Source organism: Oenanthe melanoleuca, chromosome 2, assembly GCF_029582105.1.
Source record: "Oenanthe melanoleuca isolate GR-GAL-2019-014 chromosome 2, OMel1.0, whole genome shotgun sequence".
Classification (NCBI taxonomy): Eukaryota; Metazoa; Chordata; class Aves; order Passeriformes; family Muscicapidae; genus Oenanthe; species Oenanthe melanoleuca.
The window spans coordinates 36,633,226-36,777,404 of NC_079335.1; the positions used below are offsets into that span (position 1 = coordinate 36,633,226).

The 144,179-nt window shown below is 38.7% G+C and overlaps 1 protein-coding gene and 1 long non-coding RNA gene across 3 annotated transcripts; one reads left to right on the top strand and one right to left on the bottom strand.

The window, feature by feature from the left end:
- Window positions 1-5,753: 5,753 nt before the first annotated feature.
- On the bottom strand, window positions 5,754-20,726 carry LOC130250087 (uncharacterized). Its single transcript, XR_008839900.1, has 3 exons — window positions 20,600-20,726; window positions 12,965-13,084; window positions 5,754-12,275 (listed from the first exon to the last, which is right to left on the bottom strand). It is a non-coding gene; the product is annotated as an uncharacterized LOC130250087 (long non-coding RNA).
- Window positions 20,727-29,944: 9,218 nt separating this feature from the next.
- On the top strand, window positions 29,945-77,395 carry CA8 (carbonic anhydrase 8). Of its 2 annotated transcripts, none has more exons than XM_056484569.1 (9): window positions 29,945-30,227; window positions 30,623-30,814; window positions 34,548-34,672; window positions 52,677-52,772; window positions 55,192-55,254; window positions 56,602-56,650; window positions 59,165-59,277; window positions 63,509-63,661; window positions 65,447-65,530. In XM_056484569.1, the coding sequence occupies exons 1-8, from the start codon at window positions 30,149-30,151 to the stop codon at window positions 63,623-63,625; spliced, it is 834 nt and encodes a 277-aa protein (XP_056340544.1). In that variant the 5' UTR covers window positions 29,945-30,148; the 3' UTR covers window positions 63,626-63,661; window positions 65,447-65,530. The 2 variants fall into 2 exon arrangements, with proteins under 2 accessions (XP_056340544.1, XP_056340543.1); XM_056484568.1 differs by lacking the exon at window positions 63,509-63,661 and adding an exon at window positions 76,742-77,395 and having other exon boundaries at window positions 29,961-30,227; window positions 65,447-65,616.
- The last annotated feature ends 66,784 nt before the right edge of the window (window positions 77,396-144,179 follow it).

Genomic DNA, 144,179 nt, shown 5'->3' on the forward strand with positions numbered 1-144,179 from the left:
CTTGCCATCAGCAGGTAATTTTATTCTATCTATAATAGTAGTTTGTCATTAATGTTCTGAGGGTATGTAGCAACGATGGAGCAGTTCAAATTGGGAGGACAAAGACAAACCTGGATGAGCCAGAGGGATTTTGCTTACATGAATACTATTTGAAAAGTACTTTTTTCATTAGCTAAAGATATAAAAACAACAAAGAGCATAAGTGTACAAACAAATAATGCAAGTAAGTCATAGTAAGGTTATGAAAATTTTTGCTTTAGAGTTTGCGTATTTCTTATCCTGGTGAGGAATAGAAATGTCACAGAAACTCAATTATTCAGATGACCTGGCCAATCTAAACAAACATGCCTCCTAAAGGAACATTTTGCATGAAGAAATAGATGAGTTGTGCTTTACTCAACACTCAGAACACTGTATCTCAATGCCTGTTGTGGAAGACTTGAAATTGCAGATAAACCTCTGGGGCTGGAGGAAAATGGATTTTTACATGCCCTCAACCTTAGAAGTTACTCCTGGCCTCAGTCTAGCCTCATTTTCTCCCTTGGGGAGTGCTGGAAAACATCTCTGTCCTTTACTTGTTTTGAGGAGTTGAAGGAAGGGATGGAAAGCAGGAATGACTTTAGTCCATATGTGGTGATTACTGAACATGGGATGAAGGAAATGTTAAGAATTATGTTGCTTTGGATATCTGAAGTAATTGTCTGGGTTCATATTAATTTCTACAAATAAGAACAAAAGGTATACACTGAAATAAATATTTTGAAGGAGATTACACCACTTTGAATATATTTCCTTGACTAAATTTTCAGTGAGGTTGTGGCAAATGCTGCTACCTCACTCTGAACTTTAGTGTGGAAATGTTTCCAGTGTAGAAACTCAACCACAAAAAGAATCTCTTTTCCCAGGTCTTGCCAACAATGCAGATTTCTCTGCTTTAGCAAGATAGAGCTTGTTTGCTATATTGCGTGAGCCTTTGATGTACATTAGCTAAAGACAGTACAGCAACTAAAACATGAGTCATGTTTTCAAAACATGGCAGCCTGTGCTAATAAAATCATGGAATTGTAAAACAGTTTGGGTTGGGACTTTAAATGTCTTCTTGTTCCAATCCCTCTGCCATGGGCAGGGACACCTTCCCCTAGACCAGGCTGCTCAAAGTCCCATCCAGCCTGGCCTTGAACACTCCAGAATGGAGCATTCACAACCTCTCCAGGCAGCCTGTCCTGGTGCCTCACCATGCTCTAATCTAAATCTACCGTTCCTAAGCTTAAAATCATTACCCCTTGTCTTATCACAACATGCCTTTGTAAAAAATCCCTCTCCAGCTCTCTTGTAGGTCTCCTTTCGGTATTGGAAAGGAAAGCTGCTATAAGAGAGACTTTATCAGAGACTATATGAGACTTTACATCATGTTTCTACTGGGTGATGTAGAAGTGCTGAAATTGGAGCTTCAGTTTACTGTTTATTATGCTTTAGTTGGCATGCAAAGGTGGTAGATCATCAAGCAAATTGCCACTCTTAGGTAGAAATAAAATTAAGTTCTAATATTATAGAGTTACTGTCTGTCCAGACTTTCAAAAAATAAGTATTCTGTATTATTAGTTGAATATATATTTGGGATATGTTGTATTCCTTTTTGTGATAGAATCACTGTCATACCTCTTGGAATGACTCAAGAAGGAAGTGTTCTCTTGATGTACAATTCCCCAGTATGATGGTTTAATAAACAGGCTCTGAAAAAATGCTGTCAATATTCCTATTCATTTCATGAAAAAAAATGAACCATATGGACAGACAAGAAAAAAAAGTATGTCAAGTATTGTGCTAGAAATTACATGTAGTTTAGAAAGTTGTTTAAGGGATTGTAATAAATCTAGGATCACTTTCAAAAGCTTAAACTCCAGTTAAATTCTTGAGCAGTAGTGCTCTCTATAACAAGGCAGCTATGAAGGTCTAGAATTGGCCAATGGGAGAAAACAGGCCCAGGGATTTAGGCAAAATTTACATCTATAAAGCAAATTTCAGAAAATGTTCTAAGAAGCAAACCCAACTGCAGTGCAAGCTACAACTCAACTGATTATATGCCCTATGCTTCACTATGAGGAAGTTGTCTGAAGAGCAAACATTTCTGGTGAGAGAAGTTCAATGAATAGGTATGCATACATATACACACACACATTCATATACCTATATACCTATATACCTATATACCTATATATCTATATATCTATATATCTATATATCTATATATCTATATATCTATATATCTATATATCTATATATCTATCTATATATCTATATATCTATATATCTATATATCTATATACCTATATTTCTATATATATATATGCTAAGGCTTTTGGGAAGCACATTTTGGGTAATTTTTTTTTTAAATTTTAAAGATAAAATATTGTTTTAAGATTTTGGACTAGGACTTTTTGATTAGTAAAATAAAAAATAGAAATTAAAGTACTGTTTGGAAAAAATTGATGTCAAATGTTTTGTTTAAAAGATATCATAAAAAAGTATTCAGTGCCTTCAAATAAGGAATTTCATTAAATAAAGAAATATGAAACTAAAGTATTATGACCTTTTTATTCTTCCTAGCCTGGCTGAATTTATTAGTTGATTTGATTCAAAGTTCCCTAGTTCCAGTTCCCCCATAGTTAATTTACTCTACACCAAAGCTTATTTGCCCAGTTCTGAAGCCAGCCTTAAATCTCACTTCTTTTGAGATGACTGAATTTCTAGAAGTTGCAAGACTCAGAGAAGGTAGTTTGGTAAAAGATTGTGCTCTCAAAGATTATACTTTTGTTTTCAGAAGAAAAAATATTGATGCTGTGATGCCTGGTCAGTGTTGTATAGGCAGTGGTAGTCAGTAAGTACAGTTAATATGTTGTAATAATATAATATTTCATATCCTGACCTTTGAAAATTGATGTCATATATATCCTACGCATAGTAAATCTGTTTCACAAAGGTTGGAAGAGTTTCTGAAACATTTAGTTCAATATTAATGTCTGTTGGAGCAAAATGGAGAGAGAGATTTTATGGAAAAGAATGACATTTTCTAGGAACACTTAATTATTTTTTGGCTTTGATATTAAACATATAATGTTAAAAGGGGCTTAAGTTTTTTCCATTCCAAGAAGTGAAAAGCATTAATGGACTGGAGCATCTCTCTTATGAGGAAAGGCTGAGGGAGTTGGGCCTGTTCAGCCTCAAGAAGAGATGACTGGCAGAAGACATCATCAATCTCTGTCAGAATCTGAAGGGAGGGTGTAGAGAGGATGGATCCAGCCCCTTCTTGGTGGTGCCAAGCAAAAGGACAAGAAGCAATGGGCAGAACCTGCTGCACAGAAAGTTCACCTGAGTACGAGAAAGAGCTTTACTGTGCAGGTGACCATGTACTGGAACAGATTGCCCAGAGAGGTTGTGGAGTCTCCCTCACTGGAAATATTCAAGAACCTGGACACAGTCCTGTGCTAGGGCTCTAGGAATGACCCTACTTGAGCAGGGGCTTGGAGCAGATGAGACACTGTGGTCCCTTCCCTGGGAGTGGGGCATTACCCATTTTGTATGTCTGTGAATCATAGAATTCACAAAATCTCTGAATCCACATCTCTTCAAAGTGTTTTCACACTTTGAGACTCAAAAAACAAAGCCAGATTTTACAGGATATTACAGACCATAATAATCCTAGCCATAATTTCCCCACAATGTTACAGCATTTGGGTTTGATTAATTGAATGCACAACATTTGTGACTGCCACAAGCATCATCCCTTTTCTGCATGGCACCAAGCCTGGGAATTGTGCTTTACACACACAACAAGGTCTCTGCCTGTCACCTGGAGCCCAGCCTGGAGTGGTTCAGCCCAGAAAGTCTCCTCTTGTGTTAGGTAGGTCTTGTCTCAGTTCCCCTGTACACATCTGCTCATTTCTTTGCAGCTGATACATGCAATGGAAAACAGGTAATCTTAATGCCATTCTTTCATTGTGATTCCTAAAAACAGAGAGGAAGCAAAATAGTGCTGTAGAAATGAATTTTCAGGGATATATGCTGTCAGTTCATCCCTTAGAGTCTCACTCTGCTCTCTGCTTTCAACAAATGTAGCTGGATAATTATTTGTTAATTAATGATACTACTAATATTTATTATTATTTTGGCTGTATGTGCAGAATGTATTACATTTGATTTGATTTGATTAAAAAAAGTATTTTACTATCTTTTTCAGGCTGATAAAAATAATGTTTGATTTCAAAATAACTGAAAGTGAGTTAGTGCCAGAGGTACTATGTGGAAATGTCACTGCAACAATCCTCATGGAAGAGAAGTAAAAATTAAATGCCTTTCAAACACTAAGATCCAAGACTCACAGTTGCTTAGTTTAAATGCTGCACCTCTTTAAGTCCACTAGGAAGTATTTATGGGATAGAGGCTGAAAGGTAGTCAAACTAAGCACTGACAGAGTAAAGTAAATGAAAATAATTAAAGGCAGCAGTATAGTGTATAGCACAATTTATAGAAAGTCAGGATAAAAATAGGTATGGATCACTATATATACTAAATTACCTACATTGGTGACTATTTAATATCTTCTGTCTGTCATGTATTTGCCTTATTTACTGTGAAAGCTAGAAGGAAAAGTGATCATAAAATATTTAAGAGTCAATGTAAATGGAAAAAATGTTTTCCCAAGGTAATGGACTCCTCCAGCTATTAGGCAATGAAGCAAAGTAGAAACATTTATTTTCCAGGCAGAAAGCAGTGCTTCTGAGATAAATTTCTATGATAATGAACATAAGGCAGACATTGACTATAATGAATCCAGAGGTATTTGGTTTTACCCAGAGAGCTCTGAAAGAGCAGGGATGTGTTCTGCAGTGGCTGTGGTGCCTAAGCCCCATTTCCCACACCAGCCCTGCTGGGCTCTGTGTGCTCAGTTCCATCTCCAGCAGTGTGTTGGCTCCTGGAGACTGGTGCTGGCTGGGAACAGATGTTTCCTTTCTCAAAGTGATGTTTGTAGCATGAGGGGCAGGCTCTGAAAGACTGCTTTTACTTCACAAATGTCCTTTATTTGCTTCTTTGAATGAAAACCTTTGCAATGGAAGAAACTCTTACTCTCTTTCCCAATGATTTTTGTAGGTGACATTGCTTTCCCCCCCAGTTATTTTTTTATGCAACTGCTGCCCACCTGGCCATTTACTTCAGAACAGTATTTCCCCTCAACCTTCCAAACACCCCTTCAGGCAGGCTTTTAATCCCCCTTCCTTGTGCATCTCCTGTGCTTAACTCTGGGCACAATCAGCACTTTGTTTTCCTGCTGACTTCCCACAGTTTAATTCTCAATTTCTCACTGTCTCAAATTTAATGTATATTTGATGGTACAGAGCATTTGAAAAAATCCCTGTCTTCCCTACCTTTCTTAGCACTTCCTCTTTCTTTACTATTTGTTCAACATTTTAACATTACTTTTATGAATTATCATATTTAAATATTATTTTTTGCTAGGTTTTAATTTTTTTAAACATCTGAACACATATTTCTTCATCAAGTTAAAAAATATTTGCTTTTGCCTTAGTAGTAATTCCTTTCTAATCCTTCAGGCAAACAGTCACTAGCCTGAAAATGTAAATTGGTATATGTGTTTCTGATTTTTAAAATAAATATTTCAGTGGGATATTGTCACTAGAATGCATTAGAAGTCAAATAAATTAGGAAATGCAACCTGGTGATACTTTTAAAAAAGTCAGAATTAAATAAAAGTTTTTGTCACTCTGAGCACTAGCTCAGATCGGGCTAGGCAGATCAGGCTCAGCTTCCCAAAACTTCCCCTTGTGATTTGAAGTATATGTACCTGAGTCTTGGACTGTTTGATCTTAAAATGTCACTGAGGCTATTTGTGCCGGGTCATATCACTTCAAACAAAGTATTTATACTCTTCTCCCTCCTTTCCTCTTATCTGATAGGTGGATAGCTCTGCTACTGCCTAATGTAAATCCATTAAACACCACTTTTTCTTTTATCTTAAATCACTGCTTTCCTAAATTGATATTATTATCTACTTCAAAAAATGGATATTGTGGATACAAATATATAATAATAGTAGTTATAAACACTTCTAGACTTCCCCAAAATGGTGTTAACACTTTGCATTTTCATTTCCATTACTCTGTTTTATAGGCATGATTAATAAATACAGAAATACCTGGAGACTCTCCCTATGACTGTTCCACTTCTGTGTTTGATAACTATCACTCAAGTTATGTTAAAACATTTCATAACAGTAATAGGACTCAGGCAAGGCAACTTAGCTTAGGCAACTTAGCATAGGCAGCTTTAGGAGTCAGCTTTTCAGTATTTCATAGTCAGGTTTGTTTGATTCAATCTTCCTGGCAATGTGAAGATTTATGAGCATTCACGTGGCAGATGCAGGTACCTGAGCTGGCTCTGCCTTCCCCTGGGTCAGATCTTGGAACACTGGGTGGCAGGGATGTAGAAAGAGCTGGGGTAGCTGCATGCAGGTCAGCTGGTGACTTGAAGTGTGTTGTCGCTGGAGTGAGGTGAGTCTATGCTCTTTGCAGGTACTGGATGAGAAATCAATTCAGCACTGCTGGTCATAGCATGGGTTTGCCACCTCAGGTCTCAGTGAGTTTGGGGAGACAGTGCAGCTTGGTGAATTGCATTTGGAGCAGGGGGTTAAATCAACAATATCGTCACCCAGCTGAAGACAATAAAAACAGTGCAGGAAGGTGAATGTTCTGTGAAACTTCTGCAGTCTGATATAAGGCATGTTGCAATGGTAAAGTGCATTGCTAGGCTTTCCTCAAAAAGTAGGAATTTACATGTGATTGTATAATTTGGACCTTTAATTTAAATTTGAACCTGTGTTTTGCATACTTTCCCATCATTTACAACCCATCCTTTTTAAACACAGTAATGTGTCCTTAGCCCTAGATGAAAACTAAGTTTCTTGACTGGCTGAAAAGTAGAAGTATAATAAACCAAATAATTTCTTAGATTGTGATTAATATCTGTACAACAGAGAACTCTGTGAGCTGAAGATCATCACACAAGTAAGTAAAAAGAGAAAGTCTCCATATGCATGCTATCTTCATTTAAGAAAAGGAAATCTAAACTACACTAGAGGTCACTGCAGGTGAACCTTAGAAATTCTGAATCTCTGAATTCATTTACAGGAAGCTCAGGAAAACTAATGTATACTGCTGTAGTCACCCTTACCTGTTATTTCAAATTTTCCCCCAATTTAGGTAGGGGAAAAAACAAAAAAAGGAAAAGTCAGCTCAGCTCTTGCAGACGTATTACTATCTGACAATATTTCAAAAGCTGTGCAGGTTGGTAATATCTACATGAGAGAGAACAAAATTTAAAACCAGTCATTGTAGTCCCAGGCTAGAACTTCCTCTCCTGAGAGACACAAAGGATAGCCAGCAAAGGACCTCCAGATAACTGAATAAACACTGCTCTGCAATTCCTTATGACTATAGGTCTTTTGTTTTGTATTACTGTGGTCATGCTTATTATTTCCATGGTGCCCAGGAGGCCTAAGCAAGGGAGAAAATCCTATTCTGCACTTCTAAATAGCTACTTGGAAAGACAACTCCAGTTCCAGAGAACTTCCTGAGAAGAGATTGCATGTACAAGATGAGTAAGGTTGTTTTCAATAGTGACAGGTAAGCATACTCAAACCTCACAAATACACCATTATTCAACTAAAAAAAGATGTTTTCCAGGTAAATTAAAAAAAAAAGTATATTCATATCAATATAGGAAGCCATAAGTGTCTATCTCCTGCTTCTGAAAATTCAACTCTATGTACATGGAAGTGGAAAACAACAGCTGGGAGGGAGGGAATTTGGAGTACAAAAGAACACCAGACCCAGCTGTAGATTTGCATTCTTTGACATCTGGTGCTGAGTAGACACTGGGGAGTTCTGTGACAACATGAGATTTTTTGCATCTGTCAGCTAAATCTAGCAATTCTCTTTGGGGCAATTGCATGGATGAAGTTGACCTCAGAGAGATGTTTTAAGCCAGACAAAATAAAAGAACAGAACTATATCTGATTAGGACCCTCAATTCACAGAGCTGGAAGGTTGCATGAATTGGAATCACACATCTGTTCTGCAAGAATTTGCAACACAGCTTCCAGAAAGTACCAACATGTTTGATTTCTGGAGTGCTGTGACTTGGGGCCACTAAAGCCTTTTGGTGCATAATGGAAGGGGTCGAGTGTGTGTGTGTTTGTGTGTGTGCACATGTATGTGGGTAATTCAATTAAAGGACAAAGACCTATACAGTACTTTCAACACTTCTCTGAACATTATTGGAAAATCATACTAAATCTAGATACTTGAGGAAAAGAAGGGTTGTGACCATATGAAGCAATCCCCTGATCTGAAGTAATCCTGCCCTTACCTTTGTACTTTTACCTCATTCCAGTACAGCTGACCCTTTTTTTTTTGAGATGGGAAAAAATCTTGTGCCTTATGCCAAACCAGTTTGTGGTTTACATGCAAACAAAAGAGCCAGAGTTGGAGCACCAAAGACATTTCACGTCATTACACATCATAAATCCTCATGTGCTCTCTTATCATTGACATTATATAGTGTTTGACACTACACATTGTAAAACATCACTGCCAAATGAATCAGATCACAAATTCAGGGAATCTTACTTGAATCTGTGCTTCACAGTAATTGCCATTCTTAAGAAGGGTGCTACTTAATTTAACAGGATTCTTCTTTGTATGCCATCAGGATAAACACACACCTCATATGAAAGCATTTAACCTCCCTTCCTCACAGCTCTGGATAAGCAGGGGTGGGTGTAGACAGGGCAGATAGTGGTGCTGTGAAGTCTGTGGCTGTGACCTTTCCACCTCAGACATCTGAGAGCAGACACTGCAGCAGCACTAATGAAAGTGCCCTTTCTCCATGAACTCATGCTTCACAGTCCCTGCCATGGTATATTGCATAATCTGGGGTGATGTAAAAACGATCCCCAGTGTAGAAGATGAAATAAGTCTCCTTCCTTCCTTCCCTCCTTCCTTCCTTAGATAGGCTGCTTGAATTGCTTTTGTTTTGGGATGACCCTTGTTCTAAGTGATTTCTGCACCGAAAGGAAAGCAAAGAGCTTTTTACAGCTGCTGCTGGTAAATCATGTGTAGGGACTCTTCAGATATAAATCAACAGGACCATTTCTATGCTGTTGTCTAGTCCCCATTATCTGCACACACTAATCAAATTTAAGCCATTTTCAGATACAGTGGTTGAACAAGTTACTGTTTTAGAATGTTGTTCTTTTAATGACAATTGCCATTGTGTTATTGATATGAATATATGAAGAAATACTCTGAACTGCTTTGGCTCCCAGTTGTCTCTTTGCAAAGTAATCTTTGTGCTACACATGGGGTGGGAAATGTTTCTGTAATACAGCCCCTGACTCCTTTAATTACGGCTTATTACCCTGTGAATGAGAAAAAGCAACTAAAGCTCTTAAATACCATATTAATGACAGCTATAAATGTAGATATTACCTTAGCAGTGCTGTAATGGAGTCCAGTAGGCTGAATAAAAGTCCACAATTTTCTAAAAATATACTGCTGTAACTATGAAACAGACACAGGTGGGAGCTTACCAGGAGAAAATAGGCTTGCTTGACAACTTGTGGCTGACAAATGTTAAAACCCAAATTCTGAGAAATTCTCAGCTGGTTATAAATCAGGCATGAGACAAACTTTGCTCCCTTGAGACAGTTGCTAAGTTTTTGCTCTGGATATAGATACAGTTCCTTAAAAACAGAATGTATTTACAGCCTGTAAGATACCTGCTATTTTTAATGATGATTCTCAACAAGCTAACAAATATTTTTTGTTTATATTAAAAAGTGTTGGTATGTCTGTGTGGTTTTTTGTGTGTCCATGTGGATGTAACCCTTGCACATACTATGCAACCTGTGAGGGACACAGCGTTCAAGTCATGCAATCAATTAAGTCCAGGCCACCCTAAGGCACAAGTCCCAGGGTGTGCACACATCAACCTTTCTAAAACAGGATCACTAGTTTACAACACTGACACGCCTAAGCAAGGGACTGACATTAACCTCGTGGCAGATTGAAATCATTCCAGGCAGTCTGTTTTGAGTTTCCAAATGTGCCGTACTGTTCTAATGAGTTAATTCATTTGGTATCCATTTCCTCCTGTCAGCTGCTTTTGGAAAATAAATTGTGCATTGTTATCTTAGCCTTGTCTATCCTATTAATGGTTTAGGAAATGCAGCTGAAGATTATCTGGAGTTTTCTGTGGCAGAGGTTGACCTGTGACAATGTAATGATCAATCACATCTTGAAGGAGTCAGAAACTGCAAAATCATTATTCATTTTGTTTTCTGTCTGCAGTGCAGTTTAAAAAAAAAATGTTTTCCACCATTTGTGCAGAGGGGTAAAAACAAAACTGTTGTCCACAATTTCTGAAGAACATCCATTTCAGTGTTTAAATGTCGTCCACCCAATGAGGATGGATATAGCAATATACTACATATTCCACATTTCCCAGCAGTACATTAGAATTCTTCTCTGCTGCCTTCTTGTTTGGTGTGAGTGATTATATTGCCAATACCTGGATGGTTTCTGGTATTTTGTGGTGCTGTGTTAGGCTGGGAGTGAGTGGGGATGGATGAAGTGCTCTCAACCCCACAGCATCTGACAGCAGCAGACTCACAAAAGAGTGTTGTCCAGAACAATCCTGGTGTTCCTCAAATGCTCATCTCCTTCAGCTCCCTGGCCAGCCTTCACCTGTCAAATCCTGTCCCCTGCCTCCCAACAGACAGTACTTGTGTCCTTTAATTCACTTTGGTGAGAGGCACTGCTTTTAACTTGTCCTGCCTGAGTTTAGAAAACAAAGCCATCCAGGTGTCTCTGACTCCTGCTGAAGAGCTGGAAAAACACCCTCAAGAGACAATTCCTTTCTATTAATCTATTAGTTGGCAACAGTACCCTTCCCTGCCCTTTCCAGTCCTGTCAACACTTCCTAAAGCTCACCATTTTTCTTCACACATCTTCCTCAGTTTCCTAGCAAGCATTTCAAATCTGCTATCTGATCATTCCAGCAATTAATTTTCAGAAATGCCTAGGTGTCTTTGCTCCCTGGTGTCCTGGCTGTGTTGCCCATGTCAGCTTTTTGCACTGTGCTGTGTGCTAACCCCACTGTGGCACACAGCACAGTGTTACTTGTGCCCACACTCTCCCTTCTCTCCAACCACAATTAGATCATCTCAAAATATCTGTACTGCTCAGAGGCTCTAGATCTGATGTGAGGGTTCATAGATTAATTTAGCACAACTAGTTTATCTTGGGATTTAAACAAGCTACTATTTTAACAGCCCTGAATCTTTTTGGCTGTCCCTGTGCTGAAGTCCTATGCTTCCCATAGGATCTCTGGGAATAAAAAGTATATAAAAAGAAAAAGAAGCACAAAACTCTTAGCCTTTCAGCTCTTCATTTCCCTGTGACTTTCAGACAGTTCTGACTTGCACACTGGAGAGACTCTGAGTTATTTTTTTATGAGAAACAGATTGAATGCACAGGTTTTCATTGATCTCAGTGCAAGTGAAGTTCACCTCTCTGAAGAATCCCCAAAGAGCCTAACATATGGTGCCAGGAATAGTCAGGACCTTGTACTTTAGTCTGTTTTCTCCTGCACTTCCTCTCTTCTCAGCATGTGGTGGAAGACCTCTTTATTTTTCCTCATTATGCTTTTCATTGCTGCAAATGGCTTTGACCATTTTAGCCTTACTTTAACTTCAGCCACTGAAGTGGAGCCCTGAGTTGCCCTTTAATCCTGAACTGAGGGCTGAGTGGGAACAGAAGCTGCTTACACAGTAGTGAGGAAATCCATTCTCTGAGAAGGAATCCTCTACAGCCTCACGTGGCATCAGCTGAGCACAATCCTCACCAACACTGATGAGGTGCACAAATCTGAGCTGGGCCAAACAACTTGCACCCTGTGCACATCTGAATTTCCCTTTTCTCAAGTGTTCCACAGTGAGCATAAAAAACTCCTCCCCTGGAGCTGCTAATGACTCTTGGATGGCCTTGTGCACCTTGTGTGGCCTGCATGTGCCTGGTTTTTTACGAGTGTCTGTGGATAGCTCATACTTCCCCTGGTGTTGAAGAGCTGCTGCTGCACGATACTCCAGGGAGAAATGGACCACAGTTTGATGTTCATAAAGAGGTTCTCAAATCCAAAATCTGTGAAAGAAAATGCTGTCAGTGTTTCTATTTCATTTTTATCTTTATTTAAAAAAAATATAACAATAATAAAAAATATCCTGTGTTCTCTGTAACAAAAATTGGTGAAGTCTCAGTGGAGTCTGGGGAATTCCATCAAAGATACCAGCAGAGAATTTGGCCCGTGAAGGGAAAAGAAGTCTCAGTAATGTTATACTCTCAACATGAATATGTATTTTTCTTATTGCCAGTACCAAAAGATAATTTTCACTGTTCAGCACTCTGACTGGAGTTTCTACTACCAAGAATATAGCATTTAAATAGAAAAATAAAGAGTATACTATGATAATTTACAATAAAGGTATTATTTTAGCCTTAATTTTCAAGTGAAAAATTACCAAACTAAATTTCAGATAGTGTTTTATTATGTGCAAACCACTGTTGATATTATAACTTCTATTTTAGGTTGATAGCAAAGAAAAGAACAATGTGACCCATTTAAAAACTGGCTCACAGAAAAATATCAGCAAACCATTTATAATTTCTATTTAATTTTGGTGATAAGCACCTTTTGATGGAAACATTTCTTTGTTACAAAACTAACAGTATCATAGGCCATAACACATTCTTTGCAGCGGTACTGAGAAATGGACTTTCTGTTTGTTGCCAATTGTTTGGAAAAGAAGCAAAAAAAAAAGGAAAATTCTCACCTTTGAATTCTTCAGCAGATGGAGACTGATTTTGAAATCTCTGATTAAGAGGTAAATCACACTGACATAGCTGGATTGCTGCAATGGCTGATACAGCTAGACAAAAAATCCAAGTGGGATCTAGAGTGTGTTGAAGGACAATAATGTAAGAATAATATTACAAAATTAATAATAATAATAATAAATATAATAATTTTTTCTGATACAGGTGGCTGAGGAGGTGAAGATAAGATGCTCTGCAGGATCTGATTTTCAGAAACAAAGATGATACTGGTTGGAAAACACAGAATCATTGAATCACTAGGTTGGAAGATACTTTCAAGATTGAGTCCAGCCCATGCCCTAACACGTCAACTGAAGCATGGTACCAAGTGCCACATCCAGTCTTTTTTCAAACACATCCAGGGATGGTGACTCCACCACCTCCCCTGGCAGACCATTCTTTCTGTAAAAAACATTTTCCCAACATCTCTTGGCACAGCTTAAAGCTGTGTCCTCTGTTCTGTCGATTGCTGCCTGGCAAAAGAGACCAACCCCCACCTGACTACAGCCACCTTTTAGGAAGTTGTAGAGAGTGATAAGGTCACCCCTGAGTCTCCTTTTCTCCAGGCTAAACACCCCCAGCTCCCTCAGCCATTCCTCACAGGGTTTGTGTTCCAGCCCCTCACCAGCCTTGTTGCCTCCTCTGGATGCGCTCGAGCGTCTCAATGCCCTTCCTGAACTGAGGGGCCAGAACTGGACACAGCACTCAGGGTGTGACCTCACCAGTGCTGAGTACAGGGCAAGAATGATCTCCCTGCTCCTGCTGGCCACACTGTTCCTGATACAGGCCAGGATGCCCTCTTGGCCAGCAGGGCTCACTGCTGGCTCATGTTCAGTCAGCTGCTGACCAGTGCCCCCAGGTCTCTTTCCCCTGGGCACTGCCCAGCCACACCATCCCCAGCCTGTAGCACTTCAGGGGGTTATTGTGGCCAAAGTGCAGGACTCAGCACTTGGCCTTGTTAAACTTCCTCCCATTGGACTCATTCCAGGTTTCTCTGCAGAGCCCTCCTCCATTCCAACAGAACAACACACGCTCATAGCTTAAAATTTACTAATGAAAGACTCAATTCCCTCATCCATGTTGTCAATAAAAATATTGAACAGGACTGGTGCCAGCACAGACCCATGAGTGTGAATGCCAGGAGCTGATGGAACTCAGGATCCTGAGAGAAGACAGCAACTTAACAACCCTGGACATCAGAAAAGCAAACAACGGGACCTCCTTGGAAGAATTCTTTGTGACACTCTCTTGCAGAAGAGAGGAGGAGTTCAGGAGGGCTGACTGATTTTCAAGGATCACCTCTTCCAGACTCAAGAGTTGTCAGTCTGCATCTGCAGGAAGTAAAACAAAGCTGGAGGAAGCCTGCATGGATAAGCAGTAAGCTCAAAGGTAAAAAAGAAATATTCAGTAGGTGGAAGTAGAGTTAGGTGATACAGGAGGAATATAGACACTGACCAAGCAGGCAGGGATCAGGTTAGTAAAATCAAAGTCCACTTGGAGTTGAATCTAGCTAGAGACATGAAGGGCAAAAAGGGAGGTTTCTACAGGTATATCAGCAGTAAAAGGGAGACTGGGTGAAATGTTGGCCAACTGCTGAACAGGGCAGGTGACCTGGTGACAGAAGGCACAGAATAGACCAGTGTACTCAGTGCTCTTTTCTTATTGGTCTCTACTGTCAAAACCAACCTTCAGGAATCTCAGGGATCTCCATGTGTCCCTAAGAGACATGGAAACATCTGGAATAAGCAAGAATTGCCATTGCTGGAGAAGGATCAGGTTAGGGAACACTTACACAGCCAGAATGAACACAAGTCAATCTGATCAGATGCAACCACAAGTGCTGAGAGAGCTAATGTCACTGCAAGACCTTTCTTGAAATGTCATCAGGGAAGGGTCCTGAGGACTGGAAGAAAGCCAAGTCACTCTTTTCTTTAAGAAGAAACTACAGATTGGTTGGAGCAGTGTATATTGTCATCTTGAGTTTAGAAAGGTTTTTGACACTGGCAGCTGTGACATCCTTCCTGGTAAATCAGTGATGTACCAACTAGATAGCAGGACTGAGTTGGACTGTAAATTGCCTGAACTACTGGGCTGAAAGGACTGTGATCAGCTACACAAAGTTCACCTGGAGGCCACTCACCAGAGGTGTACACTGGAGATTGATACTGGGGCCAAAAGTGTTCAACATCTTCATAAGATAGCTGGATAGTGGGACAGAGTTCTTCCTCAGCAAGTTTACAGATGGTAGAAAACTGGAACAAGTAACTGCTAAACAAAATGTTTGTGACATGAGAAAGGCCTTTTGAAGGTCAAAAAAGGGAAATGCCAAGTTAAAGGAACCCACAGAACTGCAAGTACCCATAAAAGCTGTGGGGTCAACCAGCTGAAAAGCAGCTTTAATACAAAGGGCCTTCTGAGCTTCCTTAGGAAGAGAGTTGCCAGCAGGTCAAGGGGGTAATCCTGCTCCTCTGCTCAGTGCTGCTCCACACCTGGAGTTCTGGGTCCTGTTCTGGGTTGTCCAAGACAAGAGAGATGTTGAGCTACTGGACAGAGTCCAGTGCAGGGCCAAAAAATGGCTAAGGAACTGGAGTGTGTCCCCTAACAGGAAAGGCTGAGATAGTGAGGTAATTGGGGTGATTGAGCCATGAGATAAGAAAGCTCAGGGGGATCTCATCAGTGTGAATAAATACCTGGAGGAGGTGATTGAAAAGGATTGAGTCAGGATCTTTTCAGTGGTGCCTAATGACAGGATGAGTCAATGAAGCAAACAAAACACAGGAAATTCCACTTAAACTTAAGAAAAACAATAATTTCTGTGAAAGTGGTTAAACACTGGCACAGGTTTCCTGGAGACGTTGTGGATTCTGCATCCTTGGAGATATTCAAAACTCAATGAGACGTAATCTTGAAAATCTGCTTTAAGCTGACCCTGCTTTGAGCAGGGGGTTTTAGCTAGCTGGTACTTTCCAGCCTCAGCCCTTCTGTGAAATTATGGCTTATACAATAAACCAAAAATTGTTGGCTCTGTAGGAAGCCCCATGTCCCAGTCTGGATGCACAGCTCCTGTGCTGTTAAGAAGTCCTGTTAGAAAGAATTCATGTATAAATCTGCAGGTGTAAGTGCGTGTGAGATCCTGACATGCAGGGAGACAGCAGGGACCTTTTGGCACCTGATTCTGGGGTAACTGGGGGATGCTTTGGTGCTCCTCACCAGCTGTCTCCAGGCTTTGCTGGCATTGAGGCACCAGGGAAGCCCTTCTCTCAAGGAGAAGCTGCAGCTGATTTTTCCAGCCTACTTTCTAGACCTTTTGTGCTGATCTCACAAAGCACGAAGGGAATAAAGCAGGCTTGGGAATATGTGTGAAAAAATATCTCCCCCAGCCTTTTATATACTGAAGAGAAGGAGTATGTAACAGCATGACTTTTGTACCAGTTCCACAGAGATAAAACCACTTTGGAAAGCAGATTTCTCATTGTTTAGGAAAACTAATTTTCTCCCCAGGTTTGAATTAGACAAAGTAATTTTATTTTCTCTCCAAGTTCCTATTAATGTTATGACTATTACCAGCAATGAATTGTTTTGAACATCAAGCATAAGAAGAAAGCTATAGTATTTTTTTCACATCATCCTTTATCTAGTAAATTTTGGTCTAGACCACTTACTCTGTTTATGATTAATGCATTCATGAGTCTTATTTTCAGTAGCTATGAAGAAAATACATTTGAAAGCAAATTGAGGTAGGTGATCTCTTCTGTAGTATATTTTCAATGTACGAGAGATTGTAAGGACCAGAAAAACATTCTGTGCTCTGCAATACAATTTGACAACTAAAAAACCCAAAACAACTCAATAAAAAAGAAAGTAAGATAAAACAAGATAACAGAACATATGGGAGAGTGAAAGATAGAGCCATGCTATTAGTGTCCAGTTAGCTAATTTTATTGGGATTTCCAGCATATGAAAGATGAATATGATAACTGGTGGGAGTATGAAGATGTTGTGATATTAATAAGAAAGTAATTCTATAAGAAATTGTCTTGTGATTTATATCTAATAATATTACTGAAATGAGGCTAATGAAGGCAATCAATCCTATATAATACATTTTTGTAAATCTGTTTCTCATAGCATTTCTGATAGAAAGAGGATAGATTTGCTTCTCCCAGCAATCCCTGCTGACATGAGAACTCCCACTGAAATCAATTGACAGGGGAGTAAATAAACCTCTGTGGATGCACTTCTGCTCTGCCTTGCTTCTGTAGTTCCTCTCTCATGACAATGTCCTTAGAGTCACATTTTCTGTAAGAAAACTGTTCCAGTGCATCTGGAGCACAGTCTCAGCTCTTACTGCTCTACTAAGGAACTCTGCCTGCTATGAAAGGTGCCTCTGCTCTTTCTGACTTGGGTACAGATCACAGAGTTCTTTGCTGTGCTATACCAGTCTCTCCGGACTTTTGGGTATTTATGCAATTAGCTGGCCTACACTGCACCCCATGCTGCCTGGTTTTACTGATAGTACACTAAAGGAAGGCAAACTTCATTGTATTTCCCCAGTCTTTAGGAACACTGCAGATTGCAGTGCATGTTTTCCCACCCTGGCCTCCCTTTCTCTAAGCAACTGAAATCAGTTAGATTTAGCAGATCCCTGAAGGCATACAGACACTTATTTTCCTCTTTGTTCCCTTCCTTGTTTCATTATCCATTTTCCTTGGAAAGGAATTTATAATGTGATTTATAATATGTATCTTTATAGCATTTGGAAGAACACCTATTTCTTCAGAGAAATGTCATGGGATATATTTAAAACACAGAAATTTTAGAAATCTGGCACTACTTGTCTTTGCTTGAAGTACAGACTCATAGTTGTCCTTATGAAGGGATATCTACAATGAAATTACTAATCTTGTGAATAATTTAGTGGATGTTAAAGTATGACCTCTGTTCTAGGTAGACTGTGAAGAGAAGCTCCCAAATGCATTTATTTCCTCATGCCCAACACCTTCCTCTTCAGGATCCTGGAAATGGACATTTTAGCAGAGGTTTCTGTCTCTGTCACCATGCTTATTTAAGTCAATGGCAATCACCTTTTTGATGTCAGTGAGGCAGGACAAAATCTTGTGTAAACAGCAGTGCTCACATCTTTCCTCATCGCAAGAACCTTGCTGACATCTGACTTCACACCTTATATATCCTCCTCATTCAAATACTTAAGTAAGCACAGATATGTGACAGCAAGGAGCTATAATGATGAAGAAAAGGATGTGAATAGAAGGTTGGATTAAAGTTAGTGCTATAGACAAGATCATAACATCTATTTTTCTGTGCAATTTTTCTCTATATCTCAGTCCAGGCAGCTGTTGAGGCAAGCAGCGTGAAGCACAGGAGATTAGGGGCAAAAATATATTTGAACTATAAGATGCTTGGAAAAACTTCAGTCTTATCTGAGCTTGGTGAGAAGAACCTGAGAAATTACATGGACTGGAAAACACCAGTGACACAGCAAACAAAGGAATGGCTACTGGTTTCAAAAGAAAAGCAGTTGATTATATTTTTTTCAGAAAAGGAAAGATTTTAGTCCTGACTGTTTTTTTGGGTTTGAGGTTACTTTGAAAACCACTTAGCACAGAGAAGATTAGATCCTGGCACTGTTGTGCTGTCATCACTGTAAATTCATTAATGTTTCACTGAACTGTTTTCTAATGCCATTGGACTGCCCCATGTCACATGTGGTGTGTCTATGAATGCTCTCTTTGTCTCCCTGCGTAGCAAGAAAGGTGAAAGGCATTGGAATTGAACTCATTCTTCAAGCTGAGAATCTTTGCAATCATAAATAAAGTCAGTCCCTTCAGCTTAACATTCATTGCCTCCTTTCTCATTTAAAAACAGATGTCAGCACAAGGAGAAGGCAGGTGCAGAGTGCCTCTTTCAGCTGCTTTTGAAGGAAAGCAGGAAGTGAATAAGTCACAGGGAGCAGTGCTGTTTGGATCTTTAGAAAGCACTTATATCTTCTAGATATGTTCCTACTAATGAGGGTGTGAGATGCCAGCTCTTTGGAAGTTAGAGCATGCACTCTCATCAACTCTGATGGATGCAGTGTGTATGGGAATATAATTTAAACATGAGGATATGAGGAATGATTTATTAAGTTACCACAGAAAGTACTTAAGAAAAAAAAGTCTAATATTAGAAAAAATGTCTGGCATAGTTGAATGCTGTATAAACTACAACATTTGTTATAAACTAGAAACTCCAAATGGATGCTCTCCATACACTGCAGCACTGTCTGAAAATGCATACAAATACTCTGAATAGCTGTAAAATATTTATTAACTAAAAAGAAGCCAGACTCCTGAACCTAATGAAGGCCACAAACTGATTTTTGTCAATTGTATTATTGCTGTTAAAGCCAGCAGCAATCTTTTCTGAGAGCATACTATGTTTGGGTGTGTGGTAAGAATCTGACTACTGCCATTTTTCCCTTAGGCAATCCAACTTCCACACAAAATAGTGTCCTTTTTTAATGAGGGCAAGATCAGACACAATATGAGCCATGGTCTCTACAAGATGCCAGAGGTGAGGTGAGAAGAAAAGAATAAACAACACTATAGCTCCTCTCTCTTTCCACATCTATCAGATTTGATGTGGGTGGAAACACACTATTCTTTGTAAAGAGCTGGCACAATTTGCCCTCATTAGCAAAGCATGCCCACTTTTTTTTTTGCCATTCTTGCTTGTACCTCATTTGAAACACCACACTGCAGGGATTTTACAGTGTCTGGGATTTTAACTATGAAAGGAGAAGTTTACAAGAAAAATGCCTGCAGCTTCCTGGGCTTGATGCACTGCATTGTCTGGCATGGATTTCACTTTCCCTGTGACACTGAAAAAGCACTGCCACAGAGCAACTTGCTTTGATGCCCTATGCTAGCAAAGAAGTTCTGTGATAAACAAGCTTTTAATCCTGTATTTCCACACTTTTACTAAGCAAATCACAACTTGACAAAGCTGTGTGTCAATGACTGTGCCAAAAGCTCAGCCCTGAACAGAGATGGTTAAAGAGGGTAGGAGAAAAAGTGCTCACAGGAAGCACAGAGAGGAATTGTACTTTAGAAGCTTTGTCAGTGCTTTGATTTAGTGCCATCAGTCCTACTGCAGCAGGCCTTCTACTAAGTGCTAGTGTAGACAGTCCAGGAAAACTCCCAAGAAGCTATAAATGATGCTTATGACCTGAAAAGTATCTTCTGCCTCCCTGAATTCTAAGGAGCGATCTGCCAAAGCAAAAAACGTGCTGGGACTCACGAGGAGCCTGCCCTTTCATATGATAAGGTCTCTATTCAAAGAGCTGTAGTGTAATCAAAGTACATAAGCAGCCAAATCTCAGCATCAGATTCTCAGGAAAAAGCCTTGCTGGTCCCTTCCATATGATGCCAGTCCACATGTGTCACAGAGGTGAAAAGCCATCTTCTGCATTAAGGGAATACCCAGCACTAAAATGAATGCTAACATACCCAAGACAGAGTTTTTCAGTGCTAAAGTTATTAGTTTGGGAAGCAGCACAGGAATGTAAGTAGCAAAGGACCTTTTCTGCTTACCTGAAAGTTGTCTTGTTGCCTGAAATCTTCACAATATCCTGAAATATTGCACTGTCTCCCAGTGCTACTCCTCTGTTCCTTTTTCAGATGAAGAGAGGCTGAGCTTATCTGCTCTGCTGATGCAGATACAATAAAGCACACTGTGCCACGAACTAACTCCCTTCCTGTGGAACAAACATTAGGAAGCAGCTGAAGAGATATTCAAGACTCCCATGTTTCAATGTAAACCAGAAAATGCCTGTTTTCGATTCTTAAACAGGAGGGTGCAGACTATGTAATACAAAGTATAATCGCAAGAATAAAAAGTCTGATATCAAATTCTTCTTTTTAGTGAAGAAATCTCTGATGCTTTCTCTCCCTGCCCTTTTTATACAGAACTGAAGTACACAGATGCACTGTAGGACATTGATAAAGTATCAAAGCCACTGTATGGCTCTAAATTACTGCACAGAAATCTGGAGCATTTTGGAAAATATTTCATATTCAGTGTGGGAAATAAAAAAATATTTTTACTTTTAATGGTAGCGGTTTGAAGCTGTTCAGTGGCTTGGAAATTACCAGTTCCTTTTAATTTCTGAATATGAACATTTCTATGTCTGTGAAAGATCTCAATTTTTTGAGGCTGTGGTTCTTTTTACCACACATCTAATCTGAGCCAAGTACTACATTATTTTGGATATTATCACCCTGGAAGAATATTAATTCAGGAAATCAGTGTTCAATGTTTCTATACAAAACATTTAAATTAAAACAAAATCAGTTGCTTTTTCCTAGTTAGCTACATGACATGTGATTAATCATTGGTAAAATATAAATCTGAATGGAAATATCTCCTCTTCCAGGGTTCCAGATAATCAGTTTTGATTGCCAGACTGAGGATGTGAGCTAAGAGCCTCTCCAGCAGCATTACAGTGACACACTGCCTGTCATTCACTGCCTGTCCTCCTTTTAAGTGCTTGCTCCTTCATAATTATTATCTGCAGTTGGCCACTGGACTTTGAAACTGCAAACTGCTTTCCATATCTTTTGTTTCCTGCTGTATATACATTGAAATCACACGGTTTGTTATCTGTCACTAAGATTACAAGCAGCATGACCTAAAAGGAAAAAGATAGAAAAATGTCAATGAAATAGGGAGCTCTTTACTCTCTATAAAATCTCTGTAACCAAAAATAGAGCAATAGTACTTGGAATCTGGTGCTGATTCACTGGTGAATAGAAAAAGGATGAGTAGAAATAAGTACAAAAAGACTAAACAAATATTGCTGTGTAGTAGAAATGTCAGGCTATAAAAATATTGATGTGCACTTCAGGAAAAATCGATAACCAGGTTTCATGCAAATTTGTAACAAAATCTTAACTACATTAATCAGAGAAGAAACTCAAAGTCATTACTGGCTGACACTGTGCATTTTTGATGGTGATAAAGAGATAAAATATTCATAAATATTTCAGGGATTTTATTTTTGGGGAGGAGTCTGACCTGCTTTCATCATGTGTGGTTGAAGAATTTTGCATTTATTAATAGCTAAATGGTACTGTGCAACAACATAAGGTTAAAATATGATTTAAATGTATGTACCTGGATAGGTACTTACCAGGTTCTTGCAGAACCCTGGATTTTTACAAGAGCTGGCTGCACAGATCCTCAGTCTGTTCTGTAAATTTTTAGCAAATACAGGAACATGTTATAAGACATAAATAATGTTAGCATTATGTAACTATTAAAGGAAAAAAAAGAGAGCAATGAGATAATTTAGGTAATTACTCTGTTTTAAAAAAGTAGCAGGAAAACACAAGAAATATGGGACTACTGTCATAAAAACTTTATGTAGAGAAATAATGCTATTGACAGTAGTTTTACTAGAAGTGTGCCTTGTCAAAGAAACCTATAAGGAGATTACAGATTTGTTGAGGCATATGATTTGTAAAAATAAATTATTAAAAAGGAACACTAGGGCTCATTCAAATGAATAGCATTTTAGGTCAGCATAATGCAAAGTTATAATGCACTCTGTCCACATTCTGTAGCCTGGCTCCTGGATACCCTGACTCACAAAGAGGATTTAATGTTTATACTAAATTGCAGCAAACAAGAGAGCCAATATTTGATTCAATAGAAAAAGAAAAAAAAAAGAAGCCTAATGTGAATCCTAAATGTGCAGATAAAAAAGAAATAAGTGTGCACCTAGAGGTGAAACAAGAGCTACACAGGAGAATTCCAGTGTCCGTATTTTTAATGTGAAAAATGGGAAAATGTGCAGAAAAAAGTTAAACCCAAGATATCTTGGTCTTAACTCTCTAGTAAGTGTTAATAAGATCCTTTAGACCTCACAGAGGTGGCCAGACTGACACAGGTGAGTACATTAGAGAGAAAACACAAAGCAGTAAAGTCTCTCCTGTCAAGGCAAACATGCATAACATGAACTGAAAGTTAAAGCCAGAAAAATTCAAATTAGAATTGATTACCCACTAGTTAACACTGAAAGAGATTTACCACTGGAATGAGCTCTCAAAGTAATGAGTTCTTCATGTCTTGACGTCTTCAGGTCAGGCATTTCTGAAAAATGTGCTGTGGCTAAACACAAGTTATTATTTATTGATTAGCCAAATAATTAACTTAATACATGAGCAATTGTGTGAAAGGCAATAGCTTGTGATATAGAAAGACAGATTGCACTCTGAATGTATGATTTCATAGCTTTTCCTGAACAGGGCACATGAGCACTTTACCAGCTATGGATGTTGGCACATTGGTAAGTGAAACTTAATAGAATGAATGATGAACTGACACTCTTTTCACCATCATTTTACAGACTCAAAAATGTTGTTATCTCCTTGCCACTTCATGCTAATCAGTGCTTCCTCTTTCTCACAAGCTTCCCAGCTGAAAAGCCAACACCTGTAAGCCAACACCTGCTTGTGCTCTTCTAGTGAAAAAATGATCAGGCCCATTATTTAGTTCATCCTCTCCTTTTATTTTAAACTGTAGAAGGTATTAGATCTTTCCCTGATTCAGTGCTTCCCTTTGAAACATTTAATTTGCAAGTGGTGGATTTAACATCTATCAGTTCCACTGACAAAGAGCCACTCCTTTTCAATAGCTATTAGATGAAATTCATAATCCTTCAAGAATCTCATATAACATTAAAGATCTGAAATTATTACAGCTAGGTAAATACATATTTATCATCTCCTTACTGCAGATTTTCCCCCTGAGCTTCCCATCTTCTTCTTTTAATTTGCATCTGGGTGTATCATTAGTTTTTCTTCCTTCCTAAAGAAATAAAGAAATAGGAGTTTTGCCATGTCAGGGCCCTTGATTATCTGCATTCAATTATTTGCATTTTGTGTTTCAGAGACATCTTATTTCATCCTTTAACTGCCTTTTCCTTTTAGCCCGGTAGCAGGAAAAAAATCTCACTTCCCTTCTAGTCTTCTGTTGTCTTCAGGAATTCACTTTACTTTTGTGCTTACATTACTTCATCAGCAATTCCTCTTGTCTCTACCATTTTTGGTAATTCTTGACACATTTTTCCCCAGGACTCCATCCTTTTAGGGGAAGGAAAAGCTGCAGGAGACTACAAAGATTACTCTCTAAATTTTTAGTGTGCCCAAACACACTGTAGTTTATTATTTTTCTTCTGTTTCCTTTTGATGATAGTTTTTTCAGTCCTTAAAAATGGCTTCCTATTACTTGTGTTTTCTTTAAAAAACTTGACATTATCCCCCTGTAGCTTTAGTGTCCTCAAGCTGCATGTCTAAATTCTCATGGGCAGCTATAATAGTCCTGTTTTACACTTTTGAACACCGAGAGAATACACACACCAATTATGCCCATAGTTTGTGACTTGCTCCCATTTTCCCCTCATCTCTTGTGCATGTAAAAGGTTTATAAGTGTACTGTAGGAAAACATCTGTACACACTTGCAGATCAATATGTTGATCTTTAAATTCCCCACCCAAACCACGCAAAGTGTATTTCGGGCCAGCCTGCTGTCCTATTAGCTGCCAAAACCAGGAAGCACAAATTTACACTTACAGACCATAAAAACACACAAGGCCATGGAAACCACCCTTTGATGTAGATGTAAGGGGAAATTGGGATTCAGCTGAGATATTTTTGCAATGTTTGCAGGATGACATTTGCCAATGTAAACCTGAATTGCAAAGATACAGTGTCTTTCACTGTGAATGGTTTATTTTTGCTATAAATGGCCCCTGTTTTGGAAATGGTCTCCCTTTACCATTTCATCTTGGACTGTTTGAAATACCCAACCAAATTTTCCATTCTGTAACACATTACTGCAGATTAAGAAAATAAAAATAGGCAAATAATATTATTCCAGAAATACTGGAATATTATTCCTAATAATTAACTAGTTCCTTTTAAAACATGCAGAGATATTTTCAATATTGGTATACATAAACTTGTGCTTTAAAAAAAAAGAAACTCTGTGCTTACACTTCTAAACTTGGAATAGAATCAATCTTATTTGAGACCATTATCTGGCAAGAAATAAAGATAGAAACAAGACCACGTGGGAGATGTTTGCTGGTCAACCTCATAGTCAACACAGGAAGAAAAATAGGAAGTCCTATTTATTGGAAAAACTAGATGCTCCAGGTCCCTTCAGCTGTCTGTCTCGTTGTATGGACATTGCCTTTTCTTTCAGGACACCTTGGCAAGAACAGAGTGCAAAAGCATAAATAGACTCTAAATTACCTCAAATGGAATGCTCTAATATTCCATCGAACAATTCCCTCCTTATCAAAATATTAAACCTTGCATGCCCTCAACTACTCTATTGGCAGCAATGTAATAAAGAAAAAAGTGGATAATACAGGAAATATGATCATCTCAGATTCTGAATTTCTCATCCCTTGCACCAAGAAAATGACTGTCAACTCTGTGGCTGCAAAGAATCATACAGGTAGGAATGTATAGTCTAAAATAACTTGTATGTAATTCTGCTTTTCTTTTTCCCCATAGATTTCTTAGTAATCTGCTCTGGAATCTCAATTTTCAGAGTGGTGAAAGCAGTAAGTAAAGCTGTGGACATGTAACCTCTTAAAAATGTTGCTAGTCATTAATGACAATTGTCACATACAAATATTTCAGCATTCAGATGGAGAATATTGGTTCAGGCCCAGTTTTCCCGGTATATACTTTTCAAGGTGTTTGGGGAAGATATATTATCTTCTGAATAAAAAAATCATGTAGAACAAAAAAGTATATCTAGACATAGAAAACAGAGCTTGGGATCTCACCAGGATTAAGTATTATATTAATCATGTTTTAAAATGCCATTTCTTGTTTGACAAAAGGAATGTCAGAGATTACACTGCTTCTGAGCTACTGTTGTGTGAGTTCAAAGAGGAACTATTAAGCCCTGGATCTGTGCCTGAGCTTTTTATTCCTGGTACTATCAAAGGGTGTTATCATTAATCCCAGTTAAACAAGAAGTCAGCATGTTCCACGGAATCAAAGGGTGAACCTGGATTCAGGAGAGAGATGTCCTGCTCCTGCTTCTGTTGATGAGGTGTTATGTCACTTATGAAGGTTGTGTTGGCTGAGCTCCTCCTACTTTTTGCTCAGCAATTTAATATTAGCTTGGGGGCCATAACAATACCTATCTATAGATTTTTTCAGTGTGTTGAGCCAATATAGCAAACATCATAGGCAATGCATTTTTACAGACTAAAGACTGCATTTATATGTATTACAGTTATATATTAAACATATTTTTATTGCAAATTCAACTATTGGGAGCTTCTACACCAAACAATTTTACGTTTGCCTACATAGGTTGGACTCGATGATCTTAGGGGTCTCTTCCAACCTCATTATTCTGTGATTCTGTGATCATTAAAGGAGATCAAATCCCACTTTCTTGAACAGATCTTAGATCATGACACCATCTCCATCTGATTGTCTCAGCTCTTTTACTTGAATCTGGGTCATAAATGAACGAGTTGGTTTGTGCAGAGATTGGTAAGGTCAATATCTGCATTTGTGATTGGAATTTAACGTGAGGACTCAGTCCCATGCTCCATTTCCTTGTGGAGAAGTGAACTCCTTTGTTGCTTGCATACTTCACCGTTAAAGAAGTCCCAGGAATCTTCAGTGGAATCTAATCTGTTGATTAGATCATGCTGTGCCTAGCAGATACTGAGGAAGAAACAGGATATTTGCACAAAAACTACTCAGCAGACATATGGAATAAAGAAATTTCAATTATTCAATAAGGATTTACCTGCTATGCCAAATTTTGCTGAGGGATATGGAAAGGATTGAAAGGTTAAAAGGAAGGGCAACAAATATATGGCAAAGCTATGAAAAGAATTTATTGCAAGACAGGAACTCACAGGTCTGATAAAGTTGCCCCTCATAAGCATGAAATTGTAGAACAGACATCCCACAGGAAGGTTACTGCAGGAAAGGACTTAATAGAGAGCATGAATGAATGAAATCCCATATTTCAAGGACTAAGAGAATGAACCCAGCCTCCTAGGACTGTTTGGTACATTTCCAAAACATAATACTCCTTTTCAAGAAGAAAAATTTCCACTCAGATGGACCAGAACTGATGATGATTTAGGGTAATGTTTGTTTTTTTCCCCATGTGGTTGAACAATGATTCAAAGGAATCTACATTAATAGAAGCAGCTGGTGTGTGTTTTGGAAGTGAGTAGATGATAAAACTTAACAACTTAATAAAGCCAGTTGGCTATGGGAGATGAGTATGCATATACAATATGATACCTCACGCAACTAAAATGCATGTTAAAAATATCGATGATTTCTGTTTGTACTGATGTCAGGTGCTCAATAAAAATGTCTGTTTGGATTTTTTTTTCCTCACTAAACTGCACCATGCTGTAATTTGGGCAGTATGATATTGCAGAAGGAAATACGTGTTTCTTCTCTGCTCTTGAAAAACCCAACCTGGTAAAGCCTACTTCTTTTGCCCTATTTTCTTTTCACATTGCATGCAGCTCATGAACCAGTACTGTCTTGCGTCATTAAGGAAGTTTCATCTCAGTCCTTCTTTTTTCATCTCACACTCACACTGATGATGATTTCTGCTCCCCTGTCAGTGCTGCACAGGAATCACAGGTACTGCTGCTGAGTTGGGGATCACTGAAGCACAATGAGCTCCTGAGATCAAAATGACCCTGAGATCAAACCTTCTGGATCAATAGCACAGGATCAAGATGCTATCATCTTGGGATACCAGAATTTGGGGAGGTCTGGTCACTGTCTTTAAGTGGACTAGGGAGGTAAGGAAAGGACACGTCTTACCATTATAGCAATGCTATTTGACTGCCTCTGTTACCTTTTCTTACTGCTGTCACGGATTGCAGACTGTCAGTACTATGTTCCAGTTTCCCTTCCTGTCACTGATGCAAGTTTTTTGGGCCACTGCCTAGAAGAGATCTCTATAACAGAGGTCCCTTCTGTCCTTTTCTCCCCTGACAGAATGAATATTCTCTAGTTCCTTACACGGCTGTTTTCAAAGGAGAATGAAGAGTCCTTTCATAACCTTGAACTAAGTCATCTTCATCTTGGGGAGAGAATTTCCTGACCCCCCCTCCCCCATTTTTGTATAATTTGCAGTAGGAATTGATGCCACACTTGTTCCTTTAGGACAAAAAGGGCAGAAGTGGGCTCCCTTCCTTATTTGGTGGCTTCCTTATCCTCACTGGGGGTCTCCATTCCTTCACAGAAGGGACACAGTGCTCAGTATTGAGGACTAAACACAGTCACACAATGGCTGACATTGGAAGGAACTTCTGGGCATCATCTTGTCCAAATCACCTGCTCAAGCAGGACTGCCTACAACAAGGGCCATGTTCAGATTAATACCTTCATGGATGGAGACTCTCCAAGCTCCTGGAGCCTTGTGCCAGGGATTAGTCGATCTCATAGTAAAAAATTGTTTCCTAATGTTAAAAAAATCTTCCTGTGTTTCAATTTTTGCCCATCACCACCCATCTTGATACTGCGCCCCACTGAAAAGAGTCTGGCAGATCTTGCTGGCATCTTCCCTTCAGGTATTTGAACACATCTGTGAGATCCCACTAAGCTTGCTTTTCCCAGCTGAACATTCCCAGCTCTCTCAGCCTTTCCTCATAGGAGAGATGGCCTAGCACCTTAACCACGGTCATGACTATTTGTTGGATTCTCTCCAGTGTGTTCATGTCTCTCTGTACTGAAGCAGCCCAGACCTGAACCCAGCACCTCGGGTGTGTCCTCACCAGAGCTGAGCAGAGGAGCAGGTTCACCTCCCTCGACTCACTGGAATTGCTTCTTTGCAAACACCTTCTTTGCAGCAAGGGCACACTGCTGGCTCATGTCTGACCTGATGCCCACCAGAACCCACAGTGGTGGGACCCATCCACCCAATGCCAAACTTCATTCCACTGCAGTCCCCCAGCTGTCCCTGGGTTGTTCCTCCCCACTGGCAGGGCTGTGCCCTTCGCCTTGCTGAACTTGCTCTCCCTGGGTGTCCCTGGATGTACAGAGCGCCAGTGCCCAGCTGGAGGGGCAGCGGAAGCTGTGGCTACCGGCTACCCTACCCGGGCTAGGGAAGCAGCCTGCGGAGGACAGCGAGGGAGACGTAGGGAGGCCGAGGGGTGCACAGCGGCCGCCGGGCACAGGGAGAGGCTGAGGGGAGCAGCGTCCAGCCGGGCACAGGGAAAGGCTGAGGGGAGCAGCGTCCTGCCGGGCACGGAGAGGGGCTGAGGGGAGCAGCGTCCCGCCGGGCACAGGGCGGGCTGAGGGGAGCAGCGTCCCGCCGGGCACAGCGAGGGCTGAGGGGGAGCAGCGTCCCGCCGGGCACAGGGAAAGGCTGAGGGGAGCAGCGTCCCGCCGGGCACGGAGAGGGGCTGAGGGGAGCAGCGTCCCGCCGGGCACAGGGAAAGGCTGAGGGGAGCAGCGTCCCGCCGGGCACAGGGAGAGGCTGAGGGGAGCAGCGTCCCGCCGGGCACAGGGAGAGGCTGAGGGGAGCAGCGTCCTGCCGGGCACGGAGAGGGGCAGAGGGGAGCAGCGTCCTGCAGGGCACAGGGCGGGCTGAGGGGAGCAGCGTCCCGCCGGGCACAGGGAGAGGCTGAGGGGAGCAGCGTCCCGCCGGGCACAGGGGGGGCTGAGGGGAGCAGCGTCCCGCCGGGCACAGGGGGGGCTGAGGGGAGCAGCGTCCTGCCGGGCACAGCGGGGGTTGAGGGGAGCAGCGTCCCGCCGGGCACAGGGGAAGGCTGAGGGGAGCAGCGTCCCGCCGGGCACAGGGCGGGCTGAGGGAAGCAGCGCCCCGCCGGGCACGCCCGCTGCCTCCTCACCTCCCGCCCGCCGCGCCGCACAGCACCACTGGGACAGCGCCCCGCTACCGGTGCTGCCCGGCCCCCGGTCGGTGCCGCCCGGCCCCCGGCCCTGCCCCTGCCCCGGCGCTCGCCGACACCCGCGGGCGGGGGTGGAGGGCGGGGGGAGGTCCGGGCGCGGAGCCGGCAGCGCCTCGCCCCGCACACGATCGCACTCCGCACAGCCCGCCCATGGCTGACAGGAGCCTGATCGAGGGCGCCGAGCCCCTGCCGCGCCGGGAGGAGGCTCCGGAGTGGGGCTACGAGGAAGGTGAGGAGCGGGCGGCGACTGCGCCGAGGAGAAACTTTGTGCGCGGCCGGGGGAGGAGGAGGCGGTGTGGGAATTTCAGTGGCGGGGTTCGCTCCCGGCCGTCCCGAGGCGCCGGGAGCGGGAAGCGCCGTCCCGCAGCAGCTTCATCCCTCTCCGCGGCGGGAGGGCAGCTCCATCCATCCCCGCACCGGGAGGGCAGCTCTATCCATCCCCGCACCGGGAGGGCAGCTCCATCCATCCCCCCGCGGGAGGGCAGCTCCATCCATCCCCGCACCGGGAGGGCAGCGCGGGGCCGTGGCCGCGGAGCCGCCGAGTCCGGCCGAGCAGCTCCTTCCTTCCCTGGCCAGACAGGGTCTGCCGGGTCCCCCCGTAACCTCTCTTCCCTTGTGCCTCAGGAGTGGAGTGGGGACTGATTTTCCCCGATGCTAACGGGGAGTACCAGTCGCCCATCAACTTGAACTCAAGAGAAGCTAAATATGACCCATCGCTCCTGGAAGTGCGTCTGTCACCGAACTACGTGGTGTGTCGTGACTGTGAAGTGATCAACGACGGGCATTCGATCCAGATTGCCCTGAAGTCAAAATCAGGTATGCTGAAACACGGCCTCGATTTTCCTGGCTAAAGCTTGTGTTGCCTGAAGACTCACTGTACTCATGTCCTGGAGGGTAGGAAAAGCAGCTTTTCCCAGCAGCGAGCAGTTGTGCCCATTCAACATGGACTATGCCCGGTGAGAGTGTTGATGTTGACTTTGGTAGGAAGAGGAGCAAGTGTTGCAATAGGAATTGCAGATGTTGATGCCAGACTGGATGATCACTGAGATTGCTTCGAAGCATGTCCAGAATTTCCTCTTTTGGTGGTGGTATCCAATTCATTTGCATTAATAGCTGTCTGCACTCAGAAGCAGTAGAGACTATAGCTAAAACAGTGTAGTGCCAAACTGTTCTGTACAGCTGGCAAGATTTGCTTATGGTTCAAAGACCACGTAAGATAAAAGTGTTCTTTTCCCATTAATTTCAGTGGGTTCTGAATATTAAGTACAGAATTTGGCAGTTTAAGATAGATACACCCGTTAAACATGCTCACAGTATTGATGAGGACCAAGTAGAAGGCAGTCCTCATTTCTTAAGGTATGACATTTTTGGTGTCACTCATCGAATATGATTTAGAAACAAATAATAAAAGAAACAATTAAAGCATAAGTGAAGTTACAATAACTTGTCCAGACCCCTGCGTAAAATATTCTGTATGAAGGCAACAAAGTTGGGAGGAAAAAAGTCCATTTTGCTTTCCAGCACTGCAGTAGTTCTTACCATGTGTTTGGAAGAGCTTCCATATTATTCCAACCAATCTTAGCTAGTAACAGCCCTTTGGGGGCATTTAAACAGCTGAACATTGTTAAACCATGAGATATTCCAACTTTTGTTTCCTTCTGAGAACTCTAGTAGTACTGGGAACTACAGCTGTGTTAAGTGAGGGAGTCAATTCAGTTTTACACAGTTTTTTAAAAAGGAAGGTTTGTTATTTTAATAATGATGCTTTCCTTTATAATTTCCTTTCTATGATAATTTCCATGTATTTTTGCAACACAGACCATTTCTTTCCATGGAATTTTGCAGATTTTCAATAAAAGAGAAATGTACTTCCAGTCAGTTTTACTGCCTTCATCAGAAGCAGAGTTTTTTTCCCAGGGGATAAGGTTCTCCCTGCAGGCTCAGGAATTCTTGAATTCTCCTGTGGAGGAAGGGAGAGTGACCACAAATGACCTCATCATTTGCATGCCAAAATGCAACTCCTTCCATCTTGCCTTTCCCAAGGGCAGTTTCTAACTTAGTAGTGATAATTAATAAGATGGGACCAACACACCTAAATGCCTTTGCAAAACCATTAAGAGAATTGGAAAAAAGGAAAGACTTCTTTTATACTTGAATGCAATGTGATGCCACACGGATGAGTCCTGAATTTTAAGAAAATGTGAAATAGAGAAAAGGTTTATGGCTGAAGTATGGAATTATAATTTAGAAAATCTTGTTTTAGTTTCAGCTTTTCCTTATATTTAATGTTACATAATTTCCCATTTTCCATTTGTAAACTGGGAATAATTTGGGAGGGAGAAGACAGCATTTATTAAACCTGCCACGAGGATAAAATAGTTAATAAGCTTTGTTTGAACCTGGCCCAGTATTGTGGACATTTTTCAGGGATTTCAGAACCTCCTGCAGTTTCTTTTCCTCACAGGAGATCTCTGATGACAAATCCATTTAGCCAGATTATTTTGTTGGGCATTATTGAGCACTGAATGCTTTTGAAACTCTGTCCGATTAATGTGCAAGAGATCCTAATCTACTGTAATGTTAACAGTCAAAGAAAAAGTTCTTTATGGAAAAAAGTAAACTGATTAAGATACATATTAAAAATAAATTTGTCATTACTGGTGGATGTTTTTATCCTTTAATTCAAGACGCGCAGTCCATATGGAATACCCAAATCCTTCTCATTATTTAATTGCAAACATTTTCACAGCTGCTTTCATTTTGATAGTGGAATGTGTATTGTGCATTAGGTGGAAGAACCATGACCAACTATAGAATAGTTTTATCATGGGATCAGTGTCCTAACTGAAGCCTTGGCAATAAACTCTTCAAAGCCCCTGGAGATCCAGAACTACATTATATAAAGAACATTTTTTCTAGCTACAGTTTTTCTCAGAGCAATGTTTTAAAACAGAAAAAAATGCTCAATTTTCCTAATTGATATTATAATTATTATTTATTATTTTTATTATTGTTATTATTATAATTTATATTGTCCTAATTGAGCACTAATTAAGTATCAGGATTCTTTTTATTTGTTGAGTTTTCTTAAATGCTTCAGTTGGTTGTTTCCCTGAGTGTTCAACAGATTTGTAGGTTTTCCCTCTAGGGTATATAGGTATAGACAGAATATAGATAAAACAAGGTTAAGAAGCAAATCTGAATCATAGCTACATTTAGGAAATTTCATTTTAGAAACTCTAATGGCTATTAGATTAGCTGTGAAGAATTATTAAAGGAGGATTAATTGGAATATTTTTGGTTTTTTTTCTTCCAATGTAATTGCTTATGAAAACCATAATTGTTCTTTTTTTCTTTCAAGTTTTTTACAGTTCCATACCTTTTGTTTTATGTTTGTACAGTTGTAATATGATTCAATTGCTAACTTACGTTTTAGTATTACACTACCTCTTGTGCTCCAGACTCAGGTGGTATAGTTTGTGGGTCAAAATAGCTATATATTATGGAACTAATTCCCTAAGGCTATATTTCATGCATTTAAATAATCCTTATCAATTATCAGAGATTGTAAAAGATTAATTCCAAGTCTATGAAATGTAAAGTAGAATTTAGTGGATTCTGGGGAAGACTGTGAATGCCCTTAAATAAAATTCATCCCTGCCTAGAAGCCAATATTCAATGATTTTAGTGGGAAGTTACTTCCAGCTTGTGGTGTAATTTTGATTTGATCTAAAGCAGATTCAGAAATTGCTGGGTGAAATGTTTTCCTTGATTAATTCCATAGCAGATTGGGTCTCACAGTTGCTTGCTTTTACTACTTCTGGTGGAAGTCTCTATTAATGTGAAAGTACTGACTATATACATTTTTTGTGCATGTGTTGTGATTGTGGACAGATGCTTTTAAGAAATTCCAGATGTTTAAAAAACTGAGGTGAGGAAAACCCAGGGCTGCCTAGAAGCTGTTTTTAAGTAAATGAGGTATGCTGTTTTTTCTCTGGACTGTAGGTTTGATTACATTTTTGGATGGAGGCGTTCAATAGCTCAGAAGCGTGACAGGTGGTATATGACTGAACACCTTTACCTAGCAAAATATTTGCAATCAAAAGTTTTCTATCCATTTCTGTGACCCATAGTAAATACAGATGATGGAGGTTAAACATTTGGACAACTTGGAGGTTACTTCCCAGTTCAATTCAGAGGCCCTGCCACCTGTTTAGAGCACACAGTTAATATTTTGATAAGACAAATAAACATTCCCTTTTCTGGCCGGTAAAGGTACAATGCTTCTGTTTGGTGTTCTGCATCATAAAATTAAGAGTTCAGTATGACAGCAGTTTTACTGTATTTCATAACTGCCTCAATTACTGTTCTGTACCTGCAAGGTTCTTCAGAAGTAATGGTGACAAGTCTGTCAACTTAACTCTCCTCCTCTCTGGTACCACTAATAGTATAGAAGACTGCCACAAACTCTTTGTTGTATTTGGAGAATATATTCAGTGTCTTGCCTGCTTTGAAAGGCAAGTTCTTTACCACTTATCTTCTTTCCCAGTGTTAATAGGGGGGCCGTTGCCTCGGGGACACGAGTTTGAACTACACGATGTTCGATTTCACTGGGGGAGAGAAAACCAGCGTGGTTCTGAGCACACGGTTAATTTTAAGGCCTTTCCCATGGAGGTAAGAGTATACTGCATTGTGTAACACCTGTGAAGTGCAGAAGATTTTATTTCATAGCCTGAATTCTTGGTAGCCCAAAAGCACTTCCTTTTAGCTCTGCATGCTTTGTATTTCAAGCACCATGCTGTCTTTCTGAGGTGTGCTTTAGTGCAGGTAAATTAGGATATGCATCTGGAATAGAGTGCCTCCAGCAGTCATCACACCATATGATTAATTGGTCATAAAGTTAACTTGCAGAATTATTAACTTCTTTCTTATTAGTGTTCTAACAAGATCTGCCATTTCAACACTTCCTATGTCACCTTGACTAATAGCTATAAATGGGGAGAACTAGCCACTGGAAATATTTCCATGGTGAGTAATAACAATTTAGGTGAATTTGGAGTACGTGTAGAGCAATTTGTTCATGAAACAGCTTTACATACTTGAAGATTATGTGATAGTCCTCTGTATGTTCTGCAATATCTGAAAGAAGTACACAATTTTGAAATAAAAGCAAAGTGATAATGCAGTCTTAAAAAATTCAGCTCCTCATGGGGTTCATGTCATAGACAGCACAAAATTCTTGGTCCTATTGCTCCTACCCTCCAGCAGTGGTTGTACTACTTCACTTACCACTGTCGTATTGCTTACAGCTGTCAAGGAATGACTTGGAGGATTCCTTAGTCCCTGGGTTGCAAGACTGCTTTAACAGATACCAAACCTGATGTTTGTTTTAAAGAAACTCAAGATTTTTCAGAGGTCTTTAAATTATTTTTGCCTTATTTGTCTATCAAAATCCCTCATGAGTTTGAAACTGTTGCTTTTCTTCAGTGTGCTCAGTGCTAGGAAATTTATTATTGTAGGGTTCATGAGTGCCTGACTGCTGGAATAGAACTGTCTTATGGAAAAGAACATAAAAATATTAAAGAATATTAAATCGACTACTGCTGAAATAAGTGTAAAAATATTGCGGACTTGGATCATCCATCTAATTCTTAGGGTTGTTCAAATACTTTCTTTAAGAGTTCTGGGTCAGATTTTGGTTTCTGCTATTTTCTGTTTTGCACTGGTCTATCACAACCCCCCAAACTTACTCATATGGAGTTTTCAGATTGAATTCAGTCAGATCATAGAATCATTTAGGTTGGAGAAGGTCTTTATGATCAACAAGTCCAGTCATAAACCTAATATTGCCAAAGTCCTCTCCTAAACCATGTCCCTAAGTGCCACATCTATGTGTAGATCCCCTCTGCAGGTTGATTCCAGGCAGGTCCTGGAAGTGCAGAATTGCTTGAATAGATAAAACTCATCAACCAAAGGGGAAACAAAGGAATTACTTCTGCATCCTGGTTACCTGGCATAATATATACAAAATGATTTATATGGGCAATAAGGCCTTCAGGATACTGCGGTGTTCCCCTGAGGCAGGAAGTAGCCAATTCATTATAAAATTATTCTGCTTAGTGCTTTTCTTCAAGGCTGATCCAGTATGTGGTGACTGAGAAATATTTGTATCAACTACGCTGAGAACTGTACTTGGGAATCTGTCAGGGTTTTCTGTCTCTTTGTTTATTAAAGATCACTTGCAAAAAGTCTTGGTGGTATGTGGGAACAGTCTATTCATAATCTGCAGAAAACCTAGAATTATCTACTCCAGATCAGTCTAGAGAAAAAAATGCTTGACCCAGAGATACAAAACAACAACCTTAATAAGTCACAAAGGGATTTCATTCTTCACCTACTTTAAAAGCAGTACAGCAGCTGCACAAACAGAATTCTGGCACAGCTGAAAAACGTCACCTGGAGGTGAGCAAGCCAGTGTTTTTCTGTTTCCAACATCTAAGCAGCTTTCAACTAAACTCTAACTTCCAAGAAATAATTACTGATGCAAAAATCTTCTAGCAGAAAAAACATGACCCATAATGCACTTTATGTACAGTGTGAATGTTTCATTTTGTAATCAAATAAATTACTGTGGCAGAAAATGGCCAGTTTATCAACTTCTGCCCCAAGTTGCAAGAAAGTGCAGAGCAATTTTTTTGACAGATGAACTGCATTTCCTTCTACTATATGCACAAAAAACTGTTATATTAATTCCCTCTCAAATTGTCCAAATCAAATATTATACTTGAGCAATAATAAAATGGGCCACTCTGAATCTTTATGTAGCACATCTGAGACTTTCCATTCCAGACATAGCATTGTCTTTTGTTTTTTGTTTAAATTAACAGTAGCTTTGATCAATGGACCAGGAAATCTTATTTTCTTAGCTTTTGACACTGGCATTGGTTTATGCAGTTGTTGGGAATCATCATATTCTGAATATATATTTGCCTTGATTTCAACTGGGTTTTACAGATTGATAGAATATCTTGACTTGGAAGGGGCCCATATGGATCATCCAGTCCAACTCTTAAGAAAATGGCCAATATGGGGATTGATCTTGTCTTATAAGCATGCTCTAATTAGCTGTACTAGGTTTGTGGTTACTGAGCACAAACATCAATTGATGCCTATTTTGTCTACATCCAAGTAATCTAGTGGAATTTATTCTTTCATACAAAATAAGCTGGCAGCTGTTTGTGCACCAATGCATGCCAGAAATATGTTGAGCACCAAGTGCGTAAGTTTGGGTCTTTTTTGAGTGTAACAAGTCTAGTAGGTCATCTTCCTAAGGAACTAGAAATAATTTCCATGGCAAATGATAGGGATTCTCTTCTCTTTGTGAGAGGAAAACAAGGAGATAAGCAGTAATATGAAAATGGAAGTGCTTGGTTTAAGTGGATACATTAACAACACAACAGATTGGCCTAGATTACACACTCTATTTAAAAACCTGTACAGTTCTACAAAAATCAGCTTTTAGGTTGATGAGATCTGAGATGACTATCTGAGACTAATTATTGATTGGAGCAGCAATAGTCTGGCTTTTTTTAGGGCTGAAGACTATACAACTTTATTTTATTACACTGGACAAAATAGATATGAAACAGCTTCAGATTATTGTGTAATGACCTTTGCAAAAGATTTTGAAAAAGAGTATAATTTTTCAAAGTTTGGAAGACTAATCTTCAATTACTTCCTTAGTCTCTTCATCTTTAGTACCATAATTTCTATGAAAGAAGTTAGGCAATATCCTGTATCTTGTATTAGTTGGGTAATATCCCATGTTTCTTAGTTCAAAAATCCATTACTTCTTACTAGACAGCTGGGGCCTTTGCATGTGGTTAGGATATGTAGTTTCATGGTAAAGTTGGTTGGATTACAAAGCTTGTGTAACCTCTGGAACAGCTTCTTGAGCTAATACATATTGTCCTAAAATGTTGTTCATGTGTCTTGGAGGCTGAGTTCTTTGGTTTTTTAATTTTTATATGAGGATCACCAAAGATGTGTTTTCCACCTTCCTTGACTGAGGAAACCAGAATGTAGACAATGATATACCAGTGCTTTCATTTTCACTGAAAAATCTGTGTTTGCAGTAAGTCAGGAAAGCAGGACAAAACAAAAACATTTGTCAAAGTAAATACGGTAATCTCTTCTTAAACCAAGGAAAAGCAGAGGGCTGTAGGTACCAATACTCCTCTCTTTTTTTTCATAAAAAGAGCATGAAAACTGCTCTTGTCCTTTGGCCAGGAATCAGAAGGAAACATTTGTGCAATTTTCTTTAGAAATTCTTCTCACCAACTACTACTGCATGTAAAAGAGGGCTGCTTTGCCTTTTGGCCAAAGATACCATGACATATGCTAGATGTTTAGTAATAGTCTTAACTGAGAGAGTGTTTCTTGCCAGCAGATAAAATAGGGTACCAAATATCTGTATCTTACAGTGCAAATTCCCACAAAGCAATGAAATCACATTTACACATGTGATTTACCTGAAGCTGATTTAGGTGTAGGAAAGAGTGGAACTATTTGGCATCTTTATTTCTCTCCTTGATGCCAAAAGTATGGATTGGAGAAGGAGGAAAAGCAAATGAAGAACTAATGAAACTGACTCTTTCCTTTACCTCTGATGTATAACGGAGATGGAAGAGGACAGGAATTGCAAATTGCTGCTATTTATTTTTGTTAACAAAGTCAAATGGGAGCAGCTAAAAATGAGTTCTCATTGTATCTGATCTCTGTATAAACATGGCATATTATAGTACCAGGCTGAATAAACTTACAGTCGAAAAAGAAATGAAATCAAACAGGAGAAAGTAAATCACATGATTACATCAATACAGGTTTATGGAAAAAAATTGGTTTTACTACTTCTGAAATGAAGGGAAACAGGGAAAAATATAAGGGAGCCTTAAAGTTGTCTCTTCCTCTTAATTTGTCAAATGGTGGTATGACCAAAGGCATGAACTGACCATAAAGGCCCAGTTGTTTTCAGGCTGCTGCTCTGAAGTAAAACTGTATCAGGGAAAATAAAAAGGTTCCTTTCACCACTTGAAATATAACCAGGAGGATAATTCTCTGTAATCCATCCTCTTTAAAACGTGGGATTGCATTAGCTGCAAACCATGTGAAAGCTCTCAGTAGAAGTGGGTTGGCAGAAAATAATTTAAAAAATCTTTCCAAGATGTGCAGGAAGATTAAAAACTATTATTGTCTGTCCTACATTATTTGAGTAGAGCAGAAGAAAATACAGCTGCTGGAAGGACCAAAATCAGGAATAAAAACTGTTCCTTTCTGTTGCATAACAAAGAGCAGACTAATTAATTCTATAAACTCTTTCAGAGTAACTGAAATACATGCTGCAAAAAGGTAATATAGTGCAAAACACATATCCTACCAATGCTGCCAAAAGTACTCATCTAACAGAGTTAAAGCTTTAGGGCTTCAGGTTAGCTGTTAACAGTACACTTATCTACTAAAGCCTTTAGAGTCTTCAGCGTGGGGTTTTCTCCATGCTCGGCTCTGAAACCAGATGTCTGCACACAGTGCATCCCCTTTCTGGGATTTCTGGAGAGAAGGTATCATGCTTTCAACAGAGAAATTTGCCAACTTTTAATATTCTTTGCCAAGGCTATTTAACCTTGCAGTCTCTTTTCATCATTTTCCTATTACCTTATCCGGACTGAAAAATAAACCAGAGTATTTGTAATTGTACTAGAAGGCCTGGGAAGCAGTATGCTTGCCAGACTGTCTCTCCCTCCTTATTCAGAGACTTACATGCTGCAGAAGGACTGGGTAGGTGTGAATGGCAAGCAGAATTCAAACCACAATGACAGTAGTTTCTTTATTAGGACTATGATCCAAGTAATTAGATCTAAAAGAAAATCCAAGGAGTAAATCTACTTGCCTTAGGTGGTTGCATTGATTGCATGCTTGTGAAAAAAATAATGGATTCCTCTCATATTGGCAGCACAAGACCTTTGAATGAAGGATATCTGTGAATATAACAGGAGGCAGAAAGAACAGATTCCAGAAGAGTTTATGTAGCATCATGCTGAGGTCTGGAACTCTGCTCAGGCTCTGTCCAAATTTTCTGGTGGAATATGAACTTGTTACTAATGGTCTTGGACGGTCTTCTAAATTTTGGAATCATTGCAGGTGAACACTCATAGCTGTGATTAAACACAGTGTGCCTTATAAGGAAATGATGACATTTGTGTAATAGCTATATCCTTGTCAGGTTATGAATAAGACTAGTAATTGTTTAAAGTATATATTTTCGTTGGACAGTATCTAATTTTTGATGACAGAATTGTAGAAAAAGACAGGAAAATGGTGCCAATATTTAAACAGATGTTTTCGTTTTGTTTTCTAAATCTCTTTTTTACAAAGGCAATTTTTTACATGTGTAGATGTCATTTAGAAACATAACTATAATACTTAGATTTACACAGCGCTCCGTGGGCAGGATTTGTCTTAGCACCAATCCCAGGAGTGTCAGTGAATAGTGGTATGTGGGATCCTAGTCCCAAATGTGCAGGTGGTCAAATATTTTTCTGCATTTTTCTATATATCATACACTCTGCAATCTCCTAACTGATGTGACTTCTGTTTGGATTTTTTGTAGTGAGTCAAAGCTGTGAGAGGTCTTTGTCTCCTCCCAGTATACAGGAAAGCATGAAACCAGCAATAAGATAAAGAAAAATTACCATCATTGTAAAAGCACACATGATCAGCTTATGACTCCTGGGATTGCTAGTGCTTTAAGTTCTTTCAGTGTTATGTTTTTATTGTTGTTGAGGGTTAATTTGACCTAAGTGGGCACATACAGTCTCTGGAGTATACTTCGTTTTTGGGTAATTTGCCAATATGAACTTCCATTGGCCCTTGTTTTTCTCACTCACATATAGTTTTAATTTTTCGGGAATGCACCTATGTGCTTTCTGTTGTGAATTCCTGAAAGCAGGTGCAAAAATGGGCTGATGTACTTGCACAAACATGCTTTTGTCTTATCTAACACCTGAAAAAAATTAAGTTAAACTCTGTGGAAAAAGATACACATTTTTAGAGGTAGCAAATGTGATTTCTCTTCTGTGCAAAATCTACAATATATTTATTGGAATGTGAGAGATGTATGAGCTGCCAGACACCAGGTCAAAGAGGAGTGGTGTTAACAGTGTGTGCTGATGCTTCTTTATCTTTTTGCATGTTTTTGAATCATTTAAGAGTCATTTGAGTTTGTATGGAGAAGCTTTGTGGCCCGTATGCACCTAAACCCGTTTTGAGGTGGCAATTGCAATCATCTGTGATTAGTAACTTCTACCAGGATGGAGAATTTCAGTATTCATTGGAGACATAAATAGTTCAAACTAAAAATTACTGAGCAGAATAGGACAAACTAACAGGAAAAAAATTGCAAGAGGAGAAAAGTTGGGTGGAGGAAAAAAAAATGAGAAGAAAATGAAGAGCACCTGAAGAGAGGAGCTGTCTCTGGGCTCCCTGTTCCACCTAATCTCAGCCTGTTGGTTTAGTTCTGCCAGAAGCTGCAGGTACACTTCGTGTCTTGCATCAAATTTTCTTGTAGCCCTGCTGGGCCAAGGTAAGAGGTTCAGTTGCAGCCTGTTTGGTGGCCCTGCATCCTTGTGGAGGTAGGCGTGTAACCTTGGACAGAAGAGGTCTTAGCAAACCCTGTCTGTGGTAGCAGCAGCATAGCCTCTGGCACTTTTTAAAAATATGGGATTCTTTTCCATTCCTTGAGCAGATTTACAGCTTTGCCTTCTTCTTATTCTTCTTTCTTACACAATTGTCTTGCTGGCAGTGCTTGTATTCGTGGATAGAGGTTGCTACTGCACAGCCCTTATAGAAAACTCTGTTCCTCGGCTCTAACAGAATGGCTACTTATGTAGCTGGTGTGGGAGACCTTCTGCAGTTTCTTAGCAGATGGGACTTCTGAACCTAGTTTGGAACTCAACAAGATTGCTGCTCAAGTCTTTGCCATTTTTCTTGGCTGTGTGCCCTTGCTGTGATTTGCTTCAGTTGTACATAATTTTCTAATTTCTGCCATGTTCCTTGCTGGCACTTTGCATGTATTTTGCTTCAGTTTCCTGCTGCCTTGGTTTTCCTATTTGGTTTTCCTTGGCACTTTGCCCTAGCCACTGGGCCTAACTGTTTTGCTTATAGCTTGTTGAAGAAGGGGAAAAGAGATTCCTTATTTTGTTGGTTTCCATGCTACATGCTTGAGTCAGGACCAGTTCCAAGACTGGCCCCAATGCATGAGTAAATACTCTAAAACCCAGAAGTAATAGCTTTCTGATGCTATCCCCAAATTTGTTATTTGTCCTAATGGTGCATTCATGGCTCTCAAGAGGTAAAGGACGAAACTTGTAGATCATCTAATATCTGAAAACCTTAGGGGGCTTCCACAAGTATTTGCTGTTATGCCTGAGTGCATCACAAGGACAAATAATATAATCCTTAAAACATTAGTACAAGGGAGATGAGTTCTGCTATTGCCAAGGAACTGGTGGAAAACAAGGTCAAAGGGATTAAATTGTTTGGCCATGGTCACACATGATGTCTTTTGTAGAAGTGGTGGAGAACTGACTCATGATTCCTTGATGCTTGAATTCTAGTTAGGGTTTCAGACACTGCAGTGTTGGAATACCTAACTTAAGTTGTAAATCCCATTTCAGTAACTTAACCACAGGACTATCTGATGCCCTAGTCCATGGGCCACAGTGTTGTCAATGAGATATTGGTCATTCCTGACTTTTTACTTTCCCAGCATTAAGCCACATAATGAACTGCACTGGGAAACAGCTGAAGTTTAGCAAAATTTGTGGAGTTCATGGAACTATGGAAAAGGAGAAAAGTATAGCACATTATTACACAATCTGCAAACTTGAAATTCAAGAGAAAACTGTTGGAGAAGGATAACAAAGTTTATTATTTCAAAGGAAGCATAGCCAACATTACAGGAAAACAAAAACCTGAGTTTCCTAGAGGAGTGTATTATGGAAGATCAACTGCTTGCTGGATAAGAATCAAGATTATGACTTAAGAAGATAATATGCAGCTGCAGATTCTCACATCTTAAGGCAGACCATTACCTTTGAAACACAGAGAACTGTGGGATACAAATCAACTATTAAAAAAACTTGGCAAATTAACAGGGAAGAAGTGTTTTCTATTCTGCCTTCATGAGAGAATCTACTATTGAAAATTAAATTTGTGATTTAAAACCTTCCACATATGAACAGTCTGGTTTTAAATCCAAGACAAGAGATTGCAGGCAATCTTTGGAACTGGACATGCTTTTATTAAGTTCTTAGTCATATAAATAACACTTCCAGAATTAAATACTTAACCTATAGCTCTTTGTGTTTTCTGTCTTCTTGATGATACTGCTAGTCTGTAATATCAACTATTCGTCAAGGTCCTGTCTTATTTCCAAACTTCACCCTCTTGTGGAGCTGTAAAAGCACAGGCAGACATGCACATGCATCCTCTCAGGCTGGCAAGAACCCAGAAGGAAGGTAGGCTGGAGAATCTTGCAGTAAAACCCTTGCTTTTTCATTCTTGGCTTTCATACTTCAAAGGAAGGAAAGAGAAAGGCTTGAAAGTGTATTTGTTTCTGTTAGCATAGGTAAAGGCAGACCCAGGGCACTTCAGCCTACATGTTTGCTGGGGCCAAACACTGTAGGGAACAATAAGCTGCTCTGTGGTGCTCCTTGCTTTGCACACTGAGCAGAAACTTGGCACAGTGAAGAGCCTGACCTATGAATCTGACAGTAATGACTGTGTAGCTGTTTAGTTTCTTACCATTAGGTTGATATTGAAAGTTTGCAGCATAGAGACAGGGACATTTTGCCTCTTTTTGATCCTTTTCTTAGCATTTATACGTACATTACAGTTAAAAAAAAAAAAGGTTAATTTTTATTAATTCCAGTTTTCTTTTGATCTCGTGTTTGTGCCAGTAGACATAAGCTGTGCTTGTGATTTCAAACATGAAGAAAAAATAAATACACACAGATGACAAATTATATGTCCTCAGTTTCCCCTACACCTTATGATAGTTTTGCCAGTGATTTTCTTAAGAAACAGGCAAGCTAATGTTACATCAGCAGCTTCTGTGGGCAAACAAGGAGATAGGTAAAAACATCTATGTTGCAGTTGCATTAACCATGAAGATTCCTTTTTTTTAAATTATTTTTTAGACCTTTTGGCTTATTTTCCAGAACAGAGAGTGCTGGTTGTATTTTTATGGTTCCTGTTACTTTTCTCTTTAGCTTACTGTTTGTAGCTGTCGTGTTTTGAGTTTTTCCATGTACATCAGTACTTCCTGCTGTTAATTTCATTTTTTAAATGGACCAATAGTTCTTTGTGTAAAATGAAATGAGGATGCTGTATGTGATTAGACTTTTCAAAGGGAACAGAGATTCCTGTTTAATATTAGATGTTCCAATGTTTTTATTATTCTGTTATGTAGATACTTCTTTAGTGAGTTTGCCAAAAGAAACTGCAATAGTGTTTCCTGAGATGCTGCAAATAATTCAATAGTCCCAGGATTCGCTGGCTTTTGAGTGGCACATCTGAAGGTATGCCACACAATTGCTTAGACTACTTCTACTTTCACTAGGCTGGCTTGTTTGGAAAGAGAATAGATTTTGAAAGGTGTCTTTGCAGTCCTTCCTTTTATGATTCAACAAAAATAACTTTTTCTTACATCTTTTCTTCTTTCTTTGAAAGATGTTCATGGAGAGGAGAGCACCAATCAGCAAAGGTTCTGGACTGCCCTGGTGTCCCAGTGAAGCATATGTTCAGCATGTTTTAGCTGTGAATTTAGCTTTTGACCTGAAACATGTAGTATCTCACACTGTCATTGTGAAGTTGTTTGAACAGTATCTCCAGGATACCTTGTGCTCTGCTCCATCTTGATTTACCTGCACCTAATTTCTCTGATCTTAGATTACAGACTTCTTTGTTCAGGGAATGTCATCTTGTTCTGAACATACTCGGAGCCTGACGATTAATGTGCAGACTGGAACTGCTCAATATTTAACACTTTCAGTAAATTGTAACAAGCAGAAGTTCAGCAGAAACTGTGCTTTCCCATCTTCTACATTATGTTAATCAGGAGATTTTTAATGCTAACAGTGTTGTCGTCTGTGCTCATTGGCACTGCTTTCAGTTGTGTCTCTTAGTGGTGAACTTAGCATTGCTTTCAAAGATAGGCAAGGAGTTCCCTTTATTTAATTTTTTCATTACAATGGTCTATGTATGGACTTTTAAAGAGGATTTAAATTATACTGAAATTACGTGACATTTGGGCACCTATTCACTATAGAAACCTTAGAAAATTTGAGTCTGGAAGCATAAACCAAGTGCATTAATTTATAACCTAACGACATTCTCATCCTTTTCTTCATTTTGCCCAAAGTTAATGATCTAGTAATTTGCTTCTATTAGCATTTGCATTTTCAAAGGAAGCATGTTTACGTTGACTGAACTATAATGTTTAACCATGAAGTCATTTTTACTTTATGAGTATTTGTTTCTTTGTTTTGTGGCATGAAGTATGTACACATACTCTTGCTTCTCATAAGACATTTTCAAATAGTCTCTGTATCAATTCCATTAACTTTATTTTCCGAAACCTCTCCTTCAGGCTGTTAATAACTAACTTTCTGTTTTTTTAATCACTTTTCTGGAAGCTGTGTGCCCTGGTCATATCCTTGGTTCGGTCTCCTTGTGAGGATTTGGAACTTAATTACTGTATGTTATGGTCACTGCCAACAGCTTAGTCAATTGCTTCCTGAAACAATTCAGTGCCAAGTCAAGTATCAACTCATAAGTTCTTGTGCACATGTAAAATAGAAAGACACAATTTTTCCACATTTTGTCCTCCAGAGATATTGCTTACGCAATACTTGTGCTGTTGAAATTGCACATCATTGTTGTACAACTAGACTGTGTTGCCTTCTGTTATCCCTAGCTGAAATCCTCAGCTTCATTTCATCCCTCTCAGTCCAGGAAAAAGCCTTCCTGATTGCCCTAGTTAGGTGGCCAGAGTTTGCCATTTTTACTGCTCCCTACTCCACTTTTATGGCATGTTGTGAACGAAACTGGAATTTACTGATCCCTGGCAAACGTGGGTGAGTCCAGGAGAACATTTATCGTCTCTACAGTCTTTACCAGAGAAATTGTAAAGCTGCTATAATTTACCTTAGAGATACATATTTATCCCTTAGAGGGTGTTTATGGAATCAAAAGAGTCTTTCAGCTACATTCTTTCTCAGCAGTGATAGAAATACCACAAAACCCAGTTTGCTCAAAGTTTCCAGACTGACATGTTTTAGGTGCCCCTCTGATTAAGACATCATGATGTAGTATTCCCCTATTAGTACTTTGATTTACAGCCTGTATGCATTGAAATAAGATTTGGGAAGATATGAGAGCAAAAATAAATCTCCCATCCTTAAGAGATTTGTTGAGAGGTGCCTTCTATCCTGTAATATTAGTAGACTAAGCAGACATTTCTGGAGCTTGTAACAGCTGGTTGCACAGCTAACAAGAAATAGCTGTATATCCTAGTTCTGAGCAAGGAACAAAGGTTACTAGAAGATTAATTTACACATGATGCAGCATGCACTGAAGAAAGAAGCTTTGTAATAATTAGCTTCTCAATCAAGAGTGTAGAGCGTGGAAAAAATGCAGTGTTTGATTGTTCCAGCTGCACAGTTTCAAGCAGGCCCGCTGAGGATTGTGGTCAGATATTCCAATTGATCTAAAGAGGAATTGTTTAAAAATTATGGTCTTTACTGTGTGTAGAGCCCAAACAGGGACCTGTTAAAACAGAAGAATCCCCCATGTCACAAACTCTTGCAATATGGGTTATGGTTGCCATTTAAGTTGAGGCAGGACCTACACCCTGGCTGGGCAGGTGTTTCTTGTTGCCTTTTGCTGCCTGAGTTGCCAGTGGTTTTATCAGGTCCCTGTAGAGCCTGGTTCTGGTGCCAAGGGGGTCAGAAGGATTTTTGCTGTTGGCACATTTCCCTTTGAGTCCTATGGAGTGTGAGCTTGGTGCTCTGTTCCAAACTGCCTGATTTAGCAAGTGGAAACACAGCACATTGAACAGCAAATTATGGTTTCAGTAATTTAGCAGTAAGTATTCGTAAAGAAAGGAGTTATAGCATATGAGCTGCTTTTTATGGTAGCAGGACATTCCAGACTGTGCAGGTTCATAGCAAATTTGCAACATTAGGATCATACAAGAGAGCAGAAATGTTGGAACAGAGTCCTTCTTCTCCCCTTACCATTAATCAGATGCATTATAACAGATGATGAACCATGATTTATTTCAAGATGTATTTTCCTGTAAGGAATTAGCCTGTGTCATGTTTGGTCTGACATTTGGGTGACACATGCACACCAGCAGGTCACAGTAAGGGACAGAGCTAGTAGCAACTTTCCTGACATTTTAAGAGTTGGGCAAGCTTAGTTGAAAGTAATCTTAGGTGAAATATGGTCATCCAAACGAGTGGATGACTGAGGAGGTTTGAGAAAGAGGCATCATTCAGGAATCAATCATGAGATGCTGATTTGGTGGTCACAGGCAATTCATGCCTGGGCTCCTGAACAGAGAATCCTGAGGAATGCAAAAGAACAAGAGGCAAGGGACACAGGTTGCAACAGGAGAGATTCTGATTAGGTACAAGGAGAGGTTATGGAGGAGGTCAAGCACTGAACAGGTTATCTAGAGAGGTTGTAAGACCTCCATCATTGGAGATATCCAAAACTTAGTTGGACAAGGACCTGAAAGACCTGATCTGACTTTGAATTAGAAGTTAACTTTGAAATTGGTGCTGCTGTGAAAGAGTTGAACTTCAGAGGTGACTTCCAACATAAATTATCCTGTCATTATATATTTTATATGTGAGCTGGGAATAAAGTAAGGTCATCATCTTAAAAGATAATTTTTGCTCTCAGTGAGCTTTAGACCCTGCAGATTTCCATTGAGCAGTCAGTGGCCCAGACAGGAGAAAAATGTACATTTTTGTAACTGTGTTTTTTGTTGAGAGACACTGGCTTCCAGAACTGATGAGAGTGATAGGTCACATACAGTGACTCTGATTCCTGCCAGAGTCTGTTATCCCAGGACTCCAATTTTGTCTAAAAATCTACCATCAGGCCTTTTCATATTGACATAGAAGGCATTTCTGTGGTAGAGAAAGGAGTGGATTTCAGGGTAGGGTTTTTATTTGATAAACGTTTATTGATTTTAAAGCCAGAATCTCAGGTCCTTACTAAGTTAAGAGAAAGTCTTGTTTTGAAACAGGCCCCCGTTAATGTCTGTCAACTTTTTCTAAATAAGGATTGGGTTCAGTAGCCTTTTTGTTGAGTGGGGGCTGGATGAAAATTGAGAAGTTTCTCAGAATTTGTTCCGTACAGAATAATCTGTGCGGGAGGTTTGCTCTGCTACCTGGAGTGATTTCTTAATCTTCACTGTGTAGGAGAGTTTCTCCAGCTGTTCACAGAGCAAATCAACTTTATCAGCACTTTATTATTATTTGCCTTCATGAGTTTTCAGTTTATCTGATTTTAAAGAAGTCACAGCTGCAATTCTTTTACTTACAGCTGTAGTGTTAAAAGGCCCAAAATTATGTTTTTTTCCAGAGAAAAGTGGATTTTTTTGAGTGCTAGGGATTTTCTGATAACTTTCTGATTATTTTGTAAAAATATACTGTCTGGCACATCAAGCCAGCCACTGATAATCAGTAACAGCATAGCTGACTCATTTTGGCTGTGTAGAACCATCATAACTACCAAGTATCAAAACATTACTGAACAAGGTGAGCAGAGCCTTTCCTGCCTCACTGACATGTGCGGCTGCTTTGTACTCTGAATGAAAACCACACAATGGGAAGCTGCCAATGCACTGCAGCTGATTGTTTAAAAAGCCCTGTGTGGTTTTGTTCATATCAGGAGTTGGCACCCGTTGTGAGTGAGCGCTTTTCAAACAGCTCTCAAATAAATGTGAAAATGAAGGTTACTAAAATACAGAACATTAATAGCCTATGCAACTATTCCTAGTTGTGACATACAGAAGCATGGATATGGTGTTGTCCATGTGCATATCATATTGACAGTTTCAAGATTTGTGAAAGCACTGAGGTCTTTCCTCTGTGCACATCTAATTCCCATAAATATTAACAAGAGTTATAGGCCATGATTTTTATGGTCTGTACTCTCAAGAGGTCAGATTTTGTAATGTTTGTAGACTTGATGCCATCTTTTTTGAAGACTGTTGTCTGATGTTTGTATCTGATGTTGCATTACGAATAAAAAAGAACACACAAAAGTCAGAACAGATCCAGAGAGCTTCAAATACGCAGGATAAAATGTGATTTTAAAAACCCACACACTTCACTACAAACACTACTTTATTGCTACCTCACTTTCTGAATGATTTTTTCATGTACTTACCCAGCCCTGCTTTGAGCTACATTTTTCCTGCTTTGTAGAGGAAAGAATTTGACTTCAATTTATTTAAGCGTATAACCAAATGTGTTTAATTATTTGAGTGTGCATACATGGTCTTATAAAGTTAAAACAAATGATAGGTTGGTCTGTTGTTAGGAAGTATCATGGTATTAATTATTATTTTCCATTAGGTTGCCTTTCTAATTTGAGTTTGTAAATCTGAAATGATTGAACATTTGCTCTGTTAGCAGTGATAATTAGCAAGCTAATGATAGAACATTTTCTGTGAACAGCTAATTCTGAATATCACCTTGAGTCAGGATAGGGGAACATAACAAGTACACTGCAGTGCATCCACTATGCTGTTGTTAGCAGTACCAATAAGGGATGCTGTGTAGAAAGAGCATATGAGTCTGACCACTTTTTATTGTACTCCCCAGTCATCTATTGTCATGGGACTTGGAGTTCTCTCTACCTGCTTTCTTTAGGGTTTATGACAGCAAGTTTGAAACCTGCTGTGTAAAAAATATATCAATAATCCACTGTAATTATGGCCATCTTTAACAGTAGCATCTTAAACACAGATCAGAAGTTCATTCTACTTCTGGCATTAGCAACCCAGTATGAAATGATGGATCTTGTTTTAATGACAACTGCTATGGAATGTAAACATCCTTGAACAGACCCTCAAAGTCACAGAAACCTTTAGTCCAGAAATTGCTGATTACCTATTTTTCAGTACCTTTAGTGATGCTGATTACTAAACCTGAACCTAGTCTGGGTGTGTCAGCATTACCTTTACATATATATGTACTGCTGCACAGACTAATTCTAGAGTCTTAACATTTTGTAGCATTACACAGAGGTTTTGATGTCATTTTTCTAGGTGATGCAGCCTTATCATAGGGAAATCTGTGCCCTGATGAGCCTGCTGCCTAAGAGAGGACAATCTGTTTCTGGATAAACTGGGGTCATTGCTTGGACAATTTGAAGCACTTGTTCATTTTTCCCTTTCTGGGTCTTTCGGATCTATTTAGAGAAAACATGCTGTTGTCAGAACACAGAGAGATGTCAGATTAGACTTTACCTCCAAGGGAATGTAACATGCAGAACACCACAGCACTTTAGCCAAGACCCACCTGTAGACACAAAGGCAAAGTCACAGTCCCTGTACAACATTTGGAGATCGTCCTTGGCACTGCCGTTCCAGCCACCAAAGGGCAAGCTTGCTTTGACATGCCCAGCCAAGAGAGTCGTGATGCCACACAGCACTGTCCTCGTAGCATGAGGACACTGCCATCCCCACTGCAGTCACCACAACCTTCTTTCACATTTCCCTCTTCAGGTCAGGATTTTGGTGCGGGCTGTGGGACTCCGTGATCCCCCTCTAGTGGGAGCTGGTGCGAGTGCCAGGCTTGTCTCTGCAAAGTGCGGTGCTTTGGCTTTGTCCTCGCAGGTGGTGGTGGTTCTGTGTCTGCCAGCCAGAGCCTCGGAGACTGAAATACCATATTTGGATCCTCTGCCTTTAAAATCCAAAGGCAAATCAAATGTGTAACAAAGCTTTTTGTACGTGATGAAATGCACACAACCAAGCAAATGCATGAGCTTAGTTCTAACAGGGAGCATTTGTATATCTAGAAGTTTTGTAGCTGAGGGCAAGTAGATTATTTATATTACTGTTCTCATGTTACAAGGATTTACTGTATTTGCTAAGAGAAATGTTTCATTTTTTGCCACAGCAGATGTCTTTGATCAAAACGAATAAAATTATTTGTGTATAATCTGGAATTTAATTCAGTTTATAATATATTCATTTAGAAACTTGCATTTACTTTTGGAATAACGGTCATCAGTGGGAGTGCCTAAAGGTCATACTGGAAATAAGTTAGTGGAGAGTGATTACTTGAAGACCTGGTATTCTGAAATGCTGAGATGCCTGAATGAATTTCTGTTGTGTAAGGGGCAATAAGCATTTCAGAAGGTGTTACTGCACAGAAATAAAAAAAACAAAATAGGAAGATACACTGTTTTAAATACTGATTTTCCTGAAGGTGGAAGCAATGTTAGCTGTAAAAATGACATTTTAACTTCTTAGACACATGACTGAACAAAACATTGATCATGATTTTACAACAGAAGTTAAGTCTAAGAGTTGGCAGATAAACTTCAATGCAGCTGTGCTTAGGATGTTGAAGCTCTACAGTGTTATCAGACCTAGGCACAGAGATTAGAGTTACATTATTTCTGGAAAAACTAATGTTCAAAATGCGTGTTACTTTTCAGTAGATAGTTCCTTCCTTCCTTCCTTCCTTCCTTCCTTCCTTCCTTCCTTCCTTCCTTCCTTCCTTCCTTCCTTCCTTCCTTCCTTCCTTCCTTCCTTCCTTCCTTCCATCCTTCCTTCCTTCCTCCCTCCCTCCCTCCCTTCCTTCCTTCCTCCCTCCCTCCCTCCCTTCCTTTTTCAAACACTACTTCCCAGATTATGCTGTAACACTTCACGTCAACAGACTGGTTTACTGCCCAGTGTCTGCTACTTCCCATATATCCATGCATTATCTCCTTTTCTCTTTACCATCCCTTTTTTTCAGCATTATCCCTAAGGTGGTCCTCAAGTCACTTATCTCTGCTTTACTTTCTCTATGTTTAACCTTTTCTGAAATCATTTGTACTCTTATTACTGACATTTGAATGATTCATCTTGGGAGGTAGTGTGTGAGACAAGTGGTACAGTCAATGATAGTACAGTCAGTCAGTCTAACGTGTGTTTGGACAGCCTGTGTCCATAATAATTCTCCTGTCTTGGGAGAGAGCTGACTGGCTGAGAGGCAATGCTGGTGGATTTCATTAGCTGACATTATTTCAGAATTCAGATTGAGGGAGTTGTTAAATCATCATTACTCTAGTCATTCACACTTTGATGTAGATTTTTGGTAAATGGCTGTACATCACTTTATCTGCAAATTTATCTGTTTTTTCCTTGGTGTTCCTGATATTTGCAGTAGTAAATCCACTTATCCCTACATCCACAACAGCATGCACATATGTGTAGTCATGCATGCATATACAACATGCTGAGGCTTTGTTAATTGATGTTAATTGCTGGTGTTTTTAATTACAAAACATATTTCTCTATCGCTCTATTTGCACTGCTCTGTTTTAGCTTCATCTAATGCACTGGAACTCCACACTGTACAGCAGCATTGATGAGGCAGTAGGGAAGAAGCACGGCATAGCAATTATTGCTTTGTTTGTGCAGGTAAGTCCTGTGTTACACTTGTTACAATGCACTGTCATTTGTCTGAGGATAATGAGGTCCTTTCCATGTTATTTAATTTTTAATGATTTGATAATAGAAAACAATGTATGACTGCTGGTATTCTGTTTGAAAGATATTTTTCAGTCATGTCTTCTATATGTGTGCTAAGCAATCAATTCTTGTTTAAACAGGATATTGGAAGTATGCTAGTTAAAGAAGGGATAATACATAGTTAGGTATCCTTCTGTGTCTCTGGCTATAAGTAGACATTCAGTCTTCATTCCTCTGAGGGCAGAATGAGGGCTGTCAGGAGGGACAAGTGCTTCACTATCTCTATGATGTATTTCTCTTAATTCCTGGCTGGGTCTGCTGTTTGAGGGGTTGAGGAAATAAACAGAGGAGAGGAGGAAAGATTGGAAAAAAGGCTTACAAACCCATTGGCACTGCTAAAAACTGGTAGTGGGATTGTGCTTCCCTGAACATAGGGACAAGTGTGTTTTTTCACACAGGACAAATATGACATATTCTTCAGAGACTGAGAGTATTAGCAAGACTTGCCAGAGACCCTCAGAAAAGCCTGCAATGAGGAGGCTTAAAGCTTCCTGGGGACAAGGTGTAATGAAATCTGGGAAGTTAGCATTATAATTTAATTGCAGTTGAAGGTTTTTCAAGGTCTGCACCCTATAAAGATTTTCAGTTTTAGTCCTCAAACACCACATTCTCATCTACCTCATGAGAAATGGCAAACTGTTTTATTTAAATGGGTTTGGAGGATGAGGTTTAGAGTTCAGGCTTAGATCAAATGGATTTTCTTTTGCAGTGGTATTATTAATTTGTCGTATTTCATAACGAGTTTATGAGTGCCTTTGAGCTTTACCTCTGAATTTAAAGGTACATTGATTGCTGCCTCAACACTCAGATAGAACTACTAAAAATGGAAGTTAGAAAGTCTTCAGCTTTGTGTCCTAGAGGGCTGTGTGATAATTGCTTATGTAAGTCACCTTCTCATTCCAGCAGAGGTAACCTTCGAGTCAGTTAGAAAGTTATATATAAGTTCTTCAATAAATTTGAAACTTCAATTATACATTTTCCATTTCGGGTCTCTCACCCACATCAGTGTTCTTAAGCATTCCAGAAAGGATTTTTCATTAGCCAAGAAGGGCATCATATATTTACAATTGACCAAGGAAAAATAGTATTTAAGCTGCTTATTAAAGGGGTAGGAAAACAGGGAGAGGAAATTTGGTGACCATTTTTTACTTGGTAACGGCATGGAAAAATAATTTTGTACCACAGTTCTTAAAATACATTATTTTAAGGTCAGTGAAAATATTTAAGTGACAGACCTTGGGGATTATTAATTTAGAAGCAGCATCTTTGAAGTGACTTCAATATATTTTATGCACTTTGAAGGTTTGAAATTGAAATTCCATTCTGAAACAAAAGAAAATGCTCTTGAATTCCTAGAAATAACAAAGTACCTTTTGTTGACATTCAGTTGTTTCCTTCCAGTGGCTACTGTGTCATTCTATTCCAAGAGAAACAAAAAGCAAACAAAATTTTCAGGGTCTAGCTCTCATGTTCTTACTCATGCTGGCTTATTTCCTCACCTTGTAATTGTACATGTTGGCAAAGAAATCAAGCAGAAGGCCCTTTCTGCCTCTTCTGATTTTGTTCTGAAGATAAAACTAGGATCCTGGAATGGGTGATTTGAGTCAGAAGCAGCTGAGTTCAGTGTGCAGAGTGAGCAACGTCCATATAAAATTAGAATCTCTTATCTGCAAGTGTTTCTTTAGAGCCCCATCTCCTGTGCGTTGCAGGCGTTCAGCAGAGGCAGTGCTGCAGCCTGCCGGGAGCCTGGCTTTCCCTGGCAGGATCCCAGAGATGCTGTCAGAGAGGGAATCTGCTGTTCTGCACTCTGCAGGCAGGGAGAACCTCCTCTGAGCTTCAGAGATACCTTGGGCCAGATTTGCAACGCCATGGGAACAAATTCAAGATGTGTCTGTTATGCTTGTTCACTCTGTTCCTTTCTGGGTACTTTTCTGACAAGAGCCAGTAGGGACAAACTGTATCCTTGGCTTTTATATGCAACAATACTGCATGATTTTGACTCCACATAGAATAGGTGCTGCAAAACAGGGTTAATCAAAACCTACCAGACTTAATTATGACTCTCTCTTGTTCTGTGAGTTTCTGTCTCTGCATTAAAGTTATTTAAGCCCTTTTTACTTTTGGCCGGTGGTGTTATAATGATTTAATTTTTTGGAGTTGTCATGTATCAGTGTATTTGATTAAAACAAGGTTGTGTAGCTAAACTAAAAACAGCTACAGTACTTACTGTTCTGGTTGACCTGTGTTTTGCCTCACAGTTTCTGAAATACCAAGATACTGAAACTCACCTTTGCTCACTGTATTTCAGATAGGAAAAGAGCATGTGGGCCTAAAGGCTGTAACTGAAATTCTTCAGGATATCCAATACAAGGTAAGGCATTGTCTGAAGGTTCATTTAATGACCAAAGAGACAGTGAGCAAAGGGTCTGTACGGAGCCAGGAGAAATATTTCAGATGTGTTTGTATTAAAACCACATGTAAAAGCCCTCATTTGGTGGCAAGCAAGTAAACCTCAGCATTTCATTCAGATAATATTATTCAGCAAATATATATTTTTTTGTACTTCTTTTTCTGGTGGTCAGAAAGTTTGGTCTATACCAATAGCTGCTTGCCCTACCTTTTTGTCCTACCTTTTCAGTGATTTTTCATGCAGTCTGGAGTAAAAGCACTGCAGCATGCTCAGTGAACACCAGCAGCCATGTTGCCAAACTTACCTGGTTTTAATCTGTGGAGGAAAAGAACAGATGAACTGAGCACCCATATTATCTTGCAGGGAAATCAGCAAAAACACACCAGCTTGTCAAGTGGATTATGTGTGGGGTCCTGAAGGACAGATAGTAATCCTAGCAGGACTGAGGAGATTAGAGTGCTCTCCAAAATGTTGACACTGTCTTAAATGACCTTGAGCAAGTTACTTCCATCTCTTTGCTTCGTGATCTGTAACAGAAATAATCATACATACCTTTGATTTTAAAAGGATTTTGAGATGTATTGATGACATGTGTTTTTATACATCTGAAGAGATTACCATTCACTTCAGCAGATGCTGAAGTGCAGAAAAATTAGAAACTGATCAAAATCATTTAGTCAAATAATATATGGTAAACTTCACGCATGATGTTTAATAGTATAAATTCTTGATTTGTGAAAGTGTCAGAGAAAACACTAGTGTATGGAACTCTATTTTCATTACTGAGACAACATCCAAGCAGAGGAAGGTCATGGAAGGCCTCACCATTGTGTGACTGTGTTATAATGGTAACTTTCAAAGGGTCAGCATCAAACACACTTTGGCATATATAACATTTTCATGTACTAAATATATGGAACCAGCATTATTTTATTAAGTGTTATCCACGTCAGTTAAGTAAAGTCACTTTGGCCCTTGTTTTTTTAACTCTTTTTGTATGAAACCCTTGAAATTCATGCAGAGAATTTCAAGGCTGGGGTCTGAAAGAAGTCCAGGTGCTAAAGGCAGAAAGTTAACAAATTGCTGGGATAAGCTTAAAAATTAAATAAAAAAAGAGAATAAAAATATGTGTTTGTGTAGCTACAAGGACAAATGCAATGATGATTAAATGGGGGCTCTTAATGGGGTTGCTTTCCACAGGAATTCAAGGTTTAATTCTGTAAGAACACAGAATGTGTTTTACCTCGTCATTCATCAGCATTTTTATTAGAAGCTAGAGATGAGATTGATTTGTATTCATTTTTCCAGGGAAAGTCCAAAACAATACCCTGTTTTAATCCCAACTCTTTATTGCCAGGTAGGTGGCTTTGCTTACTTTTGCATGTGTGGATTAGTAGCTGATTGCAGAGGCTGAGACAATCTTAATCTAAAGCCTAGCCTAAACTGCAAGCCTTAGTGTGTTCCATAAGGTGGTAATGCATTTTGGTAATGCACATCCTAACAGGGATGGTGATGAAGTCCCATTGGAATTTACTGTAAATCTGCACATGTAAGTGGGATGTGATACTATAGTCTGTGCACTGATGACAACACCGTGCTTTGTTGAGGATTTACCAACCCAACCAGAGAGACAGCTCTGTGTATTCCTTTCTCTACTTGGTCATGAAATAGGAAGTGTAAGGCTACTCACTTAACAACGTAGTTTTTTTGGCAGAATCAAAAGACAATGCCATTATGCAAAGACAGTTGTATAGCATAAAAGAAGTGACAAGGGGAGACAAAGTGTAACAGTAAGAAATGTGACTTTTTTTTTTTAATTCTAAAAAGAAATGTTTCTTCAAGGAATCCATTTGGTCTAAACTCTGTCATAGTGGCAAGATCTTTCATTTTTCAAGGTAGCCCAGGTCTATGTTTAAACTATATTCATTATATCAAAAGCATATTGTCTAGGTTGCAAAGTCAAGTGCTCAGCAACTAGGAATTGCAGGAATTAAGGCAGCCTGTGCCTATAATGCATATCCATTATGAAACATAACCTGATTGCATGACCATAAGTTATTTTTTACAGGACCTCTGCCTCACAGTTCCTGTTTGATGCTGATCAAGTCACATAAACAAAAAATTTCACAAGTCATCTCTAACTATGTGTTCCTCGTTTTCTAGGTGCCCGACTTGAGATCATGGGGTCTGATTTGCAGAAGTGCTGAGTGCTTACACCTCCAAGAGAAGTCAATGGGAGCAGTGCTCTGACTGTATTATGTGCTATAGAAAGTTAAATACTCTGAGAAATCAGGTTCTAAGCATGTCATATTGAACACTTCAAATGAATAGATGCATTTAACCTCATCTTCCCTACCTCAGCTCCCCAGCTTTAAAGTGAGGGGATAATCTATCCTTCCTCACCACTCAAGGGTATGGGAGGATACATTAATTCACTTAAGCTCTCAGGCACTGGAGAAATGAGTGTATTAGAAATATGAAAAATGAGAAAATATTCTAACAAGCAGGATTCCAATAGCTTGGGAAAAAGAAGACCAAGTGACTCATATTGTACTGAGAATTCTAAATAATATTATTTACTTTTCAAAACAAAGTCGTCTGTCTTTGCAAGTAAATGATGAAAGATTCTCCAGAAAAGAAACACATGATCATGTAACAACACTGTATCACAATGCATGCACAGGATGGGCTGAATTAATTCTTGCAGTTCTTAACTTTTGAGTGTTTGATAATGCAACTTGCTGACAATGGATTTGCTACATAATTCTCTAGATGAGAAAGAAAATTGCACCAACAAAACAAAATCCATTTACTGACAATCACAGGCTTTATTAGCAAGATTTAATTCTACTGATATTCCTCTGAGCTAGTAGTGAAATGACAGTAACAGGTTAGTTTGACCAAGCAGGTTTATTTGTTTCCAGTCTCCCATTCTGTCAAGCTAGTCACAACCTTCCTGCTGGCTCTTCATGCCATGATTAATCACACTTTGTCTCCAATTTCTCTCTAGGTTTGTTTCTTGTCCCCTACTTTATAGTCAGACAGTTTCCTCTCCGTATTTCTGAGGCTGTATGGCCTACAGCAGCAAAGGAAAGTCCTGTGTTGTCTCATTTATGAAGTGCAGTGTGATTGGAATCTATGAGAAATTAAAATAACTAAAATAATTAAAATCAAATGTGTTGTATGTAGAGTTAAAACACTGCATGGACAAAATATTGCCCATTTTCTTCAGCAATTCTAACCGTTATTTATAAACCTATTAATAAATACCTAAACGTAAAAAAATATGTAATTATGAGGTAAACCTTGATATTTTTTCCCCTCTGAAATTCAACTCTCTTTTCCAAAGACCAGTGCATCTCAAAAAATGTCACCAGAAATGCAAAGTGAAAAGTTTTTCTTCAGCTGAATTTTCATTAATTTCTTTTTCCAAAAAATGGAATACAATTAACTCTCGAGACATATCCTAAATGTACAAGTTAGTAAAATTTGATCACCACAGACCCTCTGCCTTCAAAATTCAATGTCTCTTTTAGCTTTTGACATTAACAGGAATTCTTCTATTCCCATAACATTGCTTATTTGCTGTGTTAATTTAAAGAGCTGTGCACTTGTTTTTTTTTCACATCTACAAAGTGGCATTTTCACATCTAAAGTGCCCCTCTGCAGGGTAACTCGCTGTAATATAATGACCACTAGCTCACATACATTCGTATGAGGAAATAGTGGGCAGTACTTGGCAGATTATAAATTCACACCTTAGCTTCTGCTTACTAACTTCATCGTGCAAGTGAGCCCACAGTTGTCATAACTGAAAGAGACCATTAACTTCCTTAATGTCATTACAATTCCATGTTTCCTTTGATTTCAGATCCTCTTCTGCGTGACTACTGGGTGTATGAGGGCTCTCTGACCATTCCACCCTGCAGTGAAGGTGTCACCTGGATATTATTTCGCTATCCTTTGACTGTGTCCCAAGTGCAGGTAACAGCTGTGCTTAAAGAGTGACCTTGGAATATGGTTATGAGCTAAAGGTTATAGCGTGCAAATGTATATATCAGAACATGATGTCTGTTCTCCTTAAAGATCCCATTAGATCAGTACATGGCTTTTCAAGTAAAGGTTAAACCTTTTGAGTCACTGAAAGCAATGCAAAGGTCAGAGATGAAAAACCTTGTTATCATTTATCATCTGCATTTAAAATAATTCTTATGTTTAAGTGAATGAAAACGAAAAAGGAACTCAATGGGCAAAAGAAATGAAATTCTTTGTAATCGTAAGCTTTCAAATATCACTGCTTTTTAATGTTAAAGGAACAGAAAGCACAGGGAGGCACTATGTCCTGGAGAATGAAAAACATTAATGTATGTCAGACTGGCTAGATTGCACTGAACTATATTTAATTTATCTGGCTCTTTTAAAATTCAGTTTTATAATAATAAATGTCAAATGGAAACTACCTATTTAAATTTGATTTTGCACGTATTTATTTTTAAATGTTTGGATTTATTTTAAAATGTTTGGGTTTTTTTTTCTTAAATTAAATCTAACAGTTGTGAGCCTTTCTAGGTAAAGCTTTTCAAATCTGTCTACAATTAATTCCAGTAAAAACAAAGAAAACTCCTGGTGAGTATTTTCCCACAGTCTGTGAATCCCATCTGGAGGAATGTGCATTTAATTTAAGTGAAAATACCTAGAATCCCTGAAGCTGAATGCATTCATTTTCATCTGAAGTATGTTAAAAAAGTATAAAAGGTGATAAATTCAGATTTGTATTAATTCAGCTTTAATAATTTAAAATTTTGCTACTGATGCCAGCACAATATTTTAACATCTTTAACAATTTAAAATTGGCAGCACTTCTTGTTTTATGGAAACTGAATTCTCCATCTAATCATAGGATAAAAGCAATAGCTCCCAGTAAGTTATTTGTCTGTTGGCTACAACTTAAATGCATCCCATCATGAATTGTTATTTGTTTATGAAAAGGTAAGACTTGTGGCTGCTTACTACTGAGTAAATGCATTACTTACTACTGAGTAAATAGCATTCTGTTAGCATTATTAGATTCAGAATAACTTTCAAAGACAGAGTGCGTTTCGTAACTTGTTAGCTATTTGTCCAGATATGATATTGATAAATAAGGGGACTTAATCAGATCTACAAAGTCCACAGCTATTACACTGAGACATAGTATAACATTGCTAGTCGCAGATTTTGTACTCTCTATTCCCTTTTAATCCAGTCAATGCACAGAGGAGAGCCAAGTTTAAACTATCCACATGTAGTGGGAATCATAAAGAGGCTGAACAAAAAGGGAATAAAGAAAAGAAATGCAGCTCTAGTTAGTATTACTATGTACTAACTTACCACTAGAAGGGATGATGTTGGAGTGTTGTGTGAAGGGCATAAGACTCCTGAGAAGAGTATTATGCCTGGGGAAGAGAGTGACCTGTGGTGCCTGGGGCAAAGACTGAGATTCACAACCATGGCCTTTGTAAGGTGAGGGGTAGCTGGTTTGTGTTGCTGCAGTACTTTGATAGTGTAAACCCAATCCAAAAACATTGCAGTGATGAAGGGCATGCAAGTCATGGAGGGGCTTTTCCCTCTCACTGGCACCATATGAGGGTGAGAAGTGGCACTGGAGTCAAGTGATGCATTGGAGCAGACTTATGCCAGGATGATCCACTATACTTGTCATGGATAAACATCAAGTAGAAAAATCTTCCTCAGTAATAGTTATGATTGCAACATTAAAGTTAAGGTTTTGCAGGAAAGATAATTATTAAGAACTTGAAAGGCTTTTGCCAAGGTGGGATAAAAAATTGTATTTCATCAGATATTGCTTTCAGATGTCAATGAAAAATAAGTGCGTCTATAAAATAATTTTGTCAATGCAAAATAAATATGGTGTGAGAGGAGAGGATTCTGGGATTCGTAAATTGTAAGGGCATGTGAGGTCTCCATGATGCCCAAATTATAATTTTGTTGGCTCTAGAATATTTTATTACAACTCAAAATTCCAAGATTTTAAATTGTAATTAGCATTTGGCTGCAATGAAATATCTGGCCTCTTCTGTGCATGTGGGCACACGTGCCTATGAGAGATTTCATTTAATCACAGAACCACAGAATGATTGGGATTGGAAGGGACCTCTGGAGATCATCTATTCCAAATGCCCTGCTAAAGCAGGTTCATCTAGGGCAGGTTGCCCAGGAGAGATTAAGGAGAGATTAGAAATGCAAGGGCTTTTGTCTGTGGAAAATAAGAGGATGTAGTATAGGATATACCATTTTGAATCTTCCATGGAAGCTGGTAGAGACATTTAATTTTATTAAGCCAGCTTGTAGCATTAAATCATAGATTCCAGTGCAAATGCATTTCTAATGGGTTTAAATACGTTATTTTTACATGTGTCATTACCTTGTAGAACTTTCTTTTTTGGGATACTAATGAAATGTCAAGTGCTTTATATAAATACTAGTGGCATCTGTGGCTGTAGCCAGTGAGAGACAAATTCAAGGCTGTTTTCATTTTTCAGGCAATGAAATAATTAAGTTCTGAGTGTCAATATCAAGTAAATTAAGAATTACATAATATAATATGGAATAGGTTCTTTTTCTTTCCTCTGATCAAACTAGTTCATATAGTGGAGACAAGATGCTAATTTTCTGCAATTAACACAGCAATATTGATCAGCTTAACAAACAGCAGGTCATAAGGGCAAAAAAGGAATAAAATTGCCATTCTATTTCAGGGTCACACTCAAAATATTTTCACATTTTGTTATTTTGAAACAATGAAGTAACTATTTTGACACAGAAACATTAGGCTGACCATTACCAAGTAGAGAACCTTTTTTTTTTCCTGAAGACGTTTTCAGATAGTAAAGTTCAGCTGATGAGTTGATATGCTACTGATCTAAGTCAATATTAAGTGAAAGGAGATCTGAGTGTGCTGGTTATATGAATAGCAAAAGAGCAATTCAGGACTGCAGCATCAGGATGTGCTTTCCTGGAATCTTGAGGAGTGCTTTTTCATCACTGGAAGTAATTTTCCTTGTCATGAGACTTCACTTCCATCAAAAAGTCCTTCATGGGTCATTCTGTGTATATTCCTGCCCTCCTATTGAAATTTTTGTCATCGTCTCATGACTTATATTGAAATACACTGCCCAGAATGAACTGTGTTGATTCACACATGCATGTACACTGCTGAAATTCAGTGGGAGAAAACTCCTATTAGGCCAGTAAAAAGCAGGAAGTAATTGAAAAAGACTTGGTCATGTTTCCCTCCACTGTATTTGAAAAAAATGGGACATATGTGAATAATGTGCTGAAGCCCTGAACAACTGCATTGTCTAAGCCACTCAGAGTAAGGATTTTAAACAATGATGCAGAAGGAGCTGTTGTTCTTCTCTATTCATTGTCATTAACTGGTCTTTTATTGAATGGCATGGTCTCTGGTCCTTTTGTCTACTTCATTCAGAAACAGTAACTAGCATCTGGAGCTGGAGTGGAAATTGTGCAAAATTTATGTAAACTGTAAAACAAAGCACTCAGAGCTTCATGGTATTCTGGGTGCTGGGAAGTAGGTTTGTATTCTTGGAAGGAGTCATGGAGATGAAATTTTCAAACAGAAGGATAATGCTTCTATACCTCATATCAAAGAAATGTTTATAGAAAACGTGCAAATTCTTAGTCTTGTGTGCTCTATTCTTCAGCAAATATGTAATTGAAACAGAGGAAAGCAGTGTTCAGGATCTGAGTACAAGTGGTAAAAAAAAATTCTACTTAATGTGAACACGAATGGTTCTATTCAGTAGAAATGCAGCTGTTCACATTGTGGATTTGCCTCTACACTGGTTAGAACTTAATCCCAAATTTCAATGTGAACAGGCTTTGGTCATCCTTAATGTCTTCTGGGCAGGAGAAGAGCTTTTTAAAGTGGCTCTTCCTGATAAAAGTATGTGAATATCCAAGGGTGCTTGGCCATATGCCTCTAAAACATCTGTTTCATTGGCAGTCCTGCAGGGTGTACTTCACAGCATTGACTTGTGAGAGGTTGGGTGGAGATGGTAAGTGGTGAAACAGGATGAGCAGGGCACATCATGTGTGTGATGTGCCTATTACCTTGCCACATGGAAATTTAATAGGGAAAGCAGTGCTGGTGCAGCTAGTGTCCTTTTCTGACAGAAGTGCTTCTCATGGGTAGGGCAAACCACCATGTGTGTCTCTGTCACGGCAGTCTAAATCATGGAAGGAACAACTAAACAAGGAGGCTGTTGATCTCAGAAGAAATTCCCCCTTGGAGCAGAGCTACAATTCTTGACTTCCCTAAAGACTAAAGAGCAGGCACAGAGATCAGGTCGGTTCTACTCTCCTGACTGAAGAAACTGGAAGCTGCTTTGTGAGGAGTACCTCCTGGAGAAGAATTTCACTGCAGGAACAGGGACGAGGCATTTGTAGTTACAGTAGGAGACAATTCACAAATGCCAGCTTTGCAGAGAGTCTGCTCTTCCCTCTCCTTCATCTGTGTTTGTTTGAAGTATCTCATTCTCACAAGATCAAACAAAAGGCACATTTTTGTAAAGTGCTCCTTGCTAAACTGCAATTATCTCAGACTTTCCAGAGTTGTTTCAGATGGTGAAAGATGATGCTTTTACAAAACTCCTTCAGTTATTTACCAGCCCTTGAGTTCTGAAGACTTTTTCAATTCCAAGTTGGTAGTGGGTTTGCTTTCAGTTTGCTTTAAGTAAACAAAACAACAACAATCTTCTATAACAGAATTCTGCCTCTAAAAGCACCTTCAAGGAGCTTTTTCATTTTTGCAGTCTAAGCTGTTGCCTTATATCTCAGCTGCCAGAAGCTGAGTGTTGATTTCCAAGTACACTATTTTTTTGAGGAAAATGAAGCAGAGAAGAGCTAGCATCTAAATCAAGTAAATAAGTCTGTATCAGTACTGCTGTAGAGTAGAAAACAACAAGGACAACAAGTTGTGTTCCAAGTTGCAGTAAGAAAGTATTCTCTGTAGGCAGGATAAGAATAAAACTGCCATTACCTGCTGTTTAGTACCTCACTCAATTTAATTCTGGAATCATGCTTACATTCTCCCTGTAATATTTCCTAGGGTGTTTTTCATGGAGAAATTAACTCTGTAATGTCTTAGACGTTAAAATAATTGTATACTCCAGGCTTCATTGTACTTTCTGTGTATCTTCAGTTTCAAGTTAGAGATGATCTGCATAGTGAAGCATCACAGGGTCAGTACAAGTACAAAGGCTGAGGCTAGGGGACCCAGCCATCAAGTACATTTGCTGTATCCAGCAAATACCTGACTAAATACCAGATTAAAAACCAGTTAAAATACCAGACTCCTAAAAAGAGCACTGGTGAACAGAAAGGTGAAGTGTTTTATCACACAGCACTTGATGCTAATATGAGGGATGGAGATGGAAGCTGCTTCCTTACACCAGATTAGATTTAGAAAAATCTAAAAAGAGTCTGTAAGCAAGAAACATACTTGTTTTGGCTCAACTGAAATATTTTATATTTATTTTTTAGTGTATTTGACTTCCTGACTGTCTACACCTACAGATCTTTTGAAACAGTATTTTGTTTTGATCACAGAAACTGTATTTTTCTGTATAAAAATGCCAACAGACATCCTCTAAAGCTAAGAATCTGTTCAGTATTCTTCTGGTTTAGAAGACAGCAACAGTTTCAGGCAGTAAGTAAATCACTAGGAGAATTTTAAAGCAATTTATAGTCAAGCAAATTATTCCTGAAATGCACTTCTTTGAAGAAGACTGGGATTACCCTAAACACACAACAGTAAGGCTGATTCATAGGATATAATCTGCAATGGCCTAGGTTATAGATCCTAAAAGAAGTTGTGAAAAGGCAAAGGATAAGTTTGCCAAACTATGTGCATAAGAGTTCTTGTTTCTCTCTATATCTCAAATGTTTTGACAGTGCTGATAACTATTTTAAAAAGTTATTAATGTATATTGACCTTACTATATGGTACCTCCAATATGAACGCTCAAATTTTCAAAGCTGCAGAATTAGCTGGACAAGGCTGGTTTTGATCATTAGTTCCATGGTGAAGAATGTATCTCAGCTTCTTCATTTCTGTTTTTCTGTCTTGCAGATAGAGGAATTTCGAAGGCTGAGGACTCATGTTAAAGGTGCTGAACTTTTAGAGGGCTCTGATGGAATCCTAGGAGATAACTTCAGACCAACTCAGCCACTTAGTGATAGAGTCATCAGGGCTGCATTTCAGTAGCAGAGGAGGAAGAACAGTGATGAATCTTCAGTCAGGTAGGTAAAAACCTAGCGGAAAAACCAAAGCTTTGAAATAATTTAGCTATAGTAGAAAATGCACTTAATTTTGGCTTATGTTATGATGCATTGTTGCAGTAAATTTTGTCCCTGTAATTTCTGTTGCATCCTGCAAGCAAAGCAATAGAAAACAAGGAAGTCATTCACCACCATCCAGGCAGTGAATCATGATTCCCACTTGCATCACAATTACTTCTTGTAGCTTTAAATTTCTTCTGCTGCAGTGAGGAAGAGCACAGTATGCCTTGGTTGTGTGGTATATTTCTCCAGTTACTGAGTTTTACTGGTTGATTCCTTATAATGTTTTTAGAAGGCCAGGCATTGGTGGATCTTTTCACCCTGTTAAAAAAGCAGGGTCGTAGTTCTGGAAGGAGGCCTTTAATTCTAAAATGAGGAGCGCCCTTTTTTTATCTTCTTTTTTTTATTTTTTTTTTTTCTATGATGCTGTTCTTTCCCAACAAGACTGAGTTTTTGGCAACTCTAGTGAAAGTGCAAGAGGAAAAAAAATTAAATTCTGTTACGGCTAATTCATATTTCATTCATCAAAGTAGTTGCTGCTTCTTTTCCACCTTCATTGACTCACAGAGCAAGAATGAGAGGATGACATAAGAGAAATACACATGTGAACCTGCATTAACCCTGCTTCAATTATTAAAACTTCTCATGTCATGTACCCCAGCCTCTATCAGTTATAAAATAAATCCCCTCAATGCTCAACAGTTACTCCTAATCCTCGTTATACTTAGTTAATGGACGTTTTACTGTAATGAAAAACCTGGCAATGAGATTCAAAGACAGTTAAAGTCCAGTAAAATGGTTGAGTTACCATCCCTGAAAGCATTTAAGATGTGTAGATGTGATGTTAGGGGCATGGTTTAGTGGTGGACCTGGCAATGCTGGGTTAATGGTTGGACATGATGATCTTAAAGGTATTTTCTAACTCAAACAATTCTATTATTCTGAGGCAAATTGTTGCATTGAAGTAATAAGTTGAGGCACCAGCTTTAAGCAGGTTGATTTTGAAATGAAGTGATCCTTCTTTAATGCAAATAATAAGAGAGCAAATTGGAAAATTTCAAGAAAAGAATCTGTTTGATTGCTTTCTTCAAAAAGTATTACTGCTTCTCAACATAGTAAAATTTTTCCTCTCATTTCCCACAAAAAAACTTTATTTAAAGAATAGAAACATTGGGTATTCCCCATTGCCCTATTTACTGTTGAAATACATCATAAAAAATCCTCAGATTTTCTATCTTTCCATTTCTTCAAGGCTACAAAATAGATTGCAGATAGATAGCAGATTCATCTAGGGTTTCATCTGGAAAGCATGCTGCTAAAAGGGTTTTGATAAACTGTTTTGGGCAAGGATATTTATTTGTACTTTAAATTTTTGCCCTCTCTAGTTCATGTCAGGCTCTGTTGTGGAGTTAAACCCATTCAGAGCATGCTCTGGGTCCAGTCCCCAATTTAATGTGAAGTAACAAATGATCAGGCAGCAGATAACTCTTAAAAAAGATTGATAATTCAGTGCTTCCAAAAAATGGGTCCATTAAAACCAAGTGAGAAGATTATCCTCCCTCCTGCATATGATAGAAATTATTAAATTGACTAAGATAATGACCAGCAGTTTCATGGTCTTTCTGTATAGCATAAGTATTTGATACAGTGTATGTATCTAAACATTTTTGAAGTAAAGGGTTACTGGTATTTTATAACCCAATTTAATGTCTGCATCCCAGAAATAAAACAAAAAACCCAAAACATTGGTACCTTTTAAAAATATTATTTTCTCATTCCCATATTTAATTTTGGGCATATCCGTAAGACCAATTCTCAATTACATGGTTCTTTGCAGAAACCAAATGTTGTCACTTTAATCTTGAAATGGATGTTTCAAATTCATCCCAACTTCTGCATAAAAATGACTTGGGAAAATCGTAGCAATATTAAAGTACAATTTTTCTCAGAGAGTGATAATGCCCTCAGGCCAGTGCAGGTAATTCAAGTCTGTAACAGTGAAATTACTTGACACACTGAGTTAGAATTTTAAGCATGAAAGAGTTTCCTTTACAATGATGGAATTGAAATGTAAAAATTCCCCTTTTGCTTTCATGTTTGAAATTTTATTACATTTGTCAATACTTATAAAGATTTGTTCTATATAATAAGATTTATCTCGGCTTTGCTTCACAAAATAATCTGCAGTTTTAATTCTCAAATGATAGAATTTTTAATGCAAAGTAATAGTCCTCACAGTGGGGCCATACTAATTATGGACACTCAAGCACTGAGAAAGAACTGTGACTCCTGGCACAGTGAAGCTCACAAGAAGAAATGACACTTGTTTCTCTACACCTGATTGAATTATTTATCAGGAATTCATTTGGTCAGGTCTTTTCAGTTTTGTGTCTGTCAGTCCAAGTAGCACTGAGCTAATCAAGGTTTCTTTATATATCTTTGCTATTTAGTTTAGGGAGCTGAAAAAAATGAAGTGTAAAAAGAAATCACATGGCTTTATTCAAAGGGGTAAAAAGGGAAGGAGACAGTCCTACTTTGTAGTGACATCCTCCTCTGCAGGAGGAAGGTATTGAGGAGCAATAACTCCTCACACAGACCTCAGAAATCCTCAAAAAGATTCCTTCCTTCAGTGGAAGGAAGTCCCTTAAGATGGGACTGCTGGCATCAGCTGAATATTACTATGAAGACTCAGTAGTAGATGGGGAAGTAGTATTTTTCAGAGCAGCATCTTCCTAGTGATTCAAGAGGAGCATTTCTTTTCAAAAAGCAAATTATCTTTTATTTTAAAGCTCTGGTATGTCTTTAATATTACAATTGCAGATATACTGGTTGACTTGTTTTCTTACACTATGCCCTTCTGTCAAGGCTGCTGAACTCCTGTCAGTAAAGTTTTCGGTATTTTATTCCAAGCCAGTGTGGCACAGCCACTTGAAGAACTTTGAGGAATGTTAGTTTTTCATGACCTTGTTACTCTGTCAGGGAAAGAAGGAGACAAATGATTCTGTAAGTGTATCCACAGGAGTAGAAAGAGGTTGTTTGGAAGGTCTAATTAATTTTGACTGAATCAGAATGCAGGCTCTATGCATGCCATTCTCCCAAAGCTTCAGAACATCTGCTCCTCAGCCATGATTTAAACCTTGACAAAACTGAACCCTTTGTGGCTTGTGATCAAATGGCATATGTTGATCTTTGATGTAACTTGTTCTAATTTGTTGAGTAAGAAGCAGAGTTGACACAAACATGGAGTATCATGGTGTGTAATACTAGGGAAAAGAACTATTTTTTTTTTAAATGCTCCTCCATCATGGAAAAGCCCAGATCTCAAAATACTCCTCTTAAGTTTGAAGATAAAGTTTGGCCAGGCTCTAGAGGGGGCTTTCAGGATGACAAAACATAACTTTGTAGCTTCTCTGCTCTCTTTAAACCAGTAGGTTTCAGAATAAATTTGCTGCTTTCTAGTCGGCCTCTCCTAGCTTTGCTTCTTTCTGCTGAAACCGTATTTCTCTCAAATAGTTTGGGGTTAATGAGTTTTTGGATTCCATTTTGGTAGGGTTTTTGATATACATCCAAATTACATCCCATTAAATGACCTTTTTATCCTTCCTCCCCTGTAGTTGCTGAAGTTTTCAAATACATTTCTTTGGAAAAAAATGTTTAAAAAATCTCTAACCTCTTTAAATCATATCCAATAGTGAAAGAAGCAGTCAGATGTTAAGGAGTTTGGAGGAAAAGCTCAGTACAGATTTGCTTTCAGACATGGAAGGTTAAAAAATTGAGTTCAGATTTAGAGAGTGAAGAACAATAGAATAACAGAGTAATTGTAATTGAAAGGTGCAACTGGAGATCTATTAGTTTGATCCTCTGCTCAAAGCGGTATTAACTACTTTGGGTTGCTCAGAACCATGTCCAGCTGGATTTTGAATATTGTAAGGATGAAGAATCCTTATCCTATCTAAGCAAACTGTAGCTGTGTACTCCTGCAGGGAGAAAGTTTTTTCTTAATTTTAAATGAAATTTTCTGTATTTCAGTTTGTACCCATTGTCTCTTCTCCTTTCATTGGATGCAGCTGAAGATGCAGTCTGGTGTCATCTTTTCTGCTTATTCTCATAAAGTATTTCTACACATTGATAAAATCCCTGTTGAAGCATCTTTTCTGGAGGCTGGGCAGTTTCAACTCTCTCAGCCATCCTTTTATGCCAGGTGCTCCAATGCTTTACCGTGCGTGTAGCTTGTTGCTGATCTCTGGTGTGTCTGTGTTTGTTCTGAACTGGGGGACTCAGACCCAGTGCTCCAGGTGTTCTATCAGTGCTGAGTAGAAGCATTTCCCTCCACCTGCTGGCAATGCTTTTCCTAGTGCAGCCCAGAAAGCTGCAGAATTTCATTGTTGCCTGGGGTGCATTACTGACTTAGCTTGAACTTGATATTTGGATTCCCATTTTCTGAAAGAAACGAGAAGGGATAACACTGTGATTTCCTCAGTGTTAATGCTAGTTTCTTTTTTACTTCCTTCTTGGCTCAGACCCCTTGCTATGGGCATTAAGCTATTTCTTGATAATTTCAGATGATCTTGGAATAAGATTTATAGTTACTATTGTTATACAGCAAAGCCAGCAATGAGGAAAACAAATGCTACCACTCTTAGAACTCAAACAACAAAAATCTTAAATCTTCAATTTCATTCAATGCTACTTATTTGACAGTTGTAGGCCTGACACACTATTTCTCACTATGTGAATTGTGATATTCCAGAAGGCTTGCTGGAATTTTGGGGCTTGCCAGCTTTTCTAATGGATAAATATTTTTCCTGTGCTGTGCTCTTCACTGAAGACAGCATTATTTGTGGTTTCCAATGGATTTATAATCCCCTCTTTAATTCTTGCTGCTTTACATGTAGCTGATTTGATAGATGTGCCTTTCCCCTCTTTTATGCCAGTGGCACAGCTTTATCTGTGGATGAGCAAGACTTCTGATTCCAAACACTTGAATATCAACTTGAATTTGTAATGGCAATGAACTCATTGTATGGCATACCAACATGTCTCCATTCCTTTATACACCAGGATGTATACACATGATTCCATGCATAGAGCAGGTAAATGGCATTGCTCCTGTTTACTAAGAGGTCAAATAGCTGCTTCTTACAGAAGTCATTGAAATCCACAAGGCTCTTTTAATAGAAGACAGTAAGAGCTTGTTCTAAAAACCAATTTGCTAAAAGAATAGTTTCTTTTTAAAGTGATAAATTTAATTTGCTTTCCTCTGAGAATAATTAATAAACTAAAGAGTTTGATCTCCAGTGTGTTGTTTCAAAACTCCCCATCTCAGACACAATGTATTTTGTATTCATAAATAATTATCCTCCAAGTGTGATGATGTCTTATACATACTCCATCTACATACATACATACATTACTCAAGTTCTCCTGAACATTTTTTCGTTCATGACTGATTCAGAAATTCATGAGAAAGCATACATTTTTTTATACACACTCATACATACACATACATCTGTGGTAGACTTCAGACTACAAGTAGCTGCAAGTTTATCCAATGTCCTGTGAATTATGACAGCAGAAATTAATTCCGGTTAAAAACATGCTTAATATAATTTTTCCTAGTTGTAAATTCAAGATTAGAGACAAAAAATAAATTACATCATTTAAATAGCAAGATTTTCCTAGGCTTGGGAAAAGGAAGGTGTAATTTAGGGTAGGAAGAACAGTGACTGCATTTCTGATACTGCAGAGACTCTCTGCATGATACTGAGAGGTCTGAGCAGACAAGGAGAAGCTGATACAACATAAGTTTGACAGCAATGAGAGAGGGCTATGTGTGACTGTATGTTTTGTGAATGGGTAGTGCAAATTCCATGCTTTTGGAGCTGCTGAGCAGCTGTTGTGGCAACAAAACTGTGTTGCTGTTTCGCCAGGATATTGAACAGGGAATCTGGTGTTGCCAGTGGGAAGGAATTAGTACTAAACAGGTGGTGGTGCACTCTCCTCATTATGGAATTGTGAATTGTATGATGACCGATTGTAGAATGTGAAAGAACATTCAAATCCAGAGTGAGCCATGGAGCTGCACCTTGCTTTTGAGAAATGGGATGAGTGGTGCAATACTATGGACTGTATTTCTATGTTTAAACAGATTGCAGTGAAATATATGTTTTAATGGACATTAATATTAGCAATCCACATGTTTTTACTCTCAGTTTACTAGCAGCATTTGTAATTTGTGAAGTTCACAAACAAGTTGCTCTGCAGAAGTTCTAATACTTGGGGATTTTGTCGTTTCCTGTTGTGTAGGTCCAGAGCTGGAATAAGCTGTCAGCAGCCATGCATCATTAGACTACTACAACTATTCTTATCATTTTCCTGTTTAAAAAACCCAAATCAACCCAACACAAAGATTATCAACACTAGTTCTTTGGAAATGCAAACACCGATTTCCTAGATTTGTTGAAATATGGGTATTTATGCTGCTTCTAAGTGAGTGATTTTTTTATTGGTCATTGTTTGTCTCCATGAGTTTAGCTTGTGCTTAAAAGGTGATTGGTTTAATTGTTAAGTTTCAGTCTTTTATAGAAACTGAACTTCATGTTATCATCAAAACTGACTATTGTTCTACTGTATTTAAGGTCTTATGTCCAGTGCCCAACCCTCTGCTGCCACTTCAGAGTTGTTGAGAACGTGCTTACACTTGAGTGCATGACTGTAGGACAGAGGGCCAAACACCATAACCAGAGGCCTACTGGAAACAAAACAAGACTTTCGGAGCTTTCAGGCAACCAAAAGGTCCCTTTTGAGGTTGTTTTCCACTGCTTCATTGTAATGTCAGGGTGTGCCCTGAGATTGCAAGTGAACCCTGTAATATCAGCATAGTTTTTTTCCCCACTGGTTCAAATAAGTGACAAGAAAAACACTTCCATTGATTATGTGACATACCTCTGATATGGGGGCCAGAATGTAGGGACTTGGTAGCCAGAGGCAGCCAAGAGTCATAGACTGGTCCTTGCTGTGGTAGGTATTTATGTGTCCAGGCCAGAGCATCAGTATTGCAGGTGATTAAGCCTAAATGAGAAAGAAAATAATTTTGAGTTTTCAGACTTAGTATCATATTGGAATTGTTCTTGTTCAATTCCTTAGAGAGCTCTTGTTAGAAATACATGAATTGTGGAGGAATGGAAAATGGTCAAAATCCCTTAGCATGTAAAGAAGCAAGGAGGAAAGATTACTGTGCTTCCTTTTGAAAGCTAAAATAGTCATAAGGTAGTCTAGGAATCAGGTCCCTGCTTATGCTTCAAGTAAGATACTTTGTGCTGACAAGTGCTCCTAAATTTTGTGACTTGTGAGTTTCTACCAGCATCACACAGTGTTTCCTATTCATAATTCACTGTTATCATCAGCTTTTCATAAAAAGAGTTTTGAGAGTATAATTCCCAGCAGCTTACCATAAACCATGTATGGTTTGTAGACTGCTGCTTGGGAGCTGATAATGTAGCCTGTGGCCCAGAATGCCTGTCATACAAAACACCCTCACAACGTGTTTATTAGCAATCACAATGCACAAGTTGAGTCTGAACATGCACTGAAACTCTGCCATGGTATTTTCACTTATGGAGAAAATACTGCAAATTAGTGGGGAGTCAGAATAGTGGGAAGCTGAAATCATCATTGATAAAGCTACACCCATTTTTAGAAACAGAGAGTAGTGCATATAAAATATAATGTAATAGGCTCTCAAATATCAAAGATACTAGAAGGACATACAGGTACATATGTCTGTACATATGTACAGAGAAGTGCATAGTATGGAGTACAGAGAAGAGAGCCTGCAATGTGTCTTTCTCCTTCTACCAATGTTATACAAGTTAGGCACTGGAAGTGCACTCTGTTTTACCTGGATGAAATCACACAGAGTTAAGCAGAACACTATTACTCCATTGAAACCCAAGATCCAGGTGGGCCCAAATCCTTATTCCTATTGAATTTTTAATTCTGATTATTTCATATGGATAAAGACAGTGTATTGAAAAGTATGCAAAGTCTTGCTAAGCAAACATGTTTTGTAAGTAAATAACTAATGAAAACCACCAAGTTATTTGGATTACTGAAAATGTTTTTGCAACTGATACTTGCCACTCAAGAAACAGAATATCAGCGCTACCTGTTAGCAATGTTATATGGATAAGAGCAGGGTTTATGACAGAGCAGTGCTACCCAGTAAAACTTTCTTTAAAAACATTTATGCATGCCCATAGCTGAAGACAAACAAAGGTGTATTTTAGTTAGCTAGATGTAGCTAAATGCCCACAAAACTTGATATTGATTCAATTAATTGTAACCTTATCATGGAAGGAATGCAAAGCATTTCAAGAAAGATAAGGTTTGATAAGGTCCTCTGTTCTCTTTTCTGAGGCGCTCTGAATCCACACCTGGCTGTACTTTCAGGTGCTATTTTTAGGAAGGTGTAGGATAAAAGGTAATGTCTTGTCAGTGTTATACTGGTTTTGCCTCCTATGTATTTTGCTTTTTTCTTTTTAACTCTTAAGCTTCTTGATTTATCATAATGTTAAGGAGGAGAAGGCACGATCCTTCTATAAAGGAAACGATATGACATTGTGTGAGACAAGGGGGGGTAAGGAATATGGTAAGACAAAAGAAGTGGAAAAACCTCCAGAAGGGAGATTGACTATTTTTAAGCAGCAGAATAGAGGTTTTTATCTTGTGTATTGATCTTGACCTAAAGCTGCTGCAGTGGGACATCTTACTTCCTCCCTATCAGATGGAAGGACATATTATTGTGGTCATCCTATTTAATTTCTCCATAGTCTCTTTATTTGCACTTTCTCAGCACTCCTGGAAGACTTTGAAAAATAATCCTTTTCACTGAAGTTTTCTCATATCTTCTCTTTTAAATATGTTCTCTCTATTGCTGTAGGAACATTAGGACCTTTGGTTCTTAAAAATACCAGCTTCACTCCTTATCTTTGCTCCTGCTTCTGCTCCTTGTTTCTGAGATAAAATATATAGTGTTCCATTTGTCCCAGTTCTGCACAAAAAAATTTCTCTGTGAAGAATATAGATGCATAAAATTTTTATATGAAAGAATTAGATATAAATCTTCTTGGAAAAATAATAATTTTTTTAGCATTCTGAGATTGATTTTTAAGCTTTGATTAACCTTGTTAATAACTTTTATTTCAAACCATGGGTATTGTGAAGAACTCTCAGATTTTATAGGTATTTACACTTTATGGCACGGATCCCGGGAGGTTTTCCTTGGGAGTAGTTATTTGAGCTGTAGATGACTTCATTAGAAAGTAGGAAAGTTGTTGTTAAACAGGAATAAGCAAGGGTAAAAATGGATAACAACACTACCAATTTATACAATCAGTCTTTTGTCGGACAATACCTTAAGTATTTCTGTAACAAACACAGCTGAAATCTTCAGACTGGCTCATAATTAGGCTCCTTTCAAAAAGTAATTCATTAATACAAAAGGTACCAAATCCCAGTTCAACTTAATTTCACTGACTTTGACTTTTGGACTAAAAACATTAAGCTTGAAGTAGCTTAAAAATGTACAAAATGTGCTTTCAATTAAAGAGTAATTAGATGCTCAATCACTGTTACATCACACTAGGGATTATCCAAGGAAGAAGAGAAGTACTACTCACTGCAGTGTGTAAAACAATTTTCTTAATTAGTTTAGCACTAATTGAGATTGAGGAAGTGTCACTGTGTCACAGCATTAGTTTACCTAAATGGAACCTTAAAAACACAAAGGTTTTGGCTTTTTTTGAACTTTCTCACTTGGATTGTTCAGTCTTATTCACTGATCCAGTACCTTCTGGCCACAGAAATGGAAACTTTCTGTTCGGTTCTGGGAGGGAGGGTTTGGCACCTGTACCCTTGAATCAGCTGCCCACTGAAAAACGTGCCAAGAGTTTTTCCAGAGATGGAGAATAACTTGTTGTTACTACTTGGTTGTTGTTTTGTTTTTTTATGTTACACCTTTATACCAAACGTCAGGAAGAACTGGGAAACCTCTGTGCTGTTAAATGGAGTGTAAGACCCGCTGCTTACAGCCTGCCTTAGGAGGTGGCTGGTAGAAAGCACTTCAAGTGGACCATCAAATGGTGCTGCTGCCAGACAACATGGCTTTTGGGGACTATTGAGTGATAACCAGGGAGTATGAGGAAATTACAATACAGATTGTCTCATGATTTCTTAGCAACTCTGCTGGTTACTGACACCCCCTACGCTTCCTTCCCCTGTCAGGACCAGAGTGGGAACTCCCTGGAATGTGTTCACTCTTCCTTGCAAGCAGTTGTATCCCCAGGTGACCATTTGTACAGGAGCACTTTAAGATTGTTTGTGTGTACACACTGAGCGATTGTTAGCACTAGAATAACCTCAGGGAAAAGGAAAAAAAAAGGAAATTATTAGTACAACAGAATGAAGCAGTCAGACACTCTCATACTCACTGCTTCTGAACTGAGAGCACTAGGACAACCTGAGCACCTGGATTCTTAAGGTTATGCCAAAGCACATGAATATGTGTTTGCATGAAATCAAGCATTGATTAATGCTTCTAATGAATATTACTGCTATTAGGAGAAATTGGGTGATTGCCTTCTATCCCTTGAGCCCACCTGACTTCCATGAGAGCTGGTGCTCAGCACTTCATTTAGTAAGGCCCCTAAAATAGTAAATGGTAAAAAGTTCTCTTTGACCAGTATATTTTCTTTCTAGTTTACTACCATGAGCACCAGGTTAGAATCAATTACCAGACTGATTCAGAAAGCCAATTGTAAAACTTTGTTTCGAATTAATAATTTTTACCACTGCATTTACCTTTGCATTTTTACTGCCATTTCTTCCATTGCTAATAAATCTTGCAGCGCTGGAGAGAAGAATCAGTACCATTATGTCACTGAAGTATATACCCTGAAACTGCTCCCACCTGCTGTCATGAAATCCCAGCTTTTAGTTTTCCCTGTCTCCCTGGCTGTACATAAACAGTCTTTCAGACCCACTGTGGAGGAATTTCAGTAACATAATTGTTCCATTCTCTTTTCAGAGAGGGGGAAGACAATGCTCCCACAGTGCCCGCAGATGAGAAATGGAAACTTTTGAGACTGCTGCTTCAGTTGAACCACAAAGCCTGTATTGTTTGTCTTCATCTAATTCAGCCTTGATAGACAGCTGTGACAGTTGGTCTGTCCACATGGTCCAGTGACATTCTGGGAATGGGCTGTACATTAAAAGAAGAAAACATATTAAATCTTCCATTTCACACTGTTAACTATTTTTAAATTGTCATTATTGTTGCTTTTATAGCTACTTTGCCATAGCATTCAGTAGTCATCTGTGATCCAAATAGTACTGATTTTAAGCTTGGTGTGAATGCTAATATGTAGAAATACTCATTATTGTTTTGAATGTTAGATTTATTTTTATTCCATATCATCTCTTGTTCTGTCAGTAACCATATTTTCTGTAGAGGGGAGATGGATTCTACAAAGGTAAGAAAAACTCTGTTCACAAGGAGTATTATGCAAATTTAAAATTATTTTTTTTGGCAGAAAGAAACACTTCTCTGCTAAACATGTGCACTTGATATGGTTTATCTGAATAAAGCTCAATGACATTTGCATCACTAGGAACCTTGCTAAAAAATGAGTTTGGAACTTAGTAAAATTAACCAATGTAACAATAAACTCAGTTGTCTGGATTATTTTCTACTTAGTGAGCCATGGAACTTTGCAATACAGTGTTCAATTGAGGCAGAAAATTTTCAGGCTTTGTTCTCCTGTGAATTATGACAGTTCTATTTGTTCTGTACATTGCTGAGGATGGTGGTCTGGGGACTTACTCTGCATGTTCTGAGCTTGCTGCACAGCATGGGGAGTGCCACACATGACTTATCTGCCAGAGAAGATAAGGCAAGGGTAGTCTGAACCAGCCTGTCAACCTCATAGCTTCTGATTCCTGAGAAACACCAAGATCTGAAGGACAGAGTCACTGATGTGGGAGCCAATGGCTTTGGTCACCGTAGCTATTAGTGAGGTCCCCTGTGGTAGCATGAGGGACATTGTAGAGATCTGTGCCAGTGGAAGAAACCCAGAAGCAGGGATGGCAACTTCCAGTCTGGGGCACAATGAAGATGCAAACTGAGGGCTCACAAAGGGGAGGCCACTCCCTTGGAGCAGATCAATCATCAATCACAAAGTCATTTCCAGGAAATGGTAAATGCAGAGTCAGAAGGCATCCTTAATCCAGCTTGTCAAGGGTTATGGGGAAAGCTGCTGCTGCAGAACGAGTTACAAGCTCTCTGAGTAATTTATGTGTATACATATGTGTATAGGGGCAGCAGAAACAGCAGGGCAAACCCACACTGTGCATGTGAGCAGGTGAGCAGGACCAGATACTGCTGATCACTTGATGTGTTTGTAACTGGGTGTACTGCAGAAACATGTGCTTCCTTTGGAGATAAGCCTTGGTAACATGCATTGCAATAAATGCACAGAAAGTGTAAAACAAGCAGCCCACCATGAGGTCATCTATTCATCTGCCTTAGCAATCAGCATCTTCTTTGGGCTTAAAGAAATGTATATTTCTTAGGGTTATCCCCATCTCCTGCCCACATTTAATGAAGTATAGCCCCATTATCTACTCAACTGGTTCAAGATTTCAGTACTGGCCAAAACCACACTTTCCACCTGCAGTGTCTGCAACGTGTGTAGCAGCTTGAGTGACTGCTGCCCCTCTTGCTTCAGCAGTTACTCCCCAAGCAGTTGCAGCCAGAGCCCAACCCCAACACCTGATTACCAGGCCCTGGCTTCCCACTCATGAGCATCATACTACAAGCCAGGAGAAGTCTCTGCTGCAATGGCCTGTCTGGACCATCTGTAGTTTTTGAAAGGAGCCTGATAATTTGTCTTAGTTGTCAGGTTTGGTACTTAAATCTTAGGAAAATGCAGTATAACTCTGTGAGGTGGAAGTCACCTGTTTTCTGCCAGGTGAAGGTCTGTTCTTGTCTCCTTGTACCCAGCAATGAACAAACCCTCTAAAAGGTGGAGTGAACCATGTTCCAAACCTGACAGTTCTCAGGTTTGATGCACAGCTCATTCAGATCTTCTGCCTTTGCATACAACATATTATTAACTACTGAGTGTTAACTGACAGGAACTGGAGTAGTAATGTGGCAAATATTGACATTATGATGAAATCTGAACTAGATTTATTCTCTAAATAAACATGTTCCTTATCTTGGAGCTAGCTGATATTCTTGTGGCTGTGAAATACAGATATATTGTGAAGCAAATGATGTAATGTCTCCACCAATAAGTCCATTATTTCCCTTTCCTGTGCTCCCTTCCTGTGTTTGCTGTTCTTTCAAGCATTGCCTTGTGCAGTGTAATTCTAGTCATATAAATACTACTGCTGAGGAATTGAAGTTAGTAAATTTGTCTCAACACTTGTCAGATTTTTTTTCCTAGGCTTGGCTTTGAAAGAAAAATAAAACCCACTGGTAAAAATACTTATAGCGGTTTTGTGTCTTAAGAACTGGATCTAATTATAGCAACAAATTCATTCACAAAACAGACCCATTCTAATTACAGATTGGTCAACCCCCATTGGTTGTGTGTTGGGAAAAGTTAAATTAGTCTTTCTGGTTTTGGTAGGAGTACACATGGAGGAATTTTCAGGAAGGGCTCTCAGTGTATTATTTCAGTTACACTATACCCATGAGAGGTTTTATTGAGTGTGGCAAGGCTCTACTGCTCTCCAACTGGAGTTCCACATGCTTGCCTTTGTATTAATACTTTCAAGAAATCATAAAAACTGATAAGGGGGTTCTGAGGGTAGTGTAAGGCCGCAAATTATTAATTTCCTCTTTAAGCCTACAGCTACTAAAATTTGGAATCAGTTTGCTTTCTGGAAGTATTTTTGAAGGGGAATGTTAATGGGCATAATGCTTCACATAATTTTAGAGATTTATTAGAAATGTGAATTACAAGTTTCCAAGAGATGTTGAGCAGTTGCCCACTTGTTGGTCATGAAATCAATGACTTAAAAGCACCTTAGTGCTTCATTAGGCAAAAGCTGGCTCCACAGGCTTCTGATAAAATGTAGGAAGGTATTCGGAATAGGCAGAAATCTGGCTTTTGAGAGATCTCTTGAGAGAGAAGGAAGGTGAATTTGGGCAGATGTCTGTTGCCAGTGGTCATCCATCTGCAGGTGATCTTCAGTTTCCTCTGTAGTTTTCTGGAGCTCTCAGGAAAATTTAGAGCCTTTAAACTCTTAGTTTGACTTCAAACCATGGTGTGATGTGCTTTGCACTTTGGGCTGTGATCCTGGGCTCCCATTTATCCAAATAAGAGGAGCTTCTTAGAAAACGCTGTGCCTCCCTAAAGCTGTCTTGCCCTGGCAAAAACCTTTCCTTTGTTTGAAAATTAAGTCATAAGTAGGTGGACCAATAAATTCTAGGCCTGGTCCCAAAATATACCTGGGAGGCAAACAGGATTAAATTGGTGTGGGTTAAAGGATAGGCTTGATCCCAGACATTACACTGACAAGTGTGGGGTAGTGGCTGTGTGTGGAAACAGATGTTAGGTAGGACATGAGCCTAAGAGGAAATAGGAGTGGTCCCTAGTCTGCATCCTGGAGTGCATCCTAAAGGTTGACTCATCTGTGTTCCTGACTCTCAGAGAGTAATTGAAGACCACTGTTGCTGAGGAGATAAAAGCGCTTAACAGCAGGACAACACAAAGCAAAAATAATTGTACGGAGAAATTCCAACTGAATTTTGCTGAAACTGCGGAAGGAACAAGGGGAGGAGATCCATGCACATGCAGGTTCTCAAGAAGTCACACCAATCAGCCTTTTCCAGACCCTGCCAGGGTGCAGCTGCCATGAGCACAGACTCACCTTCATTGAGTTTGACCAGTGGGCACAGCACTGGCGCAGTAATGGCCTTGGGCAAGCTATTCCTTTCATGGTTGTCACATCCATTCCAGTCAGAATGAAGGGAAGCTTCCTTTCTTGTAGAAATGGGGGGAGTCTCAGGGGGAATGATGGCTGTAGAGAAAAAGGGGAAAACCCTCTAGGGGTTGAGAGCTATGGAAGGAGTGCAGATTTTGGCCTGCTTTTTCTTTCTTGTCTCGGTTTCATGGTGGCATCATCAGCTGGGAGTTTGCTTTGAGATGTGTTCTCCCTTTATACATCAGTGCTGCCTGCTGAAATGTCAGGGAGCTGGAGAACCACCCACTACACCTTCTGAGGCTGGACCATGCAGGATGCTTTTGGAAATGTTTATGTGCACATTTATTTATGAAACTGTAGCTGCCATTATAAGCACATCTATATGTGTGTATTTTTCTCTTTGGAATACTACACATAAACAACTATTTTTAAAACAAAAGCAATTTAAAATTAATTGTAGAACTTCTTATTAAAGTTAATATATTTCAGTCTGAAGACTATATGCCTAGCATCAGCTCACCAGCCCTGTTGGCATAAGTCCTGTTCCTTTTCCTCATTATTCATTTTACAGCCCCAAGTCTTTTATACTGAATGCTGTTCAAAACTTGCTCTGAAGACATTATTCACTTTCTCATGGCCTTCTTTCACACAGTACTTTTTTGAATGCTTCAGATGTATTAAAGAACTTCTCTTTGCAATCACTTTGCATATACTTCTCTGTTGCACAAGGATTCTGATCACAGATTATCTGTATGGTGCCAGGTATAAGAAAAAGACTCAGTAGTCAGCCCTGTAAGAGAGAGATTCTTCATATGGACCTGCAATGTATGTAGTCCTTGTGCAGGAGTTTAGGCTTATTTGCAAATTAAAAACCCAGCATTGACTCAGTAGTCAGATCACCTCTTAAGCCTTCCCCCTGATTTGTTGGGATAATTGCTTCTTTTGCAAGGTTTGCTTTTCAGTGCTGGGTAATTTTTTGTGATTCCTCTGTTTAGTAATCTTCAAATGCTTCTCACAGTGTTCTCCCCATGCTGTTTACAGAGATAGTGGCAGCTTTTTTGCTTCTGCTCAGCCTTCCCCAGAGCCTGACCTCATCTTCATCCAAAGAGGCCTCCTCTCCCCAAATATCAGAGAAACAACTGAAGATGAGGTAAAAGAAGGGAAGTATTAGATGAACTTGGAAAGAGCTTGCCGTATAAAGTACACAATGAGCTGTTTAAGCCTTGAATAACAAAGAAAAAGAAAGTATAAAGACAACAAAGCAGAAACAGCATTAAGAAACTTCCTTAAGTGTTCTCCTTTTCACTAGCAGGGATATGGCTGGAAATACTTCTTTTCTATTTCCATCTCAACTTGCTTGTTGTTGGAAGTGATCCATTCTGGGCTGTGTAACACCAGCTGACTAACCCACAGCCAACTCCCAAATCAGTGATCAGAAACCACATCCAGCCAGCCTTATTCCCTGAGACTGCTTCTCTCCTGCGCTTTTCCCACCAGTGACAGGGAATTGGCTGCTTGTCCTTGGACAGCAAACCTTATCCAAAACCCTGGCTGTTCACCATATTCCCTGTGTTGGGTTACATTCCCACCCCCACCACATCTCCTGAGATGGAAGTCGGTAAAAAAATAAAGTCAAAACACGAACTCCATTCTTTTTTAAAGTAAAGCACTGGAGAAGGCCAGGGCTTTGAGCACATAAGCAACTCCAGTACTTATTATTAAAGGTGATGTTTGTGTCTGAGATGGAGAAAAAAGCAACATGGTCTTACACAGACATAAACACATTTCCTCCCTTAGTCTTTAGTATAAATATACACTGCAGTGCTTTCTGAAGTGCCTCCCATGTAAACATCTGACAGTGGTGAGCATGAAACAGATGAAAGCTGTGATAAGTCAGTGAACATACTGCTGAGTATGATACACCATGTCAGCAATATTTTAAATAGCAGGTATAAAGCAGTTCTAGAAAATGTGTGTTTAGCCTCATGTTGTGAAGATACCAGGGTTTTTCTTTTTGGTGCACTATTGGTCTGTATGAAGTGAGTTCCATTATCTTGGACTGTAAGTTGGCAATGGCTTGGTCTCTTTAGCTGGGTAATCATATATGTGGCCAAGCAAAAAGAAAAAAATGCAAGCCAAAGGTAGCTGAAAGATTTATTCATGGCCTAGAAACATGTAGTAGTTCATATAGATAAGGAGATGTTTAGTCATGAGAAAAATAAAAACCAAACACAATGAGAGCTGTTTGCCACTAATGATTACCAAATGCATGAGTCTCAGTGTGAAATTATAGGCTGTGATTAAGTGGAAGTGCTGCAGCATTTTGAATCTTCCTGATTTTACATTTTGACCACCCCAGTTCCACACAATTTAAAACTGAATCCTCGAAACATATGAGGCCAGAGCATCTCAAAATACCTGTGACTAGGGCTGTAATGACTGAAAAAAAAGTTCTTGCAGAGCCAAATAATCTGTTTTCAATACGGACCAAGGTATCACACCTTCAGATGATGATATGATGGCACAAAATTTTTACAGATGTCCTGTAAAGATGTGTTAATTGCATTATATTATTCAACCACTAGATGTCTGCATACTATAGAGCTTCAGGCATGGTTTGTTCCCCAACATAAAAAGCAAACAAAGAAAACGTGTATCTGCAGATGTGTGTGTCTCTCTGTATCATAATTTGGCATCTGTTTTTTTTGACCTATGCCCCTTGCCCAAGAGTGGGCAAAGAGATACTCTGCAAGAAAAATTATATGTATGAAAATGACTGTTTTCTGTTAAAACTGGAAAGTAAACAATAGATTAGGCTGTATGTAAAGATCACATCTATTGAGATAAAATTCACAAATACCAGAAATTAAATACAGCAGGGCCACCAATGATTTTAGGAGCACAGTAAGTCCTAGTGCAGGCTCCAATTCTTCAGGAAGTCCCACCAGTTTTTGTTGCCTGTTATTTGCAAAATGGATCATTATCTCTTTGATTTCAGTGGAATCAGAGCTGTTAGGAAGTTTAAGGTGAGCTGTGAGCACTGTGAGCCCACAGATATTCTCCCAAGTGCTTGCTTTGTAGTTACAGTGTTCAAACAAGGACACATTTTCCTGAACTGTAGAACAGCCCAGACTAAGCATGCTCTGCCTGGGCAGTAGTTCACAGACTTATTTGGCATAAACACTTTTCTCACAGGGTTTCCCCAAGGCACAGCCCTTCCTAGGTGCTGGCTGTGCTGAAATGCCAAGAATAGGATGGGAAAAAATAGAATCTTGTGCTTTCAGGGCCTTTGCTAGTGCCTGGAAAGCATATACTGCTTGAATTTAGATACCCAGATTCAGAGGTCCTTCTTATCCGAGTTCATGGGAATAAGTGAAGGCTGTGAAGTTTTGTGAGAATTGCTGATTTACACAAGGCAGTACCTGCAGTGTCTCAAGTGAGCACCACTACAGAGGCAGATAAAATGTCCTATAGCCTTTGAACTGGAGTTCTTCCTCCTCTTTCCAAAGGCCTCTTCACACTTTAAGCATGTTGCCTTTATTTGTTGCTCCAAAATACAAATTCTTCTTGCTTCTCTTGATATGCCACCTTTCCTGTCTGTTGTGAATTCCTTCCCAAACACAATATTTAAGGCTGGAGAGCACAGACATTTTTTGTGTGCTACTTGATATTACGGTATTCACCCTTTCCCAAAAATTTTTAAGTGGTGTTCAAGGCTTTCCATGCTTCTTTGTATCTCTTAGCTAGTTAATAAATTAATAGTTCATAAATTCAGTTTCCTGTTAACAAAATTGAATTTAATATTAAGGATTCATTCTCATTTTAGAGTTGATTCCCACAATTGGGGTTAGTGTTGTATCTCAATTAACTTTGTTTTTAAAAAGGCTAACAAGCTCATTTCACTTTGTTTTGGGTTCATAAAAGTAAAAAAGGAAGAGCTGATAGGTGTCCTGCATTTACAAACTGCAGAAACTTTCTTTCACTGTCCTTAACAGCGAGTGTTAAATGTGCGAAGCTTAGGGACAGATTGATGAGGAAATATTTCTCTTTTTAAGAAGTAGAGGAATCAATAAAATGTCATTGCTACTTCTTTTTGAATTAGAGCAGAATTGTGTTGCTGTTTATGGGAATCCTAGACTGTGCAGTTCTTCACTGTATTTTTTTTAGTTCACAAAGCCCCTGAAATTATTTTGTGAAGATTATTTGTCTTGAGACAAATGTGTGCTCAATCTTAGGGTCTCAAAAGTAAGGATTCAGTGAAGCCCTTGGAAGATGGGTCTTCATTCCACCTGCAAGAAAAGGAAGTGCCCTTCTTGATATTTTTAGAACTTTTCTGAATTGCAATGAAGTTTTAATTAAGTTAGAATACATGAAGTTACTGAGACTTTAGATTTGAATCAGTTTTAGTTATGTTTTTTGAGGCTTCTGTTATATTATCTAAATTTCTCTTTTCATTGAGCCTCCAGCTCCTGTATAGACCAACCTGCATTCTACATCTGTTTTATTATGTAATTGCTTTTATTTCTCAAAGAGAGAGAAAAGAAAAAGGAATTCTTTTTGAGAAAGTATCTGTCAGTTGTCCTGTAAATGAAGAGAGTGATAATATGTGGTTACATTACCAGCCCTTAATAGGAAAACTTTGTGATCTGGAATACACACCTCCTCTTGGTAGCTAGCCAGTTAAAAAAGAGCAATCTAGTATTACTTTGGGAATATTTTCATATAGAAGGAAATTTATCTGGGCATAAATTAGATTGATTTTAAGTTTTTTTACTAATGCTTCTTTCCTACCAGTATGCAAGAAGGAAGAACCAAAATATATTCAATTTTGGGCAACAAGAGACCAGGTGGAGAGGCACCTCTCTTCCCCTCACTTTCCTTATGCCTGTCCCTTTCCCTAGCAGCCAGAAGAATGAGAGAAAAAAGAGTCAAACCATGGTGTCCTTTCCAGCAAAAAAATTTCAGCTGGTATTTTAGCTGTAGTGGACATCTACATGCAGGGATAGGACTGTTGTCACCCAAATCAAAGCAGTTGCACCTGTAAAAGGAAAACATTTGGCTAGAAAAGGAAAGAATTAGAGTCAAGTCTAAATCTGCTCTCAAGGACTTTTCAATTGCTAATTTTATGAGATCATGTGAGGTTTTATATCTCCTTGTCTTTCATTCGATTTTAATTAGAGTTTTTTCCCCTTCTCCAGACAGAGTCTTCCCATTTTCTTGTTTTTTTTTTCCTGTTTGTAGCCAGTAGCACAGCCCTGCCTTCAGAGCTGTGGCAAAAATACACACAAGTGTGTGCGCAACCAGACTGCACCACCACAGTGGCTGGCAATTATTTATGATCAACCATCATTAAAGTGGAAAGGTTCACTCTTAGGCTTGGTCTTTATAAAAGAAATTCACCCAATAATTCCTTCATCAAGTTGAGAAGCCTGCATTGACCTTCTGCCTCATCTTGAGTTGCCTTCCATCTGTATCCTCAATGCTTTACATCTGGCACTGAGTGTTACCATGTTTGCACTACCTGCAGTGCTTGTGTGATTTTCAAATATTTTGTTTCACGTGCTATGGTTAATTAATTAATTAATTAATTACCCTTTCCAGTCACGTATTTTTTTTTTTTTTTCTTTTTTATCATCAGCTTTCCTCCAGCTTTTATACTTTTTACTTTCCTCCTAGATTCTTTCTGTCACATACCATTTCTGTCAAGGGGCCTCACTCGGGCTGTGCTCCCACAGAATAAGATCTGTGTGCTCCTGGATCAGCCTGTGGTACAAATCCAATGTGAATGAGGCACGGGCATATTTCTGATGAATTAGCCAGAGTACAGTATATGGATATATGCCAGGCTTTATCCCAACTCTGGGTAAACAGATGATGTGTATTCGGCATAAAATTAGAGTGGGCAGGATGAGCTAAAAACTGATCTGTCAAGACAGATTGAAGTTGTACTAAGAATTCAAAATATTTGGAACAAATTTGAACTGACAGACTGAAGTTGTTTTAGTGCTTTGTGTCATATGGCCACAGGGTTTTTGATCTTGTAATAGGCATCTTAAAACAGGTTTACCATCTTGTCTATTTACAGCCTCAGTAACACTAATGTCAGCAAAGTAATGAACTTCCTGCTATTAAGATCAGAAAGAGTCCTTTGGGTAATTTCACCTGATCCTTGAGTGACCCAGACAATAAAATTTCCTTCATTAATCCACAATGTGTTCAATATCCTTCTGTCATTCTGTAATATCAAGACCCTCAAGGCAGAAAATATGTGAAGCATCCAGTAATACAATGTTGTTTGGACAGTGCAGTCAGCACATCATCTGGGAAGCACCTGTCTGGGATTTGCACATAGAGTCACACTTTCACACAGAAACTCAGCAGACTGCTTAGCTTAGAAACAGCCATCCTCAGCCTGGGTCTTGGCTTGGCTCCCTGAGGAGGAAGGCACCAGCCATGGATAAGAGACAGCTGTGGCTGGTGGTTGCCACACTGGCTAACTCCATTGCCTGCTGCTTGCCAGCTGAAATCAGCATTTGGCCACTGGAGTCAGAGCATGCTTGAGAAGGGTTTACAGGCTTGGCACATCCAGGACTTGTGCCTCAGGCAGACTCAGGATGGAAATGTGGTCTAAGAGAGCACCATGGCCCCTATGGCTGCAAAAGAGAGCAACCTGAGGAAAAGCTCTTATTCCTGCTGGGGAAATCCAATACTGAATGCTGAACTTTGTGAGATGGAATTTTTTCCTGTTCATTTGTATACCTGCAGATCAGGTATACAATTAGGAGCCTAGTTGAGTAAGAAGATAAGAAACAAGACAGATGCACAAATTGATGGAAATATATCCAAAATCTTTCCTGACACTGAAATCACATGACATGTCTTAAGTGAAGAGCCATCAACACTACTTCCAACAGGGACACAGAAAACTCCTTGTGGATGTACTGAGAGTGACAAAGATCTTTTTTACTTTAAAAGGTTTACAAAAAAAAAATAAATAATATGAAGGACTAAAGACATAGAACATATGGACTTCTTAGCAAAAATGTTTGTCACTTTCTACCCACTTCATTGCAAAAGATTCATTGCACCTGATGGTAGAATGATTGGATTTGGCCAAAGTGTTTATGCTTTTTTCCAAAAATGACAAAGTCACGTTTTTGATCTAGTAAACAATCTGCCTTTGTGCATGTTCAAACATCACCTCCCAGAAATAAGTTTCCTGGGTTTTTTCACTTCTGGTAATCCTTCAGCTCCAGCTGCAGGACAAATGTGTGTCTGTTCTCTTTTCTCAACCCGCAGATCTCCAAAATGTGTGGTTTTTATGCAAAAAATATGTTACTTTGATGCTCTTTATGTACTGGACAGTCAGTAGGGATGGTCCAAATACTTCATGTCTTCAAAGCTCTGTTAAGGACCTATTCCCTACATACCACTTCAGCCAAGTCATCTCTGAGCAGTAGGAGATGGCCAGGAAGTTATTTATTGCCTGCATATCATGTTTGTCGTATACTTGCACAAGCTTCACTCTATCCAGGGCTGTAGTAAGATATTCTAGTACTCAGAATACCTAATAGTTTACCCTTCTAATAATGCAGTTTGAATAAGTACAGAATCATAGAATGGCTTGGGTTGGAAGGTCATCTTAAAGGTCATCTTGTTCCAACTCCCCTGCCATGAACAGTGACACCTTTCACTAGACCAGGTGGCTCAGGGGCCCATCCAGCCTGGCTTTGAACATTTACAAGAATGGGACATCTACAACTTCCTTGGGCAACCTGTTCCAGTGCCTCACAGCCCTTACAGTAAAGAATTTCTTCCTAATATCTAATCTCAACCTCTTCTCAGTTTAAAGCCATTGCTCTGTCACCATATGCTCTTATAAATAGTCTCTCTCTATCTTTCTTATAGGCTTCCTTCAGGAAATGGAGGATGAAATTAGGTTATCCTAAAGCCTTCTCTTCAGGCTAGATAATTCCAACTCTCTCAGCCTTTCCACACAGCAGAGTTGCTCCATCCTCTGATCATTTTGGTGGCCTCTTCTGGACTTGCTCCAACAGGTCATTGTCCTTCCTGTGCTGGGGACCTCAGACCTGGAAGCAGTACAAGGTGGGGCTCTCACAAAGATGAAGTACAGAGATAGAATCACCTTACTTGACCTGCTGGCCATACTGATTTTAATGCAGCCCAGCATACACCTGGCTTTGATATTTTTTCAAATACTTAAATTCTCAAATAAATAATTCAGTATTAGAGTTGCAGGCGCTAAATATTGATTATTCACAGAAAGTTGCTACAAAATAGATTTGCTTCTGCCTAACTGTGCTGTCAGTCTTAAAAAAAAGGATTGATGGTATGGCTAGTAATGGGTGGGCTCAAGGGTACCTGCAATGAGATCACATTTGCTTTGGAAGACACAGGCAGGGCCATCTGACAGAGGTCTGAAGTTTCACTGCTGTATCCAGGTGCTCAGGTCTTGAACTGGAAGACTTAATGGAACTGCTGGGTCCTTTCTGATGCACTGATGAAGAAACATCAAGAGGCAGCCAAAATAAAGCTTTATCCACCCTGCTCTGTGCCCTCCTGGGGTGAAGGCACCTCGAAGCATGTGCTCCCAGGGGAAGCCTTCCCTTGCTTGCATGAGCCTGTTGCTGCTGTAAAAACACAGGGATGTTGAGCTGCCATGTCTTGTCCCATCCCAGCACTGAGGCAAGAGTGGCTGATGGGTACATGTATAACTTGCTTTAGAGACCTTCCCAAGTGAGCCATCCCCATCTCCTCAGAAAGCTTTTCCTCCAGGCTAACTGCACTCAGCTGCAGTGACCATGTCCCCCTGTCCCCCTGCCTTGTCCCCATCCCTCCTGGGTCCTTCAGGGTATGGCAGTGCTGTAGGGAACCATGAGGGCTCCCTGGGGTGGCAGGTGCTCCTGTCCCACCAGCTCATCCAGGATCAGCCAGGGGCAAGAGGGGCACTGTCCCAGTCAGGCACCTCCCTGGGGAGGGACAGCCATGGCAGTGTCCTCGGGCAGTGACAGAGATTTATTCTGTGCCTAACAGCCTTTTACCTGCCTTGAAGTTGTGTGTTGCATTTATGGACATTCCTGTCCCCTGAAAAAGCCTGGTGCTCATGTGCACTATTTTCTGCACCCGAAATTTTCCTTAACTTTGTTGTGTCTGTCATCTCTGTAGTGCAGAGAAACCACCATCCCACCTGAGGATTGTGATGCAGGTGAACACCAGATGCTGCTGATCCCAGCTGGTATCACCTCCTGGAGGTTCCTGATGTCCCTCTTTCCTGACCTCTGTGCCTCCCTCACGGGGCTTACCTTGGCAGACAGAAATTTGACATTGGCACTGTGAACTCTGCTGAATGGCAAAATCTGCACAACTTAATTTCATGGACCTCATCCACAAGTCTTGGTACTAAAGCAGCTGATTAAACAGTAACTAATCCCCCTTTGTTGTTGGAGGGAAAAGTAGAACAGTAAAATGTCTAGTATGTTGCCCATCTCCTGAAGTTAAAAGGATAAAAAGGAAAACAACAAACAAATAACTATACTTTGAATAAAACAGAAAACCTTCCAATCAGAAAATGAGCTATTTACACATGCTCCTCAAATGATCATGTCCTAGCCAATTTTAAATTAATTTAATTTCACACCTATTTCATAGCTCTTTCTTCATTCCTTGTGTACATTACTAATCCATAACTGACAGCAAGCAGCTCACTGGCTTCTAGTGGTAAGGAGGAGTTTTGCCTGAGCAGTCTGGGAAGAAGAAGCAAAGAGAGAGGTGAGGAGACCTCATGATGCTGGCTCTCAAAGGCCAGGCACACCTCTTCTACTGAGTCAGGTTCATCCATCCTCGTGGAAACTGCTTCAGGAGTCCTGTATTAAATACAGGGAGTCACCTGTACCTTCCTCCTTGGCACAGGGTTTTACCTGTCTGAGTGCCAGTGCTTCAGAAGGGCTGCTGCAGTTTCATTGAGCATGAGGAAAAAACCCCCACAACCAACTTCTTCCACAATTTTGCTTCTTCTCCATAAAAACCACAGTTTGAGGCGGCAGGATGGCATGGAGGGGTGAAAAAGATGATCATGCTATGAGGCCTCTGAACTCTTGTGGTGAACAGCTCTGTGAGCCCAGCCTGGGGCAGCCCAGCCTGGGATGAAGGTGTTCTGCTCTCCAGCAACTCCCCTTGACCACTCTTGCCCACTATGTTTTCTCTGTCTAAACAGAGAAAAGCAGCTCTAATACACAAAGACAGAAACTGGAGTCAGTTTTTTTGTGCACCCAACTGATGTTTCCAAGTGTTACCACCAGAGGATGTACCATGCACATTTTTTGCTGTACCAACACACAAACACACAAACAGATTAAAATAGCCAGATTTGCCAGCAGAGGTAGCATAACTTCTGTATCAACACAGGAAGTATCAGTGTAAACAACAGTTCTTGCAAAAGAGAACAGAGAGAGAGAGAGGTAAGGAAGTTACACACTGTATTTTCTGATGCATTTATCCCAGCTCTGTAGTGTTTAACATATTAAATGGTAAATGCAACTCTGATTTCTCTAATGCATTGCTAATACTAGGAATGTCTAGCCTAGGCCACTTCCAGTATTTAAAGGAGTTTCTATCAAGGACAGCAGCCATTTTGATGTTTGAATATTTTTCATTGCAGTAATTCATCTTCTAGATCTGGGGTAGTCAGCAATTTAGACACGAGGCAGAATAGAGTGATCAAAGAGACAATGGCTACTGGAGGGAGGCACTGACTCAAAAGCCATTTGAAAAATGGTGTAAAAAGGAATGGTGAGAGCATCAACTGTAGATAATGAGACAGCATTTAAAACTGGTGTTTTAGGGAAAGATCTGTCATCTTCTCAAAGACAATTTTCAAAAATTTCTCAGTAGTTACACTCTGTGTCAACAAGAAAGTATACACTTTTAACTGGAAAAAACGAAGTCAATCTCACCCTGGAATTTTCCCCATTATCACAGGCACTGAGTACTTCTAGGAAGGCACAGGTACACTTCAAAATGTACCCTCTAAAAGTGTATAATGTCGTAAAACATTCAAGAATACTCACCCTACATGAACTCTTTAAATTTCATTCATGGTCTGACTGACCATTCAGTGTCTGGTCCAGTGACAAAACATCCCATTTAGTGGAAGAGAATCAAGCCTTGAAAAACAGATATTAAAATTATTCACCATCAGACTTTGAAATAAAGATAATGCTTTACAGGAGTTTTATCTTTTTGGACTACAAACTGAGTTATGTAGTCATGGTCCCATCCTGGAACCAACTCATGTATGTCTCTGTGTTTGTTTAGGCACCAAGTCTCAACAAATAATTCAGGAGTTATTAACTTTCTAAAACAACCTGTTTACTGAGCACGACCCCTCTGTATTATGATAAACAAATATGAAAACAGATGGATTAAGGAAAGATTCCCTGCTCTCTGTTGATGTCTTTGGAGAAGAAATATTCTGGATACAAGGTAAATTGCAGTTATTGTTTATTTGAATGGGCTTGTCACTATAAAAATTAGCAGAATAATTTCCTTTCAGTTACAGTGTTTGCAACACCTGCAATTTCTGTAGTAGAGAGCAGTGGATGAACACCTTCATTTTCCATATTGTAAATACAATCATGTTCTTTCAGCAGTCAGTGTGCTAGAGTTCATTTTTTGACCAATCATACATTTTTTCAGTCATTGTTACTATCACAAGTCACTTAATCCTGTCCATTTGAACTCCACTTGCAAGTGCTGGGAAGTTTGAATGTTGCAGTGAATTTGTTTATTCATCATCCAATTATAAGACAAGTACTTTTTATTTCTTCCTAATGGTAAACAAGCAAATTCTGAGAATTTTTCATACTCTTGTATTCTCATGGCCAGTGTTAAGTATCTCTCCATGACTGCTAGAGGCTCTGGCAGGCCTGTAACACATCACTTCCTGATCACTTCTTCTGAAAATGGGAAGTCATTCCTCCCCCATCTCTCTGAAAGCAAACAGGGAATTTGTAGCCCTTGGCAGCCCAAATCCCTGCTCACACTTTGGCCCATGCAGTACACAAGCCACCATCTAAAGCTTCTCACAGTATTTTCTCTGAAATCCCTTAGCTCTAAGAAGTCAGGATATAACATTGCAACTCGTGACTGCCTTTGAATTTTCTGTTTCCTTTATTTCAATAGCACAAAAGGGAACAAAACACACCACAGAAATCTTATTCACAACTGAACAAACAGAACCCAGTCAACATCTAAGGCACAGAGGAAGAGAACAGTTCAAATATTAGTGTATTTTTAGTTGGAGCTTGACTGACTGACTCCTCAGAGCCCACTGACTCATTGTGTCCAGCATGCTGGTGTAGGGAGAAAAGCATCCTCTGGATACAGGATCCTCTGAACCCAGCTGTACCCCAAACAAGTCATTACAGCTCGAAACACTAGCTAAACAGACACCAGAGGCTCCACGGGACAGACTGGGGAAGAAGTTGCTTCTGAGAGCCCTTTTTGTGAAGAGTCTGGAGAGCCAGGAATGCCTGGTCCAGTCAAGCCATTCCTTGGGATGAAGTCATTGCTGCTTGCTGCTACTTTTGTTTTCAGCAGTGTCTGCCATGAGGTGTCACTTGTGCAACTGAAGAACAGACAACCCCCCCAAGATACAACAGGTAGGACAATGTCTGAGAAACTCCATCACTCAGTGAACAGTGCAGACAGAGCTGGCTAGAGCAACCTTTAATCCTGGCAATGCTCTTAGCTCTGGTATTTGCACACATGCCCCTAAAACTGATTTTTGTCACAGCTGTAATGTCAGAAATCTCAAAAGCATTTTTGATTAGCTTGTTGTGGGTGATTTCAGCTGTACTTTACATGGTCTTCTCAGTGGTGGACAAATCTGGAGCCAATTTCTGGTGTGTAACTTCATCCAAAAGCTCACTGTAGTTGCTAGAGCTTCTGAGACTTCTCAGATGGGTGGCTGATAGGAAGCTGCCTGGTGACATGAGTTTTAACACATCTTTCAGCTGACTCTGAGACTCAAATGCAACATCTGCTAGAACACACAAGGACGTCATGTGGATTTATGATATTTGCTTGAGGATTCTGGAGCCATAAACCAATGAATGGACTACCATGAGAAAATGAGTATTCCTTGTCTGTCAAAGGTAATTCTGTCCCAATACTTTTCAATGCATTATTTAATTGAAAGCAGTTCCCATTTTCCTCAACCTAGCAAACTGAAAGTTTAAATGATAAGCTACATTTCTTTGTTTGACTATACTGTCAAATGCACTTGAAAATAAAATTCTCAATCACGATAATGTTAAGACTGCTCTTTATGTTTGTGGGTTTAAAATGTTAAACCTAATAATACTCCTTTTTTGAAACTGGGCCAATGCTACTTCACTTGAAGTCAATGGGAATTTTGCCAATGACTTAAATGAAAGCAAAGTTGGGGACTATATGTTAGCTACAGGCTTTAGGACTCCACGGGAGCCCAGTACTTCCACTTTGTGAAAATTAAATATTTCCAGCTGCACTGATCTCTCTGATTTTAATTTGCTGCTACATCTCCAAAAATGCATTAAAATGAACACTGACAAAGAGGGAAGTATTTAGTTATATTTCTGCCAGATTCTAAAGTTTTAAAGCCACAATATACCCTCACTTTTTCTTCTTATCTTCTTCTTCCCCTTCCCTGCTCCCCAAAATATTTGCATTTCTCAAAGAGATGAGACACAGTGCCAATCCTCCAGGCAACTACACACAGGGAGAATTGTGGAGCACAGGTAATGTCTGCATGTCTTTAGCAAGCCTGTGCACAGCCTGGGAGCCCACCTACACACAGTGACTGAATATCTATAGCTGCTGTAGGCACTCAAACACTTGAAGACTGCTGTCTTTTAAAAGATTATTAAAAATATTGATGTGTTTTTCTAGTACTCATCTGTCTTATTTTGTCACAATGGATCAAAAAGAAGGGTATGAAAAGTTTAAACATTTTTTAGCCAATTCTAACAAAATTGATTAAATAAGCTCCTTTACAGTTATTATGAAATCCTAATAAACTCAGTAGGCAGATGAAAGATGGACCAGATAAGTTTAACCTAATGTAGATAATGATTAGTCCTTTCAGCACTTTAGAATGAACACTTGATATGGAATGAACACTTGAAAACAGAAAATAGTTTCTGCATTTAGATCAGTACTTTATGAACCCCAAGTTATTGCAACCAATGCTTTAATTATGGCCTGAGAATGCAAGTAAAAAGGAAGGAAAGAAAGAAAGGACAAAACTCACTACCCTACCTACACATCAAATTTGAGATGTCAGTCTCCCCATACACCAAATTAATCACTTGGTTTAGGAGAAGCTTCCTTTCTCTCCTCATCTGGTGATCAGATATCTCAAAGGTGAGCACTGCAGCTCAGCTACAAATCAGGTGGCTCAGTGACACAGTCACTATCCCTGCTTGCCTGATTTCCTAGAACCAGCACACCTTCCAGGCTCAAGCTGAGGGTTTATCTGCAAAGGAATACAGAAAAAGTGTGAATACATAGAATCATGGAGTTGTTTGAAAGGGAGGGACCTTTAAAGTTCAACTAGGAAAACACATAAATGTAATAAAAGTATCATACTTTACCCACAATTTCTTTTTTGTACATCTTTTCAGCACAGAGAAATACAGTCATGTTCTGATTGCTGGGACATACCAGAAGTCATGGTCTGTCTCACTCTGCCCAGCAATTTTGAAGAACTAGTTTATCCACCCCTTGAAAAAAATCCCAGTATTTTACAAGTAACTGAATAGCTCTGCATGCTTTGTAGGGAAACACCCAGAATCCATCCTCTCCTTCCCTCCACTGATAGGTGGGGCCTGATTTAGAGACTCAGAATATCTACAAGATCCATTTTTGAACATCCATCACTTTTGAACAGCAGTTCTTCCAGAAAACCAAAATGTCTGCATGAGTGTTTTTCCACAGCAGGATGTTTATTTGCAAGTTCAACCTGAAGCATATTAAAAGTGTGTTATTATGTCTTTTTATTAATTATATATATGCAGTAATCGTTCCTTCCCTCTCTGGATGGATAATGACAGATTTGTTTTATTTATCTGAGAAAGATGGGGTACAATGTAGTGGTTAAATAATTGCCAAGTCACCATAAAGACATTACTCCATCTAATGTGCACAATCTCACATTCAGTCAACTGATGATACAGCCAAGCAGAACTAATCAAAACATTGAAGGTGGATGCTTGCTGCCAGCATCTCTCCTGCATTTACCAGACAAGCTATTTACAAAGCTAGAATGTGAGCTACTTAACTGTGAGTGAATTGAGTTTTGAAAGTAAAATGTAGCTGAAATTAAATAAAAATGTTCACTTAGAAGAGCTGGAGAGTTGCAGGCTGGCTGCAGATTAGATTTTCAGTAGTCATATCATTCACCAGTGATGATATCTTCACTTTTAGGCTTTCACTGACCTTCTGAAACCATTGTTTCATAGAAATGGATGTTATCATTAGATTTCCCAAAATCTTAGGAAACACAGCTGAAAATAAGTTCCAGAGATCATCTTTTCACCTCTTCACAGGGATCAGCTGTCCTAAACCTTTCCTAAGGGAAGTTTATGCAGCCTGTTATCTTTTTTCTAATATTGTAGTCCAAGCCTCTGTGTGCTGATGCAGATCTCTTCTGCTGATTCCTTCAAGCTAGGAATCTGGGCCCTGGAGCTCATCCTGTTAGGTGATCCGGTATTTCAAGTGTACAAACATAAATGTTTTTTCCTATGTGTTATATCATGACCAAAAAAAAAAAAAAAAATAGGAAAAAAAAAGAAAAAAAAGGTTAAAGGAAATCAATTAGCAAAACTCACCAAATTAGATGGAGGATTATCAGGCTTAGTTAGATTTATTGACCTATTTTGCTTTTAATGACAATCTGTTGCCTTTCATTTTGAGCAGCAATTTACTGATCTCTTGGTTTGTTGTCATCAGGTGCCAGCCAGGCTGTTTGATCACTTCCTCCTCAGCAGGGGCAGAAAAAGTTCACAGAATGAGATAAGGAGAGAGAAATCACTCCCCATTTATTGTCTTAGGCAAAACATACTTGACTTTGCAAAATAATATGATTTAATGACAACTAAGAACAGGATAAAACCAAAACTAAGCCCACTCTTCCCCTGTGGTCCCCTTCTTCCCCTATCACCTTCCTAGTCTCAACTTCACACATAATTCTTCTGCTTCTTTCTGCCCCCTGAGTGGCACTGGAGGACTGAGAATGGGGGTTACCATCAGTTCAAAAATCATCTTATTCTTTGCTGCTCCTTCTTATACTCTTCTTCTCCAACATGAGAGCCCTTCCATGGGATAGAGTCTAACCATCAATGGGATACAGTTTTCCATCAGCTTCTCCAATATGGCTCCATTCCATGCACTCAGTAGCTCTTCAAGACCTACTCCAGAAAGAATCCTTTGCACTGGGTAAGATCTTTCAGTCATGAACTTCTCTAGTGTAAAAATGGGATAAATAAAATGGGTAAATGGGTAAAAAGTAAAAATTGGGTGTGAATTAAGCAGTGCAAGGTATAACTTGATTAGTAGAAGACCTGGATTCTGAAATATCCATGAAAATATCAAAGTTGTAATATTAATAAAAATATGGACATTCTCTATACCAAACTCTTTTGGTATTTTAAAATACAAATAGTAGAAAAGACTTTAAAAATTGTGTTTGTATACATCATAGACATCAAAATCGCTGTTTTAAAATTGAATATTTTGTGCTTATGTGATTAATTGTAATGAATGAATTCAGAACCACTTCCTAGTATACTTAATTTCAGAATTTTCTAGTTTCTGAGTGTTTGAATTGGAAGCTTATATTCTGTTCTTATTTTTCATCCAGAAATGCCTATTTCTAGTAAAAGCCATTATTTAAATATGCCTCTAATGCTAAGAGTTAGAAAAAGGGCTTTATTTATTTGAAAAAAATGTCAAGAAAATGGATGTGGAATAGATATACAGCAATATTCCAATATCACCCCATAGGTAGGCTTCATAAAGCTGCTAACAGTTTGTGTATAAATCTTGACATTTGGTTTCATTATTGGTTTGTTTTTTATTTATATTCCTCAGCAGACTTATAGGTGTTCTCTAGTGTGTACTTTCATCAGCTATCTTTCTTCCTAACCTGTAAAAGCTCATTTTGATTCTCCTAGACAAAGCATCTTCATCTGATATCAGCCTTCTCATATCAGTAATTCTATTTCCTTGGGTGAAAGGCCTGATGATCTGGCTGCCTGGTAGTTACCACGATTATCTGACACACACTATATCTGTGCTGCTACTTCATTGCTTCCCACCATTAAACTGGAGGGGAAAGTGATGTCAGGAGACAAGAGGATGAGAGAATTATTTTGCATTAATAAAGCCTGCAGCCATGACTGACTGATAAGGAACTAAGTGGAAGTACAGCTTCACTCTCTTGATGGATGGAAAAGCGAAGGTATGTCTAAAAGTCATCACAGGAACTGCAATGGGTCTTAATCAGGCATATCAGTACCTGATAAGTGAATGGCTTAGTGAAATGCTGAGTGAGAAATCTAAATTGTCAACATGTGCCTTGTTAATTTCACTGCATGGTGACAAGCAGTTCAGAAAGACAGCACTGTTTATCTCTTCAGTTAGGATGTTGCTGTCTCCTTAAACTGAGACTGAACTGAAAGTAATAAAAAGAACTACATTTTTAACAAAAATAAATTAGTCAAATATTGGGCACATGAGAGGAAGTGTAGGATCCTACAGGTTTCTGATGGGCAAGAGACTTCTTGGATAACTGCTGCAAGGAAAAACACGTATCCTTTTTGTTTCACATCACCTGTAGCAAGATTAACTTTATATAAGAACAGGAAGCTGCTTGATAATAAAATATTGGTCTTGGTTTTCTGTTTTTTGTTTTTTTTTTTTTTTTTTTCCTTCATATTGCATTCATAAATCAGCTTCACAAAATAGACATTTTGACCACTCTGACCTACGATCATGACTAGGTGTTTGGCATTCATATATTCTGTAACTAAATTGGGAACACCAGGACTGTTTTCAGGTTCATGGGCAAGTGTGTGAGTCTAGGCTGTCCTAAATTCAACTAACTCAGCCAAGATGAAGACAAGCACGCACAGACTGCCAGCAACCAATGCTCTGGTTAGATCCCCAAGCTAAAGACCCACATGTGTGTGTGCCCTTCTGACTTCTGCCAGACACAACCACTGATGCAATCACCAGTACTCATGCTTTTACTCAGATTTTAAAGTTAAGTAATTTTGGCTGCTTGAGTGAGCTAAAAATTTCTTCTGGTGTTATTCTGCTCACCTTTCTGTAGCTTAAATTTGTAACAAGAGTTTAAAGCAATACTGACAATACTTTCAGATCTATTCCCTGGCAGACTTACCTTTATATTTATCATCTACTCAATTAATTTATGTTCCTTTAGAGACAGTACTAGGTATTGCATTACTTAAAGGATGTCCTTTAGTGAATACTAAACCAGTAATTTGAGCAGTCTGATGATAGTCTTGGTGAGAGCAGATCAATCTTCACCAGGAAAGAACAGGAAATAATGTGTAAGTGTTTACTGAAGAATAATATCTAGAATGTAGAATTTTTTAGGTGAGAAAAGCAAAGAAGGAATCCAAAATACATTGTCACAATAAATCTAGCATTCTCATCTGTTCCTGGTTTAGCATTTTCACTTGACAGATTAACAGAGATGTGTAGCATATGGATTGCAGTTCTATGAATTACTGCGTGTGGTATTCAGGCCTAAACTACATAACTCTTTTAAAATGATCTACTATGGAAAATTGTAAGTAAATTTTTTCTACTTGGATCAATGCTAGTATTAGTGACAGGAAAAATAAATTTAAGAATCAGCTAAAATCTGAAGTTCCTTGAAATTCATAACTACATGGCTAATTTTATTAAATATTATATTTTCTCATTTCTGGTGTTCCTAGTTACAGCTCACACCAAAACAAACAAACAAAAAACCAAAACTCCCACCCCCCCAAAGAAACCATATCCCAACTGCACCCCAAGAACCCCCTCAAGAAACCTGAAAACCTACAGAAACCATCCCCCAGTCCTCCCAGTCCTTCAAGGAAGACTTTTCACATACTGTTTATGGCTAAAACTGCAATGAAATGAAATTCAATTAGACACAGATGCATATGACAACACAATGATGACAGTTCAATTACCATAATACATTCAACACAGAATGCATTTGTGAATTTGTAACATGTTTTTTTCTTAAATGACCCTACTGAAAGGTTCTGTAGTTTTTAGCAATGCTTAACCAAGACCCTGAATAGCTTTTACTAGTGGTTTTAGACACAATGAGTAAAATCTGGGCCTTGTGAAGTAAATGCAACTTTTATTATGTAGTAGTGAGCCTCTGTATATGCAGCTTACTGGATGTCTGCTGAAAATACAATACAGAAGAGAGGAAACAGTCAGGAGATTTCTGGAGTGTATGGAAGAAAAATTCCTGACACAGAGATTGAGGCAGCCACTGGACCCACTTTTTGTGAACAGAGAAGGATTGTTGGGTGATGTGGTTGTTGGAGGTCATTGGGTGCACAGAGGTAATGAAATCATCAAAAAATGATAGAGCTTTTGCTTCTTGGAGAAGTAAGAAGAGGGATCAGCAGAATTGTTGCCTTGGAATTCCACAGTTTGGACTGTTTAGGAGACTGATTAAGGGAGTTTCTTGGGAGGCAGTAATGAAGGGCAAAGAAGTCTAGGAAGGCAGGAAATTTTCCAAGAAGGAAATCCTCAAGGTGAAGGAGCCTGCTGTCCCCATGTGCCAAAAGACAAGATGGAAGGGAAGAAGAAATCCTGGCTGAACAGATTTGTCTAAAACTCAGAGTAAAAAGGTGAGTGTGTGATATTTGGAAGCAGGGGCAGGCAGCTCAGGTTGTGAAGTTATGTAGGGAGTACAGTAGAGGGTCCAAAGCCCAATTAGAACTTAATCTGTATAGTGCTCCAAAAGAGACTAAAAAATGCTTCTATAAATATACGTGCAACAAATGGAGGGCTGAGGAGAATATCCATTCTTTCTATGGATGGTGGTGGTGGGGACAACATAATAACAAAGGATAAGAAATAGGCTGAGACACTTAATGGTTTCTTTGCCTCAGTCTTTAACAATACCAGCATTTAGACCAGTTAATAAGAGCAGTTTTTCTCTTGTTGCCCAGCTCCCTGGGCTGGAAGACAGGGATGGGGGGCAGGATGAAACTCTCATAATCCAAAGGGAAATGGTCGGTGACCTGCTGCAACACTTCAGACACCCACAAGGCTGCATGGGAATGGATGGGATTCACCCAGGGGTGAATCTGAGGGAGCTGGTGGCTCACTGAGCCACTTTCCATCATTTACCAACAGTCCTGGTTAACCAGAGATATCCCATGTGGCAGGGAGTCAGCAAATGTGACACCCATCTGCTAGAATGCAGAAGGAGTATCTGGGGAGCTCAGACCTGTCAGCCTGATGTCTGTGCTTGATAAGGTCAGGAAGGATGGAACAGACCATCCTGAGGGCCATCCCACAACATGTGCAGAACAACCAGGGCATCAGGCCCAGAAAACATGGTTTGGGAAAGTCAGGTCCTGTTTGACCAACCTTCTACCACAGTGTGACCCACCTAGTGGATGAGAGAAAGACTGGATGTTGTCTACCTGGACTTTTGCAAAGCATTTGCACTGACTCCCACCGAATTTTCCTGGAGAAAGTGGCTGTCCATGGCTTGCATGGGTGCTACCTCCCCTGGGTAAAAATCTGTCTGGATGGTAAAACTCAGGCCCAGAGTGGTGGTGAATGGATTTGAATCTGACTGGGAGCTGGTCACAGTGGCCCTCCCCAGGGCTCAGCACTGGGGCCAGACCTGTTTAATATCTTTATTGGTGATCTGGATAGGGGGACTGAGTGTACCCTCTGTCAGTTTGCAGGCAGCACCAGCTGGGGTGGGATGTTTATCCTCTGGAGTACAGGAAGGCTCAGCAGGGAGATCTGGACAGGCTGGACAGATGGGACAAAGCCAAAGGTGTGGGTTCAGCAAGGCCAAGTGCTACAGGCTGGGGCAGGCAGGTTGGAAAGCTGCCCAATGGAAAAGGACCTGGAGGCTCTGGTTGACAGCTGCTGAACATGAGCCAGGGTGTGCCCAGGGGCCAGCAGGAGCAGGGCAGTGTGGAGATGTGTTCAGCTTTGGCCTCCCCAAGAAAGACACTGAGGTGCTGGAACACGTCCACTTGATCATCTCAAAAGACTTTTCCAACCTATGTAATTCAATGACTATATTCAGATTCTGTTTCCCCAACAAGCTATGAAGTGAGATGCTAAGAGTTCATGTGATTTTCAAGGAATGTTCCTGGCACAATCCAGAATGTCCTTCACTCTGGATTACCAGTGCTGTGGTCTTGTGCTCTATATCATACTCTCTTTAATGACTAACAAAAAAGAGTAGGTTAAATCTGTATTTGAACTCTCAGGGGAGTCTTGTATTTCAGCATTACCCTTTCATTTTACTAATTTCTGAATTTCATTTCACTATGTTTATTTTAAGCCCAAAACTAATAAAAATTATTGAGTGGGTAGTCAGAGCTGAGTTACAAGAATTTTCCAAGTAAGTCTATATTTAAAATGAAGTATCTGTAATTCAATTAAAGAGAATGAATTTCCCAGTTTTGAAAAAAAATAATTTTTTATATGACTTACACCCATGAAGGCAATTACTGTCATAATTGTACTTGGAACAGATACGGTTTTATATCTAAAATCACTGATATTTTTATCTGCTGAATAAAATAATTTAATATTAGTAATAATAATAACAGTAGTAATAATAGCTGTGAAAAAATCAAAGCCCTCCCATGTACATCTGGGTTTTTTTAACCCAAAAAAAAAGAGAAAAAAAAGCTATTGTATTGCTACATACTGTGTTTTAAAACCTGTTTCAACATCAGGGCAGATCTAAGGATGTGTGTTGCTGGACCATATAGGATGTGTGTTGCTGGACCATATAATTTTTTACATGTTAAATCCACATTGGCCTATTATAAGGCATGAGTTCTATAAAACTTCATTCATGTGCAGCATCTGTCTATTGAGAAAATGGAAATAGACTCTTACAAAGCCTTAGATACATTAATATCTCTATCCAAGTTAAGGTGAGTCTGTTACACGAATGAGAATTGTGTCAATATTAAAATTTTGTGTAAATATTTAATTTTGCATTCTAATAATTCCGGGATTTTCATTTGGTGCTTTCTCATGAACATTTAAGTTTAGTGTTTGCTTCTTAAGTATAATATCTTTCTGAAAAATTTGCTTTTTGGAGTATGCAGCAATAACAGAAAAGGGTTTTCTCAAGTAAACACTGGTAATTTGAAGTGCTTCTTGAAGTGCAGTTCCACATGCCAATATTATGTTCACCTTTTGTATCTGAAGTGTGCTGCAAACTTTGGAAATCACATTGCCTCAACCATACACAGCATTTACTCTTCATTCCCTCAAAACAAATAACTCAAGTAGCTTCTTTAATCATGTGTTTCTTCCTTCAGGAAGGAAAATTTGGGATTTTTCTTACCACTGCTGATACTTGTCATCTGTAAAAAAGCTGCCTGGCTCTCTACAAATTCTTTTCACAGGCTTCACTGCTCTTCTCTGGATAGACACGTTGCCCATTTCTGACAACAACAGATGCAGTGCTTTCAGACTCTACAGAAAGTAATGGTGCCTGACATTTCTAGGGTGAAAGTCTCTCTATGCTTTTAGTGCTAATGGAAACAGACTTTTATTCTTCTTGAAAATCCTAAGCCAGAATGTAAATGGCTATATAGTAAACAGAACAGATTCTTTTTTAATCACAGAAAATAAAGAAACTCTCTTATTGTAAAGTCATAGATGTTTTGAAACAACCCAACACTTTTTATTCAGAGTTTGTTTTCTTTAGTACCTATTACACAACATTTATACTGAACTTCTACCAATATTTATTCTTTTTACATAAGGGAATTTGACAACAGTTTGCATGACATCAGTGGCAAGTATTTACAAATGAGAAAAACACCAGCCAGATTGGCTATAGAGATTCACAGAACCATTTTGAGTTGGGATGGTGTGTTCAGATGGCTTATACTAAATGAAAATCTCAGTTACTTTGAATTAATCCTATAGCAGTTCTGAAGTATATTCCCTACTTAGTGAAAGAGACTCTATAAATAATATTTTGTTTCTTTTCATAGGACCTAAGGCTTCAGTGTAAAGAATTCTCTATGGTTCAAAACAGGAAAAGAAATTTTAGAATGTTTTAGAGGATAATTTGAAGGGCAGGGAGTTTTCAAGTTTTCATAATGGTTGTTTTCCTAACAATGGTAAATGTACAGGCTTAGCATCTGGGAAGTGATATTTTGTGAATAATTAGTACTGAACAATGAACCTTAATTTCAAGTGCATTGAACAGTCTCTTTTGAGTTCTTGCTTCAGGCCTGAGAATCTGTGATATTCTGTGTTTGACTACCACCATATTTACATCAGGCTGAAAGAGGTTGCTAAAAGAGTGCTGTTACTCATGGTACTAAAGCCTTAACACCCCAGCACACAGCTCCATTCTGATGCATCTGTGTGCTGAATGTGCAGCACTCAATATCAACTGAATACTCCACACTTTGTCACACAGTGGCCTAAATCCTTGAAAATCATCCATGGTCAAAATTTCAAGCTGATCATAAAGTTTTAAGTTTGCAGAGGATTTTTACACGATGATTTGCACCAGATTTTTGCATGATGCACTCAGCATTATGTGACTGGACTTTTGCCCATCGTGGTCAGCTTTGTCATACTGGTTTTTGGAAAATTCTGCAGAGGCCAGTTCTCAGGCACAAGAAACTGTTAATGTAACCAAGAAATCAGGCCAATTTCAAGAAGTTTTTAAAATAAAATGTTTTAGGTTCCTTAGTTCAGTGAAATATTTTAATCTGGGCAAAGCAATCTGCAGCAATTCTCAACGGGGTTGGAAGACATAAAACCTAATTGAAACAGCCCCACGAAGCATATAAATTTACAAAAACTGCATGATCTATCAGAAAATTGTTCTGATGGAAAAAAAATCTGTGCTGGTCTCTTTGAAACTTTACTTCAGGTAATATACAAAATATTTCCTTCTACCTTTTAGTCTCTTAAGAAGCCACATATTGGTGTCATAAATAAGAATGCCACTGATATCAGAGCAATTGTTGGGTTCCATCAGCAGCTGTTCAGAGATGTGATTATACAGTCATTAAAGAAGCAGGTTCTGAACTAATTACATTTTAGTTTTGCTCTCCTGGAAGTTCCAAACCCACATGAGCTCATTAGGAATTCTTCATTGGAAAGCTTACAGTGAAATGTCTTACTTTACTTTTGTTTTTTTCACTAAAGTTTTCTCTTGTTTTGTTTTACTTAGCCTGTTTCCTTCTGACCTCTCTGGGAGCAAGAGACTCCTATGATCATCTCAAATCATTGAGTCCATGATCATCTAAGTCTCCTTGGCTTGTGGAATGACTTTTTTAAAATCTGTGTCTTTTAATGCTGTGTCTGATGCTATTTGAAGTCATTTTAGAAGACCATAGTCCACCTATCTAGATATAGAAAAGAACTGCCCTAGCTATTAAACCAGATGCTGAACCTCTCTCCTGCTTTTACACCCCCTATTCACTTGGCTGTAGAAATAAACTTTTTCTAGTAGCCTTGTGAAGAGTTAATCTCAGCTGGATAACTTATACAGATGTGCACACACACAGAGTATGCAGCAGAAGAAGAGCAGGAAAGTTACATAGATGGGAAGTCATCAAACTCTGTCATTATTGCAGAATTTTGTCACCCACAGAAGTTTTGGTTTTGATCTGACATACAATCACCATTTCAGGTCTTAGTCTTTTTAGTCTTATCAGATTGTATGTGGCAATTTATTGGTTCCCACTGATTTGGAGAGTTTACATTTGAGAGTTTTACACTGTGCTTCTTTTTGTTTTTTTTTTTTAACTTTTTAAATTTTTTATTTTAATTTTTATAATATTCTGATGAAATTTCACCAAGAAATTTTATACTTCAGTTTTCCTTTCCCATCTGAGTATAGAATTCTTCAAAGTTAGCAACCATCAGCAGAGCATGGTTACATCAGAGCTCACCAGGAACAGTGACTCAGAAGGTGTCAAGTTCTTGCTCTAAAATGAACACTCAAAACTGAATTCAAGGTTAAAACTAGACAAGAACTTAACAGAAAAAATGGGAGATATATATATTAACACTTATGTATCCCATAAATGGTCACATCACTTTGGTTCAACCTGGATCAATGGAACCCATAACATCAATCCAAACAAATTTTGTGTGAAAAGAATATTTTCTCCAAGACCAGACAAGATTTTCTTTTGAATGAAATGACATTAAGTGGTCCCAGAGTCATGCGAGTGCTAACATTCGAATATTTTGGTTCTTTCAGAAGAGAAAGACAATCAGGATATTGGCAAAACCCCACAAAATATAATGACTAAAACAACTTAAGTAGAAATACAACAGTATTTTCTTAACAATTAGGTGGTTTGTGGTACAGGTTACCAAGAGAAATATGAAAATTTTTAAGAAAGATTTTGTTCCTTTCCAATCAAAATTAAGTATCAACCTCTGGAAGAACCCTCACTCAGGAATGAAGAAAGCATCCAGGAGCCAAAACAGGAGTGCCTAATGCCATCTGAAATGCTCTAGCAGATGTGATCTGGTTTCCAGAAACTGTGCAAGTACTGGTCTGTCTTTAGAGCAGTCACAGCTGTGTGTCCTGGATGTGTGTCTTGTGCCCTGTGGGATCTACATTGGCTCCAGGTGTTTATGTGTGAGCAGCTTGTACAATAGCAAATGGAGCTGGTCTGCTAATAGTTGGCCTTCCTGCATTATTTCTTACCATTTTCAGGTGAAAATGGAAACCAGACTGCCATTAATTTTTCTGTTCTGTAACATCAAACTTGGGAATCCATGAAGATAACCCAGTAACCTTATTTCTGGAGATTTGCAAGAAGATATATGAGTTTACTTCCTCTGAAACATTCTTGATGGGTTTATTCTATGCTGCCTCATAGCAAAAGTAAATTTCAAAAGAACATGCATTGTGAAACTGTTTGAATTTAGCCTTAATTTTTGTGTTTCAGGACAGTTCAAAAATCCTTAACTCACTAGCTAGCTAATGACATAACTGACTAAAGAGAAATGGACACAGGGTTTTCCTGTTGCATTTCTTATCTGGATTTTTTATTAATTTCTGGGTAAGGCTATTCATCCAGGAGAGCTCTGTGAAAATGTAAGTGTAAATGCTACACAGTGTGATCCAGGGATAAAGAGAGAAGCAGTGGATTCAAGGCTTTTGGGCTATAATGTGCTGCTTTCTAGATAATAGTCTCTCAGTGTTATAAAGAAAAGCAAACATATCATTAAGAGAGAGCTCCATAAAAACTGCCTGTCAAATATATTAAGCTTCATTAGTTTAGTTTAATGACTTACTTGATCTACATGACAATAGGTGAAGCAAATCTTTGTTTATTTATTGACAATTCAATGTAACTGTGACATGCATAAACAGGCTTCCTTCTGATTAGTTCCATGTTTTAAAGTAACTTTGTGTTATAAAACTTGTTAACTACAGTATCATTTTATTGAACTCTGCTCTGTGAATGATGTGATCTACATTGAAAGGCGTCAATATTGCAGCCATTCCTGGCAGGCATTGGAGCATTATGTACACAGATTGGAGTAGATATCTCATTGTACAAATCCACGGACCCAGAAAATGTCCAGTTATTGAGACTGCACTGAAAGGACAATGTTTTATTCATAGGATCTGTGATGCAAGGTCAGAGAATGAAACCTGAACTAAGTGTAAGGTTCAGATTAGTTTCACGGTTTTGCAGAAGACCTCCCTGAAAGTTAGGTCTCTGAAAGCACCAGTCCTTTCCCAAATATCCATGGCAAGGGCTTGTAGCATACAGCATAGCATCTGTATGAATAAGCTGTTGGGGAGTGATTTCCAGTGTGAAGCTCCTGTACAGCTCTGAAAGAGGGAGACAGAGTGGCAGAAATTAAGTTATATAAGCCTTTCATAAAAGAACAACTTTTCCAAAAAAGTCTTGGGGAGTAATGGTACAAGGATATTGAATTTTGTCATGTGTTTTTGTTTATATGAGATAATTTATATTTTGTTTCATTTACAATTTGGAAGCCTTAGTACCACTGACACACAATGGTTCTCCCGTACTCATGCTCCTGCAAGCACACTGCTCAAAGTGATTTTCTTTAGCAGGAGCCATTTTAGGCAGAACAGGCCATGCTGTCTCTTATCATGCCACTTTCATACTTCCAGTTATAAAGATCTGTTTTCACTGACTGTTAAATTTCCCAACCTGTTTGGGCTGATGTTTTATAGATTCAGTGTTGTCTTCTTGGAAAGGCCATCCAAAACCTTTCAGACGAGCTGATATAAGGATCAAGGTCAAGGCGAAGAAGAGGTCAAAGAAGGGAGGAATGAGAAAAAAAAAAAGGCTTTGCTCAGTTTGCACATGGCTGGGTGAACACAAGTGTCCTGAGTCTCACTGTTGTCCTGCAGCTGGTAAAAATGACAAAGTAATGGCAAACTGCTATCTCAGGATTCTGAAGTTGACCTGCAAGAACTACTTTGCTGCTATCTGCTCTCTGCTAAGATCTCCAAAGTTCCTCTCCACCTCTGTTATGTGTTGTCACAGGAAAGAATTTCTTCTTTTAAAAGCACTCAAGGGGTCACATGTAAAAACACACATGAGAAAAGCTAATAGGGTAAAAATATTAAAACAATTTTTCCTCCTAAATTGTGAAGGAAATGTCTTCTGTAAAATATGTGGGTCTAACAGTTAATCAAATTATAAAAGGGACATTCACTAAGGTAAGGCTATTGGAGAAAAAAATACCTTAAAAATTAATTCCTTGTCAACATTTATTGCAGAAGAGGCCAGAGAGATTTCTTCTCCAATGCTACACTTTACCAGAACATAAGTCCAAAGGACTACTTCCATCAGGAATTCTTAAGCAACAGAAATAAACAAATACTAAACTATTATCTATGAATAATAGCCTGTCATTTAAATGACTTGTGTTACCTGAAGAATGGAAAGTGTCATACATTTCACCCAAAATTTAAAAGATTTTCTAGATTAACTCAGAAAACTACAAACCAATAAATTATATTTATGCAAGTGCAAATTTGTAGGAATATTCCATTTCACAGTCTGAATAATAAAAGAGAAAAACATGATATACTAGGAAAAGCCAACCTAGCCTGTGCAAAGAGAAGTCATGACTCATGCATCAGTCATCATCAGAGGAGCCACTGAGCATATGGTTCAGGTGAAAGTATAAGAAACAGATGGTAGGAGTGGGTAGTAGCTGGTTTTCAGAGAGAAAGGAGCTCAAACATATTCTACATGTGAAAAATGTGCCATTTGACATATTCATAAGTGGATATTGCTTGAATGATAAGGAGAGAAAAATCTGAAAAAGATCTGGAATTATTTGGGATACTCTAAAGCTGATAGTGAGAAGTTATCAAGGAGCCCAAACTTACAAGTAGCTGATAAACAGATGAAATTATATGTTAGGAAGTGGAATTTAAGGCCAAGGAAAAGAAATAAACTACAAGTATTAGTAAGGGATGGCCATCAGTGTAATTTCTACCGTTCTGGAAAGAGATTTTGTAGCTGCAAACTGTTCTTCAAAACAACAGCTTAGAATTCAGCAGTGTGTATAAATATAACTAGATTCTGAAGAATAATTAGGAAAATAATTAGGAACATAACAGAATACATAACTATGTCCCAGTGTAATCAGTTAATAATATCTCAAGATTTCATTATTCTAAATTTAAGAGCGCTGAGGTTCTAGGAGTGCTTAAGCAAAAGAAAAAGGTATAATAGAATTACCAAAGATCCAGATAACTACAACAAAAATAAGAAGAGATGTGGATTGTCATTTGCATAGCTAGAAAGCAAATACAAATAAAATAGAAATAAAAATAATTTGGAAAAATAGGTTACAGCATGAGTGATATTTGTAGAATGGAGATGATCAATAGCAAAAACTGACAGTGCAAGTAATACCACCAAATGAAATTGTCAGAGGGGACTTTGAAAGACCCAAAAGGTGTACTTCTTATGCACAGAAGCTATGGATTTTAAAACAATTTTAGGAGGGGACCTCAGAAGTTCAGACAGGCTAGATCCACTGCTGGCCACCACACATGATGAGCTCTAACCTCCAGAATAAGTAGTCAATTCTTGCTGGAGGCTGCCTCACTCTACTCACTACTCAAAGGAGAGTGAGTCTGGGCTCACCTTCAGTGTCACCCCTCCTGCCTACATTTAAATTCAACAATCAGAAAAGAGAAAACTGGAAAATTAAAGTTCTCTGTGCAATTCTTATAGAAAATTCCTTTTTGAATACATATTGTGACATAAGTATTTATTATTATAGTTTTGCCCTTTTCATCTCCTGCAATGTTCTCCCCTTCCAGCAGCCCTGGCAGAACACATTTTCAGCAGTTGCAGTTGTCTGGTGACTGTCACAGGGAACTTCAAGAAAACAGCAGATCAAATGTAGTCAAAATCCCTCTCCTAGTGTATTTTAACTTGTGTGCCAAGGATGTCTTGCAGGCAGATACCCACAAACTTCCTGCCTTTGAGCTGCATAGCATCAGCCTGTAAAAGTAGCCAACCTATGGGTATTATCTGGAGACATGTTTTCATACTCTGCTTTCTCTTTGGGGTCTCTTCTTAAAGAGGGGCTTAACTCCAGTCATTTTGGTGGAATTCAAGCTCCCAACCAAGAGGACATACAGCCAAAAACATTAGGAAGTCAGGGAATCTGATTAATGAAAGTACTATTAAGTTGCAATTTCAGCTAAAGTCAATAAGATTATGTAAGCTGCTATATGGTGTTAAGTGCTATAAGAGGTCTGATTTTCTTCTGTCTCAAATTCTGCTTGCTAATCACTGGAAAGATTTGTTTTCACATATGTGTTAACCATTCTGGCTACTGCATTATGTTCATGCTACTCTTCAGCTCGTAAAAGACTGATGAAAATAATTAATTAATATTTATGTGTGATTCAGTTGTGGATATAATGAGTGTCACTGAAAAGAATAATGTATTCTTCTGTCTTTAAATCTATGTTTTAGCAACAGATATGGTCAGATGTTGCAGAATTAAAGGGAAAACAAACCCAGAATATTGACTAAATTATTCTTAAGACAATTTTGCATGTTGAATGAAGTAGGTTGTATGTGAGGAATTATTATGTAATTGAAGACAACAGTAAAAGGCAATAATAAAAATATGTGCTCACAGCCATACAATGGTAAACCTAATTGTGACATTTCCTAGCTACTGAGAGCTTGCATTGAAAGCCTGCTGTTTAAATGTGTGATTTGTGTGCAATTTAAACCATGAGCTTTATATCAGAACTGATTGTAAGAAATTGTATCTATATAATCTATATCTATATAGATATCCAACTGACACTTTCAGTGTAACATTTTCATATGAATTGAAAATAAACGTATTCTAAGGCAATTTTAGCAACATTCACATTTTATGGTTTAGCCTGTCCAGAGTAGTGCTAGATTTATGCATAATAGTGTCATCACATTCAAAGCAAATAGAGAGTTCAATGGTGGATGGTTATTGCAGATCAGTGAAAACAGAAATATTGGTTTTCCCCTTCATATAAGGTCTATATTTAGCAGAGTGTGACCATGCCATGACACCATACAGAAAAAGTGATAATAGCAAGGCTGTATAACCAGACTACTTATCTTGAAAATAATTCACTTTCTATTATACCAAAGTGGTGAGAATATTGTTTTCTAGGAATTTTTAATATTTCTACACCATACTTTCATTGCTAGTGTTATGGGCACAGAAGAACATACTCTGTGTCAACAGGTAGATTCTGAATAGTGTTATTTGTAATTTTTAGAGAAAATGACAAGTACTGAAACAGTCACAATATCCCAGAGTAGAACCACAAAATTTGCTTTTAATTCACTATTCTCCTCAAGAAATTGGTTTTCTTCTATGACATCATAGAAGATTCTACTTTTCAAGAAGAAGAGAAATTAAAAGAAGAAAAATTAAAAAAAACTCTTCAGCTCCAAGATGGGATGAGAAGAGTGGTCATCTGCTGCCTTTGCTCCTTTCATGTGATGTTATTCTGAAGGAAATTGTATTCTCAACACTTCTTCACTTTCCCAGGAAGCATACAAAATTAAAATCCATATTGTTCTGTCCTTCAGATAGCAGTCCTAGAGGAAAGTGGTTTATCCTTTGTGGGAGACTGTTAATGAGCTTGATGGAAGAGTGAACAAGATTTTTATGTATTGTATGTATTCTTTTCCCTTAAATTAATAGCTGCAATCTATTCTTTCTTTCTCTAATCATCTTTTATGTGGTAGCTAGCTACTTTGTATCACAAACATCTGGAAGATAAATGTTTGGAGCATGAAGCATTGCTCTCATCCTCTATCCATGCTGAAGACCATACATCCAGGTCAATGTCAACATAATACTCTGTATGTAGAGTCAGGGAAGCAGTCAGAAGGAGCTGCAGATATGTGGAATTTTCCTTGAAATCTGTGTGTGGTGAAGGGCTTCAGCTATGCAGGCTGTGCACAGAGGTTTGGTCTCTGTATTCTTGCCTCTTCTGGACCATACTGAGTACTGCCCAAACCTGATGGCCTGAGATCTTTTCCTGTTAGATGTTCTCCAAGACAACATCTGGACCAAGCTCTTGGTATTGCTCTCAGTATGTACCAGCAGGAAGGCACAGAGCTAACTACATGGCAGGGCAACAGCACCTCTGTTCACAAAAAACCAGCTTTTTCTAGATCCAGCAGATACAAATTTGCTGATCTCAGAAGCAGTAAGGTTTATATCCCTCCCTAACATTAAACAAATCCTGTTTAACTGAATTTAAAGCATGCTTACTGCCAGTATAAATGCATGATCTTTTTCAAATCCTGCTAAATCACTGGTCTCAGTGATTTCTCTGGCAAGGAAAAAGCCAGAGGAAGCACGGTGCAGATTAGGATGTGGATCCTGCCTGTGAAAGAATGCTCTCATGGACCAGGCAGTAGACACAGGAGAACATTAAAAGGTCCTCTCTCTGTCTGGTTGTGAATGTTCCCATTCCAGGGTGGTACAGTAGAAGAGATTTTGTTAGATGTCTATATAGTTACGTATCTCTTGGTTTGTCTGTAGACAGATATTTTACTCTAGATGGCCCAATTCTAGACAAATAAAACATTTTTCTTCAACTTGATAACCCCATATGACAGGACATCCATGAATATCCTTTACTCTAAAGGGAAGTGAAGATTGGGAGGCTCAGCCATATACCTATGTATGTGTGCAGGGGAAGCTTTAAAGCCAACTCTTCATCTGTTTAAATTAGCGTGGCATCATTGACTTCAAGAAAACAGCATCAGCTTACAGAGGCTAAGGGTTCAATATCTAGTGCTATATTGAAATGAATTTCCCCCCCACAACTCAGGTGTCTAAGTCAGCTATCACACTAGGAAAAAGGAAAATCTTCCTCTTAAATGGTGACTCTGAATCTAAACCTGACCTTGCTGTGCCAAACTCCTGCCCAATGGATGCTATTCCTGTCCCTTGGTCAGATCTCAGGGGACCTACTCAGATTTGTGGGATATAGCAGGCACCTAAAGCCAAGGACATTGATTTATCCCATAATGAAGGTTTTTGAGTGGAAATTGTGTTAAAATATCTCTTTGGTCAAAAAACATAAAAAAATACATCAGCCAAAGAGAGACCCAATCTCATAGCCTCTAATCACATGAATAATCATGCTGAAACCTGCAGAGTTCTCTAAAATGCCTACTGGATAAAGACCATTGTGTTTAATAAAATTTATGCAAGGGGCTTTTTTTCCCCACTGGGAAAGAACAATAGAATACATCTAATTTATTTCAGTTTTAAATAAAAGAATGACTCAGAAGCCACAGACTGATTAGCAAACAGGAAATGGAGAAAGACCTCTGAGTTGTAACTGAGACAATATTCTACTGCAATATCTTTGAAAAATAATGGAAACAGACTTTAATATTAACCTGTCATTCCACTGTAAAAGGTTGTAGAGAGAACAGTAAGCAGTATCAATGAAATTAATCTAATGAATTTTTATTGTTGCCACAAACTAAAAATCTAAAAATTAGGCCCACAAAAGGAAAATATTCTAGAATTTCTTACTAAATTATGCAGTTGCAACAATTTTATAGATTATATTATGGGGTAAAAAAATGTTCATTTTCGAATTTAAAAGCTCAGTTTTTATAAGAGCTCTATTTATCTTGGTTCTGTAATCCTGCCTTGCTGCAAGAATAAATTTCAGCAGTCTCTTGTTAAACAGGATGAGCAATACTTTTCACTGTGCTGTTAAAACTCCCTGCCTCTACAACACAGACAGGTGAGAAGTGTAAGTTAGGATTGAATCCAAAGCTTTTAAACCCTACATTAGCTTAAGTTTATCTTTATTGAAATACAACATTTGTTTTATAAAACAACAATTAGTGGTCTAATGTAATTTAAATTGCTGCCTCCAAATAAGATGCTAAAAGAAAAATATATTGTTCCATTGAGATAGTGAATAAAAACAAGCCTCAAAATAAGAACAAATGGAGGTATTGTCCCATGAGAAAGGGTCTTTTGAATCGATCTATTATTTCTCAGCTTGAAATGTGCCACTATTGTACTTCCACTTGATTATGAGTCTTGTTATCTCTTCCTCCAGTTGATCCAAATTGAGTGCTTCTGACATTTGCAAAGTTACTCACATATTCCACTGCACAGCAGGGAAAACCTTGTTAATGAAGAAATAACAAGTAGAAGGAGTGAATAAATATTTAGCTGATGGTAAAGAGTTACATTTGAAGGTATTTAAATGCTGAAAATAAAAAAATAAACCAAAACAACTCAAGCCACAGTGACATGCTTGTTCATGTCCTCTAAAAAGGGGTGCTAGCAGTGTTTTCTTCTGTGCCACAGGGCACTTTCATTTCCTGATTCTATTATACACTAAGTGGCCACCTGAACCTGCCAATGAACTTGTTCTATTGTGTTTTTCTATTTTTAATCCAAAAGGAGTAAACACATTTCTCATCAGATGTGTCACACACTGCTCTGCATTGGTGAGATTTATGAAGGTGTCACCGAGTTATTACAGAGCCATTCATTTATAAATAGGTGTCCATTCTTCAGGAAATCATAAATGATAGGAGTATTGCCACCATTTCACAAAATCTGTATTGTAAGGATGCCCATTAGTGATATTTTTTGACTGCCCTACACAGGTGTAATTTGTTTTTTATCCCTCCCCCATTACTCCAAGGCTTTTTCTCTACTTTATGATTATGTTCAACAAGATTCCTGCCCTGGATGGACAAGAGTAGTAGAGGAAGGAACATAACAACTATTTCTTTAGTCATCTTTACATAAAAAATAGCACTTATAAAATTTGCTCTTTAACCAGGCAGGCTTACACACCCTGAGTCAGCTCTCCTGTTCTGTATATGTTTTTTTAATGGTATTCAGAAGCTGATGTAGAGGCACACTTAGCAGATGCTCTTCTTAAAACACCTACCACAGTTGCCCAGGAGGGGATATGAATGCTGTTGTAGCCATATGACAATGACATCTCCTAATATCTCCTGTCTCCTGTCAAATTTCTTACTAGTGAAGAATCTTTAATGTATTATTAGTGGCATTTTAAACTAACTTGAGAGAAAAACTTCTTTTGCCAATCATAAGGAAAACTTCTCTGTTAGGAGAATTGCTCCAGAGACATGAGAATCAAAAGGCAAATTGTAGAGAAATATAGATGTATTGAAGGGTTCTGGAAAAGAAAAAAAAAGAAAAAAAAGAAAAAGAAAAACCCAAAGTGTCAGCATCCTCTAAATTTACAGTTCTTTTAAATTTCATATGCAATGTTATGGCAATGTAATAATGTAATTAGGTCACATTAAAAAACACTGGAGCATATTTTCTGGCTTATTAATCTTTCTTTAATGTTCATTTGGCACACGACACAAACTGCCAGATTTTTCATTATTCTAATATTTCAAATATTATTTTTACAATCACCAGCATTCAAATCCAGAAGAGAAATATTTGCTAGATTTTGAGTATTTCGCCTGACCATGTAAGCTAAAATGAAGTATCACATTTCACCACATGCCATGTTGCAGTTTTCTTTACCTTTTATTTTTTTTTTTTTGTCTGTTTTAGGGTTTTTTTTTGATGGTTCGTGTGTGTGCATGTGCTTCATTTGCTGTGAATGAGTCAGGAACAACCCAGAAAAAAATAAAAACCCCTTACCTTTGCAGATGTCATCTAATTTCCTTTTAAAAATAGCATAATGGGATGGTTTGCAAGGCTTTGAACTCTTCAGATTTGATTTTCATTTGATATAGAGGGGTAACAATGGTGTCTTTGTTATTCTCTTCTATGTCCTCAGCAGAGTTATGATTTTGTTCTGACAGCAGGAGCTTTGTTCCACTTTTGAAGTCCTCTTTCACACATATAGAACATTGTGTTAGAAAAACAAATGCCTTCACTCTGGCACCAACTTTAACAGCCAAGAAATAACATGAAAAATCCATGTACAGACTCCAAACAGCAAATGGGATTGATTGACGTATGTTTAAAATAGATCCCTTTCTGCACTTCAACTGATTTCCATTCCCAAACTCTGGAGTCTAAGAAGCTCCCAGGAGTGTAAAGTCTGCCTGTGCTCCAAAATGAGGATTGTGCCTGCATGTGTGGCCTGTTAACAAGAACTTTGTACTCACCTTTGCAAGGGACTACCCTTAGATACAAAAGGATTCTTGCTCCTTTATGCAAAAATATGTGTTGGCAAATATATTTCAAAACCATAAAAGTGCTCTGTGGATCTTCTCTAAACATGTGGGGAGACAGAGGTTCCACAGATTCTCTGACAGCACAGCTATCAGCACAAAAACCTAATGCAACCAAATCAGTTTAATGAAAGGTAAGAGGGAATTTTTTTTAATGATTCATCCACTCTCCATCATGAAGCCATGCTCCTCTCCACATGCTTCCCACTGCTCCCATTCATTGCAGGTGTAGGTCTCTTTTTCTCTGCTGAAGTCCTGTGTCCCTGTGTCACCAGTTCTCTGCTTCTCTCCATCTCCATCTCCACATTTAGGTGCATAAACACATTTTTATTCTTCTCCCTTTTGTGCATTTTTATTTATACTGATCACTAATGAAGTGGTTCTCCAGATTTATGCATGAAAATATTGTCTTTTGTTTTCTTGTGTCCCTCTTAAAACACCCATCTCCAGCCCTATCTACCAGAGCTGTTACTCATCCACTGAAAAATCAGACAATTCTGGTGGAAATGTGCAATCACATTTCAGCTGTTGGTCAGGATCAAAGAGAAAAATCCTTCTACACTTGTCTCTCTTTTTGTGTCTTTTTTACTCTACTTTGAAGAAAAGAAGGTAAAGCTCCAATAAGTACAGCAGAGAAAAAGAACCCAAACAAACCCACAAAGATTCCTGAGCATCACTGCAGCAAAAAAGTAAGACAGCAGTAGCTTTAGCTTGAGTCCAGCTTTGCTTCATTGTTTCATGTTGTAGCAGGGAATAGGTTTTAAAAATGCCTAGATCTGCTACTTGCTTTTCCAACTGAACATATACCAAGCTCCTCGGGGCAAAGACAAGTTTCTTGTTCTGTATAGATCTGCTCAATAAGTAAATAATAAATGGTTTGACTCAGGGGCATTAACAGCAATCAATTTCACCCTATTTTTAATGTGATGATATCAGCTATGTTGTGATACTGACTTAGATATGGGCAAATATCTGTCTCTTATTAGTAGTATCTGGTAGATTAGACATTACTCAAAACATATCTATGGAAAAGGAGACCTAGGGTTTTTTGATTTTTTTTTTTTTTTTTTTTTTTTTTTTTTTTTTTTTTTTTTTGGTAGAGTTTATGGTATATCTGAATCTTGGTCTGTCCCATAGTTCAGTAACTGGCACCTGGGGTACCACCCCCTGCAAAGCATGTTGCTTTCACTCATTATTATTTCTTCTCTCACCTACACCTAGCACTAGTTTGCATCTAGTAAGGGGATGGTGATAAGAGGTTTTGCATTCGAATTTTCCCTCTTGACCTTTAAACTTCTTAGAAAAACAAATTGCTTCCTTTTCTTTTATGGAATAACACCTTTCTAACTGACACAAACTCCCTGGGGGGAGCAGGACGAGCTGATATCATCCCAGACCAGTTTTCATCATGTGGTGCTGAGCCCTGAATAGAGTATTTTTAGTTATTATAGCCGTATACAAAACCAGTGACCTGAGTACAATAGCTGTGACCCATAGATTGCAGTGTCAAGGAATTTTTCCAGGATACAGTGAGAACTGAGTAACTAGCAGTGTCTCATTTTCTGTGCTTGTGTACAGACAAAACCTTGTGGGTGTGACTTAACAGAACTAGGCCATAGCTTGGAGAATTAATCCAGATAATTAGAGAGCATCGTGTCACATTCTTCTGTGCAAAAACAATATTTTAAAGGACAGAAATCACATACCAAAGTGTTACAGATAATTTAAGTAATGCCTACTCATCTTTACAACTTTTGTCCACAGGGTTTAAGGAAGCATACAGGGCACAATGTGTTGGAAATGATGGTCTTGTAATTTTTTGATCATTGTCTGGCCAGAAAAAACCCATAGACCCACAGAACAGAAGCATCAGCCTCAGTATTGATGGTCCAATATTGCTGGCAGCAGATGATCTACTTATATCTCCATAGTGATGGTGTTGGAGGAATCACATAAGGAGAATTGCAGGCCTTCTGACTGCTTGTCTTTTTACTTTGCTTTTGCAGTCCCAGACATTTCCATTAAAACTGACATTCAATTGAATAAACAGAGGGCTTTAAATCTGATGTTTGTCACATAAAGAAAGAACCCTTCTTTTTTTTTTTCTTTTTTCTTTTTTTTTTTTTTTTTTCCCTTACAGACTTTAGCAACTGCACTGAGGCAGAGGCAGAAATGGAGGGTTTACAAAATAACTGCAGGTTGTGTCCATGTGTCTAAAAGAGGAGAGCACATATTTTGTGTTGCAACGTGACCCCAGAGAATACTGCATCATCATCTCTGATTCTGTGTGTGACTCACACAGTGTTTACATGCACTTGAACTATGCACATTTTAATTTATTGAGGAAGTTAACCATACAGCCTACTGGAAAAGAAAAAAGTCCATTATAAGAAACTTGGACTTGAAGAGCATTGGGACTGAGTCTGAGCAGACAGCTGACAAGATAATCGAGTGTTTGGTTCCATAAGTCATCCAAAATTCAGGTGCTTGGAGCTGTATAGAATGTTATGTTCTGCAGAAGTAATATATACTGTAAATAAATCAAGGTAGAATGAATTATTTAGTTTCTTTCTGATATTTAGGAGCACGTTGACCATCAAATTTAGGGGAAGCAGCAGTTGCTCAGTCTTGGAACAGAACTGACTCTTCTCTAGCTCCTCTGTGAGACTAACAGTATCTGAATTTGTATATAGGATGGACCATTTGAGCCCCTCTTTTCTCCCCGTGATTTGAGGGGTACATGGGGGAGAGGGGTTGATGATATCATACTGCCATCTGGTGACCACTGCCAGAGAATTTAACCTCGAGGAGGAAGCCCCAAATCCCCACAAGTGTAGGATTTAACTTGTAAGTGGGTGAGGAAGGGGCGAGAGAACAGGGGCAGGCAGCTGCCAGGGCAGGAGCAGCTCTGTCCCTCCCTCCCAACCCTGAGTCCAGGCTGCCTCTCCTCACCCACTGCTCCTTACAGTGGTGCTGTGCAGGCTTGGCTTTAAATTTAATTATCAGGAGAGCTCATTCATTCACTCACTAAGAGAACCTGAATATTCAGAGACTAGGGTTTCTCTCCCTTTTTTTTTCTTTTTTTTTTTTTTTTTTCCTTTTAAGAGAGGCTTAAATACAGTTTCCATGGCAGTTAATCCAACTTTGACCCAAATTAAATTTCAACGTCTAAAAATTCATTCAGGCAGAGAAGGACAATGCTTAGCCCTATCTGAACGAGGCACAGAGCTGTGTGAGAACATTTCTCCTCCCCTGTTTTGCTCTTTGCAGCAGGAACCTCTATAATTGTGGAGTTGGTGCTGCTGAAACCCTCGCCTGGGTGCTGGAAGCAGCCCAGTGACCTTCCCAGGGATCCTGTTCCTGCACATGGTCCACTCAGGACATAAGGATTTGCTGGCATATTGCAGCCTCACAAGGCAGGGCTAGGAAAGGCAACCATTCAAAAATATCTTATTTCTGTTTCAAAATGAAGATGAATCCATTTTGTGTCCTTCCAAGGAAATAATGTTCTCATTGATGCTCACTCTCATAAAAAACTATTTTATGACACTATCAGTACAAAACAAGTAATTTAGGTATTACAGCAGTATTTTAGATGATACCTACTATCAAATATAGTATCAAAGACTCTCTCACCATAATGGTGCTGAAGCACAATAGAGCTTTTATAATATGAAAGAACTTTCCCTACCTGTCATCATGCTGATGGGGACACAGTCCCTGTTTCCTGCCCATAGTGGCAAATTACTTTTAACATACTATATATTTCAGTGATATCTAGTTAAGATTTCATTATGACATTTCAGTATAAAATATAATGTACATTTCTACAATGTTTTCCTAAAACATTACTGTGGGTGAGATTTTTCACATTAACCACAATTGCAGAAATGACTGATGTTTAAATCTGAAGGCAATTTTAGTCATTATTAAACTTCATTATAAAATAAAGTACGTGGGTGGAATTGTGGTTTGATGCTTTTGTAATTTGCTCTACCTTTTCAATGTACTTTTCAGTTACATTAACTGAATCATTTCGTCTTATAGATGCAAAGATGAAGGAGAAGAACAAAAACATGCCCATTAACTGAAGCAGTGCAAATGTGCATAGTTAATGGAAACCATTTTGACATTTGGTATTTGATTCCATGGTGTGTCTACTCAAACAATTTCAATGGCATATTAGAACAAAATGCTACATTGTGCTCTTCACTAAGAATGCAAGTAATAGACTTCAAAAATTACCTTTCGACTGAAAGTATTATCTGTTGGAAATGAAATGTTTTACATTATGAAAGGCTAATAGCAGTAAGGGGGAGAAATGGGCTGCAGTGAGAATTGAGGCAGTGAGGGTTTTTTGACCCTGTGTTTCCCAAATGCTTGTGTTTTTTCAAATTATGTCAGAATTGCTTAGATAGTGACATAAGCTCATGTATTTAATGGCAATTATTTCACCATCTTACAATTAAAAGCTTCTTATGCAAGATCATCTTAAATATTGTGGCAGTATTTTTTTTGTATCACAGATAAGTCATTGCTTTTACAAAACCAGTTGGTTTTTTCCCATGACTGAATCAATTCAAAGACCAGATGCTGTCTGAAACATTTTTCCATTCTGATGCTATAGCAAGGTTTACGTCTTCAACAAGTTCTATGTTTCATCACAGGATAATTTATCTGTTGGCAAGCATTCATAATTATGCAATATGTATTTAATCCTGACTGATGAAACTATTTTTAATTTCTTGTCATTTTCAGGCCAGATAAAATCACTGTATCTTAAATTTCACATTTGAAACTTCATAGAGGTACCATTCTCTTGATTGCCTCAAAAGTATTACCCTATAACCACTTCTCTGTGGCAATACAGCCACTGAACTTAAGAACAGCTGAACTGCAGTTCTGGAATGGAACTAGAAAAACAAAAACCTGTGCATATACATTTCAGGTCAGTCCTGGTTTTGGCATTTCAGTGAAATGTTTGGCTATGGATTTTTGCCTCATTCAGATACACAATTGAGTGTTTGCCTGATGGATAGACTGCAAGCCCCTGTAAGCAAATTCAGTTTTACAAGAGCTTAGGCTATGCTTGCCTTCCTTCTGTCCTCTTGCCTGCTTTTCTGTGTCAGGTTTTCTTTCCAGGTGATGCCTAGAATTCTGCAACTGGCATCAAAAACTTGTTATAATTTCTAGTTGTTATCCTTGATTCACTCCAGGGAACAAGGTTGTCACTTTTTGGCTTCACTTGATTGCTCTACCATATACCTACCATTTCTGGTGACTATTGCAATTTTTCACAAGAACGAGATATCAGAATTTCAGTACTCCTAATGCATTTCAGAAGAGAACCAAACCTCATTCCCTTTAGCTCCCAAGTCTTCTCTAGTGCACTGTTCACCATCTTTTGCTCTTTAATTCACTTCCATCTGACAGACATTTAAAAAGTGAAAATACCCCTAATTAAAACAAACAAAAAATAAATCCCAATTCTGTAAGCATTAACTTCCATGTAATAAAGAAAATAGACAAGTTGAATGAGGTAAAACAGAGCCAAGAGACAAATATTTAACATTTAGGCTAGCTCTTACCATATCAGTATCAGCTGAAAGGTATAGGTAGGAGCCAGCCACTGATTCCTATCAGTTCTTGCCTGCAGGCAGAGAGTCCTTTCTTGCTAATTAATTTTTTATCATAGTATATATATAATACTTCTAATCCTTGCATAATGGTGTTTCTACTATGAAATATTTGTAAATGGAGGAGTGAAACTAATATCTTTTTTAAAAGGGGACTGTTTTTTCTTCTTAAAAAGCTAAGCATGTTATCTACTCTCTTCTGGCCCATTACTATCAGGATTGGGATGAAAGATAGTATATTAATTTTTCTTTTTTTTTTTTTTTTTTGCTACATGCTTAAACTATCCTTCAGCTTTGCAGATAAATCCCATTAATTGAAGATGTAGTTCTCTGATTTTACTGGATGCTTACTTCTTTTATATAGATTAAGACCCTGTGGAAAATAAAGCCACTAAGCAAAACATCACATATTCAAAAGGTGGAGGCAGTGCATCAGTGCTATGGGTGCTTTATAGCTTTTTTATTTCTATTTGTGCATGCATAGGCTACTAGAAATATTACAAATGTTGCTTCTGACAGTCTTGGGTAACCTGATTATAAAAAGATTTGAAAATAGAAGAGTTCCTAGGCAGTGCATCTGCACAGAGTGCATAATCTCAGAGACTGATTCACCACAGTGTCACTCATGTCGTACTCTACTGAAATTCTACTGGCATAAAACTGGACTATCAAACAGGAAAATTAGGTCTTCAAACTCTTTTTATAGAAGCTGAGCAGCTTTGTTGTGTTATCCTTCTACCCAGAGTATAAAATATGTATGAATAAGGCAGCTTCTGTTGAGTCATTGTGTTGAAAACATTTTGTTAACTCCAGCCAGCATAAAGATTTGTTTCCTGGACAAAGATGAAACCTGGGGCCAGAACACAGGTGGACATGTGGGAAAAACACTATATAGTAGATTTTGTGGGAGAGAGGAAATCTGCATTTTTATTATTATCGAAAATAATGGCAAAGTCAAATTCAAGAAAAACTATCAGAAAATTATGATAATACAATAAAAAAGTTAATTTTACATTAACCTGCTAGGGATAACTAGCACAGGCCTCAGATAGAAAGTTGCAAAGAAATCATAATGCACCAAAAAATATGGTCAGTAAATACTTCTTCAGTGCAGAACCCTTCTTCCATTATTTTAGTATTAATCAGCTTTAATACAAACACACCTGCCATGGGAACTTGATTTGCCAATCAACCTCTCTACCAATTATATCTAAACTCCAACCCAATTTTTTCTTACAGTAACCCTTACCTATAATTGTGCTCAGACTTGTCTAGCAGGGATGAAGTATTCTTTCAGTTTCTGCTCTTGTCAATGGCTAGAGTTTTGCATTTTATTTCCTCAAAATTAAAAACTTTAAAATACTACTTACGAAGTATTCTAAAAGTATTAACTAAAACTTCTCCACATGACCATTAAGTATTTGCTCTAGTTCTTGTTTGTTTGTTTGATTTGCTGTTTTTTTGTGTTTTTGTTTGTTTGTTTTGGTTTTGATTTTGGTTTTTTCGGGGGGGGGGTGGGGGGGTGTGTGGGGTGGGGTTTGGCTTTATTTACTTGTATTTGTTCCTTTTTAGTCCAGGATCAGCCTTTGGTTTTTAATATTTGACAGTTTGAAGGACAGGTTACATAAGGTGGCCTTGATACATCAATTGGTCTTTTTGATACAAAAGGCAGAATAGGACAAGAAGCATAACCATCAGAAGTACAATGCCATTTGACTTTAGGACCAAGCTCCTGACAGACAATGAACATTTTTATAACTGTAACCAAGCACAATCCATTTTCCAGCCATCTACTTGTTATTTAACTAGATAGTAAATCACCTTTTGGAAAGTACAGAGTGCTTACAGACCTGTGGCCCAGTAGTTCAGTATCAGCAAGGGATCCCCTAGTATAGTCATCTCAGATATCTCTAATTTTATATTTTGGATAGTCAGACTTTGGGACTTCCTGGATGTTCTTCTCCTCAGTGGGAGAGACAGGATCATGTGAACTAGTTATCTTCTCTCCTTAAAGCAGTGCAACAATCTTTTACAGCATTCAGCCCTGGGGTCTCCAGCACAGGAAGGACATTGACCTGTTGGAGCAATTTGATTGAAGGGATGGAGGACCTGTTCTAAAGGAAAGGCTGAGAGAGCTGGGGTTGTTCAGGCTCTGGAGCAGGAGGCTTCAGGGTGACCTATTGGGACCTTCCTGTACCTGAAGGGAGCCCACAAAAAAGGTAAAGAGGAATTGTTTACAAGGGTATTTACAAGACAAGCTGGAATGGAAACTGAAAGAGAGTGGGTTTGGATTGTGTAGTAGGAAGAAATTTTTTTACTGTGGAGGTGGTGAGGCACTGGCACAGGATTTCCAGGGAAATTGTGGATGACCCATCCCTGGCAGTGCTCAAGACCAGGTTTGGTGAGACTTTAAGTAACCTGTTCTAGTGAAAGGTGTCCCTGCCCAAGGCAGAAGGGTTGGAACTGTACAACATTTAAGGTGCCTTTCAGCCAGGTCTTTCTGTCATTCTATCATCAGTACCAGAGCTCTAGATATTAAATTGTTATTATCTTCTTCATGCCCATGACAAACACATGACAAGCCTTGCTGGAATATGGATGTTGCCAGCTCAGTGGAGTCATCCTGGCTTTAGGTCACCCTGTATTGGTTTCAAATTTAAGGTTTTATGTTACCAGCAGTTTCATTTCAATAAGCTAGTAACAGGACCTAAAAATCCTACATAGCAACAGAAAGATTCCTTGGTGTTGCAGTCATCAGGAAAAACAAGCATTTAAGAGTTAATGTTGCACAAGAATAAGCTCCAAGAAATCCTATTCTCAATAACATAAGTTTTTTTTTTCATTTGAAACCCCTTTCTAGCTACAGCAGCAGTGTGACTTGACTTTTGTACATTATGACAGTGTTTTTAGCTGGAATGTCATTTATGGTGTTTGAATGCTCTGGACCTCTAATTGCAATGGAGCCCTGCTATTGAGAAAGATGAATCTGTAGCATCTTAAATCACAAATTTGCTGTAGAGGGAGCAGATTTTTCCTGTAATGGTCCACCTCAGAAGAAATGCTCTCCTGTATGTTTTAGTGCACACCTATACATAGAAAAAAGTATCTTTTCATAACTGAAATATCTGTTGGAATATTGGTAGAAGGGCATCACTTTACCCTGTGTGAGTAGTGGGGTAGACTTAGAGTGTGCTCCAAGTGGAGAGTTCAGATGTAATCCATGCTAAACAAGTCTGAAAGGCTGAAATTCAGGTAGGCTGTGTGCTATGGGAAGCACCAAAAGCAAAACTGATCAGGAAATCATGTTTTGGTCTTATCTGTCCTAACCCAAAAACACTTCCTGAGTGAAGATTTTCAGGAGACTTAGAAAAATCTCAGATTTCTTAAAGCAGGAGTATTCTAGATGTAGAGGTACTCAGTATAAGGCAGGGCTTATGGCCTAGTTTCAAGGGGAATTTAAATGCAAGAGAAAGATTAAGCACCTCTAATATCAGGTGGTTGCTTTCTGAGGTTTTTTTCCAGAACATAATTTTGAGCTGAGGCATTCTTTACTGGATACAGACTTATATCAGTGGTATTCTACATAAACTTAAAAGATTCTGCAGCCAGTTCTTTAGAATCCTTTAGTACTTACAGCACATAAGGTTTCTCAAAGACATATATACATATATATTTATAAGAAATAGCCACATAAAGGCTATGTGTTCAGAAAATGTGTAGAGGGGGGCATGTTTTAGTGGTGGTTGAACTGGATGATCTTAGAGATCTTTTCCAACCTTATCAATTCCATGATTCTGTGATTCTATACACTACTAAGCTTCACTGGACTAGTTAGAGAACCATAAGAAACAGTATTTTATAGATACAAAGAAGAAGATGCTAAAAATAAGGAAAAAAGTGTGAAATACTGCTCCTTGAGGTCAGACAAAACTCTATACCTCCTAAATTTAAGAGTTCAGTCATTAAATGAACAGACACCAAAGATTTTAAGTCTTAGTTCAGCTTTCTGTGTTTATGGAATAGACTGCCTTAACATTTCCAAGAACAATTTTTTCTGATTTTATTCCAAGACAGAATACTTATAAGCCAAACACATAGAAATTCAAAAAAGAAATTAACAATTGTGCTCTTACACTGTTTCTAGCTTAATACTACACTGCAATTCATTTTTAAAGAAAAAAGCAAAACATCAAGCATTTTGGAAAAAAAAAATCTGAATATTTGCTTCTAAAATTCTTATATAAAAATATAAATTATTTTATAAATGAATATTTTGGAAATCCTTCTATTTTGGCTTTTCAGTTTTGTATATGACAAAGCCTTCATTTTCATGGCATTTTCATTGGGTAATTTCTAACAAAGCTGTTCCATTTTGATGATCCAAATTGGCATTTGAAAATGTCTGGAGTGAGCTTCAGAGTACAAGCTATGCAAGGACTACTCAAAATTTATCATGCCTCCACCCTAGAGAAAAGATAGACAGTAAAGAGATCCAGTTTTCAGGGCTGTCTGAGTAGAGGTGACACTTTGTGCAGTGCTTTATTGGCACAGTCTTGCTAGTGAGTCAGAGCTTTCATTACCAGAAAAAGGAGAGCAGACATGCTTCTCTCACTCTGCCTTTCAAGCTCTCTGTTTGTTGCTTTGCCTGTTAAAGACTCACTTAGTTTCAAGCTCCAACAGAGATTTCTCATTAGCCAGCACATCAGAACACCACAATGGTGTAACTTCCATATCATTAAATCTTTGATGCATCTGTAAAGACTGCAGACACCACCTGTCATAGCTGTGAAGGAGATACTGGTCCATGGGAGATTTGAGCAGCACTGTGAATTTCCATCACACAGGTCCTTTTACTGCCATCACTTTTGCCTGCTATCAAGGGTAGGTCAGATTGACTGCTGGATGTGAAACCTCTTGGCCTCTTACATTTCCTGGAAATGCAAATCCAGGTTAAACTATAGCCTTGTACATCAACATACCCAAGTGTGTTTGTGCTCACTGCACATCCAAGGGAAATGCCTTCTAATTTAAAGTACTGAACCAGCAGTTGGGTTGACTAGGATTTATTCCAGGATTTTTTTTGTCCTGACATAGATCTTCAACAGCAAGATACTTACTTCTTTTCTATGTATTTTTCACCTGTGTTTTCAAAGTGCATAAATTAGATAAACTAGTTAATCAATTTGTTTTGTGTATTTGCAACAGCTAACAGCTGGAGCAAACTGGCCTACTTTTTTTCTTGCTGTTGAGTTTCCAAACTCATAGAAAAGCTGTATTTTTGTTTCTAATATTAAATTGTATGTGTTGATTTGATATTGATTTTCAGATAGCCTCAGAGGCAGCATAATAGAAGTGCAAGCTATTAATATCTTTAGCACTAGACTATCAGATCATTTTCAGAATATGAAAGATTAGAGAACATAGGAAAAAACCTTTATAATAACTAAAATTTACAGGATGCTCACCTTTATATGGTTCTTACTTGGAAAAATTATGTAGTTTGAAAAATCATATTAGTTGCAAACTGGACAATGGAACTAGAGCCAATGAAATATATTCCTGAAATAAAGGGAGAAATACACTATTTTCAGCATTTGAAACAAACACTTTAGGCCTAACTCTGACACATACTGTAGAAAAACATAAACCAAACAAAGGTGTAATAACCTTTGAGAAAAGCAAGATGGCTCAAGAAAGGGGTTACTGGGAAGAAAAAATATCTGTCTCAGTCTGAACCCATGTCCTGCTAGAGGCCACCTTGGATACAATCCCAAGGACTCTACTGGACACAGAAGCAGCATATGGGCACAAGATTTTAATAAATTAGGGCCATGTATTTACATATGCTGTATTCATAATGTGCAGTTGAACATGAAGACAACTATTATTGCAGTGCCTTACTTGCACTTTACTCAGTGACTTATGCACCCCACTTTTTCTGATTTTGCACCCACAAAATAAACAACTGACATTTAGAAACAAAAATGTTCTTTCATACAGATGGGTTTCTACATACAGAAGGGTATTTCCCACAGCCTTTCCCAGGGGTGCACCTGCCCACAGTGGCACTGAACTGATTCTTACTCACAGAGAATCGATTGTGTACCACTTGTACTTTTTCCATATGCCCCAAATGTCACATCTTCAAGGATGAATCTGCTGTGTATTTAGGATATTGTTGAGCAGTTTATTACAGTTTTCACACTAACACTATTCTGTGTCTACTCATGCCTGGAAGAGATAGAGGAGTACCATATTCAGGATGCTGTTCTGCTTCTCTTTCCTAATCTGCCTCAAAATTCATTTGGATATGCTTGCATGTCACTGCCAGGAAAACATAATCTCCATGATCAAGGACTATATCCATCAAGGTGCTGGACAGCTCACTACCAGGCAGTCTAAACTCAGGTTGTTGGAAGTCCATAGGTACCAATATTTCTGGCTATAAGATCCACTACATTTCTGTCACTCAGAGCTGTGCTCATCATGCTGATAACAGGAAAGCTATCTCTACCTATGAAGAACACACAGGAGGAAATGTCCAATATACATCCCTCAGATCCCTCCTTTCACCATTTTGCTACTGAGAATTGAACAAAGTTTCTCAAAAACTGAACTCTCAAGTAGATTTTTCCAATATGTCTCCTCCTTTCCTGTCCCTAATGGAGTAGCATGACTTAATATATAATAAATACTAATCATCAAAGCATTACAATTGGAATTAATAACACGGATAATTAAAATGTCAGAAATTATCAATGTTGTAACGTTGAATGCTCAGCTGCCTGTGGAAATCATGCACATGTGAAAAAGTGAAAATTACAATAAATGAACTTTTTAATTTTTCACTTGGCATTGGAAAAGTAGAAGTAGAAGGTTTCTACAAAATAAAAATGTTGGTAGGAGGCTAGGAATAGGCTTTGTAAAAGATTATCACAATGTCAAGCTCCACTCAAACAGAAAAGGCTCAGTTCCTGGGAAACAGCACTGACTCTCCTTAAAAGAGTCTGATCCTTGAGATCAGTGATTAAAGTTCTGCTCAGCTCACACTCTACCTTACTGTTTGAACTAAGCACCATCAGTGTACCCAAGTGTCTTCTCTCTTTTATCATACAAGTGTTGCTATAGGTTGCCTTGTGGCCCTCAGTTCTTATTTATGAAGCCTGTGACAGTTCTCCTTTTGATTTAAAAATATTTTTGATTGGCTTTCTAGGAAACATCCTGATAGGAAAAGTAAATATAATTTTAAATGAACCTGTAGAAAAATCCCTCTTATGGCCTACATTATCAATAAAATGTGAAAGATCTTCCTGCCTATCCTGTCCTGCTCTTCACAGATCCCTGCAATTTAAACTCATTAATTTTTCCTTTCCCAATACTATTCAGTTGGAGAATGCTTTCACTTACCCATTTTGTGTGCCACTCCTGCTGCCATGACAGATGCTCTGACTAACTACAGGCCCCAGATAATTATTTAAAATTTTTTTTGGATGATTTATCAATGAAGGGGATCCTTGATAAACCTTTGCATTCGTTATAAATTTTCTCTTGTAAGTTTCTGTTCCTTTTCCAATAGTAAATAAATTATGATAGTGGATTGTTTGGGATTTTAACAGTGGCCAGGATTTCTTGGCCTAGATGGGCAGAATTATCCTCTTGCATCATGGTCTACAACCTGCAGCATCCTATTCCTGTGACAGATACCATCGAGTCACATGAGAGCACACAGCTCCAAGGGAAATCTCCTCAAATGTTCTTTGGAATTGGAGCTGCAACTGTATGAGGCTTGTACTGAGCTAAGTGGATTTATAGTGATATTGCCTACAGGGTGGAGGTAGGACTGAAAGAAAGAGCTCATCTCTGAAAGGTTACACAGGGTCACAGAGGTTGTGTGGGACAGCTCAGCTGTTCTCAGATTACTGAGGAAAATTTCCATCTCTTTCCCACCTCTCCTCTTTGGCAATTGATAATGAACATAAAATTTGAGTTCTACATCAGATTTTTAGCAGGTTTTTTTTCCCCCACTTATCTCCTAGTTTTTAGTATAAAAGCATTGAGGAGTTGGTCCATTTAATTTTTCCACTTATCTTGAATGTCTCCACCCCATACAAGGTGCACTGGAGGAAAACCCTCCGCAAATGACATTTAAACATCAGGTTTCCTGAGAGGTTTGCCTGTAAGTATAACAACTTCTCTTTTTTTGGCCTGAATAATTGGGTGACTCCCCAGAAAGAAAAAGAATGAACTCTCCAGCTCCTACTGGATCTTCCTGAAAATGTTAGTTTCTGTACCAGACTGAAAGAAATGACCTTCCTCCTAAAAATATTAATATTCAAAAAATGTTACTACCTATATGGACTGTGTATCTGCACATCTAAGTTTTACTTTTATCCCCCCAAAAGGTCACGGACTGTCCTTTTGTACTTCCCCAAGAAATCAGGACCCATTAGCTTTGAGAAACCTTGGGAGGTACTGGATACATGGTAAATACCTGGTCAAGAGTCCACAGGAACTTTTACAAACCATTTTTTAGCCACCCTGTTTTCTGTTTTCAACTCCCTGGAAAACCTCATTCTTCCCTTTTCACAGGAGAAGCTGGTAAGCTTCCTGTTTATTTATTTTTTTTAAATGATCTATATTTCCTTGTTAGTTCCTTGAAATATTCCCTATTTTTGCTGAGAGCTCTTTTTCCCCAATAGAAGTGAAACAAAAGCTGAGGCAGAAGACAGTTTGGATATTCTGGAAGATTTCCCATGTCTCCCACACAGTGGATCAGTACATTTGGAGATGGTTCATGGTGGCAGTGGACCCTCAGATGTGGGAATGTTCTCCATAGCCAAGACCCACGAGGGAGGGAAGCTCTGTGCAGGGATCATACTCCAGGACTGCTGCTGCTCTGGGATCTTCCCAGGGGCAAAGGGGAGAGATGGGTGATACAAAGGATGAGACATCTCTGCCTACAGAGCAGCCAGGTTGAACAGGGACAAATCTTGTGTGGTTCTAAGTGATGGGGTTAAGGACAGGGACATTATGGGCCATATGGCAGTCATTTTTGATTGATAATAGGTATTTATATATTTCATACTGCCTCTCTGGAGACATGCCTATAAAGAAGTCCCAAAGGAACAGAAATTCAGATTTCTGCCTCATCATTCAGTCTGCCTCTTTATAAAGAATGTGATCTTATTCAGCACAAGTACACAAAATACCAGAGATGAAATGAGTAATTGGCTAAGTCCATAAAGTTACATTAATGGTTATGAGCCTGGATATAGGTATAGACTAACTTTATGTATTTAGAAATATTTTCTTCCTTGAGCACTTAGATGGTGGGATATTTGATCCTGTATTTTGTTTTGGTTATATTTAGAATGCCTTCCCTCATATTTTTAATATGTTTATCTTTGTTTTTAAACTAGTATTACCAAAGCTGGTAATGCATATGTAAAGAATGATCTTCATTTCTCTCCTAGAGAGACAATAAAGTTACATGCAATCACCAGTTTTTCTTTTTGTTAAGCCTTGCAACCAGCATCTGTGCATTAATCAGGCTTCTGTAGGTGTGTTGCTTCCCAAGCAAAGGAAATGACTAAAAAGGCAACCCCACTGACCTTTGTCTCTGGGTTATCTTTGGTAGCCTTTTCTCTCCCATCATGTAGTGTTTCAATATGATTGTCTGAAACTGGATGGATCTGAGCTGCCAAAACCACCAGCAAGGTTACATGAAGAAAGAGTAGTTGTACTGTCTTCCTCAGCCTACACACTGACCCATTAATATGTTTTTTGAAGTCCTGGGAGCTCTGTCAAGAAGTCTATGAAGGAATCTTTAAAAAAGGAAGCTACTAGAGATAACCACTGAGAGAATGTGCAAAGCAAGTACATATTTGGCAGAAAGTATAGAACAATTTCTTACTAATTGCTCAGATAACATAAAGTTATTCAGGAAATGATACTGGACTAGAATGGTGTAAAATAGCATGCTTTTCAAGTGAAAAATAATTTCTGGAGGAAAGAAGGTAATTTTGTCAGCCATAACAGTTTCATAAACAGATTATATTCTATATACATCCTGTGCTAAAGCAAGGTGGAAGGAGCAAAGACCAAGGTTAGAAACATATGAGAAGTAGATAAAATTTCTGTATGGTTCTTAAAACGTTTCATTGTATTGATTTTGACAGAATAAAGAGGCTTCAAAAACATTTACAGGATGAACACTAAATAATCAAATAACATTCAGATTTTAATTACAGAAGGCCTGACCTTTTTAGTTCCATGACATAAAATTACCATTACAAGTATTTTAAGCAAAGTTAAATATTATATGAAAGAAGGAAAAAGAGACAAAATATTTGTAACATAACATAGTAATTAAGCCTTTTATTAATTCCTTATTCCCATTTCCTTCAAAACCAGAGAATGTTTGAAGGAAAAAATCCTTTGACTGACAGAATTTCAGATGGTTTCTAGAAAAGAGAAATGCATACAGGCTTTGTCTACTGATGTTAGAGTCCTAAAGGCAGTGTGAAAATAACAAATGTAAAAGGTGTAGAAAAGAATAACCAACATGTAAAGTGAATATTAGCTTCTAGTTAGTTCAACTTTTCAGTCTTACCTCATGAAAATATAATCAGATAGCACAGATTTTTGCCAACTGCTCTTATACTTAGAAAAATCCATACTTTCTTGAGGTTATTTAAATACCTCATTGTTACTGTGTCATTTTGTTTGTAGATTTATGCATGCTACTTTCATATTAGATCACTAAGTCAGACTTCTGCTAAGTCAGACAAAAAAAGCCCCAGAGCTGAGAACCTGTGTTGTAGAGTTTCTTCAGGATTAAAGTCACCAGGAGAGGTGCTGCTGCTCTCTGGATTGCTCCCTGTGGCTCAGGATGGACAGAGCTGCTGTGTAAAATGGAAGGATGAAAGTATGGTACAGTTTAACAACTATGGGAAGGATCTAGAATTCACTTCTTACTTCACCCTTTCCCTAGGCATTATTGACAAAATGAAATTCAATGAATAAAGTAGACTACTTTGTCTTTATTTTCCCATTAATTATGATTGATTTCTGATATAATAATTTTGGTCCATTTATTTCCAATTTTAGTCTCTTTTGTTTATCATGTACCTTTTGAGAACTACATCAGAAACATTTATGTCTGATTTGTTTAACTCCAGGTTTCCATTTTTAACCTCTATTTTTTATGTCCTAGAGTGTTTTGTGCTTTTGTTGCTTTAGACAGCAAAAGTTTGTGTTAGGTTCTATGTGCTAGCCACCTATCCTTTTGGATCAGCATGATTTCCCCTGAAGTTGTTGATTATATGTGTCCATACAACTTCTTTTAAACAAGATGGGATGCATGTAACCTACATAATCAACTCAGTGTACTAATTAGAGAAGCAGCTACATTCAATATCCTGGAAAAATGATGCCAGGCTTACACAAGGATATTGAAAGCATCTGCTTCTCTAATTAGCTGACATGGGCCTTATCTGCCATTTATTCAAAGTGCTACTGTGTCAAAGGATTTTGCTACACCAAAGACTAGATCTAGGAAGGTGAAAAATAAGATACCTCAACTAGTACTGCATAGAAAGCTGTCTTCTGCAAAGCAAACAAGACACCATAATTAATTCCTTCTCAAAGAATAAGGTACAGGCCAAATAAAGCTGCAGAATACAGTCATAAAGAAATATGCCATACATGGATGTTTTTGGTGAAGCTATTTAGAAAAAATAGTCCAAAATTAGCCTATTCTAAATTCTTTGATGATGAGCAGATGACATAATAAATGGTGAGTTTACCATTTCTCTTGTTCCAAGCACCTATATAGCACATTTTGGAAAAAATACCAAGATTAATTTCTTTGTCAGGAAATTTTGGCCATTAGTTCTTGCTAATCCTTTATTTCTGTATAAAGAAATTCATGATCCCCACTTCACCAGAAAGCACAAAAAAAATACAATAATTAAGCCAATGCAACATTATTACTATTTTTTTTTTAAATCAGAACTTTAAAAACATTGGCTACAAGACAATATATCTAGGCATCAAAATTTTTGCAGTTATGTTCTGCTTCCTAGCTTCCTGCTTTCAGTGTCCACCACATCTTGTAGTCAACACAGGATTCCAGTATAAGTTTCACCAAAGTCATATGTAAGGAAAGCATCAACATAGCTTTAGGCATGAATCCCCAGATTATGGACTGGGAAACACATCATTACTATTTCTTGTGAAATTCAGATGATGAATAATATTCAGCTAAAAAACAGACATTGCATAGTGCTAGTTTTGTTTTTATATTGTGCTATGCCATTGCTATTTACCAAGTTATGCAATTTACTGTGCCTTCATTGATATTGGAGTTATTCTGGTCAATCTATGAATTGAGAAGAAAATTTGTTGTTCACTTCTGGATAGTTTAAGGAAATATGAGTGTAAAGGCAAAGGGGATATATATTGTCCAGAAAGGTCCTCAGACTGTAGTCAGCCCTACAGAAAATAATGCATCAAGATGTCATTGAATAGATTTTTATTGGAAGAAAACTTAAAGATCATCTGATACCAATCCCCCTGGCATGGGCAGGGATGTCACTCACTAGATAAGGTTGCCCACAGCCCCATTCAACCTGGCCTTGAGTTCTTCCAGGGAAGTGTCTCTGACTAAAGCATTTCTTCCTAGCATCTATTCTAAACCTTCCCTCTTTCAGTTTAAAACCATTCCCCCTTGTCTTTTCACTATTGGCCTGTTTAAAAAGTACCTCCCCTTCCTTTTTATAACCCCTCTTAAGCTAGCAGAAGGTCCAGTGAGGTTTCCCCAGAGGAATCTCTTCTCCATGCTGAATAATCCCAGCTCTCTCAGCCTGTTTTTAGATGTTCTCCAGCCCTCTGATCATATTTGTGGCCTTCCTCTGGACAGATCCATGTCTTTCATGTGCTGAGAACCCCAGAGCTGGATGCAGCACTCCACATGGGATCTCAGGGCAGGGTAGAGGTGCAGAATATTCCCCCTTGACATGCTGGCCACACTTCTTTTGAGGCAGCCCAAGACACAACTTGCTTTCTGGGCTGTGAGCACACTCTGTTGGGTCATGTCCAGCATTTCATCCACAGGAATCCCCAAAGACCTTCCCTGCAGGGTGGCTCTCAATGACTTCACTCATTCATGCAATTGCACCCAAACTACTTCTTTATGGTCATTTTTAAGTAAGAAAAAAGTGTTGTAGTCATCTGAGTGTTAATGAACATCCTTCCCTTAATAAATTGAAATAGTGTTTTTACCATATCAGCTCAGATAAAATGCTCCATGTGGGCTAGACCTAGAGACTGTTACTGGGATACCACTCTTTTCACCTTGAAGTCACCACTAGCTTTAACTCTTTTTTTCCCAGTGGATAAAAGGAGTTTTCCTGCGGGTGAGTTTGTGTTTCACTTCCAGGCCAGCAAAAATGTGACTTTCTGCACTCAACCAAATATTTATGTTTCTCTTTCAGCAGACTGAATGGGGACAGGATCTGAGCCTGGGAGACCCCAGTGTCCCTGGTGGGGTAAGGCAGTGGGGGTCGAGTAGGCACCAGCAAATCTCCAGCACTCCATCTGCAGCAATACCTGCTGCAATTTCCCTTTTAAGGTAGAGAATGGCACAAAGATATTTTTGGTTTTTCTTCCTCCCCTACTCTGTCTTCTCCCTGAGCCTTATCTGGGCTTAGGAGGAGGGAGAGGAGGTGAATGCTCCCTGTCTGCCAGAACAGTCTCACACTACTTCCCTCCTACCACGCTGCACCTCTTTTTTTATGGCTGTGATACAAAGACATGAGACAGGCGTTTTTTCTCTGCAAGGCTTTCTGTTTAATTAAAGGCCTATTGTGCCCAAGCTAACTCTGGGTTTTAAGGAGGGCTCTGTTTAAAATCAGGGTAATAGGTTATTACAATTCTGGAGAAGACCATTTGCAGAGAAATATTTTGCTCTGGTTAAAATTTTTGTGGAGTACCACAAAATACAAAATAGATCCCTTAATCTCAGTGGATATCTTGAAAACTTATTACTAAAATATATATAAATGTGTAAGTAGTATTCATTTTCTCAATGTTGGCGTGTTGTAAAATTCTGTTTTCTTTTCATTTCATGCTGTTGTAAATAAACTGAATCTGTACAGTAGGTTTTTGTCAGACTCCCAGAAAGACAATTTTATTTTATAGCACATCCTAGACTGACAGCCAGAAACTGTTCTGCACCACCTCAGTACAAACAAAATTAGCTTCTCACAATATTTTTGCAGATGTTAAAGGTCATTAATAGAATGAAACCAGATGACTAAAGCAATACATTTGGAATGATTGGGTTTTATTTTTCTCCCCAGCTTAAAGACACAGAGTCCTCTTTCCTTGACTACTTGGCTGCATTTCAAATGTTCTCTTTTCCCCCACCACCTATTTAATGATTTCCAAGATCATAAAAGTGAAAGTAGTGGGTATATGTATTTTTTGGCTTATGCATTCTCACTTGCATGAAAGATTTGGGATTTTTTTACAGAGATGAATATAATATTAACTGTTCAAACTACACGTTCCTGGAACAATTATCCAATCTCTATGTTTTGATCAAGGTCACACTTTTGTGATGATCAAAAGAAAGATGGATAGCAGATGCAAGAAAAATCATCTTCAAAATGCAACTGTATTGAGGAATGAAAGAAAAATTCCCCTTAAAAATGAAAATGGTTCTACAGATTTTGAAATACATTGTTTCAATTTGAGACAATGTTGATAACAACTGAAAATAATCTTTTTTCATTCCTATGGAATGGCTATGCCATTGTGTGGTTATTTTTTTGTGTCTTATCTAGATGATGATGGAGAGTCTTATGTATCTTCTAATTTTAAAATTTTGCTGCTACATATTCAATATTACACCCATCAGTTTAAACTATACTAAGTTATTCAGGTGCTTCTGAAATTAAATATAAATAATAATTAATTGCTTATCAAGTTATGCCAATATTTTAAATGCTTTTAAACTCATGGAGCATATTGAATGTCGTGATTATTTCCCAAAATTTCCAATACAAATAAAAAATTGCAAATCAGACCCACCATGAAAGCTAAGATAGAGGATAATTAATGTATCTCTGCTTTGGAACACTTTTAAAAGAGGTGTGCAAAGAGAGAAGTGTGGCCACCCAGTCTTTGCAGAAGGGGTGTTATTAAGATATGGGGAAAATGAAAAGACAAGAAGGGTATGTGAAGGAGGGATCTGGTGGATTTCAATGGGAAAATGAAGAGGAGAAATTTAGATGAGGTAGAGGAGACATTTAAAGGCCCAGAAATCCAGCAGAGGAAAGTGGTGGAATCTGTCCTGTTGGTAAGGATGCCTTAAGAAGCCTTTCCTTACCTTAATAAAACCAAGAAAACCCTTTCTTAGGAAGAATATAGGCTATAAGCTAAAGGGAGATCAGTGGCTTCTTATTTTGATCAATGGAAATTCTGGATAAAGACTCCAAGTCTATATTCAGGCAACAAGATAAAACAGAAATTTTTGAGATACTGGAGAGAAGAAAACTGGGGCTTGAAACTAAGCATCGAAGAAATATCAAGAACAAAATTATTTGTGAAGCTGAATGAGCAGCAAGATCATAAATGTATTTGAAACCGGAGAAAAGGGAAAAGGCAGGCTAAGTTTTGGTGAAGCAAGGGAAGTAACTTCATTTTAATATAGTCTGTTTTAGATAGTGTTGGGATATTCAGTTTGAAAGCCTGGGGAGACAGCCAAGGAGGCTCCAGTGAATGACTAGGGACAGGATTTGGCAAAGAGAAATAAAACAGTAATTTGACATCAGAGGACTACAGAACTGGTAGTTGAGTCCTGTTACTAGTTAGGTTAGAAAGGGAGGAAAGAAGGCCAAGAGTGAAAAGCTTTGAAGAATGTTTAAAACCTTATCTTATCAAATTAAAGTAGTTGAAAGTACAAGAGGGAAACACGTAAGTTAATAAGCAGAGCCTAGTGGAATAAGAAAAGAAACAAATAAAAGAAAAAGCTGTGGAAATGCTTTATTCACTTTCTGAAAAATTATTAGAAAAATGTGCCATTTATCTGTCTAAAAATAAATAGATAAAAAAAATTTCCATGCCTTATTTCAGGAATGTTGGCAAATATGGACTAGAGGTTCTGTACCCTGAAATATAACAATATGGCAAATTTCCTACACTATCTATCATGAAATAATTGCTTTGAATTTTGTAGCACATGCCAGCACCGTCCTGATGCAGATAGTTTTGTTAGGAAATAATAAAAAATTATCTTTTTTCCCCCTTTTTGAATTGCTTTATTTTTCTTCAACTCTCTTAGGAGAATGGCGGAAAACTTTTGTCTGACTAGATCTGGCAAAAAACTAGGCTGCAACAAGGTTGAATAACTGAGGTGGGTAGGGGGAAGTCTTTAAAGGTTAATGCAGAATATATGGAGAAGTTTTATGAGTTAGACCTTTAAATACCATTGCTCTTTAAGCAGCTATGACATAGGTGTACTTCCTACAGGAAGCATATCATTAAATAACCCTAATGTGTTAAAGCAGTGGGTACCATTCCCCAGCATGTTAGAGATGCCAGGATTCAATAACTTGTCTTGCTCTCCTCAAAGTGTGTGGGAAGCTGGATGAGTGTAAATACAATCATACTACCACTGTTTTACAGGGAAAAAAATGATGTGGTCAGTTTCCATTCTAGCTAAACAAATTTTGTTGGATGAAAACGTCAGCCAGGAACAGTTGACTTTCATCAGAGTACACAAATTACAGAGATACTACCTCTAAATCACCAATACCCCCAAACAATTTCTGAGGGTAGGATTAGAGGAAAGTCTCCTCAAAAAGCAGTTTTTTCCGTAAAGCCAAATGGATTAATAATAACAGCTTCTCTTCTCTCTTCTCTTCTCTTCTCTTCTCTTCTCTTCTCTTCTCTTCTCTTCTCTTCTCTTCTCTTCTCTTCTCTTCTCTTCTCTTCTCTTCTCTTCTCTTCTCTTCTCTTCTCTTCTCTTCTCTTCCCTTCCCTTCCCTTCCCTTCCCTTCCCTTCCCTTCCCTTCCCTTCCCTTCCCTTCCCTTCCCTTCCCTTCCCTTCCCTTCCCTTCCCTTCCCTTCCCTTCCCTTCCCTTCCCTTCCCTTCCCTTCCCTTCCCTTCCCTTCCCTTCCCTTCCCTTCCCTTCCCTTCCCTTCCCTTCCCTTCCCTTCCCTTCCCTTCCCTTCCCTTCCCTTCCCTTCCCTTCCCTTCCCTTCCCTTCCCTTCCCTTCCCTTCCCTTCCCTTCCCTTCCCTTCCCTTCCCTTCCCTTCCCTTCCCTTCCCTTCCCTTCCCTTCCCTTCCCTTCCCTTCCCTTCCCTTCCCTTCCCTTCCCTTCCCTTCCCTTCCCTTCCCTTCCCTTCCCTTCCCTTCCCTTCCCTTCCCTTCCCTTCCCTTCCCTTCCCTTCCCTTCCCTTCCCTTCCCTTCCCTTCCCTTCCCTTCCCTTCCCTTCCCTTCCCTTCCCTTCCCTTCCCTTCCCTTCCCTTCCCTTCCCTTCCCTTCCCTTCCCTTCCCTTCCCTTCCCTTCCCTTCCCTTCCCTTCCCTTCCCTTCCCTTCCCTTCCCTTCTCTTCTCTTCTCTTCTCTTCTCTTCTCTTCTCTTCTCTCTCTCATGGAAGTAAGTAATTTTACTTTAGTAAGACTTGTGTCACATGTCCACTGATCTACTGGAGTGTTTGTCTGTGTAGATGTCTGTGAATGACACTTTTTTGGTAGCAATCTCAATCCTCTGCATTGCCAGAAGACTCATAAACTACAGCTCTTACAGCATTTCCTTGTGCAAACTCAACCAATGAATTTCTCAAGCATTTCTGTTTATATTTTCATACCCATTCTGCAGATCAGCTGCATTCTGGTGTCACAAGCCAAGGTCACACAGTGACAGAGCACTTTGAGTCCTAACTTATCTGGACCCCTAAAAAACAGGCTGTCAATGTAAAATTCCCCATAAGCAGAAAGTCTATTGAAGTAATGATAATGATGAGGAGCAAGCTTAACCAAAAAACTCCATTTGATACAGCTGTTTTTTCCTTACTTTGAATTGCCAGAGTGAATCACACATTCTATTAAAAGAAAATAAAACTAATCTATCAGCTCTAAGATGCATTAGCTAAACGTTCTGTTGTGGTTTCCTTTAGAAAGTCCTATTTCAATCAGGATTTCATGATTTTACAGAAGGTTTTCACTCAGTTCTGAATGGGAGGCATCTGTGTTAACCTTTGGTAAATGTTGACTTGTTAAGTATCTTCTTCAGCTGCCAAACAATAATATATGTTACAATATGAAAGTAATTTAGTTCTGTTGAAAAGGAAGCAATTTAGATATTATTCTTTGTGTGTGTGAATGGGATTCCAATAGTCAATTATGTAACAAAGTAAATATATTTTAAAAGTATTGAAGGTAGACAGGTTCCATTTAACTCACTTTAAACAATGCACAAAAGATATTGTGTACATTTTTCCTGTATATTTAGATATATATTCATACACTGTATGTACACATTCATCTTCTTTTAACATTTAGGGTTATTTAGCTAGCAAATTAATTCAGCACAATGAGCTCATGCTGCAAAACACCATGGAAATGGAGTATTTACATATGCTAATGACTTCCAATTAAGAAGCATGCAAATAATTGGGAGAAAGCAAAATTAAAACACTGAGCTAATAACCTGACAATTACAAGGAAAACTGTATTATGCAAGACTGAAAACATAATTGCACACACAAGATCTATCTGACTACAAGGATAGCTAACTCTGTAATACAAATTATGCCCCAAATTGTCACTTACTACAGTCCTTGACAGACTTGCTGTAAGACTACAGCCTGTTTTAGTGCATGGATTAGTGCTGGGTTACCATATGAGGGTCAGTGACAGAGACAGGACAAGAATCAGGTCAGAAAATTTATCATCATGATGAGCTTTCACAGCTCCCTCTTTGGTGTAAGAAAGAAGTGGGACTGCAGATTTTTTTTTGAGCTGTCAAACTGAGATAAGCTAAGTAGCTGCTTGGTGGCTTGTGGTGATTAAGGATTTTCCCTTTCACAGAAAAAAAAACCCAAATAAATTTCCTTCCACCAGATCATAATTTCAGAACTTGGTTTTAGTTCAAATTTTCAGGGACTGTGGAAATCTGAAATGTTTCAGTAGAAAGTCATTCTGAAAACTGAAATTCTGTTTTAAAAAGTCAAAATGTTTTATTTAACAAGGCAGAAGTCTGTTTCAATATTACCACAACAATATAATACTTTGTGGGGCCACAGTATTTTACTTCCACTGTAAATGAATATAATTTGATTACTTACCTATAAAATCCATGTTATGTAAAGTGAGGAAATCATTCTTATCATTCCAAAAAGAAAATTTTCAGTCCTATTGGAACAAAAAAGCAAACACTTCAGAACAGTAAAAACCCCAACACAAACCCTAGTGCTTAATTTTATTCAACAAGAATTTGATTGTTGGCTATGTGTAATTTAGGAAGACAAATTCTTCTTCTTCTGCTCACATATTTCAAAGAACAAGTGCAGGGACTTTCTTCCCTGTACTTTTCCTGACTCATAGACTCAGTAACCTTTGTGAGCTACAACTTTGCCTTACAAACACTGAAGTAAGGACACCTCTGCAAGGATGAGGTAAAAACTCTTCTAAGAGTCTCTGAAGGCTGATTTGAATATGAACACATTTTTGCCAGCTGTGTATTTCTTGTTCTTCAGAAATTAAGACAACTTGGCTGCTAGTTCTAGGGATGAACCAATGCAGAAAGAGAAAGCTGACTTTCTCCAACCACTTCTGCTACTTTGATCTAGGTTTTAAACTTTGTGTTCACAGTGCTTCTAAGTTTGTCAGTTTTTATAGATATTTAAAATTCAATTGCTCCAATGGACAAAACTCATCCTTGTAGTGCCAGATTCAAACACTGCATTTTACCTGCTAGGAAATAATTTTAATCATGCAGTAAATGCAGGTCATTTAAGAACTCTCCTTAGTGGTAATACTAATGAAACAGAAATAGAACAGAATTTGGTGTTACATACCACTCTTCAGACTTCAGGGACGTTAAATGTTGTGATGATGATGACACTGGTGATGGTCACCAACATTCCAGCTGGCAGACCCTTAGCTTGTGAACCACTTTGGCTGTTGCCACCTTCCTTCAGAGGGGGAACATTGATCCTCATTGAGTTTTAAACTTGGCAAATCAAGTATTATACAGCAGCTCAGGCATTTTTTCACAAGTTCAAGTCCATGCCAGGGTTAGGGTTCTTCACTACCAAAGGACCATTAAAACCTCTGTGAAGATTTCTATACAAGATTTAAGAAAGGCCAGAGGATTAGAGGTGGCACATTCAGATTCCACTGCACTAAAATCATGCATACAAATAATTGTTGTATATCCTATTCCCAATTATTTCTGTCATGTGTCCTTTTCTCTTGTTTTGTCATTTCAGTGTTTTTCTGTCTTAAGAAGAATGTGAATGCTGCAAAGTGTGAGGCTTTTTCAAACTCCCGTGTGTTCAATCACATTTGGACTTCAGCAATGTTTCTCAGCCCTGAACAAGATTTGGCAGTGTCCTATTGTTGGTCAGCCAGGAGAAGAGGTCTCTGAAGACTGAGTAAAATTGCACAACTGAACAACCCCCTATCACATACCATTTGACCACCTTACAAGTTGAAAGAACAGGCAACACAAGCAACTGAAGCCAAAATTCTTTAGAACACTGTTGTAAAAGTTCTTATCACACCATACTTCTTTAAGAAAGTAATGAAGTGTCATTTCCAAGCCTCGACCATTGTAACTGAATAGAAAATATAGAATCAAAAGAAAGGTTCATGCATGAACCACAGGATTTGCACCAGGCAGACCACTTGTGTGATTGCAGCTATTTGAGGAAATGTCTGTAGCCATGCAGTAGTCTCTTGATGCCAGTGTTCTTCCTACTGAGCACAGACATTTGATTTTGGTGTATGAGACAGAGAAGACAAACTGTAAATGGAAGGTGTAGTGGGTGGATGTCACTAGATGTGACAATGCCATAGGTTGGTGAGTCCAGCTAAGTGCATAACCAGTTACCAGACATATACCATGTTACTGAAGAATACTGGACACACCATTCATTCAAATGTTTTAATTTATTTTCTTAATTGATTTTTAATATTTTCATAATTATTTTCTTCACCCACTCAAAAGGAAGCTGAATGAAAGGATGGGGATGTGTAGGAGGAGAGTCAGGGCTGGCAGATTGTGTTCAACATCCTCCACATTCCCTTATTAGTTTAGTCAGACACATTATTTCACATTATGAGAAACAGATGAGAAATTGCTAAAACATACATTATGAGAAACATCAGGAGAAGCTGCTAAGCACACATCTAAATAATGTTAAACTGACAGCAGCTCCAGCTGAGGGCCAGCTGACTCACCAGGATCTGTAAATCTAAGCTTCACAGCACTTGCACAGTGTGCATATTCCCACTAACCATCAGACAGGTTGAGCTGTAATGCTGAGTAATCATTGTATAAACCCTGTGTAGGAGAGATGAAGGAGGGCAGCAAATTGAGGCAGCAGCACTTCAGTGAAAGGAATTGATGACAGCACCCCCATTGCCCACAGGGAACAGTTATACCTGTTCTTCATCAAAACATGCAAATTTCAGCTGCTCCAGACCCTTTGTTGGGTGAATTACATCACATTTCCATATGCATTTCCTTTCCTTGAATTTCCTCCTCATCTTGCAGAAAGGTTAATTTAAGTTCTATGCAAGACAATCAGCTAGAATGTGTC

Excerpts from the sequence above, each read along its gene's own strand:
- CA8 (XM_056484568.1), top strand. The coding sequence starts at position 30,149 with ATGGCTGACAGGAGCCTGATCGAGGGCGCCGAGCCCCTGCCGCGCCGG. Across the intron at positions 55,255-56,601 it reads TTCAGGATATCCAATACAAG|GGAAAGTCCAAAACAATACC; the intron begins GTAAGGCATTGT and ends TCATTTTTCCAG. Across the intron at positions 56,651-59,164 it reads TCCCAACTCTTTATTGCCAG|ATCCTCTTCTGCGTGACTAC; the intron begins GTAGGTGGCTTT and ends CTTTGATTTCAG.